We start from the raw sequence: 144,179 nt of genomic DNA, 5'->3' as shown, positions 1-144,179 counted from the left end.
GAGACAGTGAGCAGCAGTGAGTCTGGAATAATAAATATTGAATTCATGGCACGCCGAAAGCAGTAAGCTCGTGGTGTTTCTATGGGATGGATATAGTTGGAATGGGTTCCTGAAGAGATTAAAAGTAGGACTGGTACTGTTTAGCTGCTATCAATTATTTGAAAATAAACTTTGAAAACCCAAAGATTAGTGCTATGATACACAAAAGTAGGCAGCAACTATGGTGAGCATTTAGTGAACTGTAGCCATCAGGTCAGTTGCGTCCTTAATGAGCGAAATGTCAGGTTACAAATCTGGAACCAACTGTGAAAGACACTAATAACCTGGAAAGCACTGGCCCTGGAAAAGGGTTGGATGACAGTAGGAAAATAATGCAGCAGAACTATTTACACCCCTTTGAGGTTTACAGAGTTGACTTTGTGACTGGGAGATGATTTTAATCCATGTGTGCATTATTGGTGAATTTGATACTGTTTATGGTGCTGGTCCTTCTTCTTAAGAACTTCAGAGATGGGACCAAAAAAAATCAATGGAAATGCTGAATTAAATATCTTATCTTAAAAGAGCTCAAAACAGGTAGTTTATCAGGAAGCAAACACAGCTATGAGGTGATCTAAAGTGGGCAATTACTTCAAATAGGAGGAAAAAGTAGTATGGGACTGTTTGGTAGAGAAAAGCATAACAAGAATTAGAAGCTTGTACAAAGCTGGAAACTCAGTTCAGATATTTTCAAAGTGAAATCAAAACACATATTTCAATAGTTGGTTCATTTCAGTAGTTCAACCTTGAAAATCAACTTCTCTGTCTTCTGGGGTTTTTTATTTAATTCTCATTGTTATGCTGGCTTTCTGTACGATTTGTTTTAATTAAACCAAATTTATTTGGGTTTTGCTACTAAGACAACAGGGTAAAATAAGATGGCTTGGTTTTTGGAAAGCAATTTACTTTGCCTTTGTCCGGCGATACTTAGAATTAATAAATTCTGCTGTATGTTTCATATTTGAAGGCTGGAAATGTTATGTACCTCACTGTACATCTTCAATACTTTCATTACAGAGAGGTGATTAACAGAACTCAGATTACAGACTAGAAGTCACCTTACGCTTCTTACTTGTAACTCTCCTCCTTTAGTAATGGTCTTGTTCTGTCCATAACTGAAGAGCTTTGTGGCAGCACGTCTGAATGTTAAAGGAGAGAAACTAAGTTTAAAAAGTTTTTCATCCAAAACTGAGAATTGGGAAGGGTATCTAGTTCTTGTCTGTTTACTGGGAGCTGTCTGCTCTTGTGTTGAATACGTGATTTATAAGCTACGTATTTGTGCTGTTTTTCTGGGGTATGAGACGATAGATGTGTTATTCCAAACTACACTAAGGTAAACTGAGCAAGACATTCTTAACTGTGGAATTAAAAAAAAAAAAATCCTTTAGGGAATTATTCTGGAAGAGCTACTATTTTACATTTATAAATCTACCTCAGTCCAAATTAATTTGGTGAGATCTTAGACCATTTAAATACTAATGAGCAGGTACTCCCAAATGGGAATACCCAGAAGTCATTTTTCCTAGATGATGGTTTTAGCTGAAGTTTGAATAGAAGGAATTACTTACGCAGGGCTGTGAAGCTGGTATTTATTTCATGGCATTCTAGTGTCTTATTAGGTGCTGATACAAAAATTTTGATTCTCTATTCTAGCAAAAAAGAATAGAATCCATAGTGTTTACTAGCTCTGTCCTAAAAATTACCAAATAATTGCACTTTGAGGACAAAATGAATTTTCTGATTTCCAAATTAAATTTTAATTAACTTTTTCATGGTAATAGCTGTCTATAGTGTTTTGGACCAATGGAAGCCTCAGAACTTTAGTGCCTGCGTTGTGCAAATCCCACACAAATGTTCCATTTCAGTGAACAGAATTCATTTCTCTTTATCTTGCAACTGTTCCTAATCAAGTTAAATTAAATCATCATTAATCAGATGTTCACAATGTAAATGTCCTTATGGTCTTTTGTGCTGATTTAGTCAATGCATTTAAAATTAGATTTTAGAAATAAAAATCTCTGCCTGAATGTGAAAATCTAAGTGCTAGTTTTCTGGGAAAGTTTGCAGTTAATAGAGAAGAACTTAGATAAGATGTTTATATCTACTTGGATTTGAATTCTTCTTCTCTTAGCAAGCTAGTTCTTGTTAAAAGAAACTGAGACTTTTTCAGTGGAGAAGACTTTGGCTCTGAATGCAGAATAGTGCTACCGGTTTTTGTCCACAAATGAGTACCAGATACATGTCAATATTTGTTTCCACTTTTTTATTTATCACAGTTTTTTTTATATTGATTATCTTGTTGTGAATGTCATGTATATGCTTTCAGCTCTTCTTAACTATAAAATTATATTCCTGCATATTTTTATTAATGCAGTGCTACTTCCTATAGCAGTCCCCAAATCCTGTAGTCTAAAAGGAATCATTGAAAGCAGAAAAGGAAGTGTAAGTGGATACAGACAGATGGTTATGTTTAAGTGTTTTTCACTAAAGGATTTGCTCCTGCTCTTAATAGTCCAATAATTCTTTTGGTTTTCTGAGGAGTCTTCCTGAACACTACTTTTCCTGGAAACAGACACAGGTCTTGGACCTAGTTGGAACTGCTTGGTAACCTTGGTCACCATTCAAAATACTTTAGCCAGGATTTGATCTGTGTGAAAGGAGTGAATGCTTCATCTGGAGAGATCAGACAACTAGACCTTGGAAGGATCTGCTCAGAGGAAAAAAAGTGAAACCTGAATCCTTAAATCCCGACAATGGGAAAGTTTGAATGTACCACTGAATTGTATATGCATATTTAAGGTTATCTTTATATTTAAGGTTTATCTTTTCATCCACAAAAAGGGAAAGTGGCTGTTCTTCTAACTTGATTATGACTGGAGTGTTTGGGATGGAAGGGTATAGGCTCTTTAGGAAGGACAGACAGGGCAGGCAAGGAGGGGGCATCGCCCTCTACGTCAATGACCAGCTGGAGTGCGTGGTGCTCCACCTGGGGATGGATGAGGAGCCCACCTAGAGACTATGGGTCAGGATTAAAGGGAGGGCTGGGGCAGGGGACATCATAGCGGGAGTCTGCTACAGGCCACCTGACCAGGGAGACCGAGCAGATGAAGCCCTCTGTAGGCAGATAGGAGCAGCCTCATGCTCACAAGCCCTGGTCCTTATGGGGGACTTCGACCACCCTGACATCTGCTGGAGGGAAAACGCAGCTGAGCATAAGCAATCCAGGAAGTTCCTGGAATGTGTTGATGATAACTTTCTCCTCCAAGTGACAGAGGAGCCCACGAGGAGAGGTGCCATGCTGGACCTTATTCTCACCAGTAAGGAGGGCCTGGTAGGGTATGTCAAGCTCCAGGATAGCCTTGGCTGCAGTGACCACGAAATGGTGGAATTCAGGATCCTCAGGGCAGCGAGGAGAGCACTCAGCAAGCTCACTACCCTGGACTTCAGGAGAGCAGACTTTGGCCTCTTCAGGGATCTGCTTGGTAGAATACCATGGGACAAAGCCCTGGAAGGAAGAGGGGCCCAGGACAGCTGGCTAATGTTCAAGGATCACCTCCTCCAAGCTCAGGAGCGATGCATCCCAACAAAGAGGAAGTCAAGCAAATCCACCAAGAGGCCCCCATGGATGAACAAGGAGCTCCTTGGCAAAGTCAAACAAAAAAAGGAAGCCTACAGAGGGTGGAAGCAAGGGCAGGTAGCCTGGGAAGAATACAGAGAAACTGTCCGAGCAGCCAGGGATCAGGTTAGGAAAGCTAAAGCCCTGATAGAAATTAGTGTGGCCAGGGATGTCAAGGACAACAAGAAAAGCTTCTATAGGTATGTCAGTGATAAGAGGAGGATGAGGGAAGATGTGGGTCCCCTCCGGAATGAAACGGGTGACCTGGTTACCCAGGATATGGAGAAGGCTGAGGTACTCAATGACTTCTTTGCCTCAGTCTTCACTGGCAAATGCTTGAACCACACTGCCCAGGTCACAGAAGGCAGGGACTGGGAGAATGCAGAACCGCCCACTGTAGGAGAAGATCAGGTTCGGGAATATCTAAGGAACCTGAAGGTGCACAAGTCCATGGGACCTGATGAGTTGCATCCGCGGGTCTTGAGGGAAATGGTGGATGAAGTGGCCAGGCCACTCGCCGTCATATTTGAGAAGTCCTGGCAGTCTGGCGAAGTTCCCACTGACTGGAAGAGGGGGAACATAACCCCCATTTTTAAGAACGGTAAAAAGGAAGACCCAGGGAACTACAGGCTGGTCGGTCTCTCCTCTGTGCCTGGCAAGATTATGGAGCAGACCCTCCTGGAGACTGTGCTAATGCACATGGAAAATAAGGAGGCGATTGGTGACAGCCAACACAGCTTCACTAGGGGCAAATCGTGCCTGACAAGTTTGGTGGCCTTCTATGATGGGGTTACAGCGTCCGTGGATAAGGGAAGGGCAACTGACATCATCTGCCTGGACTTGTGCAAGGCATTTGACACTGTCCCGCACGACATCCTTGTCTCTAAATTGGAGAGACATGGATTCGATGGATGGACCGCGCGGTGGATAAGGAATTGGCTGGATGGTCGCACTCAAAGAGTTGTGGTCAACGGCTCAATGTCCAAGTGGAGAACGGTGACGAGTGGTGTTCCTCAGGGGTCAGTACTGGGACCGGCACTGTTCAACATCTTTGTCAGCAGCATAGACAGTGGGATTGAGTGCACCCTCAGCAAGTTTGCCGACGACACCAAGCTGTGTGGTGTGGTCGACACGCTGGAGGGAAGGGATGCCATCCAGAGGGACCTTGACAGGCTGGACAGGTGGGCCCGTGCGAACCTCATGAAGTTCAACAAGGCCAAGTGCAAGGTCCTGCACATGGGTCGGCGCAATCCCAAGCGCGACTATAGGCTGGGCGAGGAATGGATTGAAAGCAGCCCTGAGGAGAAGGACTCAGGGGTATTGATTGATGAGAAGTTCAACATGAGCCGGCAGTGTGCACTTGCAGCCCAGAAATCCAACTGTGTCCTGGGCTGCATCAAAAGAGGTGTGACCAGCAGGTCAAGGGAGGTGATCCTGCCCCTCTACTCCACTCTTGTGAGACCCCACCTGGAGTACTGCATCCAGCTCTGGGGGCCCCAGTACCGGAGAGACATGGAGCTGTTGGAGCGAGTCCAGAGGAGGGCCATGAAGCTGATTGGAGGGCTGGAGCACCTCTCCTATGAGGACAGGCTGAGAGAGTTGGGGTTGTTCAGCCTGGAGAACAGAAGGCTCCGGGGAGATCTAATGGTGGCTTACCAGTACCCGAAGGGGGCCTACAGGAAAGATGGAGAGGGACTGTTTATGAGGGAATGTAGTGACAGGATAAGGGGTAATGGGTTTAAGCTGAAGGAGGGTCGATTTAGATTAGATATTAGAAATAAATTCTTCACTGTGAGAGTGCTGAGGCACTGGAACAGGTTGCCCAGAGAGGTTGTGGAGGCCCCATCCCTGGAAGTGTTTAAGACCAGGTTGGATGAGGCTTTGGGCAACGTGGTCTAGTGGAGGGTGTCCCTGCCCACAGCAGGGGGGTTGGAACCAGGTGATCTTTGAGGTCCCTTCCAACCCAAACCATTCTATGATTCTCTTTGGTCGTTGTGAAAATGGTAAAAATAAACCTTGTGCAATTGACTTGCAAGGAGAGAGCTAACTCTTTCTGACCTTTCTGTACTGCAAGCTGGTTTTAAGATAGAGGCTCAGTCCACCTTAGTAGAGTCAAAAATAAAACTCAAAGGCCTGTAAACATTCTAGGTTTCAGCTAGACTTAACAGATAGGTCTGGCATCAGTCACAACCGTTAATGGAGGACTAAGCCCTATTATTAGGGATATGCCTAAGGGAGATTCCCTAAACATTTCCGTCTCGCCCATTGGACATTAATCATGCGTGTCACATGGACAAGGGAAAATCAGAAGTGAAAGAATCTTTGCAATGTTGATGATTTAAGGTGTTGATGTTAGCAGAGTCATTTTTACTTGCTGACAAAAAGGTTTAATTTCAAAGGTTTTTGGGGGGGTTTTTGGTTTTTTTTTTAAATGTAGTGCAATTCAGCTTCCAGGTTTCTGTCTGCATCTCCATGATCCATACTTCCCCCTCTCTAAAGCAATTACTTAAATGAATGGAGCTAAATAAACGGAGAAGAGGGGACAGATAGATGTGTCAGTCTGGCAAACCTGGAGGCAATTTGGGCCTAGGAGGCAGAACCACCACAACTCAGTGAAATGTAGGCAGGAGAGGATGCTTGTTTGGTGGGGGCCTGTAACACATCCCAGCTGAAATAGTGTTCTGTCAGAGGCTGTTAGCTGGATTAAAGCTGGTGTTGACACCTGCTTTCCTTCATTCCTGACTATCTGCTAGTTGTTGTGTCCACTGGTAGTTCCTGTTCCGTAGGACAGTGCCTGCAGTATGTCAGTTCTTACAGACAGTTGTAGTGGTTTGCAAAAGTCTGTTACAAAAGGCAGACTTGAAGTCTTCCCCTTTCCCTCAATACCTTTCTTTATCCAGTTTCTTCAGGGTAAGACTCCAAAATACACTAAATTAACACTTAACCTGAGTACATTAAGCAGGTTTGGATTGTGTTATCTTCTCACCATGTCACTTAGAAATATTGCACTTGCCCTACTTCTATTTAATTGGTTTTAATACATGTGCCCCAAACAAAACAAATGATACAATCAAAATTTTGGTGTCTTCCCTGTATTCCTTCTAGCAAGTTTATGGTGCTGGCAGATAAGTTCTGCCCAAGGACTCCAGCCCTGTGGAGTTCCCATGAGGGCAGCTCTCCTTCCTTAGGCCCACACTTCACTATGGCAAGAGGGGTTTTTTTAATTATTTTTTTTCTTGATTTATTAGCAAATAAAGTTTGGTCAGTCATTGTGTATTCCAGGCTGCACAGAGTTCTCCAGTGTTTTGATATTTCACATTTAAATCTGACAGTTTTTTGAGAACCTTCCCCTCCCCCCAAGGGACTGTTAATAATGTGTGAAGTTTACTTAGGTAGTGCTTTTTGTATTCCTGTTGCTGCAGAGCTTAGCCTTTGGAATACAGTTCTGTTTGGGTTTTGTGGGGATTTTGTAGTATCTCATGGCCCAAATTAAGAAATAAACCTTAGCTTGCACATACAGTAAAGATGTGGAGTAGGTCACAGTGTCAGTAAATAAATGTGAGAAAACTAGAACCTTGAAAGGATTTTGGAAGAACTTTGATTCCCCATGTTTCTCCCCTTACCTGCACTGACCTCTTCCACACGGCAGTTTTTACTTGTTTGCTCAGCTAACCATTATCTGATATGTGTACAGAAAGTCCCTCTAAGTTCTGTATCAGAGGCTTGAGCCTGCAATGCTTAATGCCTGTCCTCCTAAGCATCTCCCTGGAGACTCTTGGCCTGCCTGTAGGCACATGTGAGAATAATTAACCTTATGTTTAATGCTTGGATCTGAAACTTTTTGTGACTGGTGCTGTGCCTCTCAGTGAGTCTGCAGTTCCTAAAAATAGTGGCTGCCTAGTTCTAGTTGCAGTCTTCTGGCGTACTGCAATAAAACTTTGAAACAATAAAAAAATTGGTTTAATGACTATGTTATTGGTTTCTCCAATTCTAGCTCCTAGTACCTGAACAAATTCAGATTCCTGGTGCATTGGGTGATATTGCAGTATCAGTCCCATGGATCTCCAACGTGATGCATTGCTGGATATAATCTGTTGCTTTGGTGTAGAGAAAATGTATGGAAGAGAAAAATATTTGTTTTCTCTTTCTTTCTCTTTTGAAGTGGCAGTTTAGCTGAACCCATTAAAAAGTCAGAACATGCCAACCTGGCAAGGTCTGTTTGCCTTAGTTGTCTGTATAGGCTTTATTACCCAATCAACTGCGCAAGCAGAAAAGGTAGAGGTGACCTGGAGTTAGTGATTTCCAAATAGCCTTTACTCATGGCCAAGGCCACCAACAAACACGCACTTAATTTTATGAATTTTCTTAGAATAGTAGCATATGCAAGCTCAGATAGTGCTGCTGTCTTTGTACAAGCACAGTAACCAAGTATTTGTTAAATGCTGTTACAATAATGAGATATCTTAATTATGATGAAAACTACATTTTGCTAATTGACTTGTTTAAGTCTACTCTTAGATGAGCAAGTCAGTCTCTTTTCCATAGAGTAACAATGTGATAGTCAATAATATGGACTTTTGTAATATATTCAGAAGAACTTGAAATTTTGTGTAGTAGCATTATTATAGAGAGCTTGTCTACAGTTATAAGAATATTTTAACTCCTGCAAGACAGGATTAAAAAAACCCAACCTGTAACTATACTATCAGATACAAAAAAATTATTTGGATTAGGATTTTATAGATGAAAACAAGCAGGGGTTGCCAAAGCTGCTGGTCTCATGAAATCAGACTAATCTTCAAGAATGAACTATATTGTGGTTTGTTCAGAATGTGGTAAGTGTTTTGTCTAAATTCCCTCAGTGAAATATGGAGGTAAATTCTGCCAATAACTTGTATTTTATAATAAAAGGAAAATGTTAGGCTTTAAAAAAGGAAGCCTGAGTATATTGGAGATTTGAAGGCCAGACTTGAACATCAGTTAAGCAATTGAGAAGCAGCTGCTAATATCAGTAGAGCTCAGTTTTCCTTTCTGGTTTCCCCTGACATAGAGCAGTTGATTACAGACACAATGGAAGTTGGTCATAGCAAATGATTAGGGGGAGATTTTTTTCTGTTTTATTTATCTTGTCACTCTGAGGGAGGAACAGATTGTAATCTGTATCGGGTATTTCTGCTAGAAAACCTTCAACAGATGTGACAATAAAAGACACTGCCTTCTTAATCCAGCTATCACAGCACCCACAGAGCTTGCAGTCTACACTTCCCATGCAGGTGGCTGCCCATCTTTCATAAATGTCATGCTTTTTCTTGTATTCTTGCCTACTTGAGCATCTGTTACTGAAACTGAGGGAGTCTTCTGATAACATATTTTCATTCTGTACTCTCAGGGTCTCATCTATTGTGTTGCTCCTCATCCATTTTATTTGGTCTTCTGCAGCTAACGCTTCTGCTTGAGTAACGAGTTGCTTGGGTGGCTAATTAGGCTGATCACGTAGCAGTTTCTGCTGAAAAATTCCTTTCTTGAGGATAGATCATGATAGTTTGTATCCCAAGGATTCACCTTCTTTCTGAGAGCCAGATTTTTGTGTGTATTTAAGAAATCATTTACAAGACACATTTTAAAGTGGAAGAAAGGAAAATAACTCTTCCTCAACTCAGTAGTAGAAGATAGTCATGTTTGATGCAAATGTCATGAATTGTTTCTGCTTTCTACACAATTTGTGCTTCTGTTTTTTCGCCATAACTAAGCTAAATTTTTCATATTAAAGACCTTGAATCTCTTTGGTGTTGCTTCTCTGTTGCCACTACTCTAAAGATATTGGTGTCTGGATGTTTCTCAGCCCTACACTGGTCAGAATGAAGTCCTTTAATCTGTAGTTAGAGGTAAAAGGCAAGATTTGCACTGGAAGAATGAGCCTGTTCTCTTACTCAGTGAGCTAAAATACTATGAACACAGGGGATCTTTCTAGTGGAATGCCATAGTGGACATAAGAAGTAAATGGTAACAACAAAAGACCTTGGTTAGCTTGAGAGGAGGTGGTGGCTGGTTCTCACAGCAACAGATTATTATGGACTTCTTTTTCCCCCATTGCTTTTTTTGTCTTTTGCATGCTAGAACGTGCCTCTCTTTCCTCACCATTTTTGACTAAGTGGACAATTACTATCTTTAACCTAAGTTCAAAGCGCTTTGGCAGCTCTCATACTTTCGTCCCAGTAATGGGATTTTAGCTGTTGTTGCAGCTGATCTGTCAACCTGTGACATGCCAAAGACTGCAGATATCGCAACCTAGCTGTCGGAGAACTTCCCCCTTTTTTTCCTCTCTTTTATTTTTTTTCTTGTTTCTCTGTTTCCCAAAGCAGAACAGTCCGACTGGATTGCTGCAGAAGTCAGCAGGAGTTTTTTCTCATTCTATGAGCCAGCAAAAAAAAGCTCCACCAGAAAACAGTGACTCTGCTTATGAACCTCTTCCTATGAGCACTGCATCAGTACCCTGGAGCTCTCCCATGCTGCAGCACCAAGACTGGGATAAAAGAGGAGGGGTGAATCATGGAATAATTTAGCTCGAAAGCTACCTCTTGTTCATCTGTACCCTACAGTTCTTTCACCCTAATCTCCAGACTTAGTAAGAGACAAACAGATTGGGTTGCATTTAAACCCATGGTAGTGCAGGAAATCTGTGGAGTTGCAGGTGAGAAACATGAAGTGTGAGGGAATGAACTAGACTTCACCAAGGGCAAGTCTTGCCTGACCAACCTAGTGGCCTTCTATGATGGAGTGACTACGGCAGTGGACAAGAGAAGAGCTGCAAATGTCATCTCTCTGAACTTCTCTAAGGCCTTTGACATGGTGTCCTACACCATCCTTCTCTCTAAATTGGAGAGATAAGGATTTCATGGGTGGACTGTTCAGTGGATAAGAAATTGATTGGGTGGTTGCATCCAGAGAGTAGTAGTCAACTGCTCAATGTCCGGATGCAGATCAGTGACGAGTGGTGTCTCTCAGGGGTCCATATCGAGACCAATACTGTTTAATATTTTCATCAATGACAGTGGGATTGAGTGCACCCTCAGCAAATTTGCAGATGACACCAAGCTGTGTGGTGCGGTTGACGTGCCTGAGGGATGAGATGTCATCCAGAGGGACCTAGACAAGCTCAAGAAGTGGGCCCATGCAAACCTCCTGCGGTTCAACAAGGCCAAGTCCAAGGTCCTGCACATGGGTCAGGGCAACTCCCAGTATCAATACAAGCTGGGGAATGAAGGGATTGAGAGCAGCCCTGCAGAAAAGCACTTGGAAGTATTGGTGGGTGAAAAGCTGGACATGAGCCAGCAATATGCACTCACAGCCCAGAAAGCCAACCACATCCTGGCCTGCATCAAAAGAAATGTGACCAGAAGGTCGACGTGGGTGATTCCACCCCCCTACTCTGCTCTGGTGAGACCCCACCTGGAGTACTGCATCCAGCTCTGGGGTCCCCAGCACAAGACAGACATGGAGCTGTTGGAGCGAGTCCAGAGGAGGGCCATGAAGCTGATTGGAGGGCTGGAGCACCTCTCCTATGAGACAGGCTGAGAGACTTGGGGTTGTTTAGCCTGGAGAAGAGAAGGACAAGGGGTACTAGTTTTAAACTAAAGGAGAAAGACTGGAGCATTTCTCTTATGAGGAAAGGCTGAGAGAGCTGGGTCTGTTTAGCCTGGAGAAGACTGAGAGGGGATCTTATTAATGCCTTTAAATATCTAAAGGGTGGATATCTAGAGGAAGAGGCTAGACTCTGCTCAATGGTGCCCAGTGACAGGACAAGGGATAATGGGCACAAACTGGTACACAGGAAGTTCCATCTCAATATGAGGAAAAACTTCTTCACTTTGAGAGTGACCAAGCACTGACACAGGCTGCCCAGAGAGGTTGTGCAATCTCTTTCTCCAGAGATATTCAAAACCCACCTGGATGCCATCCTGTGCAATCTGCTTTAGGTGATCCCGCTTTAGCACAGGGGTTGGACTAGATATCTAGAGGTCCCTTCCAACACCTACCAATCTGTGGATTTGTGAGAGTATATTCAAACTAGATATAAGGCAGAAATTTTTTACAATGAGGGTCGTGAAACACTGGAACAGGTTGCTTGGAGAGGTGGTAGATGCCCATCCTTGGAAACATTCAAGGTCAAGTTGGATGGGGGTCTAAGGAACCCAATCTAGTTGAAGATGTTCCTGCTCATTGCAGGGGGTTGGACTAGATGACCTTTAAAGGTCCCTTCCAACCCAAACTATTCTATGATTCTATGAATTCCCTGGCTGAGGAAAAAAGACAGATGTGATGCACATGTCAAATGAAAAGATGGAGGTTTGTGGGCATGTTGAAACCTTTGCCACCAGTGACAACTCTCAGAACAAGGACTTGATACACTTTATTTCACAAATGATGGGAACAGGTGACGAGAAAGGGAAAGACCCTAAAGACTAAAACATAATCTTTGCACCCAGAATCATGACTTTATAAGTTTTTGGAATGCGACTTGGTTTTCAATTTTGTATTAGTGAGATTGTCATTTAGGGTAGAATGTAGTTCTTACCCAGAAGAGTTTTCGAGGTGTCTTCAGGTTTCTTTAAAATTCTTCCTTTGAATGATATGATTGATGTAATTTTTTTCTCAGGTTTAGGGGGGGAGAGGGGGAGTAATTATGGAGGTAGATTTGACTTGTATCAATAAGCCTAGCAAGACTGGCTCTTTTTTCCTTCTGTAAGTAGAAATTGTTTTCTGTTGCTCTATAGAAAACAAACAAATTAATAAAATTATTGTGTTTATAAGAAACATCTGCAGCATCAAACATAAATATGTAGAAGCTTATCAGAATAAACAGCAAACAAAACAAAAAAGTAGTATTATAAAATGACAGTCAGTGACTTTGATTTGTGATTAGGAATTTGGATAGGTTTTCTCTGTTATATTTGAAAGTGATAGTCATGAGACACTGCATACCAAAGTTTAATGTCAGCAGACAGGAACATCTCTATAGTTTGATGGATCCATATTTGTGCATACAGCAATAGATAGAAAATCATTCTTGGAATCCACCCTGATATATCTCTTCTGTGATTTCAAGTTAATAGAAATATACAAAGCCACTTTCTGCCCTTGTTGTAAAGGTCATAGAAGAGACTTTCAAGAGCAGTACACATTGGTTTCTCTTCCTATGGTGGAAGTTTTGGATTAAGTTCCTACTGATGTTGACAAGACTGGAAGAAAACCAGTGCCAAGTGTCTTGAAGGACTTCTACTGTGTAAAAGAACTCCAAAAAAAGTGGCTGGTAAATGTTGTCAAAAGAAAATGCTGTATGAATCTTCATAGATTTCAATATATGAATGCAGGGTAAGAGAAAGTTAACAGTTCTGTGGTTAAAATAATAATAAAAAAAAAAGCAGAAGTTTTAGTTACTGGGGAAGCTATGAAAATAATTCATTTCAGAAAGAGTTGGATGATAGCCATTTAGCAGGTCTGACCTAAGTAAAATATATCAGAATCTTCAGCAAACCAAAACATTGTGACAGCCAGCATAGATCAAATGAAACAAAGTGCTGTGCTTTTCATCTTTTAATCCTTTAACTTGAAGTAATTTTGAAATGGAAGAGCTTTTTAAATGGGAAGAAAGCCAGAAATGTGTCATTTTGAATACAGTAAAAGGAAAGAATTAATTTGCTTATTTCCAATCCAAGCAATTCAGGAAATACAAACCATGTATAACTGACTTGATTGACTACAATTTGCATTTTTTTTTCCACAAATGTTGTTGGCCAAACTATTTTGCCAGATCTGTGCAATCTTGACTCCCTTGGCTTATGCATAAATTACATGATATGACACCTAAACCCAGAACACTTTCTCCAGGATCTCCTTTCAGAGGGTAACTGAGAGCAAAAACCTTCAGGGCAGGTTTATTATTTTACAGGATTGATAACTATTGTTCCTGTGGAAATCAAAATTTGTTTTAAAAGCCAATGACCAAAAGTGAATTCAAAGCCTGCATTTCTTTGACATTCCTCGAAACTCTGAGAATGGAATTCAGGTGAAGGATTAGGACACTTAAATGTAGGTATCTACCTGTACGCATTTACGTGTGAGCAAGGTGCCCGGCTCCGATTCTAGTCTGTGGAGGTTTAGGGCTTGATCAGGCTGCCATCTCACAGTCAGAGCCCAGAAGCCTTTCGGTCACTGAAGACACCATGAAGTTGACAGATTTGCCACTTGACTTATGGGATCCACATGCCTGTATAAAGTGAGCCTAGAGATTACATGGGCATTTTAAATGGCTCTAGATACCTGTGTGTGGACAAGTGAGTCAAACCCCTTGTTAATGCCGTCATTTCAATTTAGAGATTTATTTGTTTATCCTAAAGTAGACACACATACTTTGGCAGCTGCTAGTGTTCAGCTGTTTGCTTGTGCTGACCAGATCTCCACTGGCTATATGAGGAGTTTTGAAACCTAGTTCACATATGGACACCTACAGACAGGTTTCTTAATCTGTGAGCTGACTCTCACTCTGGCTCTCTGTCACTCTCAAAATAGGACTTTAAGCTTTATTTTATTTTCCTATACTCTTTGGTGGCACAATTTAATATTTTATTTTTCAGATTATAACATAAATTATTTTCATTTATATATGTGGCATCCAATTTTTTTCCTTTCTTTCTTGTATGCGCACCATATATTCATTACAAAAAACTATATTACACGGAATCTAGGAACTTGAAGTAAAGACTGTTAACTTACAAAAACCACCTGCCTCAAAAATATTATATTTATCCCCCAGATAAGCATAACAAGCAGTGAAAATTCTGTATTTCCTTAGTTCTTGTTGCCCAGCATGTTTTTAACAATACATAAATGGTAATAATGGTTCCACAGTGCTGGTGATAGCTGCCTGTGTGTTTTATTTGGCAGGCTCCAGATACATTATTTTCTGTAAGTTTTTACTGGTAGTCCTCTGCACAAAGGTTCAAGGCTGGTTGATGGTGCAGTTTGTTGTACAGATCTTTAGCAATAGCTGTAGTAGTGGAACACCTTAATAAATGCTGTTCAAGGCCAGTTTCCAAGGCTGAACATTATCACCTAATTACTTTGATCAGAGTGGTAGCAAATATTTGCATAAGTACGTGCATGTGGATTCAGTCTGCTGTATTTTATTTACAGCAGTAACTGTTTGGAATAGGGTCTGTCTGAGGTCTACTCTGGAAACTGAGGTTCATGGTTTCCACTAAACTGGCACTCTTACTGGGCTCTCCTGCTTTTCTTCTGACTCCGTCCAATCGTATCTCCTGAGAGTCGCCCTGTCTGTCACTCCTTCCCTTAACCTGTTGTTCTCCCTTGCTCTTTTGTTACCTAATGCAAGCTTACTTCAGTCGTGATCGTGCCACGTTCCTTTCTTGCTTCATAGCTTGCTGAACGCACCATTTATAATCACAGTCTAGAATGCTGCTTAAGGGCTGTTCTGGCTTCCCATCCGTTGGATTTACACCTGCTTCACTCAAGTGACACTGCTTCTCAGTGTCTTTAGCCAGGTCAAATCTCAAAAACAGTATCTCATCCTCACCCTTGGTCATCCATCAGCAATCTCTGTCACAGTCAGTGGTACTCCTCCTCTTAAAATGTTATGTCTTGGCTTCTACATAACTGCTGTTAAAATAGAGTCTTTCCTAGCCGTTCTCCTAACAAAACACTCATCCAACTGCTCCCTTCTTGCACTGCAGCAATTTTCTAGTGCTCTCCTGTCCTACGACCTCCATTTGAATTTTTGATGCAAAGGTCATTTATCTCTACTGTGATCCCTCCTCCCTTGCTGCCTTCTGCATCCTTTACAGCACTGAAGACAACTGCTCTTTTTTCATTTTCAAGGAGTTTCATAGCTTAATCCTCACCTATCTGTCATCTGGTATTGACCGTCTAGTTCTCACGTTTTAGATCTGACCAGATCAAGATGCTTTAGTGTCAGTGATAAACTTGACATTAACTGACCTGTTGGTCTCCTCAGACCACTAGCTGGCATGCTGGCAACGCTGCCTCGTTGTTTCCTTGCCCTCCTCTGGATGGACGGTTTTCACATTGTCTTTTCCTTAGATTGTGACGTCCTTGGGAGAAGCATGGTGGTTTTGGTTTGTGTTTGTATAATTCTTACAACAAAGTCATGATCTGTGTGGAAATAATACCAATAATAAATAACAATAGTAAAAACATTCTTAGCAAGGAGGCCAAGGAATAAACATGTAACTTGTGCCATCATTTAGCTTTAGAAACCACTCATGGGGCGAGATGGGGCTGGCCTTTCAGCCCTCACCTCTGCCCTGCCTGCGCCAGGAGCCTCAGCAGTTATCTTGGGGCTTCTGAACTGCAACCAGGCATCTGTCTACCTTCTGGCAGTGCAGTGCCTCCACTAGGAACCTAATGTCAGCCATATGCAGATAGCTCTGCAGTGCAGCTTATCTCTTTAAATCTGTATCCAGCACCCGTAGCATCTGGTTATGTTATCTGCAGATTCTGCAGAATTCCTAATGCTTTATCATATCATCAGATTTCAGGAAAAGTCCTTTGACTGCAGTCTCTTTACAGACATATGAGAATCTCTTCTAACTCCAGACATGCAACTTCAATGGTGAACAGTTGTTTTTTAGTCTAAGACACAGATTTGCTGTGTGTAAATAATAGCTGTAAGAAGCTAATGTACCGAGAGTATGAGGCACAGCTAGCAGAACTCATATAATTGACCATTGCTTGTATCATTAATGGTTTCCCCTGTCATTTTTAACCTCAACTTTTAATCCTCATATGTGTCCAGTTCTGGGGTCCCAAGTACTAGAAAGACATGGAGCTGTTGGAGTGAGTCCAGAGGAGGGCCATGAAGATGATCAAAGGGCTGGAGCACCTCTCCTATGAGGACAGGCTGAGAGAGTTGGGGTTGTTCAGCCTGGAGAAAAGAAGGCTTCGGGGAGATCTAATTGTGGCTTCCAACACCTGAAGGGGCCTACAGGAAAGATGGTGAGGGACTGTTTATCAGGGAATGTAGCGACAGGACAAGGGGTAATGGGTTTAAACTAAAAGAGGGTAGATTTAGATTAGATGTTAGGAAGAAATTCTTTACTGTGAGCATGGTGAGACACTGGAACAGGTTGCCCAGAGAGGTTGTGGGAGCCCCATCCCTGGAAGTGTTCAAGGCCAGGTTGGATGAGGCTTTGGGCAACGTGGTCTAGTGGAGGGTGTCCCTGCCCACAGCAGGGGGGTTGGAACCAGGTGATCTTTGAGGTCCCTTCCAACCCAAACCATTCTGTGATTCTATGATTCTATGATTCTGTGACACTATTCCTTGTTCCAAGCTCTTACATCTGGGAAATAAAATAACCGTGAAATGAGTCAGTTCAATGTGGAGGATGTATTTTTAGACAGCCCCCCTTGACTCTTTACCTTTCCTGAGGCTTCGCTTACTTGGGCAGAGCAGTCGAGCTGAAATGTCGGGTAAAGCAGAGAGGAAGTCTTTCCCTCAGTGTAAGGAGCAATTATCATTAAAGAAGGGAGCAGAGCTGAGGTCACGGTAGGTCAGATCTCCTCTTGCCTGCTGATACAAGCCTTTGGGCAATGTTCCTCACCCTGTGCTTCAAACCAGTCATGCAAGGTGAGTGATACATCTCTTGCAGGCACCAAATGTTCATATCTGTCCACAATTCTCTTGCAGACTCTGATTTTCCTTTTGAGGCGCTCTGTGCAGGATAGGCCAGACATCCGTATGGAGCACGGGCTGAGAAGAGACAGGGGTTTATCTATATATCGAGCGAGACGGGCCACGGTGCAGCAGCACAGGCACATCAGAGGGGTGGCAAGGCCTGGGCCCTGCGCTCCCGACAGCCAGCACTTGGTGCAGGGTGTTCACCAGCAGCTAACGTGAGGACAGAGGCCTCCCAAAGCCCTCCAGAACCTCACAGAAAGCCAGTTGTTTTCCTGAAAAGTGCTGAGCACTTGTAGGTTGAGCACCTCTGAGAGCAAGTCCATTACCTAGGAGCCTTATACGGATCCTGAGGAAGCTCCGCTCATGCTTGTGCACTTCCATCGGGGCGTTATTGAGGAGAGAAACCTAGGATCAAGTGGACCAGAGCAGTTTTCCAGCTTATGGTCTTTAATGATGTTCTTGTGGATGTTTATATGTCTCAACTCTGCAGTTACTGGAGACTGAGACACATGTAATCCCCTCACAATCAACTATTACACAGATGCTATTGAGAAATAATTAAATGGCTCCTCTCACTGAAGAGTTCTCAAAACAAGTGTGATTCAGTCAGCCAAGGTGTTTTAATCTTTCAAAATCTCTATGGGATCCTGCTATCTGATGAGATGAATGTCAGAAATTACTGTTATCTTTAAAAAGATAAGTAGGGTCTGTAGGATCTTATTTATTCGGGACTTATGTAAAATGAACTTCTAATTTAAAAAATCTGTGTCTCTCTAGTGAATTGCTCTGAAGTGACCTCCCTCTCTTTTCATGACACGTGGACCACTGAAGATCATTTGATTTGAAGTGTGTCCCACAGAGTTGTCTATCTTGGCAGAAAACAAATTAAAGTCAACAACAGTTAGCAAGCTGTGTATTTACACTGACAGCAGTCCATTTAATAGTATGTAACTTTTTTATTGTTTAATTCTAAGGTTATTATGAGGCAATGACTGCTTTTACCACCAAACCTCCTGTATGTAGCTAACTAAAGAGGGACAGACTGCAGGCATAATTATGATCAAGCCCCCCTCTGTGTGATGTTTAATTGTGTTGATCTTATTGTGGTATAAATGAGAACAGATCTTGTCCCTATCTTCAGGCTGCTGCCATGCGACTGTAGCACTCTGTGCAGTTCATAAATGGTGAATACCTATTTATACTGCCACAGCTATCCATTTACACCAAGACCATGAAGACTATCTTTTGAAGCAGCCTATTGACAAGTAAGCTATAGTTATCACTAAAATTTATTTCAGGAAAAACTCTCTCATTACTTTTCCTCTTTGTCCTTCCTCTTTTTTTTTCCTTCAGAAACTTGCACAAAAGGTCTTGTTATAAACACTAGTTTATCCTGATATTTGTACAGTAAAATCCAAAAACAATTTAAGAACTTTAAGTAGGACTTCAAAATCATGTTCAAAACCACAGTCACCAAAACCACCATTGACAAGTTGAAGAGTGGCTCCCTGAACTCAGTGGCAGCTCTGTTACTAGGTGCCTACGCTTCTCCTTATGTTTCAGCCCAGAAGTCCTCTAGTTTTGACTGAGAAGAGCAACATTTTGCACACAGCTTTGACCCTCAGCCCATTGGGGACCACAGACCAGGAGGTCCTTTCCCTCTGCCATTGGGGAGCTCCTCAAAGCAAGCCTTGCAGATCAAGTCCCTACACAACACAGTGGCAGCTTCTTCCTTTTAAAATTTGGCTAGGATGGTTTTAGCTTTATCTTGTCAAGCAGTTCCAGGTTGAACCTTAACCTTGAGAAAATCACCAGTGTGCTGCAGATCACAAGGGCCAGGTCCCAACCACTGAGAACGCCCACAGACTGCATCCTCCTGCTCCCTAGCCTGCCACTGCTGCCTCCAAGTGTGGCGGCTGCTGCTTCATGCTCACGCTGCTGGAAAGGAGCTGGTTCAGCCTCTGGAGGCAGATGACTCTGACCAGGGTAGGTTTACATGACCCTTAACATCCAGCAAAAGCTTCTCTGGGGTACTTTCTCTGTGGATGAATCCCAGCTAGTGAACAGCTATGGCCAGCATGGTTTCAGACATGTGAAACTATCTTGTTTTCTGATAAGGTGGTTTGTTTCATTAGTAAGCTCATCATGTCACTTCCAAGAACTCCATGATGAGGTAAAGATTTCTTTTAGCCTGAAAAATGTAAAACATTTTCACTGCCTAGATTCCAGCTGCTCAGCCAAAATGCCTCCTTCTGCTGGGTTATGAGCCACCTGCTCCCACTCAGCTGCCTGCCTCTTGCTCCTAATCCCAAGATCACTGTGCAGAGGCACCTGGCTAGCCCCACGCAGGGCTCATCTGGGTCCAAAAAAGCTTGAGCACTTAAAATCCTTGGTGTGCCTAATCTTTAATGTGCTTGTGCCCCCCTCAGGAGGTACCCCTCGCCCTTACTCACCCTTTGCAGGACAACCACAAGGTAAGAGTCGTCCCCTGGGGTGGACTCAGTTCCCTCTTCTACCTCAGGGACTTCTATCCCATGTTGAAATTGAATCTTTTCTCAGCTATGAGAGCACTTTAGCTATAAAGGTACCAGCAGGGAGTCATGCAAATCATCGCGTTGAATCTGTTCCCTTTTTTTCAGAGAAAACAGGCTACAGATTCCCTGAGAAAAAGAGTGAGTGCCTGAGCTAACCTAATAGTTAGGGTTCTCACCTGGGAGGTGAGGTCTTTGCCCTGCTTCTGCCCATATCTCTTTATCCATTCTGCCTAGTAAAGATGTAATGTGAAATACTTACACAACCCATGGCAGAGACTGCCTCCTTTCCACCAGCCTGGATCTGCCCAACATTTTTCTAATTGATCTTATAGTCGTTAGTCTTACTTTTTTTGGTCTCCTGTCTTAAGAAAATACTACTATTAGGAGAGGCAGCAAAGAGAATTGCACTGTTATAACCTTGCGGTGTCCGTGACCCTGGCGAGGCAGATGACTATTGATTGCTAAGTATTTGATTACATTAGTTGAGGCATAGCAGCCACAGACTTTGTACTCTTTTCTCCCCTCACTTGCATCTGTGTGACTCTGGTAACAAGGGTTTAACTGAGGTTAGAAAATTAGCAGCCATGGCAGCAAACCAGAATACTTGTGTATAGTCCACCATTAAAAAAAAATTAAAAAATCCCTATCCAAAATGTTCATCTCTATGTCTTTTGTCACAAAGTGGAAGAGTGCTCAGGGGGTTATGCTGCATAACACTAGGTCAACATTAAAAAGAGGCATTGCTCCGCACAGTCCTCTGAAGATGTGCTGAACTCCTGCTCACGTTGCAGGAGTTCAGAACTGGGCAGCAGGAGCTGGTTACCTCTGTTGTTTTACACACTGAATATCAACGCATAAATGATGGGTCCAGCTGTCCATGGAGAATTGCTACCCCAGCACCAGAGGAAGGATGGGAGGCTGAGTGGCAAGGGCGGCACTCCCGCAGGAGGTTGGGCAGGAGCCCCTGAACCACCCCGGCGGGACCCTGTGTACGGTCTAGCAACAGCGCTGGCTTCTGCCAATTTACGATGACACTGCAGTTGAGGCATTGGGCTTGGGTGGGATGGATACAGACCCTCGTGCCTGCCCCTCTGCTGTGCTTTGTTACCTGGGAATGGTCTTGCTGCCTCTGTTAGGAAATCTTTGAATTAGCTCTCCAGGAGAGCAACGTGAGGTGTACAAAAGCTGGCTGTTTTAAAGAATGTAGATCTGTATTTGTTGTTATTGCAAGATAGTTGTGTTTCATGACATTTGGGAGCTCTGGCCGTTCCTTAGTCATATCTGCCCCTGCAGGAGTATATCTCTTTTCCATTGGCCTTGGTTTTCTTAAGATGTCTTTGGAAAAAAAAAAACCAAACAAACTTTGTATTTTGCATATTTGAGTAAATAATTTTTAAAGCAAAGTTGTTCATCATCTGCATGAATATGTATTACTTTTTTTTTTTTAAAAAAGGTTCTTTTAATTGCAAATAGGCTTTTAAGAGCATCAGTTTAGATTATTTCCATTAGACATTTTTAGGGGCTTATGCAAGTTGCAGTGAAGCACTCTTTGTTCTAGAATGTCAACAATTTTAACACTGACTTTAAAGCTAAAGATAAATTTGTAAATAGCAGTCCAGCCTGACAGAATTTCATAATTTTTATTTGCTTGCTCTTCATCTGCTTGGTGCAAAATTAGCCGAAGGCTACAGACAAAACCTAATGTATTTGTACCATTTATCTGGTGCATTCTGAACATTAAAGACTAAACTAATCCTCACTGAAAAAAAAAAAAAACCAATACAAAAAAGTAAACCTCAAACAGAAACTGAAGCTTTACCCTATATGCCTGCTGCAATGAAAAATGTGGCTGAACTTTTAGTTAAAATGCTGAAGGGATTGAAGGACCAGAGAGACCACACCTATACCTTTCCTAATACCCTCTGTGGATCTGCCCATGTAGCAAGTATCCAGAAGGAATGAAAAAGGAATATAACAAGGGGAAGAATTAGTAGTTGAGTAGTTTTTACCTTTCCTTCAGTTCTCTATGGTTGGAATTCTTTGGGTAGCTGGAAGTCAGATCAGCTCTAGAAGCTACCGAATGCTTCAATTTCTCATAGACCAAGGGAGCTGAAAGAAAACATTAAACCACAGTCAGGGCAGTCTGGAGCGGGCAGTCTGGAGCAGTCGTTCTGAAGGAGACAAGAGGATGTAAAAGAAGGCTTAATTTTCCAGGGAATCTAGAATTAGTTTAGCAGTCCTCCTCTTATCTTTCATTATCTGCTGTTGTAATTTTATGTTGAATTCCTTTTCATCAAGGAAGGGTATTTTGTTTAAAACATTGCATAGCCTTGCTACCCTTAAAAAGTTTTGTTTTAAGCAGAATTCGTTTAAGAAAGGGGGAATAGATATTCTAATGGTAATAATATGTGCCATAGTACATGTAATTACAATAATGTCAGGCTTTCATGTGTTCTCTGAGTCAGTTCTAACTTACATTGAATGTGCTGTAATTTATATAAATCATACAAAAATATAATTGACAGAAGTATGAAAACAAGCTGTACCTAAAGACTGGATACTTCTCTTACCAAGAGAACCAAAGTAATAATTCAAAATCACTTGCATTATACATAATAGTTTAATATTATACATATTGCAAATGGCAATGAATTGGTGCGTTCTGTTCTCCTTTGAAAACGAAAAAATATTAAATAAAATTGCAAATAGAACACACAGGTAATAAATAATCACACACTACAGAATCTTTTTATTTACCTTTCAATATTTAGCACAGTGGACAGTGAGAAGAGAAACAGGTACGTAATTTAAAGCAAAGCAAATCAATCCAAAATTCCATGTTTAGGAAGAGTGCTATCAGCTACCCTGGATGTCTTGCCAGAATGTGAAATTTGAAAACATCTAATAGTCCTGTATCTCATCTTCTGTGATGAGGCTTACTTTTGAGTCAAGGACGAAAGGTCAGACTATAAGTCCTTAGAAACACGCAAAACCAGGATAACAAAGATATTTTAAGTCCATTTGTTCTTTTCATTGGCAGGTGATAAGAAAGCTATCTCTTTCAGCCTGAAGATGTTTCATTAAAAAATGGACTTTTTCTGACATCTATCCATCCATCATTTGCAGCAGAAAAGGACAGGGATGTTACAGAGAACCAAATTATATTATCCCTGGAACAACTGTTCTTACGGACATGCCACCACTAAAAGTGAAATGTGTGGGCATACTACCCATGATAACTTTAATGGAATCAGACTATGAAGACTTAAGGAGTATGATTGACGGAAGCTTATGGAAAGATGGGAATTCAGAGAATGATGCAAAATACAACCAGAATCACTGGTGGATATACGGTGGCTATTTATTTATGCTGGCATTTGAGCTGGCTAGTTTAAAGCTGGCGTAGGTGGCTATGGATGAGTGCATAAATCTTTGATAATGTTAAGACATTAAAGTGACAAACAGTCTAGAGATTCATTTGGTTAAGCCAATATCATTTATTTTAATACAGTTACAGCTTTCTGAAAAGAAGTATATTACAATGAATATAATACAAGTTTTGCAGTTTCACTAGAACGTGAACATTTTTGTAGATTTTCTTCAAGTCTTTTTCTAGTTTTTCATAAAACCATAAAGGTACTTCCCTAGGAAACTCTCCCTTCCCCACCATGAATCTGCCTTTATGTAACAAAATTTTTATTTCACCTGTGAGGAGAACCACCATCCCCAACATTTCAATCATAAAAAAGAATAAGTTTTAACTGTAGTTCAATTTTGACAATTATTTTGACAGCTGATGAAATTTTAACTCTGGGAAAGCATTTGCTGACAGAGAAGAAAAAGAACTACTGTACATGCACAACTCAGAAGCTTAACTTGCATTTCAAAATGGTTGGTAAAAGGGGAAACATTTGTATCAACACAGTGTGTTAAACCCACTGCATGCTCGTACAGTAATGGCATACATTATGCATTTTCCATTAGACTGATGAATTAGCATCTTCATATAGATTTTCCCCCAAGACTTGCAACATTTCACTTGCATTTATACATAAAATACATATGAAGTATATGTTATATAGTGCATTTATATAGTACATATTTTATATGTATAATATAAAATATATATTCATAGACATTTAAGTCTATACCTGAAATCAATGTCATTGGCTGGTTGCAAAATACCCAGTCCTGCACGGGATTGATCTAAAGAAGGACATTGCACGTTATTGTCCACAAGCTCTATCTCAAAATATGAAAATATCAAAGCCAAAAATTGTTTAATTTCATGGACAGCAAACAACCTGCCAGGGCATTTTGCTATGCCTGTCCCAAATGGCATATAGTAATACTTTAACTTGCGACCGTTGCGGTAGAAGTCAGTCTTTTCTTCTCCATTCTCATTAAGAAAGCGATTGTATTTGAATGTCTGTAATAAAACCCACAAAAGAGTTACTTGACATTTGAATACCTCTGAAGACTAGATAATGCCATGAAGACACAAAATGCAGGCAGGGAAGGAAGAGCCTCTAGCAGTAAGCATTGTACGGGACAGTTTTCACCCTTCACAGTAGCACCAGGCTCCACGGTGCTGTTTTGGAAAGGGTACCCCCTGAGAAGTTCTGGCATGCAGGACAACATCATCTCAGGTTCTTTGCTGGTAAGTCTCCTTTTCTTTTCTGACCTCTTAAAATAAGGATTATAACCTGCATCCTTGTTCATGCAGCAAAACTGGAAGATTTCTCATTCCGTGCCTTTGGGAAAGTGTTATCCTTATCCTTGTCCTCCCTCGAACCCCCATAATGGTGACTTTTCCTCACTGAGGAAGGCAGTAGGTAGAAGGCTGTCTTGGGTTGGCAGCGCACTCTTTGGTTACACCAGAACGTGTTTTGCAGATAGCGCTTTCACCAACTTTGCTCTTTTTCTTGCCTATCATTGAGCTTCTAAGTGTAAGAACAGACTGGAGAACAACAGAAAGCCAGTCCAGGTGGGGGGCACCCCTGATACATTCTCTGTTAAAAGGCATTTTAGCTTCTGCTAGAGCTCAGAGTTTAATGTACTTTGATAAATACTTACCAAGGGATCAGCATAGATTTCTGGATCAAAATGCAACAGCTGAGGATAAAGAGCTACAATATCATCCCTGCGAATGTTGTAAAAATCGTTCTCTAAGTGCAAAGTGAAATCCTCCTTGGCAACTCGGAAAGTCATGGATGCACTCGATAGCCTCATTGCCTCCTTGATGATGCTGTCTATTGAGAGACAAGAAGGAACAATTACCATGGAAATAGTATGTGTATGTCCTTGGGGGAGGCCATGCATTTTGAACTATTTCAAACCCATTATCAAACTCTGCATTTATTAGAAGAAATATTTTAACAATACCTTTCTAAATGCCTAAGAAAGTGTCTTTCTCATTTCTTTTCAGCATTATTATCCCTTCTGCAGATAACACCGAGAACATAATCTGCTTTCCCCTAGAAAAATACTTATAGTTGGTGCAGCAGAATATTTGAAAGTGAGAGACACATTTTCACTCTGAGATAAAGAACAAACCAGTCAAAACTGGAAACATAAGAAAAAAACAGTGCAGTGATCAGGATTTTCTGAAACTTTAAGTGGTGGTGCATAGAAACCAGTACTCATAAAAAGTAATTTGGGGTTTTTTTTGTTTCAATATAAGCTGATTATTTTTTTTAAAAAAAGAACACTAGTTAAAAGGGGACATTTTCAAAATTCTCTGTAACTTGGACACTTTTGAAAAATGTGCCTATAATTTGAAAAATATTAAGAAGAAATAAAGTAATGGTATTAGAAGATATTGCTTCATATCATAAGAATTGGGATATAAAATTTGGCAACACCATTTTATTTGATCTAATGTCATTACTAAACAAAATTTTTTTCTGAATTATCCACTGGTCCCCAATACTATGTTATGTAGCTGTGCAGCAGTACTGAAACATGCCATTACCCACGAAAACATGCTATTTGTGTGAATTTTGATACTGTCAGTACCACCTGGGACATTGGGAACACTGATTGTGTTGGCTACTGCTATGGAACATACAGGTTTTTGTTCTAGTGTTTGTTGGCTAATTCCATAGGAGGCATTTATATGGGAACAAAGAGAAGACTGTGAAAATTGTGGGGTGATTTCTGGTACCTCTGCATAAAATAATCATACCTAGTACTGGCATATTATCCAGCTGTTTTCGGTTCAAGGAAATACGTTTGCCATCTAAGCTGATCTTCTCTCCAGCACTTTCCAAAATACTTTGCACTTCTTTGGTAGCAGCTCTCATTGCTTCTGGACTCCTAAGAAAAAAAGAGCAGAAGTGTAACATAATTTTACGCTCAAGAATGCTTTAAAAAGGGAGTTTGCCATGAACTTTCTTCCTGACTAATATTTAGTTTGTTAGCTGACAAGTGCAACCTTCTAAAATGAAAATCTTGCAGCAAAATGCTGCAATTACACTTTTTCATGTCTTGGCAAAGGTACGATAGCTTCAAAAAAAGGAATGGAACCTCATTTGATCCTGTCTCCAATGACAAGTGGGACAGAACTGATGTCCATAACCCAGGTAATAAACAGTAACATCACTAAAAAGCAATGCCAAGAATAGGAAATAAAACAATCGGTTGTAGATTAGGAAATAGCCCCACTGTGGGTAGAAAGTTTAGGAACAGGATCATAGATCAGTTTTATAACATCACTTATCCTGGATGAAGTCCTATTATGTGGCAATATTCTGTCTAGCTGAAAAGAATCTTCCTAATACTAAAAGTCCACATAGTATCCTTCACCATCTAGACACAGAATATATGAGCTATGGTGAAATACATATAGATAATAATACAAAATGCAATAGTGTCTTGATGAAGGCTCAATCAATCATGGTGTTAAAAACCTGCAAGGCCAGAAGACCTAAAGTCAATGCATTCTTGGAACGAAAAGTACTAAAGAACCTCAGATAGTAGCACTGGCAGGTAGATATAAGAGTGCAAGCCACCAGCTAAATAAAAATGTCAGCAATTTATATTCATACTTAAGAGTTAGCCATGCTGAGGTAGATTATAGTCCACAGAGGCCCACTCTAAAATGGACATTTAATAGTATTATTTGAACTGTGCACTCCTCTCATGAGTAACAAGCTCAGCAGCTGCAGTCTACACTGCAACCTCAGTAGGATCTATCAACTTATAAACTATTTTCTATTAAGTATCTATGAAAACAATAATGAAGTTAAAGGTCATTTTGCCTGCTCTAGTGAGATGGTCTAAAAATGTCCGATTATATTGGGAGCCTTCAATACAATTAATGTTCTGACTGCAACCAGCACTTTTAATGTCATATCACATAGATTTACTTCAAAGCTTTCTTGACAAAGTGTAGTATTGCCCTGGAGTGGGGTTGTTGTTTTTTTTTTTTTTTTTTCAAAAAAACTTCTACAGAATTGCTCTGTGGTACCAGTACTTGGTCTCAGACGAGTGAAGGGGCTTTCTGTGGAAGTCCAGAACAACATGCCACTTCTGTTGTAATCAGTAAGCTTTTTGACACTGATGAGGTATCAAGCAGTAGAATTTGCCTGTAGTAATGAACTGGTTTCTGAAAAGCAACAAACATTTTTCTTATTTGGAAGCAAGAAGCATTGGGACTTACTTAAGAAGATAGAACAAGCTCCAAAATGTGGCAGGAATGGTGTTGGCTTGCGAGGCCCAGAGCACCGCCACGTGGGTCTTCGCTTTTTCCATGTCATCGAAGGTTGACAGAGTGTCATTCAGGAACATGCGGAGAGTGACAAGCTCAGAGAGGTTGTCCCTCTTCAGGAGGTTCTTGTGGAGGAGCGCCTCTCCCAGCTTCTCACGTGCGCTGTGGGCACTCTTGAAGAGGTGGATAGGCAGCCCTGCCACGAGGGCTGGAAAGATCCTATCAAATTCCTTGAAGTTTTCGAGGGCATTTAGGATATGAGCTCTCTCAGTTTCCTGCTTTGATGATAAATTTTTGTCCTGATTTGAATTAAATTCTTTACCGAAAAGTGTTAAAAAGCCAGACTCAAACATCACCTGGCAACAGAATGTATAAAGTCCTTCTGTCACCCAGGCATTAGCCTGAAGTTTAGATGTTCTTGACTGCAGCATGACATATTGTAGGTTTTCCATCATTGCTTCAATGAGGGCATCTAGGGCATTACCTTGAAGGGTTCTAATGAAAGTCTGATGAAAATTTTCAGTGGTGTTTCCCTCTGCTGGGTCAATGCTACCATGCCCAAAAGCCTGTCACAAAATAAATTGTATGCATAATAAATAAGGCCTGCCGTAACCTTGATGATAAAGTCAAACAGAAATTAAAGCCAAAGTACAACTTCATAGCTTATTAGAGGGAAGCATAGTAAGTGCTATTAATACTGTAACAGATACTTTCTCAGTGAACCATAGCAGTTAAGTAGGCAAATGAAAGTAGATTTGAATAGATGCTTACAGATAAATGGGCGTGATTGCCTAGACCTTAGTTCAAGTCCCATTGACTTCAACAGGAGACTTTTTGCTTTACTTCAGTAAGAGTTTGACTGAGCTCCTACTGTGTTGTATAATTTTTTTTTTTTTAGGCATTAGGACCAAATCTCCTGAAGAAGGTTTCAGTTTCAGCAAGCTATATTATAATTTTGCAGATGGTGCTAATTGTATTTCTACTTTAGCAATTTGGGATACTACATGACTAAATATTGTCACTCTTGGACAATCCAAATCACTGCAAATTTCCTTTCCTTTCCTTTACTGTTAGTGAGGCACTGGAACAGGTTGCCCAGAGAAGGTGCGGATGCCCCATCCCTGGAAGTGTTCGAGGCCAGGTTGGATGAGGCTTTGGGCAACCTGGTCTAGTGGAGGGTGTCCCTGCCCATGGCAGGGGGGGTTGGAACTAGATGATCTTTAAAGTCCCTTCCAACCCAAACCAGTCTATGATTCTATGAAAAAGAGACCCCAATGTTTTAAACCAATGGAAGTGCAGAAATGTGAACCCAATTATATTTCAAAGGCATAGTTATGCTATAGGGACTCACTGGGTAGCCAGCAGATACTTTGCATGTTAGATATTAAAACCATTTTTAAAGTGGTACCTTGGCAGAAGTAGCAAAATGGAACTTTTTCCAGTCCAAGTGTTTTCCTTGGCGTATCAATGCATGATATGAAAAAGGGTCAGTGAGGAAATGAATGTATTTCCCCGCTACTCGGCAAGTGAAAATGTGGCCATGCTTCTTCTGCTTTTCTCTGAGGAACTCAAGGGGGTTGGCACCGAACTGCAAGGCACATCCCAGGTATGGAAGGAACCCATTTTCAAGTGGTGGCTCACCTTGTCGTCTACAAAACACAAACAAAAGCTGAATTTAGAAGCATGTATAAAGATCTCTCCTCCAGGACTACCAGGTAAGTAAAATGATGATGCTAGGCTTTTTGTAATGGGAACAAAATGTTAAAAAACCCAACAAACAAATAGTATATTGACAAATAATTTTCTCCCCTTTAAGGAGTAAACCTATTGTGAGGTTTATGGTATACAAGAAAAAATAACTTTAACAGCCTGTATTATAATAAACATAATAAACCACAGTTTGATTATGTCATTTTTCTTTTCCCTAGATCAGGAGTATATTTTTCAGTTGTTTAAATGCAACATTGTTGCCACCAGCTAACATGCACAGTTACATAATTGTCCCATAAATGAATAATCCATCCCACTAATATTGTCTGATATATTTTTGGGCAACAGCATTCACAATTCAATTTGAACACCAAGGGGAATAACCTTTTGAGCATAGAAAGTTTGTTATTATTGGCATACCCCATTTGGACCATATCCTGCTGAAAACTGTGGGAATTTTGCCATGATCTTCAGTAAGCATAAGAGTTAGCCTTTGAGGCAAAGTGTCGTTAAGCACATGCTTATGTTAAGCATATACTTAAAGTGAAGCATACACTTCAATGACATTTTTTTACGCTGAGTCAGAAAACTACTTTCCTGCATAAGGACACCATGGCTGCTAAAATAACTTTCAGATAACACTTTAGCTTTTCTAGTAAATTCCTGATGGTTATTATTTACAGTTAGTTATTTTCACCTTTTTTAATTAAACTTTTTAAAGTAAAACCAGAAAATGACAGCTGAAAAATACAAAATTACAATAGGTAAGAAAATTACTTGCTCCTTATGTAAATGTGCCAGTAGGACAAATGCTTTTAAGGAATATGTATTCAACATAGTAAGGTAGATAAATACCATCTGTATTAAACTGTGTAACTAGATATGATAGACTGATAATATGAAAATGTTTGTAAGTAGGTATTAAACTAGAATTAGATATAAGTAGGTATTAGCTGTGATTACAATGCAGGTAAAACTATATTCCAGTACTTCAGGAAATCAGAACATGCATATTCATATTTTAATTACCTCATTTATGCATAGATTTGTATCTACAGCTATGTCTGGGCATTACCTCACTATTATTAAAAAGCCTGTACACAAAAATTCTGTTGTAAAATAAATCTCCCAAAAGACCAAACTACAGTGGTGCCCATGCTATCCTGCATCTGTCCATCTGATAGTCTTAAGACTACACTTCTTTTAGTTATGTACGCAGTATATTTGACAGAAACAAAGGCTAGGTACACTGAGATGCGTTCACAAAGAGATTCCTTACCTCCTCCTCCTCCCTAGAAGAAACCAAAACACACAACAAAGTATTATTACTGTTCCCCAGATCCACGATGCTATGAACATTTCTGGTAATGCCCAAAAACTTCCAAGTGGAAAACTGGTAACTACTGGTATGGCAGGAGAGGTGACTGAGAATGATACAGAAAACAGGTCATGATTTATATACAGAAGGTGCACCACTGTATCTAATGGCCTTCAGTCAACCCAGCAAGCTATTGATTAACCATTTCTGGAGAGAGCCTGTTTTGGCTCTGTTCTAACATCTTTGCAGAGAGCTTCGCTGGATTGATGCAGACACTTGCAGACATGGCCTTGAGCTGATGTCATATATCAGTAGCGGTTCCAAAGTAATCATATAGCTGTAATAGTTGATAATTTGAAGGTCTGTCAGGTGTGTTTTGATCTATCCTGCAGATTTACCAATTGCAGTTTATAGTTCAAGTTTAGCAATATATGAAATGGCTACTGACAGGTGTCCAGAGGGTTCAGACTGGGCTACATGGTGGCTGCAGTTTGTGTGGTCCTTCAGCTGCCAGCCTGCTCATCCCCTCTCTTCCCCTTCTTGTGGGACTGCCCTCGCTCTGGTGTGCCATGGCGAGAGGGAATGGTGGGGGGCTCAGCTGCAGGTAAAGGGATGGTTGCAGTGATGGATTTACTCCTAACAATGTTTCTCTGATAGAAAGGGAAGAATGGGCTTTCTGTGATGCAGAGTGTGAGAGAAGCAAGCAGGATTAGGCAACCATACTGTTGTTTTCTTCAATGTCCTTGGATCACCTTTTACTCTCCCATTTAAATCCTCTGCTTTCTGTCTTTGCTCCAAGCTGTACAGCACCAACTCAGTCAACTTTGCAGCCTTGGAATATGGTCTCTGGTCCTGTTTCAGGAAAACTCTGTAAAATGTATTGAATTTTCAGAACATAGAGGACCAAGCCCCCCGCCCCCCCCCCCTTTTTTTTTTCTCTAATTCAGTCCTTTCTGCTTAAATATATCCCTATGTACCCATTTTCTCTTATCATCCACACTGAGTTCTGCCATACCCTGTCTATACATTGCTAAGTCCTTTCTGATGTGCTGTGTAGGCACATTCCTAGCCCCGAAGAGGTGCCACTTCAAGTATAAATGCTGCAGAGTGGCCAGGAGAACAACAGGAGCGATAAATATTGCTAATTCAGGGGCAAAATTATCTAGATGGGAGAAGGAAGGAAAGGAGTAAAGAACCTGTGTGGGAGAGAGGACTGGGTTAAGTGGGGGACCAACTGCAAAGGGCCAAATGAGAGATTGGAACAAAAAGTCTGCTAGCTGTGGGCTGGAGATAATCCAGGCATAAAGTATCTGCAGGAGGTATTGCAGCTGCCCAGAGGTCAGCACTGGGAGTGCTCCTGGACATGCTCCTGTTTGGTAGAAAGTATGCCGGGCTTCTCCTTGCTGTGTTCCCTCAAGGCTAAGCTGTGGGGAATAGGAAAGCACTTTTGGTGCTCAGAAGAGGGAAAAGGGTAAGCTGGGATGAATTTAGTGATCATTAAATAGAAATCCTCTCTGGTGTTTTGATTAATGACTTCAAGAAAAGTTAAAGAAAAAGTCATGAGGGCTATGCTGCTTTTTGTTTGAAATTATTAAGTACCATGACTAACTTGCATAGTGAGGGTTGTTGGATGGCCATTGGAACAAAGGGCATGGCTATGTTATTTCTCTTATATTAATTTAATCACTTAGGATTAAACCTTTTTCCTTTTCTATTGCTAAGTGGTGAGAGTTCAAACTTTGGCTTGCCCCTAGCATCTGCCATTAAGCCATCGAGGAGGCAGCTCAGGTAGCATATAGTGATGTCTCACTAGCCATGCAGGGCCTAATATGTTTCTAAGAGAAACTGATGGGGTTTAGTCACTTTTTCAGGCTCACTTTTGTACCAGTTTTTGTTGGTGGCCCTGCAGCTGTATGAGAAAACAGTAAAGATTTGGACTTTTCACCAAAGTCTGCCACTTTGAGTACTACACTGAAGGCATTGAGCTGCAAATCTGGTAGATGGGAGTATTGTCCTGGCCTCAAATCAAGGATGGCAGTGAGGCATGGGATAGCTCTGTGCAAATGCCATTACATTTGAGGGAATTTTTAAGTTTCTATACTGAAGAAAAAAGCTTTATACAGCATTGAGATATGCCCTCAATCTAATAGCCAACTCTGTTTGCATGTCAGCTCGTGATCCAGTCCCCCACCTTATTTCCATTTAAGCACAAGTGTTTCTTATATCTTCCTAGAAAAACTGCTTTTTCATCAGCTGAATTTAGCCTATTATAATGTAATTGCTTTATAAAATCCATGCTTTCCCAATTCCTGCTTGTTTCCGTTATGGCAAATTTCAGTTCTGGGTGTCATCTTTGACTACCTCCTATCTTCATCCTAAACAAGTGTGATCATTTGATTATGTTTGTGCCTAATTTGTATTGAATTTGTAGGTCTCAGCCTTTTTATGTCCAAACAACACTGAATAAGAAAGTTGGAAGCTTCTGTCAGTTTTGTATCTAATGAACAGGAATAACATTTAACCTGTGGCTCCTCGCGCTATCGTGTGTTGCACCAGGTAGGGCTGCCAGCCACACGTGCCTTTTCCTTACTTGCTTTGGGTAGTTGTGCTGCAGTGTGATGATAACATCGTTTATAAATGGCATCCTGCTGCCACAACAGGATTAACTTCTCTAAAGCTGCCCTCCTGCTTTCTCTTTTTGATTAGTACATATATAATAGTACTAAAAGTGTAACCAGATGTAGGAAGAGAACAGGAGCTGCTTGGCAGCCTACCTTAAATAATTGCTCTTTCTGTCAGGAGAATCAAATGTGCTCCCTCTTTTCCATTTAAGAGACCTTTATGTGGCAGCGCCCTTGACAAATAGCTATTATGACAGGACAGAGTCAGTCCCAAATAGTTTGAGGTGCTTCCCAGTGCTAGATCATCTCCCACCTAGTTTCTTAAATAGCCAATCTATAGCCTCAAAGCCAGCCAGTACTGTAGTAGGCTGCAGGCTGTGACGTATGTCCTTGTGACAAATGTAAGCAGAAGAGTTGTCTGCCACGGATACACCCCCAAATTCAGCAGATGAGAAGTATGATTTTCCTTTCATTTATATCAATGGGCATAAGGCTTCCCTGATTTTTCAGCAGCACCAGTTGGGTGCCCTGACTTTCTGGATGGTTTTTTGGCATTCTTCAGTTTCAGACAGACACATGACACCTGGCTGGGTCCCATTTCCCACTGCCAAAGCTCAGGCAGTTGCCACCAATCTGTACAGCAGGGCTTGAAGGCACCGTGTTGTCCCACTGATGGACTGATATTACATTTTCTGCAGCACACTGTGTGTTGTGCATGAGATTGGCTCTCTTGTCCCAGCCCAAAAGGGCAACCCATAGGACCTATGGATGCAGTCAGAAAAAACTTACTGATTCGTCTTGCCTTGGCTTTGTGAAGCAGACTCCTAGCACAAATGGTAAGAAGAATATTCATGCAAAGACCTGACATGACTTGGGCTCAAGACTCACCTCAGGCCAATGATACCAGCAGGAATAAAGCACTATGTATCTTTGAATGAGTAAGCCTTGGTCATTGCAGGTTTTAATATGGGGGTTCATTCCTTAAGAGCAGTGGAGAAACTTGGCAATGCATTGGATGGTAGTTAGAAAATGCAAAACCTTTTAACTACTGTCATTTGACCTTTTGGTTAATCCCTAGTGCATACTGAGTTCCAAAAAGAGCAACTCGAGAGAACACGGATGCAGACGAAGTAGCGTGCTGACATTTTACCCAGTACGATGTGTTTAGCACCCACTTCCACCTCAGCCCGGTTGCCCACACCGGCTGCAAGGTCAGCAGATATGGCTCTGCTTGTGTCTTCAGGGCCAGGACTTGTGTCGAGACTGATACAGGGTTACATTGCACCACTTTCCCCAAAAGGGCACCAAGCCATTTTTCACCTAGATATGCCCACTGGCTGTGCGCACAGTCTGCCAGGAGCTCTCTTATCTATCACCTCTGCTCCAGCCGGTGAAGTGTGTTTGGTCATGGTCTCCATGGAGCAAATACTGTTCCCATAAAGCAAACAGGCCCAGCTCACCTCTGGAGAGGACCTGTGGTGATTCCTGAAGCCTAAGACAAGCCTTCTGGCTTGCTTCATACAGCTGCTCGGGAACAACTCACTAACCATCCAAACCCCAGCTTCATCTCATTTGTTGTAGCTATACGGCTTTCATTAGTCATGACCCACACATGGTATTTAAATAAACATTAATAGATAGGCCAAGCTGAGGTGAATCATTTTTTCCAGGGTTACTGATGGCTTCTTAACTTGGGATCACTGGTGTGCAGACAGATGTGATGCAGTTACGAGAGGCTGCTGATTATGTTTGGCAATAGCAAATTTGCACAGCGCTAACTGTAAAACCTGTTTATTCACTGGAAGTAAATAAAAGGTACACTCTATAAAGAAATGATGGACATTCTTTCTATTGCATGTGACTTGAGAACTGGGTTAATACCTTTCTTCGACAGATGAAAACTGCTGAAACCGCACAAAAACCAGCCCAGCAGTGCGAAGGCAGCCCTGCAGTTCACAGAGCAGGAGCAGTCTGAGGTGCTACAGCCAGGAGAAGCAATTGCAGCTATGAAACATTTCTGCAGCTGTGAAACATGTAAAAGATATTTCAGAAAGGTGGAGCGATATTGTGTTGGGTTTGCGTGGCAAGGTTTTGGTAGCGGGGGGGGCTACAGGGGTGGCTTCTGTGAGAAGCTGCTAGAAGCTCCCCCTGTGTCTGATAGAGTCAATGCCAGCCGGCTCCAAGACGGACCCGCCGCTGGCCAAGGCCAAGCCAATCAGCGCCTCTGTGATAACATATTTAAGAAGGGGAAAAAAACAGTTAGAGAGAGAGCTTTTGCAGCTGGAGAGAGGTGTGAGAAGATGTAAGAAACTCTGCAGACACCAAGGTCAGTGCAGATGGAGGGGCAGGAGGAGCTCCAGGTGCCAGAGCAGAGATCCCCCTGCAGCCCGTGGTGAAGGCCATGGTGAAGCAGGCTGTCCCCCTGCAGCCCATGGAGGAAGGATGAGGGGGTGTAGAGATTCCACCTGCAGCCCGTGGAGGACCCCACGCCGGAGCAGGTGGAGGCACCTGAAGGAGGCTGTGGTCCGTGGGAAGCCCATGCTGGAGCAAGCTCCTGGCCGGACCGGTGGACCCATGGAGAGAGGAGCCCATGCCAGAGCAGGTTTGCTGGCAGGACTTGTGACCCTGTGGGGGACCGATGCTGGAGCAGTTTGCTCCTGAAGATCTGCACCCCGTGAGAGGGACTCCATGCTGGAGCAGGGGAACAATGAGAGGAGTCCTCCCCCTGAGGACGAAGAAGCGGCAGAAACACCGTGAGATGAACTGACCGTAACCCCCATTCCCCGTCCCCCTGTGCCGCTGAGGGGGGGAAGGTTGAAGCCAGGAGTGAAGTTGAGCCCGGGAAGATGGGAGGGGTGGGGGGAGGTGTTTTAAGAGTTGATTTTATTTCTCATTCCTCTACTCTGTTTTGCCTAGTAATAAATCAGATGAATTCCCTCTCTAAGTTTGGTCTGTTTTGCTCGTGACGATAATTAGTGAGTGATCTCTCCCTGTCCTTGTCTCGACCCACAAGCATTTCGTTATGCCTTTTCTCCCCTGTTTAGTGAATGAGGGGAGTGATAGAGCGGCTCTGGTGGGCACCTGGCCTCCAGCCAGAGTCAACCCACCACAGATATGAAAGGAAAGCCTAAACAAAAAGTGTAGAAGTCACACAGCGCAGCCGCTTGTAGTTCAGAACCTTTTACAGCCGGAAAATTGCTAATAAATAATTATATATCGCCACCTACTGGTAAACCTCTTTGAATGGCACTTGTGTGTTGTATTCTGCAGCAGTCATTGAACTCTGCTAGTCAGTATTGGTTTCTTGTTTCTATAAAACAAAAATGGTATTTATTCTACATGCCTATGTACTTTTCTTTGTATTTACATACAAGTATAGCTTTTATGAAAGCTATCGTACTACTAGTTTCTGGGGAAGAGTGACTTAGATTTGTTCAGAGTGTGGGTGTTCTGGAGGTCACGGATTGCTGCCTGTGCTGATACGCTGGGTAACGCCGCTGAGGTTCCTGAGGGCTGAGCTGAAAACCTGGCTTTTCTGGGTGTCGTGGTTTAACCCCAGCCAACAGCTGAGCACCACGCAGCTGCTCGCTCACTCCCCCATGGTGGGATGGCGGAGAGAATTGAAAGAGTAAAAGTGAGAAAACTCGTGGGTCGAGATAAAGACAATTTAATAGGTAAAGCAAAAGCTGTGCATGCAATCAAAGCAAAACAGGGAATTAATTCCCCACTTCCCATGGGCAGGCAGGTGTTCAGCCATCTCCAGGAAAGCAGGGTCCATCATGCCTAACGGTGACTTGGGAAGGCAAATGCCATCACTCTGAATGCTCCCCCACCCCCCCACCCCTTCCTTCTACCCGCAGCTTTATATGCTGAGCATGATGCCATAGGGTATGGAATATCCCTTTGGTCAGCTGGGATCAGCTGTCCCGGCTGTGTCCCCTCCCAACTCCTTGTGCACCCCCAGCCTGCTCGCTGGTGGGGTGGGGTGAGAAGCAGCAAAGGCCTTGGCTCTGTGTGAGCACTGCTCAGCAGTAACGAAAACATCCCTGCGTTAGCAACACTGTTTTCAGCACAAATCCATACTAGCTGCTGTGAAGAAAATTAACTCTATGCCAGTGAAAACCAGCACACTGGGGTCACTGCAAATGCTGCCATTGACTTCAACAGAACCAGGGTTTTCATCTTCACCAGCCATGAGAAGCAGCTATTTTTAAGACGAATGACAGCTGTACAGGATCCTGTACTGAGGGGACAGTCCAGAAATTGAAGGTCCTTGTCCAGCATCAGTGTTGACTTGACACAACCACCGTACATCTAGAAACTGGAAAGCATCAGCAATGCTCCAGGCACAGAGGAGACAACGCCGGCTGCCGTGTCCTCTAGCCACAACAGACCTGCCCTCCCACCACGGCACGCCATTGCCCAGCCTGCCTTCACTGCGGTTTCCAGACATCAGCACTGGTTCCCGGCTGTGCTTTGGCAAAGACCTGCCCTTGCAGGGAGCCGTTAACGGCAGACGAGCCATTAAGTCCTGTGCCTCATCTCCATTGCACGCCGGTTTTTCTGTGCTTCCCCTTGAGGAAAAATTACTACTAGGAAATGGAATTATGGTAGCTCTCGATTGCTGCCTCTTCTGATCCTGTCTTATTTTCTCCACCATTTTAGTGCTCCGTTGGAAGAGCATTAACTAGCTGCTGTTATCAAGTGGTCATGTCAGAAATATATTAGCTTCGCCAGAGAGACTGTCATCCCAGAAGTAAATCCAGCTGATCCCTGGCTGGATTCACCTATTCCCTGTTTTTTTTAGGTCAACGGAAATGGTGGAAGTCTTGTACACCTAAATAAGAATAGAATATTGAAAAAAAATGAGTAAAATGATATTAAAGATGCTGTAGAGAATAATGCTAATCAGTTTAATTATTTAATGATCTACACAATCTAGAATAAATTCATGCTACTATAGTATCACTCTACAGCTCTATTTTAGCAACTGTCGTGGTTGTTCAAAGGGCAGATTTTGTCTACATTGTACTTTGCCTTCCGCAAAACCCGTGAGTCATCTGGCTCCAGGAAAATAGTGTGCTCAGATTTCTTTTTTATTATTATTAATTTTTCTGTAGATTGGTTGAATGTTTGAATGTAATATGGTAGAGATACTACTCTTTTGTAATCTGATACCTTTCTGATATCTTTTACCCTGTTATTTTTTTTTTCATTATGAAGCACTCTGCACATAGAATGCATAGTATTTGCATCAGGATAATCAACATTGGTGGGTTATAATGTTGAACAGGCTTGGGAACTGGGCTTATTTGCATCCTGTTTCAGGACAGTTGCCCCTGAGCATTTAAATAATAGTATGGACAGATGTTTCCTTAAACGACCAAGTTAATATTCACATTGAATGTACTCATACACCAAATAATGAACTTTGCTTGCTTACATTATAACAGTTCATTTTCTCTCTGGGATTTTCTTTGCTCTTTTGGAATGTTAATTCAAAATTTAGTAACCTTTCCATCAAAACCTGGATCTTACAATGCCCCTATCTTCTCTTTAATAGCAAGCATTATAAACCAAATGTCATTAACAAATACCATCCTTTTGTTCACTTGAATGAGAGTATTTTAATAATATGTTGCATTCTGGCATGACAGGTTTCCTTAAAACTGTAGAAAAGGGAACTACTAAACCTATGGTTGCTGGTAACAATTAAGAATATTACGATTTAAGTAAGTTACATTTTTTATAGGTATCACAGAGAAGAAACTGTAAAGAAAAAGAGCAATTATGAAAGCATGGACAAAAGAGAACTGAGATGGGAACCCAAGCAGGGAAAGAAAATGGATACTGGATGCAAAATAAACCATAAGGAGTTACTACTGCTCAGCGCAGCAAACTGCATCTTCTTAAAGCAATATTTTTTTTATAACTCTTGAGTTGAATCATATCATTTGATAACAATACAGCAGTTCCTGTATTAGCCTATTACACCTAAAAGCCTAATTGCAGGTACTCAAAAAACTGAACAGGGAGAAATCAAAGCTCAGATGTGATTACAAAAAACATGCAGCTCACTGCTACCAAATAATTACTTGGACAAAGCTAGTTAGGTAACAAGCCAGTAGAAGATTATTACTACAGTACAATTGTCTGGATGAACAGGACAAGCTATTCTGGACTGCCCCAGCAGATGGAGCAGGGAATGTAACAGCACCTTCTACCTCACTTTGCTTTGCTTTCCTTTGCTTTTCTTATGCTGCTGCTTTTTCTTTTTCTTTTTCTTTTTTTCTTTTTCTTTTTCTTTTTCTTTTTCTTTTACTTTTTCTTTTTCTTTTTCTTTTTCTTTTACTTTTTCTTTTTTCTTTTTTTTTCTTTTTCCTTTTTTTAAAAAAAAAAAAGTAGTGCACTGTCCTATCTCCCACGTATCATTGTAGCTTACTAGTTGTCCTTTTGCAACTTGTTGCATGGATTCATCTGCCTGAGTTAGCCATCCATTAAGTTTAGCTCTTAATTTGTGTCCCCTACTCCATCACACTCACAACTCACTTTACATCTCAATTTAGAAGACATGGAGATTGAGATGGTGTAAGGTCCGTACACATCCAAGTTTATGTCAGCAGTAGCAAGTGGTATGAGACAATAGGAGTGGATATGTAGAGTGAAATGGTGCTGAAGACCTGATGTCCACTCCTTCCATATTTTGGGTTTTTTTCTTCTGTCTTCACACTAGCTCTCTGGCCCAATGGACTGATTACTCACCAGCAGAACAGACTGCATGTCCTCCTGTATTGCAAAGGTTTACATTCATCTAAAATAAAAAAAAAAAAAATGCACTTTGTGAAGTCCAGGCCTGCCGCGCCAAATGCAAACCAAAGCATTGTAAGAGGAAACATCTGGAAAGTTCGCTTTGCACTCCTGATCCAAACTAAAATGCTAAAATATGTATGGCCAGGTTTATTTCTACACACATATATAACCTCCCCCGTTTTTACTTACATATCTGTTGTGGTTTAACTCGGCTGGCAGCTAAGACAACCTCACAGCCATTCACTCGCTCCCCTGCCCCGCAGTGGAATGAGGGAGAAAATTGAAAATGGGAATGAAAAAAAATAAAACTTGTGGGTTGAGATAAAGACAATTTAATAGGACAAAAAAGGAAGATGATGATGGTGATAATAATAACAACATACAAAACAAGTCATGAACAGCACAGTTTCTCACCACCCAAAGTCAATGCTCCGCAAGACCCTGAGCTGCCCTGCCTCCTGTCCCCAGTTATATATGGAACATGACGTCATGTGGTATGGAATATCCCTTTGGCCAGTTTGGATCAGCTGCCCTGGCTGTGTCCCTTCCCAGCTTCTTGGGCACCCCCCACCTTCTCGTTAGCAGGGCAGTATGAGAAGCTGAGAAGTCCTTGACTGCTTGGCAACAACTAAAACACCAGGGTGTTATCAACATTATTCTCATCCTACATCCAAAACACAGCACTATACCCACTGCTAGGAAGAAAATTAACTCTATCCCTGCCGAAACCAGGACAATACCCAAGTAAGATACTATTGCATGTGTTTTGCTGGACATCTAAATCCCACGATTGTCAAGGAAAAGATAAAAAGCTTTTAATTCTGTTCAGTCTTAAGCCATGGTTAGCCTGGCCAAGGAAGTGAAAATGAAGGCTCCAAATCAGCAAAGAGGTTCAACCACCAACAAGAAAGCAGCAAATGTTCCAGTCGGTTAAAAGTAAAATCAAATTGATTTAATCTAGATGGCTGCCTTGGAGGGGAGAACAGCAAAACAACCCTTCTCTCTTACTGTCCTGTCTCCATTTAAGGTGTCTCCTAAACCAACAGCTGAGATATCTGTGAAAGGGTTTGGTTTGCAAAATCTGTAGTCAAAGTGGAGACTCTTCCTTCGGGCTGTTGCCACTGCAGATCTGAGGGGAGACAGAGATCAACAGGAAACCAGTAGTTGGAAACCATCAATGAGTTCAGTGGCTACTGTGGCCACTTTGGGATTGGAGAAGTCTTCCAGAAGTTTGAGGGAAATGGAGAAGCTGGATTAGCAAAGCCAGATGGAAAGGATCCTCAGCCTGGAAATGCTGGGAGCTGTCTGGTGGGCAGAGAGAAGTTATCATCACAGCTTCCTTGGACATTTGCTCTTCTGTTTCAGGGTCCTCTATCAGTTTTCCTTTGGATCTACATACGAACACAGGGATCATTCTCTCAGAGCACCTTTGGTGGATTGTTACCTAGCCTGTTACCTAGGTATGGGAAATTTTGCCTAGAACAGTCGTACATAAACAAGTCTTTTAATGTAGATCCAAACTTCATTGGACTGTGTAAAATGCAAAGAACTAGATGCAGCATGGGGCACAGAGTTACGTGACTGAGCCACATATCACTCTTCCAAGGGAACATACATGTGTGCTTCTAGTACTAGAATTACTTTAATATTATATTTTCCCCATCTCTATGTGCTACTTTTTATATTACAGTATTTATTGGAGGATACAGGTGAAGAACTGAAGAGCGAGTGCCTTTCTGTACTGCAGCAGACACCAGTAAGTCATTGCTTCAGTCCTTTTCTGCAATATATTCCTCTTCATGATCATATTTCTATGCAGCCAAAGCTTTTTTTTTTCCCTAAATGGCTGGCTAAATGAAACTGTGGCAGTGAACAATGTCTTCATTGTGCAGAAGAAAGGAAGAAAAAGCCATGGTGTTGTAACAGACATAATATGAAAGCAACTTGAAAGTGTGAAGCTACTCAACTGTCTAGATTAGATTAAAAGGAGATGAATATGGGACTACATAAGCAAGCTGTACAAAGCACAGCCCACTAGCTTTACATATGAATCAGCTTCTGGCCTGAGAAAATTGAATTGCAACTGAATGCAGATGGCTAATTTGAAAAACTATCTATCTGTGCTGATGTTGAACAAGTAATTCTGATTTTCCACTACCAGAATTGCTGTAATACTGCTTTTACCGATTTCTTTCTATATGTATTCACATTATTTTTAAACTTAAATAGGCAAAGACCAGAGATCTACCTCTTACAGCTTTGCTTTGCAGATGAAAAGACTTAAAACCACAAGTAGAAAGACAAAAGTGAAAAAAGAAATACACAAAAAGAACATGGTAATGTAGGAAGCAAAAACTGATGGATGAGGGATGACAGGTAGGTGTTGCAGAGAACAGGAGCTGTGGAAGATAAAGACAAAACACAAGGTAAAAGACAGAAGCATTGAAACAGCTGGCAAGTTTACAAATGGGAACAAATGATTGCTTGTCTTAACAAATTGACAAATATCGGTGCTCCTGTAGCCATTTGACTCAAGACTATGATCTCATAAGTTAAACAGGTTTGGTGTACTCAGAAATGCGGTGGCAGGCTTCCAAAAAAAACCACTCCTGAGCTACGGAAAGCACTTGACTTGCTGAGTCAGTGTGGAGGCAGCTCCCCAGAAAAGCGAGGGCGCCATGCCAACACCAATACATGCCTTTGGATGAGCCGCCTTCTGATCGCTCACGGCAATTCAAGTTCCCATGACAGTCTCCCCCAAAATTTTCAGGTTGGTCTCGAGACTTCAAGTGGTGACAGACGTGAAAGGGAAATTCTAATTATAACTGCTCAGCAGTGGTAACTTGTGACTGAGGAATGATCTGGTATGAAGGGCAAGGAGGCTTATCTACAAGAAGGGATGAAAGTCTCTGGAAGCAGGAATGCCGGAGACAGCACGGACTCCTTGCAAGGCAGTGAAGTTTCCCTTGGTGATGAGATAGGAAACAGCCTGAGAATTGTCTTGTAGCCATCCAGGAATGGGAGTGCTCAGAGCCCCAAGCTCAGGGGCCACCTTTGGGCAGCAAAGCTGAGCTGGGGGATGCACCCACGGCAGGACTGAGGTGCCCCAGGCAACCGCTCTCAGGATTGGTGCTGCTGCAAGCGTATATGAGGAATCTGCTTGTGATGCATCTTTGCAAATTCCATGTAGAACCATGTATTGCGGTGGGAGTCTGCCCAATGCAATGTTCATAAAATTTTTCTTTATATTTAAGTGCAAATGTGTGCTTAACTCGCCTCGAGGGGTACCATAAAAATTCTCCAACAGATGCTACTGGTGAGCCTTGCTGAAGCGGTTGAGGTGGCTGTTGGCCCCATCTGTCCTTCGCCTCCTCTGCCAGAGGTTACAGCCCAGTAGCCAGAGCAGCGCAAGAGGAGCACGCACCTCCATCCCACCATGCCAGCCCAGTGGCCGATGTCTGCTCAAATTTATCCTCGGCAGCGTTGCAAGACAAAGTGTGAGGTTCCCATCAAGGCATTTGTGCCCTGTGTTCGCAAAGTGCGAAGGAGAGGTGAGCAGGGTGTCCTCCCTGTGTGCACCAGCAGCCACCGCAACATTTGCCTAACGACCTCAGTGGAGCTTCTTGGGCAGGGGCACTCGAGCCCGTTTAAATTCCTGCCACATTTTCACATTCAGCTGACTCCAGCATATCACTGTGACCCAGTAAAGGCAGAACACAGACATGCTCCACCAGACTATTTTATTTACATATTTTGAGGGCAGAGGGATCTGTCTGTAGTCCTCTAGTCTGGCTTCATGCTTCGTCTAGACCACAAAATGTCACCTAAATCAGCGACCATAACCGTGGCCTGAACCATACCACATCTAATGTGAATGTATAAAATGTTGATTTAGAGACACTGGGAGAAAGGAAAAAACATTGTATCCCTGAGGAAGCAGTTAAACAGTAAAAATCACTGTTAATGTGAAATATACGCCTCATTTCTACTATGCCTAGCTTCTATTTCTAGTCTTTACACCATGAAAACAAAGAATACAGATTTTAAAACATTGAAACATGTACGTCAGAGATAGGAAAGAGCGGTTCAGGCTATTTAAGTCCTTTCCAGCAAAGTCCCACTTGTGGATTAGGCACAGGAAGAGCAGTCACCCCTCCCGCCTGCCCGTGCAGAGCTCAAATCCACCCCTTCCTCGGCTCTCTTTCCTGTCTCCTCTCTCCTAGGACTGACTCAGGGTCATGCATGAAGCAGCCTGTTGTCTGCAGGACCCGTCTGCTTCATCCGCTGTAAAGGTTGGAAAGGTGTCTAATGAATGAGGAGGAGAGAGGAACATCTCAGTGCTCATGCCCTGGACCGGCAGGCTGCAGTTGGATGCTGTTCCCACCTCTGCCGCAGAGCTCTCCGGCGGTGACAAACAAGTCCTCTCGCCAGGCTTTCCACAAGCGGTTCCTGTATTTTCCTTGTTTTCCAGTTGCCCCACAGAGGCCCTAGAGTCTAATTTGGAGAAGTGCTGGGCGCACGCAACCGTGAGTGAAGTCAGGAAGGTGGGGATTTAACAAAAAGTGTTCTGTATTCTCACAAACATGAGACACAGGTTTGTAGAACTGAGAGCTCAGAATAACGCATTATGAGCATATTCAACTTCCCCGTCCGTATCCTGGGAATTATGATAGAAAATTAGTAATTGTTTGCACAGCACTTGGACACTAGAGTGTTACTTAGAAAAGACGGTGACAGCATTACTATTTCCATCTTTAGAGCGGAGTTTGAATAGCAGACAGGAAATCAGGCATGAAACTGCCAAGTGAACAGTGGAAAATTATACATTCACTGAGCACCATCCACCCTGTGGGCTGAGGAGGGGACAATGAAAGGAACACCTTATATTGCCCTTAAAAGATGGGATCAAACATATGAAAAGGGAGTCAGAAGCAAAATGGCCCAGGCAATTAAACCAGCAGTTTCTAATGTTAAGTACCTTCCTGGAGCAAAGCTCCTGTAACGTAATTTCTTCTGTATAACAGGGTTTTATGCTGAAATCCTCATTTCTATATGCAAACTCCAAAAATTCCTGTTTACAACGTCTAGATGTGTATCGGCTCAGCGCACTGCAGCACAGTTACTTAAGCTGGTTTGGGGCAGGTTTGTTCTAGAAATACAAACAATACGTCAGGACGCTCCTTGCACCTGGCTTAGAGCAGGACCCGTTAAATCCCTCGTAACTACTCTGGGTACAGAACTGCTTTAATATAATTATTCTATTTCCAGTACTGACAGGGTGCTATCTTGCACAGTTTGTTCATGTTTTGAGTGACCATTGATAATGTCTCATTGTTAAATGGGTGGAGAGTTTCCTAACGAACAAAAGCACAACTTGTTTCCAGCTTCAAAAGAGAAATGTGAATTTTTGGGTAACAACCATGTGTTATTTTATTAAGATTTTTGCAACAGCTGAGACTGATAGTGATCAGTAGGTGGATTCTATTATTCTTTGAAAGTTGGCACAAGACTAGTAAAAACACCACAAGCAGTATATTGCCAATGGAAAATTACCACACTATTGCCCATGGGTGTACTAATTTCAACAAGCAAAATCTGATAACTTGGGCATTTTTGTTCCACCTCTCTCAAACAATAGGTAGTCTTTTTGCAAATACCTCAGGAACTAATCAAGAGCCATTTGCTTGGGTGATTCACCTTTGACTCCTTAGAGCTCCTCAGTCTCGGTGGAGTTCTTAGAAAGATATGGCCAGGTCCTTCTGCTGCCCCTCTCCAAACTCCGGGGCACAGAATTATCTCCCTTGTCCCAGGTCCTCAGTTCACATCACAGAGTGACTGAGGCGTGTGCTATCCCCTTCCAAGCTTTGGTTTCCCCGGGAAGGAAACAAGACTAGAACAGTAGCTGGAATTGCCTTTGGTCCGTGTGTTTGAAGGATGAGGACATGCCAAAGACATGCCAAACTGCTCTGGTTGCACAGATTAGACATAGCCATTTTCCAGCAATTATCTTTCTGTTTTACTATGTTTTGTTCCTATATTTAAATGAACAATAATTTTGAGAAAGCTTTTCAGTACAACAAGGTTAATCTTTATCTGTCCAAAAGCTGTTCTTAAGCAAGAAGCAGCAGCCTCATAGTCTTCTTCAAAATCTTTATGAAATTGTGTTTTATGATACCTTTGGAGATGAAGATGATGAGATTCACTTTTGTTACCAAGGTGGATGTCCTCCAGGTGGACGTGGTGCCAGAGCTACTGCCTGTAACCTGGGCTTTACTTGTTCTTAGATTACGTATTGGTAATAATGCATACAGAGTATGTCCAATAAGTAATACAGAGCCAAGTGTTTGGGCTAGGGCATCATCATAAAGAAAATTAATGTCCATGACAGTCTTGTGGTTAAAATCAGGAATCGTGCATTGATAGTGCAGGTCTGACATCCACTGACAGAAGCTGCTACTTTGATAGCAGGCTGTCTTGAAAGACCATGACGAGAGATAAAGTAATGCAGAAAATAGCAAATAACAACCTAGCTTTCTAGAGAAAAGAGCAGTGTCTTTGCAATGAGAGGGGTATTCAACGTCAAACCAAAAGAAAACATTGCCCTTCAGCTGTCAGCACCAGCGTCCAGCAGAACAGCACCACCTGGACAACTGTCAATCGCACGCCCGCAATTTCCATGCTCTATGGACACTATAGTGGTCTTGATTCTCTGGGGTGGGTACAGGGCTTCACCACACTGCGCTCCTTGCAGGATGAAGTTATGCTCTTGCTCTGAGTGTACAAAGTTTTACACCTTTCATTGCACTTATGTTAAAAATCACTTTTGGCTACGCAGAAAATTTAACGCTACAAAAGCAGTAATCATCTGCTGTTACTAAACCAGAGCTAGATTCCCTCCCTCCCTCCTGGCCCAGAAGGCACCTAACACAGGATTTTTTGTGAACTCATACCCTAAGCCCAAAATTTCACTTCATATATATTTCACGATCTGTAGCTGCATGACTCAGTAGCCGATGGTTCGGGTGCTGGCACACAGGAAGGTGCCAGGCCCAGCTGATCGTTGGCTGTAGAAAGAGGAGCCTTCTGGGCAGCCGGAGAAAGGCTGTACCTCTGTAGTCAGCACTGCTGCGGCTGCTGCCCCAATCCTACGCACCCCTGTGGTGCTCACCAAAGATGCTGACAACTGGAGAGGATCAAGAAACTTATGAGGATTGGAAAATATACATTGCAACAAAATCGCTGTTTAGCTTAACTAGGGTTATAATTGTGCAGGCAGCTCAAAGGATAAAACAGCCTGTTAGTGCCAGAAGGAAGGGAATCACCCTTCTCTCTCATTCCTCCTCCTCCTCCGTTCTCCTGTTTCCAGCCACACCCTCCCTTCCCTTGCTCTGGCTGGTGCTTACAAGATCCTTTCCTTACTGATTTGGCTCACTAACCCAGCAGAAAAACATTCACGTTTATGGTGGATTTTATTTCTGATGGAACACTGACTTAAGTTGTCCCACAGAAGAGCTTGTCAACTGCTGGGACTGGCTGAGGACAGGAGAAGGAGACTGGAGGTGGGAGCAGACCTTCTTCCTTGGTGCTGGCGAACGGATAAACTCCTTACTGAGCACTCCGGTTTCTTACCTGAAGAGAAGCATTAGGGCGCTCAGCACATTTAATTATCTATATCATGAACAAGATCTGACAACAGGCAAAGGCAGCGGCAAAGAATCCTAGCCAAGAAGGAGTTTAAAGACTGAAAAATGATGCTAGAGGAGTTCATGCTATAAGGCATAATAATTCTGGAGTAATTCTGGCAATTAAGTATGAAAGCCTCTTTCCGAGCTTGTTCTGGGATTTCCCCATCGCTGGTATGCTTTACGTCACGATCTCTCCAGGGGAGCTTTTCCAGGAGACTGTTCCGCCACAGTGGCACGCCGGTGGGAGAAGGCCCACGCAGGCGCGTGACTGCGGGCCAGGTGACGTGGTCACCTCCGCTCTGTCGTGTTGCAACTCACCCACGCCCGGCCGGGAGACGCGCAAAACAAAGCTGATACAAGGTAGTTAGCAGAGAGTGCTTTATTACACGGGAGAAAAAAAAAAGTTGGAAAATTAATAGGAAATGATACTTTTTCCTTCACGAACGACAGCTGTGAACCAATAAAGGCAAGGGAATGATGAAAAGGCAGTACAAAAATGAAGAATGCCAGTGGCGAGCCATTGCATGAGTAAAGCAAGCGACCAGGGCGGAGCGTTGCCAACCACGGTGGGGAGCGGGGGCCGTTTCGAAGGGAGCTGGGCCACCGCCACCCAGCTTCCCGCGCCTCCGCCCCACAGCCGCCGGGGGGGCGTCCCGGCCCCGGTGCCGCAGCACTCCCTTCCCCGCCCGCCGGGCCGGGCTCGGCCCACTCCCGCCGCCGCCGGAGCATGCGCGGGGCCGGGCCAGTTCCGCCGCCGCCTCCGCTCCCCTCATAGCGGCGCTGCCGGGACTTACGGGAACTGCAGCTGCCTCTCTCCGCGCTGAGGGCCCCGACGAACGGCAGCCGCCACCTGGGCCGGAGGTAAAGGAGGGGCCGGGGCCAGGGCCAGGGCCGGCTGGCGAGGCCCCCTCCCCTGCGCCCTTTGTGCCTGGGCCCGGGGCGGCGGCCTGTCCCCGGCGGGGAGAGGGGGGAGGGGGGGGGGGCTGCGAGCGCGGGCGGCCGGGCATGGCGGAGCGGAGAGGGGAGGGGGCGTGGCGGGGGAGGCCGGTGCCGAGCCGGCTGCGGCAAGAGCCTGGAGAAAGTGGCGGCTTCGCTGTGCCGCTTGCGAGGGCAGCGTTTGTCCCATCGCCGCCGGAGAGCCATATCGTGCTTCTGCGCGGCGACCGCTCCCCAGAGCCGGCCGCGGGGGGTGGGCGGCCGCTGGCGGGCGAGAGGGGCCCGCCTCCCCGAGGGGCCCATCCGTCCGCGGCCAGAGAAGACAGTGAGTAAATAAAGGCGTGCGTGTCTGTCTGCGTCAGCATCCTCCTGCGGTCTTGGGTTTCGGGGTGTCTTCTGACCTCTCGTTCGGGCTTCGGGGTCATTGCATAAGGACCGTGCTTCTCGGCCGGTTCCTGGAAGGACACTCGGGTATTTGTTGTAACTTCTTTTTAGACTGGCTAAATATTGCTTCGGAGGTGGAGTGGATGCGATGTGCCTTTTCGGGAAAGCAAGCCCTGCTTTAGGTCTGAAATGGAAGCAGCAGATTTTGGAGCTAAGTGTAGAATGAGAGCAATTGCTTGGAGGCTAATTGGATGTGTATCAGAAGGGAAGTACTGAGTTATTAGTGGGGAACGCGCCTTGCAAAACAGTTGGTCAATTCCTAATATCTTAGCCTGACCTCCAGGAGGTTTTGTCCTGGATCTGATTTAAAGATGAATTTTTGGCTTCCTAAGCTTCTAGCTTCTGGAAGTGAAAACCAGTGTTTCAGTGCAGGTGCTGGCTTTGTGGTCTGCTGTAATCTCTTCGCGGGCCACAGACAGAAAACACTTGTGGGTGGCGTTTTTTTGTTTTGGTTTGTGTTTTTCCCTCCCCCGATATTGGCTGCCGGTGCTCTCGGAGACAGCAATTGCTAAGGGCTGGCCAGAGCTGGGCTTCAGCTGGATCCCTCGCTGCCTTCAGCTCCACGCTTTCCGACCTGGAGAGTATGTCAGGCAACTTGTCTTCTCCCAGCCGTGGCACTGAGGGCAGTTGGGGATCACTGCCACCCATGAGACTTCCTGCTGGCAGCCCCAGGGTGTCACGAGTGCTGCCTTTCCATGGGTCTCGGGCCACTGGCCCTGCACTTCCCTTAAGCAAAACAGGATCTGCTTAGTGGGACATGCTGACGGGTGCTGGAGGCTGGACTTCCCAACAAAAGGTACTGAGAAATAGGGAGAGGTCTTCGCCACTCGGTTTTGCTAGCTGAGTTATGGCTATCCCTCCTGCCCTGTACTCTTCCTTCAGTTTTCACTTTTTCTTTCCTAAACACTTGTGTTCATCACAAGATGCAGGAATATGGAAATGATCAAGGAAATTTATTCTGGTGTTGGTGTAGATTTTTGAGAGAAAAGGAGGTTATAGTGACTCACGTTTTGTGGTACCCACTCCCCAGCTCCTAAAGCCGTTACAGTGCCTGCTGAAACTTTTGTTTGTACTGTGAATAACGTTGCACAAAGTCATGGACGAGTTCTTCCTGCGATTCCTGGTGGTCTCTGGCAGTGGCAATTGTTATTAAAAAGTCATATTTTTAAACTAAACACAGTATTTTTGTGGATCTTGCATTACCTAACAAAGGGTATTTGTGTTGCAACTGCCTGTGCAGAAATTGAAAATACCATATGCAAAGGTACGAGCTCACTGAATGCAATTACAGCGGTGACAGTTATTCTGGCTATTTAGTTGGAAAACCAAAAATAGCAACTGGTAAGGTTACAGGGGAGCTAGCCCGGCAGTTCCTTGGTAGCGGTGACAAACGCTCGGGTTTGTGAGCTTCCTGCTAAGGAGAGGAGGCGGTTGGAGGGGGATTGTAAAGTGGCAGGGTAAGCTGCTAGCGTGTTGTCTTATGTGATCTGAGAACTAATATGTGCGTAGCTTTGCTAATATCTTTCTACAGAAAGCTTCACGCTTCTCTTTGTAAACTAGAGGAAGGTCGTGGTTGCCCGTCTGACAGACGTCACCAGTAATCGCATACAGAGTGAGACTGGTCTGTGGAGCAGAACTAAAGCTGGCCGAGGTGTAAACATGCTGGGTTTTGCGGCATGGAAGTTGGTCACTGGGACCAGGGACCCAGCAGACCCTGTGCTGTGCTACTGTATGGGTGTCAGAGATCACCAGCTGCAAAATGCTGCTCCTCTGCCCCTCATCCCGCTGCAAGGGAGTGGGTGGCTCCTTTGGGAACACACAGTCCTCAGCCTGCCTTCTTTTCCTGCCTGTGCGCTGCTGGGGCTGTGCTGCTTTTGAACGTGTGCCAGTGCTTGGACCGGCACCTGAATGTACCAGGGCAGCTGTAGCCTAGAGGCAGATGGTGAGTCTGATACTGCCTGTCACTTGACTGGTGCTAGCAGCAGAATGCAGTGTCCCGGCACCGCTTACCTGAGCGAGGGGTTTGCCGGGCTTGGGCTTGCATTTGCCATTACCCATTTTGGATGAGCAAAAGCACTTGATTGTTTCAGGTCAACGCTGGATTAAAACAGAACTTTAAACTGGTTTTAAATGTGTATGTTTAATTTATAAAGCTTCTAGGCTTTAACTATGTTTGGTTTAGTTGCAACAATTAGTCAAAAATGTCAGTGGCAATTAATTATTACAGTATAACTGGCCATGTGTTTAGATCTCTGTCACATTTAAGGCATGCTTTTTTGAAGTGTCGATTGTAGTTTGACATGATACTGAAGCTGTTGGACACTCTGCTGAACAAGCAGAAAAGCTATTGATGAGCTTAGTGTAATATGAAGAGACAACTATTGTGTTACTGCAATATCACATTAGGCATCAGTGTGTGGTTTTTGGTTTTTTTTTTTTTTTTAATCAACTTAATATCTGCACATAGAGAAGCAGTAGCTCAAGGAGTAGTGTCGCTTTTAGTCTGGAATTTCTATTAAATTACGAATAAGGACCTCTGTTCTTTGGATGAGAAAATGAAACCCCAAACTGAAAGCTTTTAATAGAGCTGCCTTGTTAACTGTGTTCTTAGTGCCTTTTATAACTTGTGAAACTGTGTCACATTTTGTCTTCTGTCCCTCTCCCCTCCTCATTAAAAATTTCACACCAACATATGGGAACATTTTTGTTACAGTTTTGAAAAGTTCAGATGACCTCAGTAAGAATGTGAGTGAAGGAGCTGTGGAAAAATGGCATTTCCTCAAGCCTCAGGTGCCTGGCTGTAGCAGAGCTGGATGTTTGCGTGGTTCCTTAGAGGATCACGTGAAGTGGGGTTTTTGGTTTTGCTTGCTCCACGCTCCCCCCCCCGCTTTGCTTTTCTTTTGTTGTATAACTTCCTGATAAGCTGTCATAGGGCTCTCCCAACATCACATGAGCCAGCCTGAAGCCTCCCTGGATTTTGAAATTCAGCAGCTGACTGAATCTTGCTGATTTATGGTCTCTTGTTGCAATTAATGTGTTGCAAATGGATATGGGAAGCCAGTTCTTCTTAGTGGCTTCTTACTGGAACATCAGAACTGATGAAAATGTTTAGATACTTTGCATAACAAGAGTGAAAGCTTCCGCAGTTGTATATAAAATACTATCCCAGTTGGGAGGAGTTAAGGTTTTCCTCTTAACCCTCATCATTGTTGCATTCTGGCCTCCTAAAGTCTGTCTTTGCAATGCTTCATGTGAAACAGTTTTCTCTAGGTCTCAACAATGAGAAAGCCTATACAAACTTTGACAACGCTAAGCATATTAAATAAAGCCTATTACGCAAAGGCTATTATTGATAAATTCCATTAAGACTACCCATTTAATCTATTACCTGCAGTGCCAGGTATCTGTAGTCCTAAGACTTGTGTCACAGATCACTTACTTAACGCTTTGTCTGCTTTCTCTTTCATTTTTGCTTTTTGAAGTTGTAATGCTAAGCATCTGATGACTAACCCTGGTGTTTGTTTGCTTTTCCTTTTTGTTTTTTTCTCTTTCTTCCAGTCTTCCTTCTACCCAGTGAGACTGCATCAAAATGTCTCTATATCCTTCCCTGGAAGATCTGAAGGTGGACAAAGTTATTCAGGTATGGTGAGCTTTAATAAGATGAGTTTTGATGACAATAATAGATTTGATGATTTTTTTTTTTTTTTTAAATCTAGGGGAGGGATGACTTATTGCAGGGTGATTTTGTGTTTTACCATCATACTCTAAAAGGGGAGATACAAACTGCTTACTTTGTAGCTTGATATAATATGATTAATGCTTATTTTACCACTGTTGGGTATATTTATTTTGCTTTACATACTTAATGTGTTGATATGTTTGGTTTTTTCAAGTATAGATACTTGGTCTTAAGTAGACAAACATAGTCAGTCTGTTCTCATACTTCAGCTCTGACGTGATGAACTAATAAACCTGCTGTGTCTCATTTCTGGTGTCCAAACCCATGGCAGAAAACTGTCACGGTCAGTTGGGCACAAAAAAAGAGCACTGACTCTTTTAATGTTGTCTGGAATCTCAGACTTGTCCTCTGACTATTTCATGGCAGTGACCAGTTATGTCGATACTTCCAAGATTATCACATTTGTGTAAAATCCTTTATGTATAAGAATATTGGTAGCTTTATTATTAGGATGAGGATGGAAGAAATATCTGTGAAACAAAATAATGAAAAACACTTTAATGGATAAAACTCCATGAGAAATTTGACATGAATGTGTTTTAGAAGGAGTTTCCTTGCTTTCTTCAGCATTCTACCTAGCTTCCTTTTTTCTTTCCTAAACTTAAACTAGATTCCCTCCCAGGTTAAACAATAGCAATGAGTTATACTGCATTTTAAGGTGGCTGCTGTTTCTGTCCTTGTCTTTCTCATTGGGAAACAATCAGGCAAACTGCACAGAACAGGTTATTAATTCTGTGCTGTCCCAAAGCGGACTCTCACCTGTGTTTGTATGTGTGGGGTGGAGCTCTTGAAGTTGTGGGTGCTGTGTTGGGATTTCTCCTTGTCATGTCTGCCCACCCCATTCTTCTTCTCTTACCAAAGCCGTTTATCTACAATCAGGTAATGCTGAACTGAAAAAAAAACAAACCCTAGCCTAGGGCCAAGAATTTGCTCCCTTCAGCCTTTTAACAACCAACTGCTAGCTAGATTTTATATATTACAATTAAAAATATTAAATGTGGTCTTTCTACTACTTAACTTTTGTGACCACTTCATTCAAGTGGTGAGGAAATGGAATTAAGGTATCTCTGTACTGAGTCCTGTAAACTTTGAACCATAAATACGTGTTCTGTCATTTTATAGAGCAGGGACTCCTCTTGTACATTGTCTTGCCCATATGCTCAGCAGGGCTTATCAACTTGGGCAGAAGTGCTGCCTTTGTGTGGCTATGCCTGTAGTCTATTGTGGTGTTTCACAGACAAAGTTTCTATAGGGAGCATAGCAAATTGTTCCGTTAAGCTAGTTTAATCCTTGGTAATGCTGTAATCTCAAAGGTCAGTTTTTAGAAATCAGTTCATGTGGGACAGATGCTTGCTGTCATACTTAAAGATGACTGTCCACTCAAAGTTTAAATTAGGATTTCAGGAAGTGCTACTACTTCATGATGACTGGGATATCAAGCAAGACAGAAAATTCATGTGGGGGTGGGAGAGAAGGAAGGTAGGGCCGAGAGCATTCAGCTACAGGTCCCCAGCAGAGAGGCTTGGGTGTACTTGTTGCCATCGTCAATGGAGAAGATTGCCCGCCAGCAGTTACGTGATGGCATCTTGCTCCTACTGACTGTAGTAGGAACTAGGGGGGGGAACGGACTGCCTACTGAGTATACTTCTGAGAGAGGGGAAGTAAATAACTGTTATTGCGAAATACCATTTTTTTCAAGAGTAAGCAATTCCATTATCGTTGATCTTTTTGGTAGCAAAGGTTATTTGCCCCTCCCAAAAACTGCTTTATAAAAATGCTATCTTTTTAAATACATTTGAGAGCACTCTTAGGAGAAAGGGGGGCATAGTATGGAAAGACAAAGTCTGTATCCACAAGTGAGTGAGATTAAAATGACTGCTGGTTAAAACAGAGGGACTTGTTACATTAAATAATCTAAGCTATTCTTTTTGTCCAGCATTTGAGTTGGAGGCTATTCTTCTAAATACATCTGATACTGAAAAATAATGAATCATTCTTGCTCTGAAACTTTTTATTTCTAAAAACAACTTCCTGGAGAGTACAGGACTGCATGATTTCCATAAAAATATTAAGTATTTTGACTGTCATGTTGTGTTAGATGATTTATGTGTCCCGTTCAGCATAATGTTTCACTATGCATTTAGTAATTTCCCCCCACCTTTGATATTCAACCTCAGGAAAGCTATTGCGATAGCTATTTCCATCACACTTAATGGGCCTCTGTAAGGCAGTGTTTTTCACTGGTCATGCTACACAAGGCCAAAAAAGTAGTAGCTGAAGTATTGAGGAGGAAGGAAACTGTCTTACTTTAATACAGTCTTTTATATTTGTAAGTCAGTAAACAGCACAGAAGCCAAGCTTAGTGTGCTCACTGTAGTGGCAACTTCTGTCGAAAAACTATCTTAGGTCCATTTCTTTCAGAAGGTATCAAACTAGTAACATTGGATTTTGTGGAGCTTAATTTGCAACCTATAAGGAACTGTGGCAGAAATAATGAATAACGTCTGGAAATGGTGAAGAGATAAATGTCTGCTATCTTGCTGAAAAAAGTAATTGCAAAACACTCTGCCAAAGGTCATACCTTAAAACATAAAGTTATAAAGCTTTTTAAGGAGATCTTATGCTCTTTAACTTGCTTAATGACAAAACCAGAACAGATTGACAGTAAAGCCTTTCTGTATTATTACTGTAGCCTCGTCTCTGAGGAAGATACAAGTTGATCTAACGAAGTGGTTTGATACTACTACAGCATATTGTATTGAAGTTACTTATTTCAAAGAAAAAGATTGACTTCAGAGCTTCAAGATTAATAGTAACTAGCATGTACAAGAAAAAATAAAATACTTATTCTCCTGGCTGCATAATAAAGTTTTCATAGATTTTTTTTCTTCTACAAGATAACGTACGTGAGCTTCTTTGCTTTTAGGCTCAGACAGCATTTTCTTCAAATCCAGCTAATCCAGCAATCTTATCTGAAGCTTCTGCTCCCATTCTTCATGATGGAGGTAAGCTCGTGTACTCTATAGTATTCTAATGTTGTGGAAAGCAGTTATGAAAGCCTAAAGTTACAGTACAGTCAAAAATATCTATAAATATGTAATACTTTTACCTAAGGGTGAGACCATGCCTTTTTGGAGAAGCCAACACCTGCCCTGAGCCGCCTTGGTAGAGGCACTATAGGAGTCAAAAAACAGTGTTTGCTTATAAAAGGAAGTTGTGGCAAACACTAACCCTTCTCCTGACTTTTTGAAACCTTTTGCAAGTGAACCTAACATAACAAGATCTGCTGTTGGTACCGTTTGAGCTCTTTTTAACTCTTACCTCAAACTTTGTTGTCCTTATTTATTAGGTGTATTTTTGTAAGCTTTATAGGGTAGCATGAGTCAGAGTGCCTTTCCTCTCCACATGAGCTTTCTTGGGAACAAACAAACACAAATCGTTGTCAATAGAGAAGTACCCAGGAAGGTAGAACTTAATCTTGTCAGGCTATCAACATAAAGCTTCCAGCAGATTTTGGGATCAGATGTCTGGTGGGAAATCCATCAGACCTAAAGCTGAATGACTTGTAACCATTTCTCCTCCTTTTGTCCCATGCACTTGTACACACGTGAAAGTGCACAGGTATGTTTGAGTTCTGACCTCTGGGCTAGTAAGTTAAGCTTGATCTGAAAGGCCTAAAACCTCTAACCAGCGTGACCAGCAGCAGTGCTGGAACAGCTGTCAAGAATGCTGGCAGATCAGATATTGAATCGTGGTGGATGTAACTTTGTCTCCAGTTATGTGGTCTTGGCACTGGTGTGTCTAAGATGACTTTAAGGCAGGAGACTGTGTAGCTCACCAGAGCGCCACCTCTCGTAGATACTTTCTGGAATAGATACGTAACCTGGCCTAACCTCACAGACCAGATTTAAGCTTGCTTCGGCAGTCCCTTCCTGGCAGCATTCTTTCTGCTGTCCAGAGTTTGAATTCTCCTGCAATTCTTGTGCCTGCTGGCCAAATGACATAATTTCGACATCACCGTGGGTGTGAATTGGTCAGGAGCTGTGCGTGGCTGAAGAGTGATTAAGCATTCAGTATATTCTAAAGGAAGGGAGGCCTACACCATCTATAGGATGTGCCAAACCTGCTAGGAATACCTCTGTGTGGCAGAGGCAGAAGAATGTACAACATCAAGGACTTTTGGATGCTTTCTGCTATTGAGAGGTCTCTCTGTTTTGCGTGAAAGTGTAATACAGTCAGCAAAGATGCATCCTGTGTTGTGGTCTTTGAGGAAGAGCAAAAGAAAAATCAAGAAGCTGTAGAAGTCTTGTGCAACATTAATTGTGTATAAACTTAGGGACTGGAAAACACAAGAAAAAGACAATCATAGAAGAAATAGTCCTTAAAAGCTTATTAATCAATATTGATGAAGCTACAAGCTGATAGATAAATCTGGAAATAAAATCAGACAGGACAGCTCTCATGTGAAGCAGCATGCAAACACAGCTACTGAAAGTATTAAGGAGCAAAAAAGTCTCACAGTTATACTGGAATTCACTTTGCAATGACCTTTGTGTTCCTTCCCAGAAAAGTTACTTTCCATTTCTGGTCAAATGTGGATTCTTATAATAGCTGGTTTTATACATGTACCCATAAAGGAACGATAGAAATGGAAGCTTTGTGAACCAGGGAGCCTGCTTGCTTCCAAGGCTGTCCCTTGCACCACCTCACTTTCTGAGCAGCCTTTTTCTGTCCCCACTGATTTGGTGAGAACGGCAAGTGGACTCTTAAAAGAGTTCTCATAACTACCACTTGTTAAATCCTACCAGTTAATTATCTGTGGAATGTCAAGAGCGATATCAAGCTTATTTCCAGAGTGGTTTGACTTGAGGTCTGACAAGTCTGTTGGTTTAACTTCCTTTCTTTCCATTCCCTGCACCCCACTCCTCTCGGGCACAGAGCAATATTCCGATGCATATTTTAAGGACCATGTTTGTTTTGTCTTGTTGAGAAGCATGTCTAAAATGACTTTATTTGGAAGCTATGAGAAAATGACAGCTACTTTCTTTTGAAGACTACTAAAGCAGACCGCACTGCAGACCTTACAGCCAGGAGAGTTTCTGCAGAAACTTTACCATGCCTCAGATCTGAAATGTTCTTGGCATGGATGCCTTTTGGGAGTGCTGTCCTGCACTTGGTGGAAGGTCACTCTGTGCGTGTGTATTCTCCAGCATACCTGGTTTGAGGGGTGGGAGGGGGAGTAGTTCCCCACTAATTGCCCTAAAGCTTTGGAGCAAGGGCATGTCTTCATGGACTGCAGCACAATGTTGGGTTTGGAACTTACCACCATGTGTCTAATGTTGTTTGTGCCATAAAGGATGGATGGAGTAACTGAAACTAGAAGCTCTTTATCTCAGAAGTGCTGTTTGTCTGGTTACTTTTCTAAGCTGGGCTAGAATAACAGTCCTGATTCAAGTGGGGCTTCTGTCGTAATTTTCAAATTAAATACTTTACAGTATCACAAGATTTGTTGAAGTAATTGTACACATGAAACCAGTAACTGTTCATTCTGTTAAACCAACGATTGTACTGAAGGGTTTTTTGTTTGTTCTGTTTTTCTCCTATAGGCTTATACCCCCGACTGTATCCAGAACTTTCTCAGTACATGGGCCTGAGCCTCACCGAGGAAGAGGTGCAGAATAACCTACCAGTGGCAGCAGCTGCTCAGCCACAGGGTGTAGGTACCACTCAAACATGTTTTAGAAGGCAAAAGTATAAAGACTAAATGTATATCTAGTATTCTAGAGAGTAGACTACTATTTGTCATAAGTACTATACTTGACTGATTAATCAATTGCTTTAAGTAACAGTGCCTATTTTTCTCTGATCTTAACAGTGTATTTCCAATGTTGTGGGGGTTGGGAAGAGCTGGTGTTGTGTGGGGCTTTTTTTGTTCATTTTTTTTTGTTGTTTTTTAAATATCACTTAGTATAAACTGATGTATAGCTATTTTAAAAAGTTGAAACTAAGTTGTCTGGCTATTTTGTTTTAATCAGCAACTGGTAACACGACCTTCTACTAATTACATGGTAGCTCCAGTGACTGGAAATGATATTGGAATTCGCAGAGCAGAAATTAAGCAAGGCATCCGCGAAGCAATACTATGCAAAGATCAAGATGGCAAAATTGGACTTCGCCTTAAGTCTGTTGACAATGTAAGTACAGAAGCTTGCTTTTGCCAATAGAGATACTACTGCTGGATTAAATTAGTAGTGAAGTTGGTGTACAGTCACAAAATTGCCTTCTGTGTAATGCTTCTTTATCTATTATCTGAATTTTAAAATCCTTCATTAGATCGGTAACTAGATTTCCAGCTGTCTGGACTAGGGTCTAAATTTATAGCAGCAATTTACTTCCATATGTTTCATAACACCTGAAAAATAGTTGTATTTTTTTTTCTTCACTGTAGAGCATGAAATTGTCCTTGCATTGCTGCTGTGATACTTGTTAGCAGTTCAAGACTTCCTGTCTCTATCTTTGTGGAAACAGTGGTCAATGCTTAAAGTTCAGCAGTATGCAGAGAAGTGCCCATGGCTTAGAGGTAGCTTCTGGTTTATAGATTCTTGCAGTGTGGTGCTGGTGAGAAAAGTAAGGATAGTGAGGGTGTCATCTTACCTATATGTAAAGTGTAATTTCAGAGTAGGCTTTTTTCTTTTGAGTTTCCCTCAGCATGAACATAGCTGCAAGAAGATCCTTAAACCTGCTCTGAAGTTTCTCTGTTCCAGTATCTGTTGATTCTTGACATGGGAGATGCTCTTATGGTTTTTTTTGTTTTGGGTTTTTTGTTGTTGTTTTGGGATTTTTTTTGGCAACACCATTTAATCTGTATGTTTTTTTAAAAAAAAATTGTACTCAAGATTTCATGTAGTGTTAAAGTGCTTTTTATAGTTCTCCTAACACAGGAAATGCTGGGGTTTTCTTAGAGTAGCACTTTTTTTTTTTTTAAGTTTCCCCACCCCCAAAGATATTATCTACAGTATGCCTTGACATGCTTTACTTGTATTTTAGGGGTACTTTGACTAGAAATAGGTTTTTAACACCTTGGTTTTTTTATCTGAGGTGCTAGTAAGTCATAATTGATAAAAAGTTGAAAACTTAATGGGATTGCAAAAGAGGAAAAAATCTGCCATAGACTTCCTAGCATTGGTGATCTATTTGTCCAACTGCATATAGACTCTGATGTCTGGCAAAGGAATTATTAGTCAAATGCAGAAGGAGATATGAAAGCTTACTGCTAGTTTGTCTTGATCCAGTTGTTCAGATTTCTTGCGAAAACAGAATAGTATTTACCCCTTCAAGTAAGGCTTTTGTTATGCTTGTGCCTTTTTTTTTTTTTTTAAATTTCTAGAGGTCTAAACAGCACAGACTTGCCTACTTTCTAACTTTATTCTAGCATTAATTCTCTGTTAGCCTCTTAAAGACATCTAGAAACAGACCAACATTTCAAAAATACCTCTTAAGGAGAGATAATTAGCAAGTCCTTTTGTCCATTTGGTTACTACTACATAGAGAATGGGAAACTTTAAAGTGCTGTGTGTTCTGTCATTAGTCTTCATCTTTAAGGTAGAACTTCCTCCATGGTTTTTCTTCTTTCCCCTTCTCTTTTGTAGGGTATATTTGTCCAGTTAGTTCAGGCAAACTCTCCAGCATCCCTCGCTGGGCTGCGGTTTGGGGACCAAGTTCTGCAGATCAACGGTGAAAACTGTGCAGGATGGAGTTCCGATAAAGCACATAAAGTTCTGAAACAGGCTTCTGGAGAAAGGATTTCGATGATCATTCGGGACAGGTAAAGCCAGCTGCAGATACAGATTGTTGTTATCAGTCTCAGAGTAATTCTGTGGGGTTTGGGTCTCTCCTCATTTGAGCAGCACCGCAGGCATTAAAAAAAAAAAAAATCTTTGTCGATGTACTTTACTATTGAAGAACCTCAGAAATGTTCCTTTTCATGGGGAACAGTCAAAATAACAGTCAAAATAGATGTAAACTTCCAGTGCGCCTCTCTTGCCTGGGCATGATGAGGCATAACACTTTCAAGGTGAATGAGTGATACCGCAAGTCAGACTTAAGCTCTGAATTCAAGGGTTCTGTGCTCTCTTCTGATGCAACTTGACTTTTGCTTATACTAACTAAAAAAGCAATAGAAGACAGTACCAATCACTGTATTAATGAGTTTAAAATTTTCACTTGTGTTTTTTATTTAGCATGATAGTTTTCTTGTGAACTTTATTGCTTATGTATGAATTAATGCTAGTTTCACTAAAATTGTATTTGATGAACCGATATCGATTTCTAATCTGTGTTGGGTAATGAGCATATAGCTAGGTGTATGTAGTAGTAATAGGTTGGATTCAACACAAAGTCTGTAGGCTAAGAGAAGACAGATGATACAAGATAGGAGTAGGTGTATGTCTTGAGTGGAGGGCATGCTAGTTCTATCAGGGCAACTATTTCTATCATTTATTGAATCAAAATACTGTGGTAGTGGATTCCCTGCTCTGTATACCACTTCTGTGGCCAACTTCCTCACCTCTTCCTGGAATTAGTAGCTTTTTAAGACACAATTTAAGTGTTTATTGTCTGTAAAGCAGTAGAAATGTCATTAGGGAAGCCTTGGACTCCAGAATCCTGTGGTCTACATACAGTTGTTAAAACTGCCTGCACTATTCTATCTACCTTGTAACTTTTGTAGACAAAAATTAATTTTTAATGGTCACTTGTATATGGTTGGTTGTTGTGGTGGATGCTGTATGGGTTTTTTTGTATTAATAATCCAGATGGTGAAATATCTATAGAACAGGGAAAACACGTAAGGTTTATCTAAAGTTTACATATGCAATGTGACTTCAGCCTGGAAAGAAGAGATTAAAATATTTCTTTTAAAATATTTTATTATTAACAAAATGAAGTTAAACCCAACTACTTTCTGCTGTAGTTGATGTATGAGTCTTTAGGAGCACAAGTTGAAGATGCTGAAATAGTGTGTGGCTCTTTATGAGGTTTAGTAGACTGAAAACATGTTTTTGCATTTTAAATTTCTTTTACTACTTATAGGCCTTTTGAACGAATTATTACTATGCACAAGGACAGCACAGGGCACGTTGGTTTCATATTCAAGAATGGAAAAATAACCTCAATAGTGAAAGACAGTTCTGCTGCGAGAAACGGACTTCTTACAGAGCACAACATCTGTGAAATTAATGGCCAGAATGTAATTGGATTGAAGGTAAAACAAGTAGTGTGTGGTGGGTGTGGATAGCTGTGGGCTTTTTGTGGATGTGCAGTAATTGTGTTTTGGAGAGGGAAAAGGATTATAACACGTTGTTGAATATTCATGAAATAAGAAAGTCATGAGAGAGGTAACTTAACTTGATTGGAGAGACGTGTATACTTTGAGGCTTCTTTGCAGTTTTGTATCTGCAGGCAGGGCAACTCATTCTCTTCCTCTCTGCCTCTACCTGCCTAGGCTGACCCTGTTTTTATCTTTAGTTTAACTTTGTTGGCAAAACATAAAGAATAAGCTTCCCCCTGCCTGCCTGTGTCAAATTAGAGTAGGAGTTCTGTGTATAACATCTGAATTCCTGCTCTAGTCAGTTTGTGCAAAATACTGATAACCAAACATCTATGGAGTGGCATTGCAGGTTCAGTGATTTGCCCTGAAGGTTAAATACTCTAAGCAAGGAGTTGTGGGTCTCTTAGCTGCATGAATTGTGTCTAGAAAAAGCTCTTGAACTGCTGCTTTATTAGTCAGCCTGAGTAATGTTGCTCATATGACTTCTTGTTTAATAACAGGACCCTCAGATTGCAGACATCTTGGCAACAGCTGGAAATGTGGTGACCATTACCATCATGCCTTCCACTATTTACGAGTATATAATAAAGAGGTAGGTAAAAAACCAGAGCAGCCATGGTGTTAATTATAATCAAATTGACAGTGACTTTTTTTTTTTAAATACAATGTATTCATGCTAAGACCTAATTACAAACTTAATGTGAAGGCTGGAGAAGGGGTGGGGAAGTCTGAAAATCTGCTTAATCTGATCTTGTAGTCAGACCAGTGTGTTTTGGTTCTGGTTTTAAAACTGTTCACATGTTAGTGATGCTCCTTTGCCTTTTCTCTTGAAAAACCCTTTTCTAAACATAATTTGATTAAAATCAAGTCTCCAGGAACTAAATTTAAAGTACCTGGGTAACATAAGTATTTGTTACCTTGTAACTAAAATGCTGTTTCTAGTGCAACTAATTCTGGTGACATAAGCATGATTCTTGGCAGGATGCAGTTGTCTTTCCTAAGCCTTTGGCAGCACTGGCTTTCTACAGCTCAGTTGCTCCTGCAAAAATGTTTTTGAAGTTGCTAGAAATTAATAATGCTTCAGGTATGACTGAGTCTTTTTCCTCCACTTGCTATGGTCTTTCTACAAACCCATTTTCAGTCCAAGGGCCACCTTTCCCCCTGCCCTCCCTCCCTCATACTTGTGATACTACTCTGCTTGCACACATACCCACACCCTGAAAGATGTTGATAACACAGCTCAGTTACTAACAAAAACGTTGAGTATTGTGGGCTTCTCTTCTGCATGTGCAGTTTGGTGCAGCTTTTCTATAGCAACATATTTGTTACAAAAAATGGTGGAGTAAAAGGCTAACTTTTAAATTGCATCAAAGGGCTAGCAATGAGAAAGATGCCATGATGGGAAGCTTTAGCAGTCTTCTACAGTTGTCTTGCAAAACCAAATGCCTTTTCCTTTTCTTTAGGATGGCAACTAGCATTATGAAAAGCTTGATGGATCATTCCATTCCTGAAGTCTAAACTTGCATCATGTATGTGTGTGTAAATATATATAATGATGATTCCACTAAACTTGGGCTATTATACTCAGTGATTTCTTTCTTCTGCACATGAGCCTTTCTGGAGGCTAAGAGAAGATATGCTGCATCAAGCATCTGCATCTATAATGGCTGGGAATGTTACAGTTCAACATATCTTTTCTGTTCACAAACTGTAAAACTTGTAGCCTTATATGCTTGACAAATGTGAAATTCCAATTGTGTTACGACTTCTTTTTGTAGGTCTTTTTAGTTTACTACTACTATAAGCCATTGCAACTAAAGGAGCCAGATATCACTTGCAAAGTTACGTGTTGTTACCTAGGATGATGCTGTGCTTTTGTATGTTTAAGACATGAGTATTTTTACTGCTTTCTGTTTGCAAGAGTAGATTTGAAACAGCGTATTAGAAGTATGGCTAGTACTAGTTAATTCTTTGTTCTAGTAAATACTGTTTACACAAGAATGCCAGCTAAGCTCGATGTAGCTGAAGGCAGCATTCAGTAAGTAAGCATATTAAAGTAGTGTACAGATACTCAAATCTTTTTATTACTTGTTATACAAATTGTAACTAATATGCTTATCTCTCGCCTTAACCATGTTCTTAAGGATTCAGAAATAACCAAATAAATGAATGAAACTTCTGCTATTGTGTGCGTGCTTCCTCAGATGAGCTAAGCCAGGCTTGTTTAGCTGAGGTCAGTTTCAGTCAACAACAGGGACATGATAAGAAATACTGTTTAAAATAGCTTTCTCAACAGGCTCACTGCCTGCAGTGTTGAAATGTTTTAAAAGGGTGCAGCTAGGATACTCTAGACAAGATACATTTAACTTTTCATACTTTGTGTAATGTGGAACAGCAGCCTCACTGTTCTAAAAGACATACTAATTGTGTAATTGCAATTTCATTTTTAAACTGTTTGCAGCTTGCTGGGTGTGCTAGGCCTGGTTGGGATGGAGTTAACTTTCTTCACAGCAGCTAGTATAGTGCTGGGACTAAACCAGGCTGGGGGTCGTAAAGAGGGGACGCAGCTAGGACTGCTGACCCAGACTGACCAAAGAAAAATTCCACACCATTTGACATCATGCTCAGCAATAATCTTGGGGGAGTCTTTCCAAAATAGTTGTTTCTTGGAGACTGACTGGTGGGTTGTGGTGAGAAATGCAAAAAGCACTTTCTTTTTTCTCCTCTCCTGTCACTAGGTAAACTACCTTTATCAAAACCCATGGATTTTTCTAGCCTTTGCCCTTCTGATTCTTGTACTGCAGTAGGTCATAAGCATGTTCAGCTGAGACTTTGTAAGTAAAGTCATCTGAGGTTAAATACCAGTTTTGGTGAGTTATTTCCTTTTTCTTATTTTATGTTCTGTTCCAGGTTCTATGATTACTGAACTTCAGTGTTCCTCATAGTGGGCCCAAAGTCAAAGCAGTACCTTTAGTTTAGGGTAGGTCTTACTTCTTTTAAGATGGGTGTGTTCTTTCAGAACTGGTCTGGGGATGGTGATATGTTAATTATTTACTTGCCTGTGCATTTCAGTGAAATAATACTTCAAAAGATGACTCTAAGAGCGAGCTCACACCAAAAAGAAAAGCAAACAGGACATAGCTTGGCACTCTGCAATGAACAGTCCCATGTGCCAGTCCCTTATTAGTCCATGTGGCTAGCTGCAGCTTTTCCAGTTTGTAGGAAAAGTAGCAATGGGGGTAGGGTTGGGAGCTTTGGCTGAGGATTGGGGCTGCAGCCCTGCTCCGCTTCCTGGGCACACTGTTGAGGGTTAGCAGTGTAAGCTCAGCTGTGCCTGGCAAGGAGAGTCTGTCTTGTGGATTCCTGTTTCTCAAATCTCTCAGTTATGGTAACTGGGAGACAACCATTCCACTACTTCAGGCTGTAGTGGTGAACAAATTCATCCTAGGAGCCATTTTAATTGGATTGTTTGGTTACTAAATGATATGTCTCTGGAACCGCTGTGGCATGCGCTTACTTGCACTAATTGGTGACTTCATGTAGCACTGGTATGATTCAGCTTTATGGGCACTGACCTGTGGCCTGTAGCAGTCATCCCTCAGTTCCTTGGCAAGCTAGTTTGCTGAGCTGTGAAATCCCAGGAGCACAAAACAAGGTATTAGTGCAGAAATCAGCATTTTACCTCACCAGTTTTTACTTAGCAGATGATTCAGCAGGGGCCAGTTCTATATCTCTTCAAGCTTTAAAACTCTGGGTTTAAGTAAGCCTATTACTATCTTACAGCTTGACCAAGGGGGTTTAGTCACCTGAACCTTGTGATTCCCTACTACGTACAAGCCTGGCTAAAACTTACCTGGTTTTGTCTCTGTTTAAAAAAAAAAGTAATGAAGGAACATACAGAGGAAGAATAATACAACCATCTGATAACAAAAAAAGTAAGTTTGTAACTACAGGGGAGATCTATTGGAAATAATTGAGAGGTAGAACTTTAGTACAAGTACTTAAGTGTTTTCCTTCCAGCTGCAGCATGTAGCAATCAGAAGTGAAAGAACTAATAAAAACCCCTCCTGTTTTCATGCAGAAACCAGCTTGCATTTAAGAGTGAGCTATAGTTAAATGTATGTACACAGATAACTTTGAGTTAAGCTGCAAGAAAATATTAGTCTATATGTAATACCTTAACCCACAAATCAAAACCCAACATACTGGTGATACAGCCTAGTACCAGGGTTAACTTTTTTTCCCTCCTAAAAAAGCTAAGGCTGCTTTAGACAACGGCTGAGAGCTGTGTTTTGTGAGCATGCTTTACAGCAGAAAGCAAACCTCAGCTGCACTTAAGAGCTATGCATTGTATGCATGCATATTTAACCAAAAGAAAGTTAAGGGTATTTTCTCTCTGAGGTAGCTTAAGTCAAAATTCAAGAGTCACAACCTTCAGGGTAGTTTTCCTCTAGTTTAGATCAGTAGGGGCCCTCTAGTGATGCAGGAGCACAGCTGTGCCCAAAGGGGTGTAGTTTACTATTGCTCAGTTAGTTCCTGGGTGATTGTCAAGCACATTGGAGTGTAACTTGAGTTGCAAAATTGCCCATTAGTGGGAATGGAACACAAAAAGAGTATGTGCTAAAAGGTAAAACATGTTACAGTGCAAATCCTAAACAGGCTGGTACGGTAATGCAGAAAGCCTAAGCCTTGGGGGCTGGGAACAAAATATAACAGGGTGAAAGTAAACAAGCAATGATAGGCATGCATAGAACAACACATAAAAAGCTTTTAACACAATCCAGAAATCACCTAAGACATCTCCAAGCAAGTGTAGCATGTGGGTTTCTATGTGTTCTTTGCCTACACAAGATATATTTGGGAAATAAGTATAATGAAAGGTGAAGAAACACGGCAGACACCAGCCACACTGCTGCAACATTAAGACTGGTAACAGCAGGCATGCATGATTTAGCTTGAATTTTTTTTGCCACATGTGCCTTATGGATTACATAGAAATTCAGGGTTTTTTGGTAAGCCAAATGAGTAATGCAGCTGAAATGCCATTTTAATTTAACATCAGGCCATTACCATATTGAAAAATATGTTCAAAGTCCAGCATAATAAAAAATTGGGGGAATTAAAAAAAAAAAACCTCACCAGCCCCTAACCATAAAACAATTGTTTCATAATGCTAAAGAAATGGTTGTGCCCTGAAATAGGTGTTAGGTGTCAAACCCAAGGCAGGGTATCTACAAAGGACTGACTGAACATAATTTAGCAGCAACAGAGCATCTTAATACAAGCAGTAGAGAATACCATCAGAGAGGGGAAAAAAAAAAAGATCTTGAGTCACAATGGGCCAACATCACACATGCAGCAGCTTGTTACTGTAATAAGCCATTTAAAGACTATTTCAAGTCTTTAATTTCAGAACAGCTCCTTGCAGAAAATCATATCCTTAAGTCCTACAGAGGTTAGGCTTTGTCACTCAGTTAAGATAACGAGGGACTTGGATAAACCCAGGAGCTGTAGCTCTGTTTAAATGCTGTATTTAAATTCCATCCCAAGATTTGAGCTGAGGGAGGTTGAGAAGACCAAACCAAACATGAATATGCTGAAGATTATTAAGAGAAGGATAGTAACAGAATTGATGATAGGCAGTAGTAATGCAGCATAAGACACAACAGATTAACTTCAGGCATGTTATTAGGGGAAGATTTGTATCAACACATTACATGTATGTGTAGGCGATCAATTTTATGCTTGGCTTCCTTTCAGGCTAATACATTACTGCTGGTTTTCAACAGGAAAAAGCAATACAGAGTATGTTCTTATTCTTCTCTATGCCTTTGCAAATGGCCACATTGGGAGACTAGATAGACAACTGGGTTGACCACTGCTCAGACCAACAGCTGCCTCAGCAGTTAAGTGTTCAAAGTACTATTTACCATTGTATATGTCTTCACTAGGAAGAAGGGTTCACTACACAACAGGTACATACATTATGTCATGAGACATGGCACCAAGTTGCAAGCATCCTTAAAGACTTCTTAAGAATGCAAATGCTTCTTAGCATGCTGTTTCAACTGATTTCAATGATGCATTCTATATAAATAAATCAAACAATGACTGCAAGTTAAGAGCTCTTTAATTACAGAAAAATAGGTCTTTAATTTCATCTCAGATATCATTTTAGACAAGCATTTTTAGCATGATAGTCCATGAAAAAACAAATGCATACATTATGTAAGTTAAGAGCTCTCAGTGAAGTCACCATAACATAGAAAGTTGCAGCTGAACAAAGCTTCCTGTCTGGTTGAACTTCAGTAGACATCATTGCACACAGTTACATTCCTTTAAAAGGTTTGGTTTAAAATAAGAGTTCATTTAATTGTCCGGAGGGAAAGGCACTTAGTATTGCAGTTTCCAGAACATGATTTGTTTGTCTTCCCCTCCTGTAATAACTCTGTTGCACTGTTCATTCATCCACATGGACATTACAGCACCTGGGGGAAAAAAACCCAACCAAACAAGTAAATCCAAATGCAAATAAAAGTAGTAGTTGAGATAGATAATGGAACAGATTTGAAGAGAGTTTAGGATAATCTGATCATTAGTTTGGATTACACTGACACCAGATATGCTAAAAAGAATTTTAGCAGGTTTCTAGGTGGCTGCTCTTATAGTACTGATCTTGTGTACATTGCCTCAGCTGACTTTGGGTACTAGAGAGACAATGTCAGTCGGAGTGTAGGATGCAGATAGCTCACTGCCAAAAGAATTCATAGGGATAAGGGGAGGAAGTTTCTCTAGAAAGTGAGATTTTTCACTCTGCCGTTTGGACCTCTCATATTAAAAGTGTATTCATATCATCTAGCACATGCCTAGAAGCCCGCTTCTAAAGATTCCCCAAGCTTCAGAATGAGCTCTATACAGGTGAAGCTTCAGTAGGGAAGCTTGAAATAACTGTTCATGAAGGCGGCCTTAAAAAAACAAACTGAATAAAACTGAGAGAGTTTTTCTCCTTCACACATCCTCATTGCTGATGTACTGAAGACAATACAGATACATTTAAGATGCCTATAAATCACCATCCAAAACTATTTCTCTAGTGAACTTCACTTAATTTGTTGTTAGACTCACAGTCCAGACAGACTTTGACAAAGTATACAGTGCAGTCTATACTAAAATTTATTAGAGCTATGAGGTACAAAAATGTTGACTTTTGTGATGTTGGGTGAATTAGAAAAATCCCAAGTCATTTACCTTTGGTCAGTCTTGTAAACAGCAATATTCCTCCACTGTTATGAAATTTCCTAGGAGGCTCATGTGGACCTACTTCTAGTTCTGGTGTTCCACACAACACTAACATCAAGAACAATCCACTGGCTAAGCAGATGACTCAAACTTTTCAGTACTAACAGAGCTGGAAAACAGGAGGGGAATCTTCCATTCAATTTCAGAATAGGAACAGTTCAGGCATACCTGTATGTCCTTTGATTCTTTCAATAACTTTTCCTCCAAGAAGGTCCCAAATCAGTAATTCACCAGATTGACTTCCCGATAAGATGGTATTTCCATCCCATTTGAAGCACCTGCAAGCAAGTCTGAAATCAGTTCACTTCAAGTTTTTGTATAACGAGAGCCGAACATTTCCAAACTAAGCCAAAAAGAATTGAAAATGGAGGTACAAAAAACTGAAGGATACTCTACCCTTTAACACATCTTGAAAGGTCATTCCCAAATTATTTTAAAGGGTCATGACCCAAACTTGCTTCTCTGACTGCCCTAGACCCAGCCAGACCTTCCCCTGGCAGAAAGATGAAACACATTCCCATAACAGAAGAGAACCCAGTCAGCTGTACATGTCTACAGTACCCCAGCGTCTCTTGAACCATCACTTCTGTCACTTCATGTTCTGAAACAATCACTTGAACTGCAAAGAGGACTTTTGGGGAAATAACTGTACTCCATATGTGGCTGCTATATTTTTACTCCAGTAACCAAGTAAGCACTCCATCTGTTTACCTGACAAACCATATAGAACTGTATACATTTTGGTTTGTGAAAAAAAGTGATCACTTTAATTATACTAGCCAATCTTTTCTTAAATTATCAAAACACAAAGGAAGCATTGAAAAAAATAAATTAAAAAAATCAAGATTATTGACAGAGATGATTCAAGAGAACTGTCTACTTGTTAGAAATTTCTGTAGCTCAGCTGCTGGAAGAGCTGCTTAGCTACAGCTGTCATCTTCTATGGAAGTTAAAGTTGTGTTGAAAAAAATCAGAGTTATTTACTTAGGTACTTGTTTGGTTTTGTCCCAGTTTGGAAAGCATCGCCATAATGCACACAACATGCTAGAATGTCAGCCTTTGCACTTTAAAAAGTAATTCAATAAAACAAAGTTGCTGGTATTACTGTCCTTTCCATTCCGCTATCACCAACCATCAAGCATTTCCACAGTTAACTAAGTTGGCCACACAGCTTCATAATCTGTATGGTCTCAAAGTTACCTCTGTGGCTCATCAGTGGTTACAGAAGATATAAGCATTCCCGTTTGTACATCTATTACTTTAAAACAACAGTCCTCTCCTGCACTGAGTAGATGTCTGCTGTCTGCATAAGAGAAAAAAGCAAACAAAAAGAAACAACCACCAAAGAGCATGTTTAGACATGTTACCAAAGCAGTCTGCAATACAGCACGTTGTACGTGACATGCCTGACCCGCTTATTTATTTAAAATTAATTTACTGTAAATTAAGTCTCTAAGCAAGCAATGATAAACAAAATTAGTTTAGAGTCTAGACTACTGGTCTACAGTCTAGTATGGCCTTGTGCACAATTAATGAATTCTTTAGAATGGCAATGTGTGTCAATCCAAAACATCCCACCATCCCCCTTAAAGTAGTAATTCCAATAACAAGGGTATATTCCATGGTATCAGGAATAAGATTCTCTTTGAAACTCCCAACAGTGCATATTAAAAACCAAAATCCAACGTACCAGGACTAAAAGCAGCACCAAACACAGTCCCAGAATGACATGGCAACTGGTGCAAAGCTGTTGCTGTAGTAATGTCCCAAACGCTAATGGTACCCTCTTTCGTTCCAGATGCTAGTATCGTATTTGCAGAATTAAGGTCGATTGTATTTACCTAGGAAGTTAAACATCCCATGATTTTCTTATTCTTTCATGTGAGCTATCTTGAGACAGGTTTTAAACATTCAAAACACAAACCTATTATCTGCAAAATTATTTTTTTATTTACAAAAAGCTTTTACATTTAATTCTGCAACATCCTTAATTAAGTACAATTATTAAAAATCCTGCCTGTAAGACGTAAAAGATAGGTCCCTTTGATGATATTTTAAAATACTTTCTTTGCAGAATCAGAAATGCCAATTGACATTTCAGACTACTTTTAGTACCCATACTCTCCACCTAAATGCAAGACTTTACCCATAAAGGTTAAATTCTTCTTGACTTTTAAAGAGCTTCCTAGGCATCAGGTGTTTCAAATTCTCCTGGGTACAGTTCTTAAACATTACCAGAACTGTTTCAGTATTTGTCTATGTTGTGACCTGTTAAACCTCATAGTAGTTAGGTTTTTAGCACACCGTAATTCTAAATATCCTACTAGAGTGACATTAGATGCTACAAATAAAAGTGTGCAGTTACACATTCATTATTCACTGCACACATCGTGTTTACATATTTACAGTATGAAATGCAGTAATATATTTTATGGCATGGTAAACAACTCAGATGAATTTTTTCATTTGCTTGCCTTTGGCAAAGAAGTAGCTGTAACAATAAAAATACTTGAAAAATATTACTCTGTTTTCAAAAATAAAGAAGCTAACAAAAAAACTTCCAGTCTCCCTCAGAACTTTGTGCATACAAGCTCAGCAAGACAGATTAAGAAACCTCTGTTTCTATTGTTGCTTCAGTCCCCAGGAGGTGACTTTTCAACCAGGGAAGCAGGAGACACTGGCGCAGGACACGTGTTGGACAAAAAGACCAAAAATTAAATAAAACACCCCTACATACACACATAGCAAAACAACACACTGCCTCAGCCCCCTAACCCAATCCTTGTTACCACTAGATCTTGACTTGAATTTTAATAAGCATTAACCTTCATTTTCTGAGATACTATGTCTCTATCCACATACTTACGCTAACATCATGTTCCAACTCTGCAAGCAGTTCAAAGTGGTGTTTTTTGTTGCTCAAGGTCTCTCCCGGAACACAGTGCCACACCTGCGACACAGATACTTGTTTGCTCAAGGAAGCACTAGTATAACTCTGGATGAGTTTCTCCAGTACTGAATTCTCACATGACAAGGAAGGCTGCTTGTGTTAACTGTGGGCCTTGCCTACGTGGCAGAACACAGCAACAACAAATGGCACCTGAGCTCCTTCACCTTAAGCAGAGCCACATACTAAACATGACTATGCAGATTCCAGACAGATTGAAGAAGCCCACCTAAGTAAGGGTATATCACTGCACTCAATGTATGCTTACCAGAAAGCCATACACAGAAGGCTTGGGGAAATTCTTTCATGTCTCTAACTTCCAAATTATCTTTCCACCTAACTGTAGGCATGCTCTTTAGATTAGCAAGTTGCTGGTCCACTTAGTCGAGGAACATAAGCTACAAAACCATTAAACATTTTGGAAGCCTATTCTACTCAGCAAATAGAATCACCAGTCAAGGTCACAAAACACTCCAGTTCCTCCAATAAATACAGTTTGCCTCCAAAAAACTCACAATTAGAGTAAGTCAGAATGAATGAAATTTCTTTCAAGTTACACTCTAGCTTTGAGAGAGAGCTGAGATAAAGCTAAACGAAGAAGATATTCTAGAAATAAACTTGCTGTGATACTACCTAAGTTATTATTCTAGTACAACAGGTACCTCCACTCCAAGGCATTTGGCTGGCTGAATATTAAAAAGTGCTAGCTATAAATAGTTACTAAAGTATAACAAAGCCACATACAAACCTTCACAGTGGAATCCCAAGATGCAGAATATAAACGCCCATCATGCCAACAGATCTTACTGACTGCATCATCGTGTCCCATTAAGATGTCTTGCTGTCTTCCAAATGCAATTGAATAAAAATATCTAATAGGAAAAGGTTATAAAAGCATTACATCTTCAGAAAACATTTTTTCTAAATAGATGAAAGTAACTTTGCTTCTACAATTTCTAACAGAAATCTACTGGAAAACAGTAGAAATACAGACACTGTGCTTTAACAATTTTTGTATCATTATCTAAAACTATAAACATAATGAACAAGGCACTCAATGTAATTCAATAGTCAACGGGAAGTAAATACACACATATGATTGTCCCATGAAGAACTTATGACAGTGGTATCTCCTGGTAAGATTAGACAAGATGACAAAGCCTGTCAGAAAAAGAAAGAAGTGGTGTTCAATTTCTTACCCCAAATCAAATAGAAGTACATTAATATGCTTTTGGAGAACAAGAACCATTTTACTCTTCTATACAAATAACATACAGGTGTTATATAAACACTAATCAAAAAACCTTATAGGTTGCACACTGAACAGCAAGAATACTTAATTCCTGGTAAATAGAAAGGTAGCACTGAAGTTCAGAAACACATGCAGAACTGATGGATCTCCTTTTTCAAAATGCTGGTATTGCAAGGACAAGGTATGTAATTCCTCACTCAGGAGGGACTAGGTCGGCTCTTCATCGTGTAAGCTACTGTCAATTCTAAATGCCAACAGAAACTAAAAATGAAGGTGTCCTTTGATGTTTGTTCCTCATGACAGCTACTTATCAGCTCAGCTCTTTCAAACAACAAATGTAACCATCTAATTCCTACTATTCTCAACAAGAAAAATTCTTTACAAACTGCTGCTCAGTTATATTACCATCACTGGAAGTAGCAAGGAAAATAAAATAAAAAAAAAAAATCAGCTCAGTGCTTCTACTACTATCATTACTGGTCATGTTTTACATCTGTTCTACAAAATAGTAAGCTGCTTGACTACTGCTTCTAGCATTGCTGCAACAGATCAGTACTAACAGTGCAAAGAATAATAAAAAGAAAAACAAAAGAGTATAAAAGGCCTCTTCATGAAAAACTGACTTTTGGCCTAAAGTTCAGCAAAGAGCTCCCTTTTTACAGCGTCAAGAAGTGACATTCCTAAGTTTGCTTTGGCTAAAGCATTAGGAATTGCTGTATGTAGATTCACCTGCTCGTGTGTGCCATTGCAGGCCATAGGGTCTTGATCCTACAACTTACTAAGGGACCTGTTAGCGCATGCTATGGCTTCTGTTTGGGCAACCCATTTGCCTTTTTTGTTCCCCCTAGAGATGAGGGTACTGAGAAGGCTGATATATCATAGTGTCTTGCCTCAACAAAAGACTCTGAACATGACAATTAGGAATGAATCTCTATGGCCCGTGTCTGGCCACAGTGCTCAAGCACAGAAAATCAAATACAGAATCCCCTTCCAAGTTCTGGTTTAGAAGCAGGGAAAAAATGTTGTTCAGAGGTTGCTGACATCACTTCTTATGGAGGGAAGGTGGCTCAAATTCATCCAGCATCCCTGTGCTTGCTTCTCCTAACAGCTGACTCACGGCCTTCAAACACTTGGGAGTAGTAAGGCAATGCTGAACGTGAGCACGTGAGTGGAAGTTTTGTGATTCTGGTCCCAGTGGCAGTTCAAGACTGTTCAGGAAGACTCCTCTGCGCATGCCAGACTATTTTTGTCTAACACAAGTCCTTCCCTGGATAGCACGGCAACTCAGAACAATGCTAGCACATAAGTAGAGTGCAACCATCCAACACTCCCTCCCCACATTCGCAGAATGTGCTCTGTCTCCCTGAAGGCCTGACAGAGTCTCAATTCACTCTGATAAATTATTCACACACAATATAATTGAGTGGGCAGGGGAAAAAAAAGAGGCATTTCTCTGAGCAGCTTTCAGGAGGTTCTTAATGATCTCTGTTTTATTTTGAGAGCAGCTCACCATATTTGAAAAGGACACACTTCTCTGGATTGTTTTTGATTCTTTGGAAAACATCTTCAAAGTTGAATCTGGGGATAATGGACAAAATAGACAAAAGATAAAAAGGACTGTTTTATATTATAGAAGCTAGTAATTTTGCTCCTGTTGAATATTCAAATATCTTACTAAGAAGAGCTTGTATAGGTTTCTCAGTCTTTGAGAAACTCTTTTTAAAGCTTGTGACTTGAGCCTGGAACTAGCCTGTTTTGCACCAGTTAGATGGACTCTCCCAGGCCCATCAAACTCTAAGAGAACTTTGGTATCTAAAGGGAGATATGACCATCTTCCCAAGCCTAGATATAGATAACTATAGATAACTATAGATATTGAAATCCTGCAGTCAAAGTGATCTAAAACTTAACAAATTCATGTACTTAAGTTATTTAATTACAGGAAATATATATTTAACTCAATTTCTATAATAGGTGACTTGCAAAGGTGACAGTCCAAAAGCCAAACAGAAGAAGCCTTTACATATGAATACTGAAATTCTCTCAAACAGTAAGAAGGAACTGACCATCAAGTGAAAACAAGAATCTTGCATTTGGCAGAAGATTAGGGCCACTCCTCTCATGACTGTAAGGAAACCAGAACTCAGGAATTCCAGAAATATCCCATTTAATGTTGTCTTCATTTTGCTCTCCGTGAAGATATTCATGGGATTCAATCTTAACTACTTTTCAGAGTCTCATGCTATTTTGTCCACAAAACATTATCTGGTCTTACAACCTGCATTTACACTGCAGGTTATAGTAAATACCTCTGCAATAATACTTACCCTGGGATGTAGTGAAAACAGAAGACCCATTGCAAGTGACTGCTATTCCAGTAATTGCCCTGTTTAATACAAGTAAGCTTATAGGTGATTTCATAAGTTTTGAAACTTAACCACCATACTGTAAATTGACTACAGCTGAAATTTCTTACTTGATCTCTGTATGAGTTAAGACATACAAGGAGATTAAAATCACTACAGTGGTGTGTTATATGCCTATAGACAAAAATATACCTTGATATAATATATGAAACACCAGTACAGGTTCACCATATTGTTCTGCAAGAACTTTATCCTGATCAGAAAGGACATGCCCGTGTGAGAGGATAAATAGTTTTACATTCAGTTTTCCCAATTTGGGATTAGCTACAAAAAGAGTCAGGAACCTGCCTACAAGCAGATACTGAATACGTCTGGTGCCAGGAATCAGAACTTACTTGTCTTTTCTCCTCAAATTTGTCATTGGTAAAGTCACTATAGTCTAGAAGTTTAGAGATACAGCTTATGTCAAGGAGTTAGTTGTTAGGAAGCAGAGAGCATTCTGCACAGCCAAAATTCTGTTACACAGACCTCCTTCTATTTTTTTCTCAGCAGTCTTCAGGGAAGGGGAAAAAAAAAAAAATAAAGTAAGAAGTCAGAAGCTGAAATTCAGGTCTGTTTTCAGGGTCAGGATTTCCCTAACCCTAACAATCTGGTAACAGAGGGCCTTTCTCACTACAAATATTACCTTGTTTTCTGGACAAGAAAATTTTTTTTCTAGATTGGGTTACAGTCACCAAGAAGGTAGTGGCACTCAAGGTAGTAAGAAATCCTGCTACTAGTCCAGCCACTAGGACAAGAGATGGGGCCAAAGAAAAATCTGTTCTTTAAAATATAGCTGCTGTTGTTCATTGTTAGGTATTTTCAAAGTTCACCTGAAATGCCCCTGCTGACTCATGGCTTCGTAGGAATCCATCAGAACAGTAGTTTGGTACCTGAAAACTTAGAGCAGGAGACTTGGCAAACTGCTCATACAACAGCAGCTTGAGGTGTACAGTAGTTGAATTTAAGTGGTTTAACCTTTCAGATCAAATGGGATGAAAAAGTTAGGTCCTCCTGGGATTATAAATAAATAAATGGAAGTATTTATCTGGCTGCTGCTCTCACAGTTTTAGAGAAGGGTAATCAATATCTGCTTCAGGTACCAAAATGACAATGAACTTAACTCTAGACCTGTATAAGGAACAGCCAAAAAAAAAAAAAAAAAAATCAAGCTGACAAATACCTTTTCTGGATTGAGAAGCCATCCCATACTCAAACTCATCTTGTGTTATGAAATCAATGAGCTGTCTCACAAAGAAAAGTATTTACTTTAAACCCTAACCCATAATGTAGATTGACACGCAGATACCCCCACCCCCCAAATAAATGGAACAATTTTGACTGTGAAAAGAAAAGAATAGTACCTACTCTTTGTGAATTTTGTATTGCTCATCTAATTTTAGTTTGGCAATATTGTTCCAGGCAAGCGTTATACTTTCTTCTGTCAAATCTTCAAATGATTCTTCATTTGGAGAAACTGCAATAGAATGTCACAATAAAGCTTCACCACAAATAGAACATAAAAAGATTTCAAGTAACTAGGTAGCTAAAGTTGCAAACATAAATAAGAGTACAGAAATCATGCAGAGCTCCAGGAATAAGAATTTTTGGCTAATGCAGAGAGTGACAAGATCAGTAACTTTTTTCCAAACCTCTTCCTGAATGCATAGGCTTACAGTCAAGAAAATTATGTTAGTCCCAAACCCAGGGCTTTTAAACTGGAGACTTTACAGAATATGTTACCAAAATTGAAAAAACAAAACCCCAAAGCAAAAACTTTTCTGCAGAGATGTTTTGGTGTTCCATTGAGATGTCAAGAGCTTTCCAAATGGAAAAGTACCAGGAAAGCCATCTACTGCTACAATACATCATGTGCTTTTATTATTCTGTGCATTCTGTTAGGAATGTCACACTTCATTTCATTGCACTGCTGCAAAAGTTAAGAGATAAAAAAATGCAACAAAATTGAGACAATTAGATGTCAATTACTATAAAAAGGCCAAACCCAACAGGAACTGTTGATCTGTGAGTTACTGACTTAGGCAGCACACCACCATATCTATTTAACACATATGAACATTATTATCACCAGATACAACTTTCAAAGCCACTCTTGCCATTTGGATGCTACAGGTTGCCATGCTAAGTAGCACCCATCTTCACTTCTCTGCTTAAAATTGAAAGCCATCAAAAGGTAAGTGAATTGAAGAACACCAACTGAGAAAAACCTTTCCATGTGATACTTGGGCTGAAGATTTAGTAGACCACTATACATATGATGAGGACCATAGCATCTTAGTTTCAGAAAAATGGTCATTGAACAGAAGCCTGTGATGGCATTACATATCATGGAATCATAAAATACCAGGTTGGAAGGGACCTCAAGGATCATCTGGTCCAACCTTTCCTGGCAAAAGCACAGACTAGACAAGATGGCCCGACACTCCGTCCAGCCGAATCTTAAAAATGTGCAGTGTTGGGGAATCCATCACTTCGCTGGGGACATTATTCCACTGGCTGATTGTTCTCATTATGAAAAGTTTTCCTCTTGTGTCCAGTCAGAATCTCCCCAGAAGTACCTTGCACCCATTACCCCTTGTCTTTTCCACGTGACTCCTTCTAAAAGGGGAGTCTCCATCCTCTTTGCAGATCCCCTTTAAATACTGGAACATAGTGATGAGGTGTCCCCTAAGCCTTCTTTTGTCAAGGCTGAACAAACCCAATTCTCTCAGCCTTTCCTCATATGGCAGGCTTCCCAGTCTTTTGATCATCCTGGTGGCCCTCCTCTGGACCCCCTCCAGCCTGTCCACATCTTTTTTGTATGTGTGTGTGTATATATACATATATATTACACACACACACATGCGCACACACACATCTATATATCTATATATCTATATATCTATATCTCCTTCTCTTGAAGAAAGTTATTCAGTTAACATTGTCCCTACAGCATGTAGGAAAAACAAAAGTAATTTCTTTACAGATTTTCATTCAAGTCATGGAAAAGGAAAAAAAAAATTTGGATGCTTAATTTAAGTTCTTAGGGTTTATTTAGACCAAGCCAATTGATCACCCCAAAGACATCCCTGTTGAAAACCTGAACAAATCTTTACATCATTTAGAATGACTGCAGATATGGGCACTGAAGCTGCTGTCACATCAGCTTGATTTTGAAGTGTCATGAAAGGCCAGGGATGATAGCACTCCCACAGCTTCAAAAGCAGAGGTTAAGCAGTCCCAGAGGAGACCACTGGAACAGAAGGCAAACATGCAGTGTAACACCTGTATTTTCAAATTTGAAACTGATCTTGCCAGTTTTTCTTTAACAGTTAGTTCATGGATTTATTTTGAGTTGGCTTACAGGGAAAGTGGCCAAGAGAATTGTATAATGAGATCCTGTGGGAGAAAGATACAGAACTTCTCAAAATTACATACCCATTACATTGTCAGTTTATCTGTTATATATTTACCTGGAGACTCAGTTATGGAAACACTGTGACTAGAAGTTTGAGACAAGCTTTTCAACTTTGGTATTATCCTTCGGGGATGAGGAATTGTAAACAACTGTTTTGGCGTCTGTCCAAACTCCAAGATTTGTGTCAGCAGAGCTACTTTTTCATTGGGGTCCATAATACTTTACAAAAACAAGACATTTAATTAAGCCAAGTAAGCAAGTACTTTTTTTTCCTTCCCTCCCCTGAAAACATGGGCCTGCATGTGCAGCTACTACAGCACTATAGGCCATCACAAACTCCTACAGAACTGGTTTACCACAGAAGTGATGGACAGGCATATGATAGCTTCATAATTTTGTTTATGTACAATGACAGTATGCTCGTCAATTAAAAAAAAAAAAAAACAACAAACATAACAATTTCATGAAACCCAGACTGAAGAAATGTTCAAACAACAATCTTTCAATGCATGCTAAAAAAGACAAGCTGATGCTAGTTCTCTGCATATTTGAGAGTATAACATGGATATACACACACACACACACATATTCACGTACACAGCACTTTTACAGCCAGTGGAGAGCCTGGAGGGATACTGAGAAATTTAGCTAAATGTTAAATGCTTTAACAAAAACATTCTGATTCTTGTTAATTACCTGTTTAAATCCACTCCTCCTTCATAAGTTAATGGGTGAAACACTGGAAAAAAAAAGTTTATTTGTACAATGTAGATATACAAGGCTTATTTTCTTTGTCTTGTATACCTACTATAAAAAAGTTGTGTTTTTCACTCAACTTGCTTATATTTAAGCAACTAAGCTATTTCAGCAGGCTATAGAGTTTGAGATCTTGCGTTTTAATCCTGGGTTTCTTACTTGAAAAAAGTCTAAGATTTCTAAGAGACTCAGAGAAAGTTTCAGAACAAGTTAGTCCTTTCATAAAGGAAGGATGACTTATTTAAGCGTCATTAAATACACCACCCCACTCTTCCAATAAAGAAAGAATAAAAGAAAAAAGAAAGCATAGTTGCATAACTGAATCTCTGATTATCTTAGGTAACAAAATGCAGCAAAGAATGATTATAAAGGTCTACCTATTCACTTGTTCATTTGTTATGAGAATAGCAGTTACACAGTGAATTACTTTGGGGCCTCTGCATAGGAATACTTACTTTATATTTTGACATTAGTTCATTCATACACAGATCCCTTCTGACTCTCTTATCTAACTCAAGTGTCTGCAATTCATTACGCTAATAAAAATCCACGTTGCAGCAGAAACACAATGTTCATAAAAAGTGCTTTCATTTGAGAGATAAAAATATAGGTGCCATAATTTAAATGCCAATTTGCCATATTCAAAGCCTCTGGCACATTGTAACTGACACTTACAGTCACAGTGTGATTGGATGCCAAACCCTGCAAACCTAAAATATAGCCAATTGTGATTTAAGGAAGCATATTAAAAAACCGCAACAACAACAAAACCCAGAAAAAAAAATCCAACAAAAAACCACCACCAAGCAAATCACATTATCTTACCCTGGAAGTACAAAGCACTGACTACTTAAGTGAAGAGTTGCTTTTTCCTCCTCCCTTGTTGTAGGAAGGTTTTCTTTTTAAACTTACTCTGTCTTGTTAAGTGCAAACTATCATCTCAACATTGTCTGTTACTTGCAATCCTTCAAAAGGATCAGGGCTTCTGGAATAAATCCGATCTCTAATCTTCCTTTACCAAAAGGACATTTCCTTACTGTGTAGTAACATACATTTCTAAATATCAGACTGCTGAGAAAGTTAATCATTAATATTACTATTGGGTCTAGATAAATTAAACACGTCACCATAGCAATCACTTAACACCCCCTTTTGTAAGCATTTACAATGGCTACATACATGCTCAGAATAAGACTGCAAACAGTGAAACTTTCCACAGGTACAGTAAAAAGTATATATACTACTGCAGTAGTATATATATACACACAAGGACAAACCTAGTCATCTGCATACTTTTTCCCTCATTCTTGCTCCTAAAGAGCTATAGCCCATTAGACCCTTCTTCCCCTTGCCAATTCTCTTAGAAGGAGGGGGAAAAATTGCATTGAAATTCTCACACTACAATTACAGTGTAGGAAAGTTAAATACGTGCTTGTGCGGAGACCCTACAGACACTCATTTTTAATTGGGAAACACTAATTCCATACAACATTGCCACACTGTGCTGTGTGAGCAAATTAACAGCAATGCTGTACCATCTTCTTGCCTACCATCTTAAGTACATCTTCAAAGATGCAAATCACCATGAAGAGAATAGATTTTACTAGATAAGACACTATTTTCCAGTAATGAAGAACTGTATTTCCTTTAAGGATCAAGCATTCAAAGCATAGTTATGCATGCTCAAAACAAATCAGGCATTACAGATATGCTGTCATTTGCCATTCCGGCCTCATTAAAGTATCCCCCTTATTTTTGCTCTTTCTATAAAGTGCACATTTACCATTGTGAGCTGCAACTGCTTCACTTCCTTTCTGCTTGTAGCCAAATATTATGTCAATCCATTCATGAAGATGTTCTGATACATACTGACTTTCTAAAGCCTCTTGGCTCTTCTGAAGAAAGTCATCAGGATCTGGCAAGAGAAAGATTAATTAAAGGAGAAGATAATCCCTTCAGTATTGATATCCATCCCTGTTCCTCTTCCTTCTTGAAAAAGCAAACAAACAAAACACCCCAACACCCCACCTCTCAAATTTGCTATAAAAATTAAACATAACTATTAATTATGTTAATGTTTTGAACCACAAATTCCTTCAGAAGAAAACAAAATGGAGATTGTGGAAAGAAGAACCACCATCCCCAGAATCTAGGTAATCTTGAATTAATTCACAATACAAGAAGTTTGACTATTATTACCTGATGCCCAAGGGGGAAGCTCTACATCTTCAACCATCTTTCCACCCTGCCTTTTTCCCAAGTCCAACTTCAAACTGTTTATCAGAAAACTAGAATCACTTTCATAAAATTCTGGAATCAACTGGAAGGGAAAAAAAAAAAACCACAAAAAAGAAAAAGAAAAGTTTTGAGATTCGCTTAGCTTTGATTACTTAAGTAGAATTCAGTTTTTACAAACTTTGATGGCGTAGAGTTAGTATGTCAAGCCCTAAAGGTGGGTAGTAATTCTCCATGCTTTCTTCTCTGTCAGAAAAGAAGCACTGGCAACTTCCTCCCATTACCCTTTCACCTACATTTGGGCTTCTTGACAACCTACAAGGTAATTCTCTGAGCTAAATTCAGAGTGGCATAAATATTTTTAACATGTAATGTGTGACATACGAATCCATAATATCTAAGAATATCTTCAGGACTCTCATTGCATAGCTACCTTCTCATTTTTAAGACATCAAGTAAGAGTCAAGTCAAAAATCTAGAAAAAAACTACAATGATGACAAAAGTTTCACAGGTTAAGTCAATTATTGAAAGACCACCATAGCTAACCATTAACTACAGACTTTTTTTTTTTTTAAAAAAGTATCCCTATTAAACTCCTTTATCAAAGAAACATTATTTAACAGCACCCACTATCTCACAGTTAATCATTCTCAATATATTCTACAAGTTATGTTTTCTATAAGGCTCAAAAAACTAAGATAAAACTTCTAGAGTTTAACCTCTCCAGATGTACTGTTGTAATACAGCCAAATCCCTACAAGATTCCAGCAGACAATACATAACATTGCATCTTTTCAGCCTTAATCCACTCTGGTAATTCCCACTTATTCCAGTAACATTCACAATGATACTTCTGTTAAACTAAAAGTCAGAAAGCAGACACAGACAAGCAATCATGGAATTACAGAGAAAGAAGTTAATAATGTTAAAGGATTCATAAAATGCAATCAACAGCCTTAAAAAAAATATAATCCAAACAACTAAAAACCACAAACAGCAAAACAAAAAAATCCAGCCAAACACACCCCACTCCCCAAAACTTTCAAATGAACAACAGACATCTAAGAACAGAAAGCTTAGCACAGATACCAAGAAAGACTTGAATCATTTACCTCTTTGAAATCTGTTGCACCATCCAAACAGTTCTTCCAGGTTTCTGCAAGACTAGATAACACATATCAATCACACATTTGTTAAAAAAAGTATTTTTTAAAGCTTTGCACTCCCTTGATGCATATTTGAAAACAAACCTAACCTAGTTATAGACAAAATGTAAACAAACCTGTTGAACATTCTGTCAGCATGATCAAACTTTCCATTCTGCAGACAGAGCATGTATTCTGGAGCTAAGGAGAAAGAAAAAAAAAAAAAAAATCATCAGCTTGCTCCAAACCTTGTCCACTTTGGAGACAACTGTCTGCTCAGAGAGCATATAAAAGCTGTCTTACCAACTCTAACAAGATAAAACAAAACATAACCCGGAGATGAATAATGGCTCCCATACATGAACTTAGGCTCTGGCATTTCCTGATAACGTGTCTGCAACATATGAAAAAAGAAAGAGAGGTCTGTTTAAAATCAGCACTCCTGCTTTCCTTCAATATTGAACGCATACACACTATTATTTTTTTTTAAGACACAGATTAGGACTACCCTCTTTTTTTTCCTAATAATAAAACAAACTCTGAGTTCTAATAACCATGCAGCTTTAAATAGATCAGTAAATCAATAAGGCAAAAAAGTTGTCATAACTTATAATCCAGAATTATCAGGTTTTCAGATTTTTTGCTTCTCTCACTTTCACACTTAACTGCAATGACTCAACTTCAGAGGAGTGCAAACAAAGACTTCCTTTTTGTCTTTCACTTGAAGTGTAATGAGGGTATGGAAGAACATACTGACTTAATTCAGCCTGCAGGACTCCCTCCTGTCTTAAACTCCTATGAGTTATCCCTAAAACCTATCATAATCTAAATAAAATTACTTTTACTGCAGTAAGTATGAGGCAGCTAACAGTGTGAGGAAACTGTCAGATCTTAGAAAGAAAACTTTATTTACTGTTATTGAAAGCATACTATTGATAATTTTCTTATCCTCCACAACCTTAGGAAGCTTTATGATTTTGAAATATTCAATATTTTTTGTCAATATAATGTAATTAGTCTGGCAATTTTTTTTTCTAATGCTTCATTAAGAACTAATAAATGTTCCAAAACATTAAATATAGTTGTGTTCTGTAAATTATTTTGGAATAATTAACTCACTATAGCAGACGATTTTATACAAAGAATTGGAAGTCAAGAAACTGGGGACTTTTTAAGCCTATAACTATGTGTTTCATCGCTTATCAAAAGAAAGTCTGCCTACTTTGAGAAATGGAAAAAGTTTGTGCACTATTATCTGCATGCGGAAATTTCAAGTTGGGATTCTGATCTCCATGGATTCAGATTTCCACCCTTTGAAGTACTCAAATCCAGCATTTTTCTTAAATGGAAGTACTTAAGATTTCTACTGCTTTGTCTTGTTTAATTCATACATATATTTTACATTACACATTTAAATCCACTGGTCTTGAATTTTATATTTCCATATATGTTTATAGTATCTCAGCGCCTGCCATACAAATGCAGTTACAATGGTTAAATGGATTTGGGGATTTTATTTTAAAACTGACGTAAAACATCTAAAAGCATATACTTATGAAATGGTAGTAAGACAGAAAAAACAGATTCAAATAATTTTAAATTAGTACTGACAAAATCAGTACTGATGAAATCAAGCTGAAAATCAATGTGGCATGTTTATAGGTAAGTTTGCTTCTGATAAAGTTTATAGTTAGTTTTAGATATCTACATAATTCTCAAAGCTTGCTGGCAAAGCTCCTTTTATTGCCAATATGTACAAGGTCCAAAACGTGCAGTACATAAAAGTCAAGATATACATACCAATAATCTATCCAGCCTTTCCTTATTCAGAGCACCAATTGGTTTACTAAGGTCACGGAATGTTTCAGGCTTTGTCAGATCTAAAAAAACATAGTTAGACTCTATGCATCGATTCTACTAGACAGGAATGTACTCTAATCAATATTTAAAAAACAAAACAAAAAATGGCAACAGCACAAACAAAACCAACACAGAATCTCTCCAGTAATTTTCTCTGCTCCCTAACTGCAAAAGAATAAAGTCTTACTGTAAATGGCTACTCATCTTCTTCCTTTCAAGTAGACGTAATCTCCTACCTCTTGCTTAAGAGCTAGCAGCTACATATATGTGACAGCTATTTTAACTAACATCACCTAGTCAATACACGTCCTGCTACCTGAGGCACAAAAGCAGCTGGTATCTCTTCTTCCTACTCATTAACTATTCTGTCAAGCCCCAGTGAAGTTCCACCAAACCATCAGATTGGAGTGTGTGAGCAGTGCTGATGAATACCATGAGATTCCCTTACTCTAGTCCTTGTAGAGGGACACAATCCTCAAAACGACAAGCTTCAAAAGACAATTTCCACAAAGACCCTTAATCAAGGAGCCTTGTTAGCCTCTTCAACTTGCAATGCTAAGAACCGTAAAAGAACACCTGGATTTTATACACTTCAATGCATTCAACTTGTTCCATAAAAAGCCATTGTACTGGTTCTTTTGCATCTATTAGAATTACAGAAAGTGTTCAAAATGCTCAGTACTGCAAATTTTCAAAGTGACCAAGCAGATGCTTGGTACATACTCTGCACATGAAGAGTGAACTACTTGAGAAAAAGGTGACATATTTTTGTCCACTGAGTCCACAGTAAGGGCAAGTGCACAAGAACACATCTAAGAACACTAACACCAGTTTCATTTTGATGTACCATGAACTTCACGCAATATAAAACCCCTCAAGACATTTCAGGTTGGACATGATGCACTTTTTGTCTACACATACCTAATACTGAACTAGAGTAGTCTGCTATGATCCAGGGAAATACAGGATACTGGGAGAGATCATTGCAGCTTCTATCAGCCAGATTGTTGAGATGAAGAAGATACTGGTAATTTGATATATGTCCTCGCTGCCATTGCAGCATATAACTTTCAGCTGTATGCTCTGTAATATGATTTTCTAAAATGGAAGAAAACATTGAGAGTTTTGATGTTTGGAATTCCATCCCCAAATTGTGATTAACATTATACAAGGTACTATAACATAATTAAGGGCATAGCTGTTTAAAAGAACAAGTCAGAATTCAGTGGTAACTTCACATTTCAATAGCTACCATATTTTATACATTTTTAAGATCTGGTCAAACAGGCCTAAATTACATTGAAAAAAACCCCAAAAACCACACCACGCAGAAGGAGTGCTGAAACCAAACATAGAAACAATGGATGGGAAAGAACTTGAGCATTTATGGAGGTACAGAAAAATATTTGCAGACCATGAACAGTGCTCTCTGCAATCAGGCACCTTTAAGATTTCAAATTTCTAGAAATAATTCTGCTAGAGTCAAGAAAAAAATAAATATATTTTCCTGCTGGACAACTAAGAATACCTACTAACAATGATTTGTGGAAAGAAGGCATTTATGTATGTAAATAGGATTCAGTTTCAGAACCACTGAAGTAGAGAGACTAGAAGAAAATAAAACTTGACCGCCACTTGAGAAAGTAGGAATTATGCACCTGGAGCTTGCATTTGAAGCATTAGGCAGGGGCTCAAGAAATTCAAAACTGCACTACTCTCTGCTCAATAGCTATAATACAAAGGTATGCTGCTAGACAACAAAATGACCTGGGAATAATGATTTCATTCTGTTTCTCCACCTTAAAATGAAATTAAAGGGGTTTCTTTCTTATCTTAGTCTGTCCTGTGTGTGGCAGGTTTATCAAGAGAAATGGGGGGGCCAGGGGTAGTTTTGCACATTTTTTAAAATTTATTTTTCTATTTATTGTTCCTTCGATTGATTCAGTTTACAGCACCTTGGCAAGTGCCTGAAATAGCAGGTGAAGGACTGCAACCATGCCACGATGGCAAGAAACCATCTAATCAGCCTCCTCATCAAGTAATCACAGTGAAATCACATCCTTGCCATACAAAGCATTATACGGCACATTTCTGCATGCTTGTTTTACTGCATCTGTGTTACAGGCTGCTCTTCCTCCCACTTAAAAGTCTTTAAATACCTTTCACCACCATTGGCTGCTGAAGGCTACAACACAAAGCTAAATAATTACGATTTCTATGGAACATCAAATTATTCAAATATTATCACTATAGTTAATAACTAGAAGAAAAGGAATTCAGATTAAGATATGGAGGGCCTCTATTTTAGCTCAGCATAGGCTGTAAAAACATATTCCAACCCTCCCTTCACCTTAGTACCTTAAGTTCTACATGTAGAAAGTGTTAGCACCTTCAAAGAGAGGATCTTCTGTTAGAGACAGCAACTGAAACGCTACAAATACCTTTAGAGAAAGGGCTCACCCTTCATTTATTTCTAAGCTCCAACAACATCATCATCTTCATTTGAACCTTGAAATTTCATCTTTGAAAGTTATCCAGAAAACAAAGTCTGAAGCAGGGTAACAGCAGGAAGTTGTTTCAAGAACAAAGAAAATCATGTCAGAATCTATTTCTTTTTCAAAAGGAAAAGTCTAGAAGACTAAAATGATTCTCAGGGGAAGCAATCATTCCCTTGTGGCCTTTCCACTTTGCTTTGTAAAGTGGGGAAAATGTCAACTGATATTTAGGCAAATTCATTAAAACAGAACTAGAGTTCTGGTACAATAACAAGATAGTACAAAATTTACATAAACATTTTCAATACTGGCAGTAAACATAAGTTTCAATGTTTCAGTTGTAGTAGCATTACAAAAAAACTATTAGCTTTTCCCCTTTGTTTTTCCAGCACACACTCTAGCCTTTTAGAGAGTTTCTGTTCATGATCTGCAAAATATGTGTAAAATTTTCTAAGAATTAATGCATATGAGATTTAATAGAAATGATACTTTAACTGTTTCAGAACAGTCATTTTCATCAACCACTGCTAAGACTGAGAATAGTTCAGATATTTGTGTGCGAACTCAAAATCCATCCATTACAGGAACTTTCTCAACAGGATTTTCACTTGGACTTAACCAGGGGCCAGGGGGATCCACTCACAAGTCAGTTGATATTCTTTCAGCAAAACACACTTTAGCTGAGTGGATCTTATTTCCCTTACTTTGAAGATAAAGTATGGGGGGTTGGGGGGGAAGGTTGTGTGGTTTTTTTCTTCTGTGTTTGTTTTGTTGTGTTTTTTTTTAAGTGACAGTGCATATCAAGTTGCAAATCAAAAGAATTAGTTTCACCTTAATAATGCCATCTCAGCTTTCATATGCAGCTCTTCACACACAAACAGAATATACACAACTTTGCAACATTCATTCTGAACTTGCTTACTTCTATCAAAATTTTTTAGGGCTAGTATATCTATTTATTCTTCCCATAAATCAACAGAGCAAAACCCAGACAAGTTTCCCCTCACAAGGTACTGCTACTAGTAAGCAAATAATAAGTAAATACTGCAAACCTATATATGTTGCAATAAGGAAATAGAGCTCATCTCGGTCTTGATAGTTGTAGAATTTCAAATAGATGTCAGAGCATAGATCATTTTCTGTGCAAAATACTTCAAGTCCCTTAGAATTTAAAGGGGTGGAAAAAGTAAATGAGAGCAATTACTGACAAGCTGTAATATTCATGGGTTTTTTAACAGAAAAAAAAAAAAGACTCTAAACTAAGTAGTAATTTTGCCCAAAGTCTAACATTTTGATCTTTCCTATTTCCAATCATAAAAGCATTCAGTTTACACCCAACTGAGTAAATAGCTTTATAGCTGTCCATAGATTGACTCTGTCTGGATTGATTAAGCACAGGTAATATACTTTTTTGTCCTAAGTGAATGGAATGAGGCAAAGAGTTAAATGTCTATTTCATTCAAATGTGTTTTGAGACAAAAATTTTGTTTAAGACTAATTTCAGTGCAAACACTAAAAGCATACAACTGAGGTTCCACTGCAGCACTCTTATCATCCCTCAGTCACATATAGAAGGACTCATCACTCCACATTAGTCTCAATCTGAACCAGCGATCAAGCTCCCTCCATGAATCAATCCAGAGAGAAAATACGCCATGAGAAAGCAATTCATTCTATCCCAAGATAGGTGTTTGAGATAAATGGAATGAATTGCTCCCTGGAGGTACTCCCTTCTCCTACACTGACTGCTTATGAAAGAAATTTTTCATCCTTGACAGAGTTCACTCATTCCGTTTTCATCTTTTTGACAACACGGGGAAGTAAAACACTTAAAAACCAGAAAAGATCTTTGAGTGCTGTTCACTACTTAATCCAGAGTTTTTAAAAACCACGTAGCTTTTACTTAATGATGCACACAGTTTCACTTGGTCAGTTTAAGAAAAGATACATACAGCAAGACATTAAAAAAATAATAATATTTGAACTTACCAGTGGCATTAGGCCATGTCTTCTTTTATAGATGCGACGCACGTTTTGCAGTGTTATTTGTACTACTGGTTTCTATGGGGAGTGTGGGAGGGGAAAGAAATACGAAATACAATACGAAAACAATATCCATTCGTGTCATTTCAGCAGCATAACATTAGGGGTGCTAAGCAGTTACATTAAAAAGAGGAAGATTGTCTTTGCTGTTGGTTCTTGTCTGTGTAGTAAAGCAGTTTAAGAATAAAGAATAGTATTATCACCCGAGTCTGTCGCCAGTTATAATAATCATGCAAGAGAGGAGCAGAACATAAGAAACTACATTAAAAATAAGGAAGCCATTGGGCTGCTGGGCAAACTGTTTGCCAATCATGCCACCTGGTGGTCCAACATTGAATGGCATTTCGACAGCAGCTGTGAAACGCATTTTCACTGGACGTACTTTTAGCATATTAGTTGCCTGCAAAGACTATCGCTGCTATTTCTGTGACAAAGTTCCAAAGCAGTAATCTGTCTGTGACACGCACTCAGTTTTCTTCTAGAGAAAGAAATTATCAGTTTAATAGAAAACTTTGCTAAGATCTTCCAGTATAAACTAAATGTATATAAAGTTATCACTAGGTAGGAGGAACAGCATCATGGAGTAAAATTAAGACTTTATCTTAAATGAAGTGTTACCAAAAGTGATTTTGAAATATTAATAGAGAATGAGCAAAGGAAATTTTGTGCTTTGTCAGCAGGAGATCAACTTTAAGCAAGTTAGCACAGAATAAAGCCTCAGAAGTACACTGAATGCAACAGATCAGCACAGATCAAAGGAAAAACTAAGGAGCTTCTGCTTATAACTGAAAACAGATACTTCTTGGAGATGTGCTCCATGTGCATGTAAGAGGAATAATTCAGAAAATGAAAACTGTCCACTAGAGGGGCAGGGTGCTCACATCATATGCAAGACCATCTATGAGGCACTTACAGGATATCCATTAAGAGGCTGGAAGTACAAGTTAGCATCAGTAACACACACATGCCCTGGATTAGTCACCAGTGGTGTCACCATTTCTGCTTTACATTCCATATGCAGCGTTTCAGAAATGCTTTGAAATCTACAAGTGAAGAAAGGGAGTAAGTTTACCTCCAGTTCTTTCTTAGGTAGAGCTACCCTTAAATTCTTTAGAAAGGTTTTAGGTTAGCTTATAACCTTGGGACATCAGAAAGGGGACTTCACTAAGCCTATTTTAGAGATGAAGAGAGTCCTTTGTTGAGACCTCTACTTTAACAGGCACTCCAGAAAGGAAAGTTGCTATGTTCTGCACCAGTTTCAGAGCAGTAAGCCAGCTGACTTTTCAATACAAAGCTTTATTTGGCATATGCTGATGATCGATTTGCAACAAATTCACAGATAAAGGGAATAGTCTGGAGATGAAAAAGTAATTTTCATCTTCACAACACAGAATTTCCTGTTCTCCATTCCACATGGTTCAGAATACAAAGAAGATAACTCTCAGAATTAGAGAGCTTATGCTGCCCCAAACAAGCAACTATTAAGTACTGATGCAGTAGACTAACCAACTAACAAGTTGAAAATCATTTCCCAGTAGAAAGTGATTAGAGAGATACCTGTTTTTATCAAATGAAGTTCTAGCCAAGCGTGATTGCAATATAGCGGTTATCTAATGTGGAAGAGGAAAAAAAAAGGTTAATATGGTCAAGGATGCAAATGCAATTAGAATTTTACTACTAAACAGTGATATCAGAAATAATCACATACTTACCATGGCTGCTTGATCTCCCATCTTATCTAGACAAGAAGCCCTGTAAAGCTAAAGAACAATGAGCTTTAAGTGAAATAGCAGAGAGATCTCCCCAACAGCTCTGAAGTCAATAGAAACCTGGAGGGACTTTAGTACTCTGTCACCAAGAATGCTAAAAGCACTATGATTCCTTCTTTTTAAAGTAGGACATGTTACTCATTGCTACTGTCATATTACTACTTTGTCTGTATACTACCACCCTGGATAGTAAAAGCTAATACGGGTAGCTTATGACAACTGTCAGAACTAGATGCTGTATTCAACTGCTACATTTTAAAAATAGATTTGCCAAGAATTTTCCTTGAGAATAAATATTTAAAGCAAGCTGTCCATTAAATACCAAAAAAAAGATGCTGTGATGAAGTGTGTAGTGATATCAAATAACCACATACCTGATGCAGAGTTTGCACAACATCTCCCAGTTTCCCAGCCACATCCAGTTGGAATAAGTGTTCTGTTCTACCCTAAAACCAAAAGTACATTTACTACAAATGAGTCTAAAATAAAGCTCAGTGAAAAAAAAGTTAAAACTAAAATCAAAATACTCTAAAATCTGATCAAAGTATGCTCTCAAAGGTTGCAGTACACCTGAAACATTCCAAAGGCAGACGTTAAATCTGATTTTTTTTTTCTTTACAAATATATCTTCCCTGTGGTAAGTTCTTTGTGGCAGTATTCAGTCCATTTTTTAATACAACGCAACATAATAGCTTTGAAGTCAGCAAATTAATATAGTGTAAACATCAGTAAATTTAGAACTACTACCTACTCTGTCTATTTTAATATCAGGTAACCACATGTAAGTGTAGAACTAGTAAATGACATGTTACATTTAAACAGCTACTGTGTATCTTTTAGACAAAAGACACCAGCCCATCAAATCTTTAAAGACTAAGCTATAAAAGTTATCATTCTCTTCTACATAAATAGTTTCTAGAGGAAAAGATCCCAAACCCAATCACAGCCTGTTTTGACTAGTCATTTATAAAAGCCTCACTAACACATCACCCAGCATACGTAACATTTCTTCCTCTACAAAGGTTCCCCAGCTTTTTTAAATGTCATTTCATAACACATATTTCTGGTTTTGACTTAAACATGTTAAAAATATGTGCATGCATAAACTGATAGTAAGTCTTACACATAGCTCCTATTTAGCAAAGGTGGTGGGATCCCTTGATGACCCCTGAATGCCGTATTAAACTGTATCAACACATTCCTGTAGGGTTTTGTAATTTCTCAGGCTAGACTTTAAAAAACCAAACGTGATCAGTAAGACTACATGAAGACATTGATCAGTGGATTAATTTAAAACTGAAGGAAAGAGGACATGGAAATCTAGATAATCTTCAGTGTAATGCATGTGATCTGAGCTGAACTGACAGCAATCCAAGAGGAAAGCATGCTTCAGGAAGCAAATGGAGCTGGAGTAAAGGGAGACAAGAAATTCAGCAGCAATTCAGATAAAAGGCTTGTAACATTTCTCCCAGAGCACCATTTTCCCTCAACAGGGAAAGCACAGCTCTCAGAAATCCTAGTGGACGGTCTACAGGGATTGCTTACAGCCAACAATCCAGAAGTTTTTGTGAGCGGTTCTCTGTGGCTCTCCAGCCACGTGCAAAGACAATAGTTCAGTATTTTGTAATTGATCTGAAAAATCAAATCAGTGCAAGACACGAAAGATAAGATGTACTACCAAATTCCAGCACTCAGTGATGCGTCTTGAACTGACAACAATTCAAGTAGAAGATATTTAGCAGCAACGGAAAAAATTCTGAAATGATTGAAGGCAAACTAGATTTCTTGTTTTAATATACAGAAATATAGCTGCACTTTTGTGAAGTAAATTGTAATGGTTAACTGTCAGGAATGTTTTAGGTATGAATGAATCTTGACTTAGGAGAAAATAAAGTGAAAAGCCTTACAAATAGCCCTTTTGATTCTTTTCTTTTTCACTGTGTTGGCAAAGTGATATTTGTATGATACTTAATAAATCTTGCACAGGGAGGCAAAACAGAAAATAGAAGGACTAGAAAACTGATTCAACACATGAAGAATTAATGGCATAAAGCAGGCAAACAAAGAAAATTTAAAAAATCCTAGTTTAGAGATAGATCTCATCACAAAACCAACCCAAAAGAGTTGTTGAGAGAACGGAAAACATCTCTTGCCTCTTTGCTGTTCATTACAGTAATGCAAATTTGTGGACTCCATCATTCTTGATATTTATTACTTTGAACAAGTACGTTGAGAAATATAATTACGTCAGTTTCAATTCATGGGCAAAAATGGCATTTAATGACTCTGCATTTTCATTTTGTGTTTGTGTCTTAACCCATCTTGCATTCCAGGTGAAAAACCCTTACTTCTAGGCCTTGAAACCTTCAGGCTCAGAATCAGAGCAGACCCAGCCCATCAGCAGAAAGCAACCAGAAGCAAGCTCTGAGCTCTGACTGCTGCTGTGAGCAGCCTTATCTGCCATTTCTTTGATCTGTGAAGCACTCAGCTGGGAAATATCAATTAGCAATCTTTCATTTCAGGTGTGAGCAGAACTGGGGAGAAGTCATTTAGCCAGGATACGGTGTCCACTGAATACCAGCAGCCAGCTGACAGCTCTGACTGTTGAGCCCACAGAGCTCCACATCAAGGGAAATAGCAAGTGTCAAGTCTGCAGTATGTCCTCCAAGAAATGTCACAAATCCATTATGGAAGAACTCAGACACTTGTTTTAGCAATATACACAATTACTTTTTTTAAGCTTTATTGTCATATTCGTCAAATGATAATTATCTTACTCTTTCAGAAATGAGAACGTAAATCCTTGCAAAACATTAGCTTGCTAATAGTGGAAAAAATATATACTTACTCTTACTGTTTTATAGGGTGCAATAATGTTTCTTTCTTTAATGAGAAAAACCTGAAAGAGTAAGAGATGTTATAGTTTCAGTCCTTAAAAAATAATAAATCAGAATTACTGATAAAGACAAAGCTAAGCTGTTTAAGCAAGCAAAACACTGGATTGCAATATTCTGCTTTAGGCTACCCCAGATAAACTGCAGAAAAACAATGACCTTTTATAGCAGCTAACTACAAAAGGGGCAAGTGTCCAATTTAGTTCAGAGGCTTACTTATGTCGTTTATTAGTGGATTTTTAATCCAACCATATGACCTTCCAGGAGTTGCAAGACTAAAGCCAATAAGCACAGCCATCAGTCTAATCCCACTCATTGGAGGGATCCTCCCCCTCTTTTCTTCTTGCAGCTCATGCCCTTAGGATTCTGACCTGATGGGAATTACCCCACAGGGGAAACTCACAACATAAACTACTGTGTAAGCCTTTTCAAATGAACCCCTTCTTCCACCCCCAAACATTTTGCTTCCTGTTCCAACCACCATGAACACGAGACTTCCTCTCTCATCCAACAGCATGTTTTTGAACAGTTTTGTTTCTCTGATGCTACTCTCACATCTGAGAGGATCTGCCCTCCCCAAAACCCGCATGAAATCACTCGCCTTCAGAACATTCTCTCAACTCCTATGGAAAGACTTGACTGCTAGCACATTGGTTTGTGGATATCACCTTACTATCTGCTCTCTGAAAGAAGACAAGCCAAAAATAACTCGTGGTTTAGCTCTGTTTGTAGACAAGGCTCAAACTTGCTAAATCTCAGGCCTGAGTATAAGACTCAGGATTGGTTCTGAACTGCACAAAGCACACTGGATTGCACTACCAACTGTCTTCTACTCCATGGTCCAAAAGACTTGGCCAATCAAAGGGCCTTTTTTGGTGCCTCGGTTTGGTTCCTACAGCTAGCACCATGTCTGTGGTTCTACACTCCAAGGCATTGTGGCAGCAGCCTCAAACCAAGGGCAAATATTAAACTTTCAAAAGAACAGATGCTGTACCATTCTCTAGCCAGAAACCTTCTGGCTGGCATGTGCAGCCCACCCGCATCCACCAGCTGACAGAGCCAACCTTCACCACACAACCACTTGCAGCACCAACCAGCCAGAAGAAAGTGAGTGCTATGCTTAGAAGCTTACAAGCTCAGCATGCCTCTAAGTGCTACATTAAAAAATAAAGGCAATTAGTGCCTTTCATCTGACATCAGCTTGTACAGACCTGAATCAGGCCATAGGAGAGTAAGAATCAGAGACACCTGCTTTACACCCAGATCGCTCTTCTGCAGGATAATTAAACATTTTTCTACACTGACAGCCCCAAAATTACATGAAAAAGTAGACAATACAAACTAAAAAACTATGGAAGCAGAGCAAAATCTTTAGTATACTGTATTCATTTCCCATTTTGGAGGATTTTCCTCCAATTTTATTTTGAGAAAAAATACTGAAATAATCTCCAATTATTATTTCCATTTGCTGTATTTCATAGTCATTAGTTTCTAAGTTGCCTGTTACATAAAGCAAAGCTGCTTGTCCAGCTATGCATTAACAATATTTTTTGAGCCTGAAATGCAAACATGTTTAAGACGTCCCAATTATTTGCTACATGCAGTTTCCTACAAGGCAGAAATTCTACTTAGAAAAAATATTTATGATTAGATCGTTATTTGTCTTAAGTACAACTAGTGAGTACTTCACATTCAAAAGTCCCTATGCCTTTTATACAAAATACCGATATGTATCATGCCACCAAACTATTTTGGAACGTTTCCCCACAGACAGAAGGATGATGGGCAAGTTACACATGGGAGGGGGGCAGAATGGGGGACTAACCACGCTTGCCATTTTAAAAGTTATTTCTCCTTTCCTAGGAGATGTTTTTATAATCATTTGTTCTTCAGAACATATACTAGTGATGTATGGTGGAACAATTGCATGGAACAACTAGAAATACCTTTTTTAAAAACACTCAACACAAAAAATCTCCCCACAAAAGAAACCTTGACTACACAATACTCTTCACAGAAGCAGTTTCAAGATGAAATTAAATACACTGATCACTTTAACACAGTCTACAAACTTCTCCAGCACAGACAATATTAAATCCTTGACTTCATTTTTGACTGCAGCCATACTTAATTGAGCAAGGCTATCAATTTTAGGTATCGCTAAAGACAGATTTTACAAAGATGCTAGAATGTTTAAAAGGATATCTCCCACCTCATCTCTGTTCTTTCCTGAAATGAAAACATGAACTTCTTTTGGAAACTTTTACAGTTTTGGAACACCTATCAGCTGCAATTTATCAAAGCTTGAAGTATATTCCCTTGATTAACATTAAGTATGAACATATCCAAGTTAATCACAACTCATGATTGAAACCCAAACCTGTATTTCAGGACAGCCACTGAAAATTATTTAATGGACATTCAGCAGAGTCCAATGTTTTCATAAAGCTGAACTGCAAGGTCAAGATGGCTTTGCTGTTACCACTACACACTGCAGAAAGTAGGAGAAAGCAATATAGCAAGATCAAAACAAAGATTATTTAATAACCAGTTTAATTTCAGTCTATTCTCCTTTTTCATTCAATTCTAAAATTGCCCTAAGCTCCATTCTAAAATGCACAGTGCAAAAAGTTCACTGTATCAAACTAATGACTTCATGAAGTCATTAACAGTTTGAAATTTCCAGCATCAACAGCTTCACATTAATGCTAAGTTTTTTACACTAATTAGTTTTGTTTCCAGTTAACCCCCCCCACCCTAAGACTCCAGCTCTGAGAAAGACACCATTAAAGAATGTAATATCACTCATTTATACATCAAGAATCTGTTATATGCAGGTCTTACCTGATTACATACAACAGAAATCCCTCCAGATGTATCCCTAAAATGTAAATAAGATATTTGAAGTGATGGGTGTTTCAGCTTTAAAAAGAGTTAAATACATATATACAGTAACTCAAATTCACATACCGCGTGAAAGGGTTATTTGCTTCATTGTCTTCTGGGGCTTTTATACTAATGCAGTCTCTCAGTGGTATCTGCAGCAAGTTATAAAAATACATACTCCTTCTTTAAAGCCTTTTAAAGAGAATCTTAAATTACTAAGATTACTAAGGTTGCACTCCTTACCTTAATAATGGGTTGGATATTGTCATCAGGTTCGAAAATGATTGACTTTGAACAGATTTTTAGAGATCCTCTGAATTTTCTAAAAGGAACAATAAAAAAGGAAAGTAGCTGTAAATGCGTTAGAGATACATAAGATGAGAACAATTCCAGTAAATTAACGTATGTAAAAATTTTGTACCTTTCATCTCTGCAACCTTTATTTGTAATATGATTAGCTGTATGCTGTTCAAAGTAATATTCCTCCAGGTTAAGAAGCAGCAGTGAAAATCTACAAACGAATAAAAATTATTTATTAAAAAAAACCCCACCATAAAAGTTAGTATTCTTAATAAAACATAGCAAGTGTTTAGGAAGTCTTCACTGATTTCTATGCCATGCCCCACACACCAAGAATGAATTAATTTAAATTAACTTTTAAAAAGTACAAACCCATATGGAAAATGTGTGTACACGTGAAGAACAACTGATAATCTTCCAACATATATAAAGTTAGGTGTTTGATTCTGTTCCTATGTCTCAGGTGGGAACTATCCTAACATAGCCAGGCTTTCCCCTCAGTGACCATCAGTTTAGCCCTGATCAGTGTATGCCAGTTAAAATACACAATAACACAAGAGGAGGGGCAGGAACTAATCGCTTGGAATGGAAGGTCTTTCTGAAGTAAAGCCAAATTACATTGGTCTAAAGTGTTACGTGAAAACACAGCCACAGTTTTTACAACATGGCTGAGTCACTTGATGGATACCCTCTGAGGAAGCATTACCTTCCTCTCCAACCACAGTTCTGCACTTCCTCTGTACCAGTGCCAGTTCAACCCCACAGGAAGCCTGTTTATGGACCCATCCAATAGACGACAAACCCCAACAACAAAAAAATTGAAGTCTTCTAACGTATTTAATTACAGGATCATAGTAATGCCAGTGCTGGTATGAGGTAAATGCAAACAGGCTAGATTAGATAACATGAAACTTTGTTCTCTAACTTCAGAAAAACCTGCTGCAAGGGATTAAAACTAACCGACTTTACTAACAGGGTGAACATGCGGTCACCTGTGTTTCAGCTATGGGGAACAACAGTGGGTATTGGCACAGCGGGAGGAGCAGAAACATGTTCTATCACTTCAGTTGGAAGTACAACAGCTTGTTTGTGTGCAGCACTGGTCTGATCTGCAGAAGTAGTTAGTACTTATTTGCATCCATGCTTTGAGCTTTTTGTACTGTGTTCATGTTCATGAGAAATGCCTGTGACAATGCTAATAAATGTCAAGTGTCCCCAAAGCAGTATTCAAATAGCAATAAACATGTCGAGAGTTCACAAAATGAACTGAACGTACTGAATAGCCTGCTCGTTAAGAAAGCATATTTCACAACAGGAAAAACAGCATTACTGGAAAAGACATCTTGTTCATGTAAGATTTGTGTTGTGTCTGCTATATTAAACAGAACATAACAATAAAGGCTTACTGTAACTACAAGTAACAGTGGGTCCATGTACTCAAAACTGCTTGTGTGTCCAAGACAGTTCATCCAGACGCTTGACTGCTTTTTCAAAACGGCATTATCTTTACCTCTCCTCTCTTGAAAACAGATATTTTATGATGCCATTAAGAAACAAGTGATGTTAAAATGTTAGAAGACATACAAGATAGGGAGTTTTGTATGGCGTATACTGTTCTAAGAAAATTCAACACAAATCTCAAAAAGTCTCTTCAGCCTCTACCCCAGTTGCTGTTATTGTATGGTTCTTTAATATCTCTAGTTTCCAATGGGGCTTTAGGGGCTTTGCCTCCATGTATCCTCTCTCAGAAGACGTAACTTCAGTTGCCTTCTCTTTCTCATAGAAGTCTGTTCTTCAAGCCTACTGCCACCTATGAAAGCATGTCCTATCAACAGGTGTAAACTGAATTTCCAAGTTTCTGAGGTCTTGGTGCCTTTGAAGGAGACGAATCATTCTTTTCATATTTATTTTGATCACTTATCTTCAGGAAGCTAAAACAGAAGGTCTAGCTCTGCATTTAGATGAAAAAAAGCTTCACTAGGAACAGGCTACAAGCTAAAAAGGAAGAGGAATATGAAACCATAGCAGCTTCCACATAGTTACCATTAAATTCCATTTTTTAAACACATCATCCATTTCAAATCATCTGGGACAAACTCAAAATTTCTGGGATTTTGCAAACACAGATGTAGCAAGTGCTATCACATTTTGATTGAAAGCTTTTTAATAAAGCTATGTTAGGATATATAAAAAGCAATTCACCATCAAAATGTTTTTCTTTCTAGCCCATATAAGCATACACATTGAGCTTATTATCCACAAGCCAAAATATTTAAATAAAAAAAGTTAAGAACAAAGGTAATAACCAGAATTGTTTGAAAAAATTCGTCTTCTACTCTCCTTCATCAGGGAACAGATACTATTGACATAGGGAACAATGAGCTTCACAACAATGATGTTCATGATCCCACAATTTTTCTTCCAAGAAAATTGGTAATGCCTGTTTGCTAGAACTGATTTCTGAAATTCTTAATTCTTGGACTATTTCCTTTGTCTCCACCTATTCTTTTGACAAACTCCTCACGTTTTTATACTCTTTCCAAATTCACCTGTTGGCAGCACTGGTAATTACTAGACTTTCCTTTTAAGTTTTTGGTAAATGCAGGAATCCTTCATATATTCAAAATAAGCCATGTTTTTACGCCAAAACATTGGCTTTGTTATTCGCAGCAACTACAACATGCTTACATAAGCCAAACCACATAACCCAAGAGAGTTCTCTTTCAAATTTTTCAGGATTAGAAACTGTTGTATCTTTATACTCAACACCTTATGCATCAATTCACCTTCCCAAAATCAGAAGCTGTGGGCTACTGGGAAGGATTCGAGGTACACTTTCCCTGGCATCATCCTCACTCCTGTTGAATCAGATGATTTAATGAAAAAAAAAACCCAAACCAAAATGCACAAGATATGCATAAAAACTCAAGATAACTCATCCAGACTAACTACATACTGTGGGAAATTGGAGGTTTCTTCCTTTTAAAGACAGTATTTACTAGTAGCATCCAGTTTACCCTTTTGCTATTAGTCTTTCTGTGTCTCCTCCACATGACTACTCACTATCCAGTTTTACAGGGACCGCATTGCTGTAGAGCTGTTTGCTGGAGACCAGCGACCTCCTGTGCCGTAACCTCATACTCACTTTCTGATCTCAGCTTTGCTCTCCTGAAAAAGGGTTGTATTGCCAGCAGCTGTTAAAGCTTTTTTCTCCAAACATTGCACATCATATAGGCCAACTGTATTTTCCACATTTTACGTTTTCCCTCACTCTCCACAAAGTCTTCCAAGTGGTTCTATAGTTTCTTCCAAGTATTTCTGTGCTTGTTGCTACTCTGCTACTTGCAAGTTCATTTACTCTAACAGCTTTTTCCTGTATTTTCAAGGCTGCTATAAGTCACTTATGCAGGCAGAGCTAGACATCAAATCTCCACAAATACAATCACTGATCTCTACTCTTCTCAAGTACCCATTGCAACTGGGATGAACTTACAGCCTGTCCAAAGATTCTGTCACAAAAACTGCACCTTTCAAAATTCCAAGTTTCATAGTCATAGAGTATCCCTCAAACCACATGATTTCACTGTCTCCTTCTTCACTAGGACAAAAGAACATATGATTAAAGATATCATTAGCTAAGAAAAAATATTCCTATTCTTTTTTCTGGAGTCCAACTGCTCCAAGTCTATTTTTAAGTCTTTTTCATGATACTGCCAGTGTGTTCCAGCTCCCTGCAGCTTTTTCACATCTCCTTTTCTCTTGCTGTTCTCTTTCAATCGCTCATGATGATAGTCCCTCTTACTGTCATTTCTACAAATATGTTTTCAAGCTCTAGTTATGATACCATAAGGTGAACCAAAGTTTTCAGACTTGCATCTCAACTACTGGCAAATAAATCTAAACCAGTTCAAGTTACTGCTAATGACTAACTTTGGAGATTATGAAGCATGATCTCTGGAATAACCTTCTGGAATTTCTCAACTCATCTCTGTCCTTACAGCTTAAGTATTTAAATTTCATTTGTCTGTGTTAATGATCCATAGGGTTGTCAAAAAAGGAAAAGTCAAGTTTCATTAGATGTTAGTAGAGTACAGACTGAGCTTTTTATCTTCACAGAACGGACTTATTCCACGTAAATAAGTACAGCCACTGATAGTTACTGTATCAACAGGGTCCCTCTTGAGAGCCATCACTGCACAGGATGACACTTCAGGCTTGCCAGGAGGTTTAACAAGTATTTACAGACAGCAAAGGAACAGATTAGTCTCTGGTACGTTGTATGAGTAGGCAAACAGTGTTGTGAAGGCTTGAAAAAATAGGAAATCAATCACAACAGCTATACAATTAAAGCAATGGGGATCTTCAACATGCAACTAAGGTGCTGGACTTTAGGCTGACTGTTTTCCAAAGACACTTGTGATATCAAGATGACTAACATACAAAATTTATATGCTATCAACTGTTACGTAGTCGTATGACAGGAATTTGTATGCACACTTAGCATAGACCTAAAATAGTAATTTATCTCTTCTGCTCCTCACAGGAGGAAAAAACAACCCAAAACAAAACAAAAAAAACCAACCCAAATAACAGTAGGAAGAGAATGCATGATACCCTGTATAAGAAACTCCTCTGTAATAGTTGAAAACAGTATTTTGGTCTTCAGCCACTCAGCAGCTGCACTATTGCCTGTGCCGAGTAAGGGAATATGCTTAAGCCTATGACTTACCACACTGTCCTGGACAAACAGCCTGGATCACAAAGCCAGTGTCAAGTCAACTAAGACTAAGTAAGTCTGTTCCCAGCCTACCCTCCCTTGCCTTCAAGTCTGAACCCAAGACAAAAAAAACCCCTTCGACCTCAGCAATTAGTCAAGCAAAACAGTCTTCCAGTGAGAAGGACTGGACAATGTCAATAATGCAATAGGATCCCTCACAAAAAATAAAGAAACCTATAAAAAATAGTATTTTTCCCCCCAAAAAGCAAGCTGTAAGCATTAACTGAAAAAAGCACAAAAATACTATCTTGTCCAAAATGAAAAATATTTTTTTTGTCTTTTTAAATTATCAGCAAGAACTAGTATCTAAAAAAAACCAGTTGTTTCTATCACAAACAGTTGTGGGTTTTAATAAAAAAGCGAAGGGATCTTCTACATGTGCCTGCTGCTCTCAAATTCTGTATTCTTATAATAGAGTAATAATCAAATATTCAAATATCAAATAATCAAACTATTCTGTTTCAGGCAAACAGAAAAGGATCAAGCTTAAGATATTTTTTCTTAGCATAAGCAAGTGGTTCATCTTAATCCATTTTCAAAACATATAACCCACTTGTTACTTGAAACTTCCCAAGTATAAATAACTTAATCAGCGTTTATTAAAAATCTATTTAGAGAAGGGTAATGCTGTATCTTCCCTTGGAAAGGAATTCAAACATCTGTTGACACAAAATCCTTTGAAATCAAGCAATAAAACTCACACCTTAAAGTGTATTACAGGATACATTTATGCTGGTTTCCTAATAAAGACCCATTTCACAGGTTTACGTTCACACATTGTGTAGTCACTGTGCTATTTAATAGCTCGCAACAGACTTACGATGTTAGTAAGCCACAGTCATGTCTTCAAAGATCATTTACCATTTTCTCTTGTATATTGAACTTGATATATTAGACTATTTTTAAAAAGACATCTATAATTTTGAAAATTACAAAGAAAGACAAATTAGACAAGATTTTCAAAGAAAGCTCAAACCCCATGAAAGTCCCTCTACGGGGTGACAGTTCAAAAGATGTTCACTGCCTTATACTACAGCTTCTCAACAATCTGGTCTTTGTCCTCAAAGTCTCACCAACAGCAAACAAGCTTTCAGAAAACTTCTGAGATGATGATATTTTCTTAATACACGTGATCATTTGATAATTGGAACTTAAGGTGGGGGAAAAAAGCTTCAGTAGCTTTACTGGTCCAACCTAGCCTACCAACTTATAATGCCTCAAAAACTACTTACAGTTGGGAAGACAATCCACTTGCAACTGAAGAAGCTATCACATTGGCAGACAGATCAGACCACAAGCTTCCGTTCAATGCTGCGGAGTTTCCCCAGGACAGGTTTAGTAACCTGAATCAGTCCGTGGAAAGCAACATGAAGTACCAGAGACAATACAGTGTGAAGGAGTCAGGGGCAAGAACAAGGTGACCAAAACTAAGACCTTACCTCTTGGAGGGCAGAAAGCCTGTGCAGCAACTCTGCTGTCAGAGATGCTGAGAAATAGGCAGGTTCACTTTCCAGGATGAAATGAATTGGTAGCACCACCACCAAGGTAAAGCCTTGAGCTTTAGGCACTTACACGCTGTTAGAGCTCAGGTTTAATGCAAACTGAAATGTACCCAAAATCAACAGTAAAGTAGCTTGGGACAGGGGGAGGGGGAGAGAAGAACACGCTGGGTAAGGGAATTCTAACAACTCACAAAGCTGGAAAAAAGACAACTTTAAAGAACACAAGGACTTGTCTCAAGTCTGAAACAGAAGGAAGATTGTTCAGCCACAGTTGCGTTGTTTGTCTGAGGGTGTATGTTGGGGGGCAAGGGGGAGGCTGTGGATAATCAGTATAATGTAGTCACATCACCACCCTCCGATAAATTTAATGAAGGGTCTAAAAGCTTTTGTGTTGCAACATCTTCAATTCCCACACAGTGTTAGACATATACAGAACCTTGTAGAATAAAGAGTTAATCTTTTAATAGTGTATGATGGAGCTGTTTGAGCTTAAAAGGTAAGCACCTACACTTAAGGGGAGAGGTAAATTAAAGCATGCTAATATAATTTTGCTTGAAGACTTATTTCAAATTCTTGTCTTTGTATTGTCCCAGAAAAATTATATTAAGAAAATCTGACAAAGTCTTATGGAAGTGATGTGGAAGGTACTTTCTTGTGAAGGGAATCAGTATTAGTGAGAATCAGCTTCAGAAAAGAAAAAAGAAAAAAAAAGAGCAAGCACCTTGCCAAGAAAAACAGAACTTCATCTACAGCAGCAGAGAGGTAGGGGTGCCATAGGTAAGGCTGGTAAATGAACAAAGCAGTGAAGAACTCTGGTGTCTCTTTTCTAAATACAAAGTTGAAAGTGTCTTGTTTATTTTTGCCTTTTTAAAAAAGTTCCCCTATAATTGCCACTGAGAAAAGGGCTGAGGAATATGAGTCAAGAACACACCCAAAACACATAGGAAAACTAGGTAAGACACTAAGTAGCAAGAAAGCACTTAGAAAACTTCACCTCATATGATGTCATCCCCTATACACAAGGTTTGGGAACCCAAAAGTCACCCAAACATTCTTAGCATTGTTCATAGTATGCAACAAAGAAGCAAATCATGCTTTACAAACTACAACCTGGGGCTTGTAAGTCCTGCCAAGATGCTATAAGATATCCTCCAAATAAGGTGTGTTGTATTCAGACCTGTCTACTTGAGAATTTTACTGTTACTTTGCTTGATGTGCATGTCCCTCTATACTTCAGTTTGACACGATGTCATCTGAGATCCAACAACACAGGAAAAAAAAAACCAACAACCAACCAACAACAAAACAAAAAACTCAACAAACCCACAATTTATTTTATATACCAATGTCACCTACCAACTGATGCACTGGACTTGTTCAAATCAGGCACAGGAATGAATGTGCAGGGATTGGTGTCTTGGCAACATCCCATTTATACCATTTAGAGGAGAAGGTACCCTATTGATCCTGCTTTCAATTCTTAATCTGTGATTGAATTCCATCACTTCATCAGGAAAGCACATGCTGGAAATCTACTTAGATTCAAGGGTTTCAAGTGGCTGATACAACACACCTTGCACAATCGCTTGACCCAATACCAAAAGTACAATCCTGGTAACAGAAGGACATGGACAGAGATGAAGCAGCAAACCAGGCCAATCCAGCAACAGCCAAACCAATTCTAAAGTTCTACCTCCTCCCAACAACAGGAAAGTATCTACAGGACTCATTTGCTAATGTTTGAATAAAAGTCTTGATTACATATATTTTTATCCCAAGGAAGTAAGATAAAGCTACAGATTAAAGACAAAATGAAACAAACCCAACAAAAACACAAACATCCAAGCAACCATCACACAAAAGATCCATCTGCAGGACCTACATGCTGTCAGTAGGACACCTTGCATGGGTGATGTTCCCAGCAGAAGAGACAAACCCCTTGAACAGGAAGATGAGCAGGGTGCAAGACAAACCAGCAGAACTATTTTATAAAGAGCCTCTGTATCAAGTGTTAGACTTGCCCACATTTGCGCATACCACTAACAGAACAGAGAACTCAATTTATAAAGAGAGCAACAACCTGAGCCAAACACCACACCATTTAATTTGTAGTTTTGTAACTAAAGTTTTTTGTAAAAAATTATTATTAGTCATGAATGCTAAGTAATTTAGGGATTAAATAAATTGGGTAAGCATGCACACACCACTAATTAAAAAGGGATATAGTATCTCGGCTTTCTTTACTCTGAACATCTGGGCAAAGTAAAGATAAATGATGAACACAGATGAAAGAAATACAATAGAGATGAATTTGAAGGGAAAATTACTGCCAGAATGAACCCTGCTCAGTAAGGACACGGATTTATTTAACCAAATGTAAAGTATAACCCGCTCCTTGTTCTCAATGTCCTCACGCAGGACATTTCATTATTTTCTTGTTTTCTGCTAGAAAACTGCAGACAGTCAGAAAAGTAGGTTTATGTAACAAGATACTAAAGCGGTCCAAATAATTAAGAGGAAATAATTAAGAGGAAATAATTTTTTCAGATCTCTTAAAAGTGATCTGATCTTCCTTCTCACCAAAGCAACTGCATAAGAAGATTAACTTTTTGCCTACTTTCACAGGACTCTTAACCAGAACTTTTATAGCTTACATTTTTGTAAAAAGCAATGTACAAATAACAACAAACCCAAACAAACAAAAAACCAAACCACACATGAAATTCAGTTGCCACAAAGTTTCAAAAAGTCCTAGTCATGTCACTAGGAAATATCTACACCAAGATTATGTAAATCAAGACAAGCTTAGAAGCAGGAGTTGGCTCTCTCTAACAATTACTCAGCAAGAAGGCAAAAAGAAAAGCTCTGAGAGGCTTTCCCTTCAATTAAGTGATAAAGAGCTGGGTTTGGGGTTTTTTTTCCTGTTGTTTTAAGGCACAACTATAAGGAAAGGAGGAGAGAGAATTCCATATTTCTCATTTGATATTTCAGAGCTCAAAGTCTTTTAAATCACTTAAAGGTTTTTTAAATGACCTAATTTATAAAAGCACAGGAAGAGAGGGAGGGGGAAAGATATAGGGTACAAAATGTATACAAATTTACTTTTATTTTACACAAATATCGATTGTTAGGCAAGATGAAGAAACAGAGAAATGAGTTTGCAGATATTTAGATAGGAAAAGCTACCAGTGCAAATAAGAACAAGACTCATCTTTCATGATGTGCTCAAATTACAAACTCAAATAATAAGATGCCAAAATTCTTCCAAATATAAGCAAAGAAAAATATTTCTCATTAGAGACTTTCAATAACTGTAGATCAGTAATGCTGACAGACACTGATATGTTGGGTTTTCAGGGCTTTTTAGAAGAGATTTATATTCCACTTGGATTCTTTGGGACAAGTCTGATGAGTTTTGGCCTTTTTCTCAGCATCTCTGAAAAAAAGGAGACTATTTACATTAAATGCCTAACAGAGCTAATATAGTAATTCTTCTAGCTTTTCCTATACTTAAGATGTTTTACTTCAAAATTAAAAATCCTTCTTTTTTCCTTCTATACAGAAAGTTTGTCCATTATCCCTGCAGCCCCTCATACACAACTGAGGCCACAGCAGCCCCCAAAACCAACAAGGAGAAGATATACAATAAGACAAAAAGTGATCCAGAATACATCTGTACTTCAAAAACACTTCAAAAGCTGTAGTAGCTTTACAGGCTGAATAGCTCTGAATCATAATTTATATAAAGTGAGCTGAGCTGTTTGTCATGTGGTTTTCTCACCAACAATAAACAGTGCTGCGTAACCGGTAGCATCACGCACATCAGGAATTTGCAGAGGGCTCGCATGGGACCAGTCTGCTGCCTGCCGGCTCCCCGGTTCCGGCAATGGGGGGCAAACAGGGAGCCCTGCTTCCCCCCCAGAGAAGACACCCATGTCCCTCCACTGGGTGACCCTCACTGACCTATAGCTCTCACCTTACAGAGATTTCCTACATGGCAATATTAATATTGCAAAGGGTTTTGAAACTTTGTGACAAGCCAGATACAGATAAGCCACATAAGAGGAAGAGGTACGCTACCTAAAAATAAGACAGTAAATTCAGGATATATTCAAGCACGTGTGATAAGCCTTTCTTGCAGGTTCAGTTAGCCACAGGAACACAAAATAGAGATTACACTCAGAAAGCAGGAATGGGGAAATTGAATTTAACAATTTAAAGAGCTGTCACCGAGTCTGTAATTTAAGGGCTGACAATACGCCAACTACAATGTTCAGAAAAAAATAAACTCCATCTATAGTGAAGCAGAGCTCTAACTCTATGCCACTAACACAACTGAGAACAAACAAACAAAAATCTACACACGTTATTTTCATGCAGTTTACACAGGGCAAGCAGCATTCGTATTTCCCCAGATCTACTTTTCAGCCCTGACTTTCGGGAATCATTACTCATCCGAATGAAACAGTAACAAAGACGGCGAAGCCCAGCACAGCAGCTTGCCTACGATCCCGGTACAATGCCGGGGCCAGCTGCCTCTCTGGAGGCAGCCCTGCCTCCCGCGGCGCTCCGCCGGGCCCTCCGCCTCCCCGCCTCGGGGGGGCCCCGCCGCCCCCGCCCCAGCCGGAGGGGCAGACGGGGGAAGAAGGGGGAGTGTAGGCTAGGGCACCGTGACACTGGGCCCCTCTCGCCGGCGAGGGAGCGGGTAAGGCCGGCTCAGCCCCGCAGGAGGCGTCCCCCACCACCGCCGCGGAGGCCGAGCGGGGGCGGCCGGGGCCGGCGGGGCCAGGCCGCTTACCTCTCCTTGGAGTACAGGTCCCGTTCAAGCCTCCGCTTGCGGATGAAAGCCATGGAGCCGCCCGGCCTAGGTGCTTCTGCTGCCGCCGCCGCCGCCACAGCCACAGCAGGCCAGGCCAGGCCAGGCCGCGCCGCGCCTCAGGGAGGCGGGGAGAGCGGGCCGGCCCGCGGCCGCAGGCAGGCAGCCGGTCTGGCGGGCCCGGCCGGGGGCGCCCGCCCCGTTTATACCGCCGGAGAGGCGGCGGAAGGTGGCACAAGCAGCCGGGGAAAGGGAACCTGTCGGCATCGGGGGCTCTGCTTCCTCACCCGGGCTGCGACGTCTCTGCGGCCCTTCAGGGCCTCCGGGCTACGGGGCCTGGGCTGAGCGGGGGCTGCCGGATGAACTCGGAGGGGGGAGCCCTCACGACGGGAACGCATCCGCCCACCCACTCCCTCCATCCCGTTCTTTAAAGCTTCTGCTGTTTTATTTTTATTGTTGCTGGCACGGAGGTGTCACCCGTGTCCAACGGCTCACGGCAGCGGGAGCTGGGTGTGGAAACGCGGCCCCCGGGGGCCCGGGGCGACGGGGGCGGCGGCCGCGGAGCGTAATGCCACGGCTGAAAATCGTCTTCGTACGCACAAGGAGGGAAGCACATCCTTTATTACATAGCGAAAGAGTTTATTTACTTGCATTTAAACAAAAATTGTAGATACAATGCCATTTCAGTAAGATTCCTTCTGCCCGTAATGTGTGTGACAGATGCTGCCCAGGCAGGAGGTGAAGTTCTGCCAGGTGTTCAAAAGCTAAAAAAACCTCTATGGAAGGGGGAGGTAAATAAAATCCTTTAGTTCGTATAAAACACTTAAGTTCATATAACTGCCATTGTATCTGAACAATTTATAATGTGTTTACTGACACGATCTCGTGAGGTAGAAAAATACAGCTCTCTGCATTTTTATAAGTATAAAAATTGATTCACAGAAGGGATGTAATTTTTCACATAGGAATAAAAAGAATTATAGGCTTGTAGGCCTCAAGAGATTGTCTAATCTAATCTCTTTGCAGAGGCTGAATCAAGTATATGTTGATCAGTGTTACTCAAACATTCTCAATTTGTGGACCCATAAACACGAGTATGAGAAGTGGTGTATATATTGAGAAGAGGTTTGCTTTTGCTAATTGTCTTTAGGGACCTCTTAGGAGTAGTTCACAGAATCTGAGGAGGCAACAGATCACAGTTTGAAAACCAGTGATATCATCCACGGGAACTATTTGTCTAATTGATTTGTAAAAGCACATATTTGAAGGAAATCTGCAACACTTGCATGTAGCTTGTACAAGTGTCTAACAGCATTTATGAATATGTATTTGTCCAATATCCAACCTGAATTTTCTTCGCTGCATTCCTTGTTGTGATACTCCCAATGGAAATGGACAGAATTTGTTATGTTGTTATGTTTTGATAAATGTGTGTAAATATATATTTATACAAGTGTTTATATGTGCAGATATGTGTATCATCTTCTCTTAGACTAAACAATTTTGTTCACTTTCCTCATAGACTGCACTCATAAGTGATTTATTCTTAGAGCTTTACTCTGGCTTCTTTCCAGTATGACGTTTGTCTTTATCTTATGGTATAAGGCCCCTTACAGCAGTCCAGCTGAGGCATGAACGATAACTAGAGTGCAGTATTTATGTCCCATGTATTACAGAAGAGGAATGTCTATGAATACATCCCAGAAATAATTTGCTTTTCTTCTTGTGACAGAAGCTTACTTTTGCTCAGAACCTTTTCTAACATATTGCCACTGAGGTCTCCCCATTTTATTTTATACCTCTGAGTTGTTCTTAGGTGTAATATTTTGCCTTAGCCTCGATGATTTCATCCTGCCAAGTTTAGACATTTGTCCAAGTTATGAAACTAGTTTTGAAATCTGATTCTGTCTTCTAGGTCCCACACTGGTGAAAACCAAGATTTTTTTAAATCTGTCTATATTCTGTTGCATCTTACAGATCACTAATGGGAATATTGAATAGAACTGAAATGACAACAGATCCTTATGGGATCTCACTGCACATGCTCTCCAAGTTTGATTTTTGCAAGCAGCATGCCATTTGTTTGGTGGTTTCATGAAAACTATATTTTCTTTGCTTTTTGTTTTAAGAAAACTGTCATGGGAGAGTGTCTAAATCATACTTAACTCAAGATCTATGATACTTACCATTTCTCTTTTTCTACTGAATCGGTAAAATCGATTGTAAAAAAGGGCATTAGATTAGTGTGAGAGCATCTGTTCCTGACAAACTTATGTTAACATCTTCATCATGGAATTTCTTCTAGAATATTCCGCAGAATCAAAATTAGTCTGGATAGCTTTGGACCTGCTTTCCTTAGGTAGACACATTTTATGCTTTTCTATTTGCCTTGGACCTAAATAGTTTTTAACGATTCAGAGATTATTGTTCCTGTATTATTAAGTAAAATTCTTCTGGCCCTATTAACTTGAATACATATAATCAAAATAGTTTTTAACCCATTCCTTCTCTAAATTCTATAGTAAGATGAATTTAACTAAGTATCTGGACACTTCTAATGTATTTCCAGAACATTTTCCTGTTGCCCTTTATATCTTTTTTTACCTGTCACTCATTTTGTACTGTAGGCTTTGTGATTTTATTCTTTTATTCATATTCTTTTATATCACTCTTCAGTTATATCCTCTTATTGTGACTTTTTTTTCTTTTCCAAATCCTTGAAGAGCTCTTAATGTGATGTTAACACAGTCTACGTAAGGTGCCCCTGCTTCCTTTTGTTCACATCAAGATAGCTTGCTATTGTATGTTTAATTAAAAATGAGTCTGTTGTTCTCTGTAGAAAATCTAGGTTAGCTTTAAATGACTAAGCTCAGGCCTAGACCATACAGAAAGGAGGTTAATTAACTCATATAGACTGGCATGCTGTTATGATGAGCCTGCTTTTAGTACCCAGGCTAGCTTGATTAAAGCTAGCTTAACTATTTCTACATAACAATGCAATCCATAGTTGGCAGTGTAGGCGTGCTTTTTCTTCCTCTTTTTCTTAAGAGTAGGGAAGCCTATTTTGGTGTAATGTGTCATCATCACTTTCACCCAGTTTACTTTCTGCCTTTAAAATCAAAATGAGCTCCTCCCTCCTTGTCATGCAATTCAAGTTGGTAACGCCTCTTTTAACTTCCCCTGTCCCGTGAAGCAAAAGATCATCCCTAAAATATTGTAAGAACTCAATGGACCTTTTCTGTCCTGCCACATTGGTTTTCTAACTGGTATTCAAACAATTGAAATCCACCGTTATCGCATGGGCAGGCTTTTTGAATACCTTTATTAGTTGTTCAGAATAAGTCAGAAAAAACCCCATCAGCTTCCTCCTTTTGAATACACCTACAGTCTACTATGAAAAATAGACCCCAATCATGACATACTTTTACTTCCTTCTTTTCATTTTCAGCAAGAACAGTATCTTTTGTCTCTTCCTGGATTTGATACAAAATGAATAACCCTTAAATCCTGTGCTCATTTTCCTTCGCATACTTGTATACAACTATCACTGAAGTGTGCCATCATATCTCAGGGATGCTACTGAAACGATATTTTTTCCATAGGTTCACTAGATCCCTGGCATTTGACTTGAGACATCCCAAGATGATTTTCCATGATTTCCTTTTCTCTCTTAATGCCTACTTCTTTATTCTCTCTAGCTCTTTGTAACTGGCCTCTTTCCAAGACCCTTTCTAATGTTGTTAAAAGGTCACCTCCCCATGTCTGTGAGTCGCTGTCCTCAAATGCTCTTTCCTGTCCTTGTTGAATGGACATAATTTCTTCCCAATAATATTATGGAACGATACCCCATGGTCAAGTACCTCAGATCCTCTGCAAACCACCCACAAAACTGTGCCATTCACCCCAGAATTTGTCACGGAGTGGCCAAAACCCAATCCTCCCCATAGAGGTATTAATCTTTCTTCTATCAAAGTGCTGTTATAATCCTGCCAATCTCTCAGGTTTCCTCCATTCTAGATTTGTGCCAGCATCTTGCTAATGATGCCCTTGTCTTTGCTTGTATTTTCCAGGTAAGCACCCCTGCTCATTTTCCTTTTCCTGATGAAACTAGTGGAGAGCAAATAATTGAGATAGTCAGAATGACAAGACCTAGAACCATTATATTTTCACACCTCCAGTGCCTTCTTAAATAAATAAAGGGTTCAATTCAGGCAATGCCCACATATTGTCACAAGCTAAAGATCTCCCTCGATCAATTCTGGGGAGACCTTATAGCAGCCTTCCAGTACCTGAAGGGGCCTACAGGAAGGATGGTGAGGGACTGTTTACAAGGGCGTGGAGTGACAGGACAAGGGGGAACGGCCTTAAGCTGAAGGAGGGTAGATTTAGATTAAATATTAGGAAGAAATTCTTCACTGTGAGGGTGGTGAGGCACTGGAACAGGTTTCCCAGAGAAGCTGTGGATGCCCCCTCCCCGGAAGTGTTCAGGGCCAGGTTGGATGGGGCTTTGGGCAACGTGGTCTAGTGGAGGGTGTCCCTGCCCATGGCAGGGGGATTGGAACTAGATGATCTTTGAGGTCCCTTCCAACCCAAACCATTCTATGGTTCTATGATTCTATGTACATAGATTTTTCTTTCAAGAATGGGGGAGTACATATGAATGTATATTGCTCAATATATATGTTCATGTCATTGTGAATACAGGATTCATGTCTCAGGTGTAGTACTATGCTTGCTGTGCCAACAGTTTTATTAGGGAAGGTTTTTACAATAGGGGGTTTCTGGCAGATATTCTTCAGGTTGTTTATCCTCTAAAGCTTTTGTCTTTCAGGTATCTAAAAAGCTTCATGAAATGCAATGCTCCAGTGTTCCATGTCAATCCATTCTATTATATTGAGGTTTTTTAGACATGTTCAGAATAGGCTTAACCTCAACTGTTGAAGTCACTGGTGAAGTTCCCATTGAATTGTTGGGAGCATAAAAGACTCCTGAGTTTATTTCAAGGTGTCATTCAATAATACATTTATTTTGCAAGGTATGTCAATGGCCAACCCATGACACAGTAACCAAAAGCAAAGCTAGTAAAGAATACTTCATCTTATTGTTATTAGAGCTAGTCAGAAAACAGAAGCGCATTTTTTTCATCGAAAATCACAGTCACCTCTTACTGTTTTTCAATGACATTTAAACTATTTTTAAAAGTTTGCAGTTTTGTAAAGGGAGCTTTTATTTAAAGATACAAATGAATAGTTTTGCTTTCAGCAAAAGTTTAGGGCAGGCTGAATTCTGCAAAGCAGATGCTAGCTCTGAGTTCTTTGTGGCATACGCTATCTTTTCATTGCGTGTGTACTCACAGCCAAGAATAATAGATCCTTAAGTGGTACCTCTTGCTTCTACCACAGTAACAATAATAGAATCAACAACATCAGCAACAACAATAAGTAGATGTGCCATGGTTTACCTATTGCCTTGATCTGATTGATAACTTGAAGGTACCTGCAGAAATTCCGCTAATTTAAAAATAATCATATAAAGTTTACTCTGATCATACCATTGCAAGCTCTGTTGGCAACACATTTAAACTAGTTTGCAATCAGCTTATTCATACTAAATTCTAAGGTTTTTTTGAGCTAGCTGTAAATCAATTTATATGTGTACACAAAGAAGATTGTAAGTGTTTAACTGATTTGAAATCAATTTTAATTAAACCAAATTTTGTCAATAAACAAATGCATAATTTACCATTTTGCCTGAGGCAAAACAATCCTAGAGGCAGATTCAGTGTCAGCATTTAAAGCTGTTCTGAAAGTAAAACCATGAAGGCAAGGAAGAGAGAATTTTGTACAATTATTTTACACAGCAATTTAAATTGATGATTTTATGTAAAAATAATGTTTCTAGTGAAATCCCTCTGAACTACACCCATGATTAAATGGACTACTTGACTATAACTTTTTTTATATTTAATACTCATTGAAGGATTACGTAGTTAATACATCTCCTTTAGGTCTCTCTATTCCTTTGCTAACATTACTAACAGCTCTTTTTCATAGGTTAAGCCATGTAGAATTTGAGGGCAGGATTCTCAGCCTCTAGTTTGCTATACACTGCTCAGACAGATCCATGAACTTTGTTATGGAAATGTCCTGAAGAGGACTCATAAAGTAGTTCAGGGTGTATGGTCATCCAGAAATAATCCAGTACGCTTTTGTATATCCGCACTGCTGGGGAATACTAACTTTGTCTCCTTAAAGGCATGTAAGATTTAAAAATCAGAGACAAAATTTTAACATAAAAGAGTATATTTACTTTATTAAAACAGGTTTAGAACTCGTGCTAACTATACTGGAAAAAAATGGCTGATTGTGTTCATCGAGTAAGATCCCTCCTCACACTTTCGGTGTCCCAGCTAGTTCATGAAGCTGATGAGAGCTCCCCTCCAACACCCGTACGTACTTCATGCCATTAGATGCATAAGAGTCACTCTGCCCTGCTCTATAGCTGCTAAATATGGTACCAGAAATGTTCATTTGAAAAATGGATGAGCAGTTGAATCATTTCTCTGTACAGACAGTGTTTTAAGGAAGGACCTTTTACTAAACTTGTTGCCTATAGTCCACAGGGCAATGGAGCTGTATTTCATATAATAGTAATGAAAATAAATATGGATAGTGATGGTGAGAGAAAACCCAGAAAGTCGTGGGGAGGGAGGGAGCATCTGTTGAGGACAGATACATTATGCAAAATTAGTATAGAAACACAGCCTTACAGATTAAACTCTGATTTCCATTTTATCCACAACCATAATATATCACTTAAATGGAAATTTAAAAAGTAACTTGTAATGCTGTTGGGTTTTCCCTAATTTTGTGTGGGCAAAGTTGATTTGTTGGTAGAACATAAGTTTGCAGAGTCATACATTGCTTTCTTTCCTTGTGAGCAAGTGCACATGACTACATGTTTAAGAATATATATGTATAAAATTCTCTGGCAAAGGGAAGTTTAAATCCCACTCTGTAAATGCTAAAATCACAAGTCTCCCCTTTGGGGCAAAAGGTTCAGCGTTCTGCTAGGAAGTACCTTCCCTGGCAGGGGGTGGTTTGCTTTGATGTGGGGGAGGGAAAAGAAAGCAAAAGAAGAACTGAGATGCAGGGCTAAACTGTTTCGTTTGCTTAGGTAGGTTGCCTTTAAACCTTTTCAAAAGTTTCAGCTAAGAGTATTTTAAATGCCTATGTTTTTTCTATAGGTGGTAGTCCCAGGTATATTAGGGGATTTATTGACTAACTACTTCTACTCTGTATCCAGCAGCATTCTTGCTGCAGAGAAGAGCTGTGATAGAATAATATTCACGCTTCCATTTTAGCTCAGTAAAACAAATCCATAATTTAGATTAATTTTCAGACATACGTGCCAGCGTGGAATATTTCTTTGATATATATTTTAAATTATTGGTTGCCTGTATCCTGCCTTCCATAAATCAGAACCCAGTTCAACAAAGATAAAGAGCAAACCTACGATAACATAAGTTCTGTATAAAAGCTAATACTGTGTGATGAACTGGGGAGATACAAGATCAGCTCAGCCAAAGCCTGAATAAACAAATTAGACTGCTTTCCCTATATTGAAGAACACAAAACAAATGTATAAAGGCCTTTCCTTCTTCATTCCCATCTTGAAAACTTGACGCATTTTGTATGATGATGTGTAATACGGATGTTCCATGAATATATTTCTGAATGCAAGACCGGATTTTTTCTTAACTGGAAAATGTCTCCTCTGTCACCAGTCAACAGAGTTATATTTTATTTCAGAGCAGCTGCAGAAGTGACAAATGAATACAAACAACTCTTCTATTCAGAGCGATTGTTTATAACAGAATTTCTTCAGGAAATAATTGTACTTGAGGCACTAAGGATGGATTCTTCTCACCTAAATTTAGCTAAATATATAAGTTAAGCTTCTAGTCTGAGATAGTCTTCCATGTTTCTACTGTGCATCATGGAGAAAGGTGGGTGATTCACCATTCTTATCTCAGACGGCACACCTAAGGAGAATGAATTGCTTCCTATAGGATCTCCATTCACTATGAAGAGAGTCCAGATGACTGTCTTCAATTAGACTTTCAATTTTTGGGTTACTACAGCTGGGTAAAATGAGCCATGTGCCAGGAGGTGCTTTTCAAAGAAAAATCATGGATTATGTTACCTTACTTGTTAACAGCCACCCCAAAATTTCCCCAAAGATTAAACTCGCCTGTTGCCATATCACACATGTGCAGGAGTAACTTCCAGCACACTTTAAGCATGTCAAACTCTCTGTGGCCATGCTGATCTCATGAGTTACAATGATGAGGCATGCCTGGACAGGCTGTCCACCAGGCAGCATTGTAGAGGGAAAGTTCACCGAACACAAAGCACGCTGCTCTTATAGCTGCTTTGCAAGTTGTGCTTTTAATTCTGGTGGAAACGCAGCCACTATCAGCTGACTGGTTAGAAGGAGAGAGGAAAAGCAGGCTTTTGCATTTTAAGAGTACTGCTTTTAATTCAGGAGCAGGGGTGAAATTCTAGGCTCTTAAGTGCTCTGAAAAATTTCCAAAACCAAGCTAGTGTTTCTGCTCAGTACTCATAAGCATACGGTAATTTTTACAGTATCGCATATCGAGTTCCCACTTGGTATGATATGAAAGAGAAAAATTCAGTATTTGATATTGCTGCCTTATTATAATAGCCTGACTTCAATAGCCTTCTGTTCAAAGAACTGGAACAGAATAGGGTGTGAGAAGCTACTTAGGACTACATCACTCAGCGATATGCAGAAAATAAATTGAACAGCTCCTCATGCTGTATGCCTTCCAATATTTAAACATTTTTTAAAAATTCCTAAAGGGAAAGACCATCAATGGAAGAGGCTGTTCAACTTCAGGGTACCTGATCACTTCTTTCAAAAGGATATTGAAAAATGGTTTAGACACTGAAGCAGTATTTGGCTTGTCATTCTTGGGTGGTAAAGATTAAAGAGTTCATATGCTGCAGTGACATATTTTAAGTAACTAAGAATTTTTAAAAGTCTAAAGCAAAAGGCACCTACTCTTCTTCTGAGGTTTTGAACCTGAAATCTATTGCTTCAAAGGAGCCTGTGTGCTCAGCATCTCTAATGGCCAGGCATTAAAGGATGCAGCACTTTGGTTGACAACTTAAGCAATGAGCTGTGGTGGTTTGGAAAGAAGGGAACAGAAGGAGAAAAAGCCAAGAGTATGTTTTTTCATCACTGCATGGATCACCACATCTGTGTCCAACAAGTGGGATGCATTCTTCTAGCTAGCTGTACCTGGGAGTTGGATGTTTTTGACTCTGGTTATTTTCCTTCCTCTGACTGTGAGGATTTGTTACCTCTTTATGTAAGTAAACAGTAAATTCTTTGGGAAAGGGAGCATCTTTTTGTTGCATTTGTATAATATGTAGCAGGATTTTTTATATTGTGGTCCATGACACTAAATCAATTACAACAGTACAGCTACATTAGTTGTTGACGATAATGGTAACTGGACCATAAGAAAGTCAAGGAAACCAGCAAGACCCTGAAAGTCTAAATTAAGTTATGAGACCATAAGCAGATGCCATTAGCAAAAAGAAATGTTATGATGGACAGGGTAAAATTCTACCTGTAAATGACTGACAGCATTTGGTTGACATTCAAGTTTTCCTTTACTCTCACAACTGCTTCTCAGTCAATCCCTGGAGCAGTATCCAAACCCTTCCAGAATTTGAAACCGTGTAATTTAGGTGTGATGTTTAAGTGAATTTGTCTCTTCAAAAATATTTTTCAGTTTTTGCCAGCAAACGCATATCTCTGGAGCTGGTACAGAGGTTTCTCTGGCTGATCTCTGCTGCTACCTGTGCTCTTGTGACTGTCACATGTCTCAAAATATGTAACAACTCTTTTCTCCACAACCTTTTTACAGAGAGATTTAGAAACTTTATTGGAAGCAAATAGTTTTAAAATCATAATTTTTTCTAACTTCATGGGGAAGTGAGAAACAAAGCAAGAGGAAGTATAATGAAAAGACAGGAAGTTATCACACATTTAAATATGCATGTAAAATATAGATAGGGTCTAAATATATGAATAGTGCTTACACAGCTCCCAGTGCACTTAGGACACTCCCATCCAACACATGAAACCACTTTAAAAGCTAGGGGGTATGTGCAGAGCTTTCAATTCTCACAGACTTTTCGCAAAATAGATCGAACTGTAAACCACAGGATCTTGTGAAATAGCAACACCACAAAGGTTTGTTCTTCCGTATATTTTATCAGAAGCTGTAACCACAAGTGCTAACTGTCTACACATGACATAGGAATTAATCTGTAAAGGGAGAGATGCAGTGAACTGTCAAGAAAAGACTTTTACAAAATCATCTATGGTATTATTTCTGCTTTTGGGACTACCAGGTAACAAACATGATTTGTAGTGATACTCAACTTTACTCTTGACCACAGCAAGCCCTGGCAGATCAATATTCTTGAAGCTTACTTACTACTCACCAAGGCATGACCTGGGATTTTTAAAATGCTTGTATTTAATGTCCCGTCTGCAGATGTTCAGCTCTGCCAACTTCTCCCTTTGCTCTCGCGTGTGTTTTGTAGTGCTTGCATTGCTTTTCTGCCAGTTCATAGGGCTTATGCTTACCTGGCAGCTGATACACAGCTTCGTCTGCTGGTGGGAAATCAGTACGACAGACTCTGGAGAAAGCACGTTCACTTCACCTCAGAGAATGACACTTCTGAGACTGATTCCCCTCCTAAAAACTCAGAAAGTTAATTTATATTTGGCTACTACATTAATGAGTATTTTGAAATTAATTTACATATATTTTAGATTGATAAAATCTGGAAAAACAATTTGTAGAAATGTTTTCTTAGAAGTTTACATTACCTATGCTTGTTCGTGCAATGTTCGATCATATAATAAGTGGACATACTAAAACCTAAACATTTTCTTTGATGTATCCACTTCAATCCATTTAGGCTGCTTGTTTCTGACAGAGCTAGCTTCTGCATTTCAGAAACCAAAATAAGGATTTATACACCCAGTTTATGACATCCTTCATTAAAAGCCCCTCTATCAGAGCCTCACAACACCACCATGTGATAAAAATTGGTATGAGTTTTCACCTAGGTGAGACCTCCTATTGAATTCTACGCAGCAAAGATCTCAACCAGAGAGCTGGGTGAATTTCCTCAAACCTTATAAACTGAGAAAACAGAGGCGGCCTTGATTTGTCAGTGTATGCAAGCGATTTTAAAGCTAACTTTGGATGTCTTATTAGAAATGCCCTAGAAGTAGACCATCAAAAGCCTGTGAAGCTATTTTCCTGTACTTATATCAAAAGGATGACAGGTCAGCTTTCCTTAGATTAAAAAAAAAAATCTGAGAAAACCCCCTAGAAATGCTGTTTCACATTTTTGGTCACTTGGTGGCACTAAACTAACACTGTATACATATTAATCACCAATAGCATAAGAATGTTTCTGTGCCAGTGTATTTTTTTTTTTTTTTTAAGGCTTGGCCTGATGAAAGTGCTTTGCTTTGTTGAGGGCAGATTTCAGACATAAAAGAGATTAAAAAATAAACAAACATAAAACCAAGAAACAGTTGCGAAATCTGGCTGACTGTGTTCCGTCTGTCTTGTTAAAGTTCATGACATACTGCAAATACCACGACGTAATGGAATACATAGCATTTCTGAGCAAAACAAAAGTCAGTTTTCCAACATAACACACCAAAGACCAAACCAAGCCTTCCAAGGTAAAACCTGAGTGAAATATCTGCAAACTTTGGATAGTGGCACTTCACCAAAATGTGTGACCATCAGGTGGCCACCTACATGAGGCAGAGCGCGGGGACACCTCGGCCTTTCACGTCTCACTGTCTACAGGGAAACTGCCGATATTTCGGGGCTCAATGTTGGGTTCACTGTGTGAATGCAGAGGTGAAGCAGGGAGAGCTTTGCTTGGATGGTCTCAGTCATGTCATAGGAAGCTCCTGGTGTGATAGATGGCTGACGAAGGGATTGCAGCCCACCGTGTCTCCCGGTAAAGGCACCTCCTCACGGACCGTCCAGCAAAATGCCTGTAGTACCTTTATTTGTACTTAGAAATCTGAGAACTGGGAAATCCTCAGCTAAATGGAGTCTTTTTTGGGACTTACCTGGATGTGATTAGAGTAGCAAGGGAACATTTTTATTTGATTGTCAGAAGTTTTGAGCTTTCAGAACAGTTTCCCCTCCTACAAAGGGAGGAAAAACAAATTTTTTGAAATTTTTCACAGATCAGTAATCAAAAATGCTTTCATTGGATCAAAGAACAAATTTTATTCCAATAATGCCTTTTCTCTGGGTGTTTTTAACTTCTTTTTCAACAGGAAGTTACTTAGATTTCAAAACCTCCAAAAGTTTTGAAAGATCTTTTTCTAGAACCTCCAAAGGCAACCTTTTGTTTTGGAAACCTAAAGCAGGATATTTCAGCAAGTTAGAAAGATGGGCTGGGGATTTTTTTTTTTTTCTTTTTCAAAGGGGGATTACATTCAAGCTCTTCCAATAAATAGGTTTTAATGAATCAGTAAACACAACAAGTTGTGGCACAAAATTCCCAGGCAGCTCTCGAAATGATGCTGCAGATTGCAGCCGCTCTCCCCCTTTCTCACAGCACTCCTGAAACAACCGTTGTGACCAACTGAGCAGCGCTTGCACAGAGGGACTTTCATAGAGCTGAGTATGGGAAATCCCATGACGTCATATATGCCTGTCCTAGTTTAATGGGAAGGAAATGTGGGTCATTGTATCTTAAGGCAATGCTTTTTCTTCTGATAATTTTTACAGTTAGAGCTTTTTGAAAAAAAAATGTGTTTCCATTCTTCTTTTATTACCTATTAAATTTTCATCTACTTGCAGTATGAGACCCTTGGATGGTACTCATCCTGAGGGGAAAAATACCTCCATGACTTCACCATCACTTCTGGAGCACCAGAATTTATCTGCAGTTTTTTTCATGTTGTCATTGTCTAACTGCTGCAGAGAGAGAGAGAGGGTTGTGATGGACTTCACCTTCTCATATCCTCATACTTTCCAATCTTCATTGATTCTGCAACTATTAAGAAGTACCGTGCTTCCTAGGAGTTTTGTGGACTTCACAATGGCTTCAGTGAAGTGATAGATTTGCAACTTGCCAGCCAGTGAATCCATTGTCAAAATTCTGGTTGGATTTGTAATCTTGAAAGGGGTTAGCCAAAGCATTGCCGTGATTTCCACAGTATGCAAAGCCAATTTCTGCCCTCCCTTCCACTCATGAAAGTTAATGACTTTCCATAGGAGGTAAATGAGGACAAATCTGGCTTTAAAATACCTTGTTTTCATAGCTGTCTGATTATGTACTCACTAAATTTAATTCAACTACAACAAACTGAATCTGTTCATGAAGTTGGATAAATGTGAGCTAAGCTAATATAAACCATGTGAAAAATCACGCTGTTGTATGCAGTACCAGTCAAACGGTATTTGAAATCTACATAGAAATATAGAAATATGTATGGAAATCTTCTCAAAAATATTAGATGCAGGTCTAGTTTTTAGATACAGATCTAGTTTTTACATGATAAATAAAAGCATAGAATCTCAAGCCTAAATTCAAACTCGCAAACTCACTGCCAGAGAGACAAGGAAGAGAAAAGAGGAAAAGCTCCAGAAATCCTCCTTTCAATATCACACACTGTCATACAAGTTTTTCACTAGTGCATGTCTTAGTCTCTTATGCTTCCCATACATGTGCTGGAATCACATAACACAAAGCCTAATTTTTATAGGCCTGGTAAATTTTAATTACATGTGAAGGTTTGATTATGGTTGTATGTACGTAGCTCAGAAACTGCCTTCTCCTTATGTTGCTGAACTGTGATCATTTTCCAAATTGTCTTTTGGTCCATACAGCATAAATTGAATTATTTCTTCTTTTATAAATATCTAAAGGGTTTAAAAAACATTGTGAAAGCAATCAGTCTGTAAGGATTTGAATCAAAAATTTAGCATTTGCTGAAAGGGCTACTAGAGGGACTTTCAGGAAGATGGACACAGGGAGACTCAGTGGGTCTGCCTGGCTGAGGGGTGAGTTTGCTGCCCAAATGGCATGGGCACTACTGCCTTTCAGAGACCGAAGAGCCTCTGTCCATATGATTTTGCTCATTCTCTACTCTCAACATTTCCACCAACTTCAGTACAAGTCTAAATTGGGAAAGTCCCGCTGTAATACCTCTTTATGCCTACAACCTTCTCTTCACAGAGCCTAATCATTTTCACAAATTCACAGACTATATTTTTACTTATAATAAAAGAAAAAAAAAACATTTAGTTACAGACTTCAAACAAATTATTAGTGCATGACTACTGAAGGCTGAATTCAATACAAAGACAAAAAAGTTGCGAAGCCAGATACTAAGCTAACGCAGCTTGGCATAGTTCCCTTAACATCAGTGGGGCTCTGCTGATTTACCCAAACTGAGAACCTGGGCCATTAAAATTTAAAAATAAAACTACAGGTACCTACTAAATTTGAACTTTGTACTTTGAAATATAAGGCAGACACTTTATCCATGGGTCTGTGCAGGCTTTGGTTAAAATCCACTGGAATTTAGACATATTATTTTTGGCCACTGGCAAGTGCTCGTATTGTTCCCTGGAAGTAACAGAAACATATTGTGAATTCAAAAGAAAAATTAATAGAAAAGTTTTAAAAAAATAATTAAAGAAGGCTATGGAGTTCACACAAAGTGCATTTCTTCATCCCAAATTAACAGCTGTGTGCGTGAAGATCTGCTCAAGAAGTCAGACTTAATTTAGCTGTCTTCCCTCAGCAATTAAGTGTGGTAACAGTAGCAAAGACGTTCCCCTCTTTGCTAACTGTTCATTTTCCTCTTAATCTCTTCATTCCAGTCCTGCATAATGTGTGAAATTTTGGAAAGACTTAGTCTTTACCAAAGGAGTGCAATTACAGTTGTGTGTGTTGATGGCATGGTACCTCGATGATAACCATCCTCTCTGCCTTTGCAGGTTCTCTGCCTGCTGAGGGACCCCCCCTCCTCTGCAGCCCCATGTCCCAGCTGGGTGGGAAGCTGCGAGGTCCCGGCAGAGACCACGGTGGAGCACAGACAGGCGCAAAAGCTCTCAAAAGAATATATCCCTGGAAATGTTATACATGAACTGACCTCCCAGGCATGGATCACAGCTTGGGCATGTCTATGAGCCCTGTAACTCAGAGCTGAAAAAAGTGGTGGTTTTCTTATTATCATGGGTTAAGCATGACAAAACGAGAGTTTTGACTTTTCAGTCAGCAGTGGAAATCAGGAATACTTAAGTCGAAGTTAATGGTCTCAGGTGGAAAACTGAACAGGGGCTTTATGGACCCAGATAAACGTACACACCCGAATCCTGCACTCTTCAACCACTGGAAGTCATGGAAGTGTTTAACACGCATCTATGCAGCTACGTAACGGGAGTCATGGAGGAAAATCATACACTGATCATCCGTGCTGCTTGATTACTCAGTAGCCCGCTGGCATGATTTTGTCCTGTGCCAACTAGCATGCTCTGCCATAATGGTCAGGTTCAGATTTGGAGTTTGGAAGCATTAAGGACCATTCCCAAAAGAGCAGTATGAACAAGAAGACTTGGCTCCCTCCACCCTTCTCAGTTCTCCAAAACTACTAGGAGCTTTCATACCTTAAACATGTCAGCATATCGAACCCAAGGCATACAACTGTAATTTTATTTTCATGCTGCAAAAGCACTGCTTTGGTAAGCTGCAATGCACTTCTTGTATTACTGTGAACATTTTGAGCACACGCACATACAATGATAATTACATGTTAGAGCCTCAGGGATACTGCACTGGGCCTGAAGGAGACCTGAAGGACAGGTGGTACTTAGCGTCGACAGGATCAGGCCAGGCCACTTTGCTTCAGGGCCAGAGAATGGTCCCTGACCAGGTGTTATTTAGCAGTGCAGCCATAGTCACAGCGACTGCGGTATTGGGTTAAAAAAAAAAAAAGAGTAACTCATTTCTGTGAACTGAAATGCCACCTCACAGAATATAGCAGGCACAAGCGTAGGAAAGACATTTATCCTATACATGCTCTAGGTAAGCACACTAATGTAAGGATATAAAAATAAACTAAAATATCAAAGTATAAATCAGTCTGGCACGTGCTTTTCATTACAGTAATTCTTTTAAATAATGTCCCTTTAAAAAAATGGCCTCAATTTTTGGACAAGCGCAACTCATTGATATGGTGTATTACACCTAACAAACCAGAACACAGCAACAGTAAAGCCCCGTGTTTTATTGGACAGAATGCATAATGCAACCTTTTCCATCTAGAGACGTTCCACTTTTCTCACTGGGATGAAGTAAGAATATGAATAATAAACTAACTGGTGGCACTAAGAGACCGGTGCTCTTTCTCTCTTATGGAAGCTAGAAAGACAGAAAACAGGAGAAGCATCTTGCAAATGAGAGATGGCTATTTTTGAAAACGTTAGGTATGAGGACGTCTAAGTCCAGGTAGCCATTACTCAGCTACGCTCGCACAATTCCTATGGCCTTAAGCGTGTATTTAGTGCTGATCTGTGCGCTGCAACACTTACATATTCATGTTCAGTTATTGAGAGTAAATAATCTTGAGGCAGACTGCTCAAGACTCACTACAGAAAACCCACTTCAAGCATAGGTGAACAAACATTACAAATCCTGGGCCAGGAGAGATACAAAACATCCCAGCAATGAGAAATATGTATTCAGAATGGTCTTAAGATACAATGCAAACTTTAAATTAGTTTCTACTGTGATGGACATTCTAGGCTAAAAGGGTCAGATTTTCTTAGAAATTGGGAAACAACTTGAGACCGTGGGACTGCTCCCCATGGTGCAATTCTGATGAAATGGTGTTGACATTAATACAGAGCCAAAGTCACATTCTGCCAGTGTAAGGACAAAGGCAAAGGCTCACTAGCTGTGTTAGACAGCTGGTTTGGGCAATAATTTGGCTAATTGCTGCATGTGTATGTGGAAATGTGCTTAGAAAACAGCAAAATTCTGTTTGACATTTTATCGACAATCTTCTGCCACGTTGCAAGAAAACTGTTCTTAGGAGTGCTGTCTGCTCTCTCCATCTGCAACCCACAAACAGTGTGGGATGTTCGTGGGAAAGTGCACAGGGAAATTAAACTTGCTAGAACACTTTCTCCTCTTAGGGACAGACAAATAGGTCAATGTTTTCAAATATTGGCTCCTAAAGTTAGGCACCCGAGTCCCCAGTTCAGCATCTAATTTTAAGATTCTTAGTCCTGGTTCCCCCAGAATTTGAGAATAATCAGTGATACTGTCTAAGGATTAGGTGACTGGTCCTTTATTCACCCCATTTTTAAAAGCGCAGACATGCTTCTCTACTGGAAGACGGCTCACTGTTCTGCAGATTATGCATTTGTAGCAGGTTGCATTTGGCCTTCAGTTATTGATTACAAAAAGTTGAAAGCACATGAGTTTACATATATAGGTTTAGCTAAAGTAACAAAAAATCTTTCTTGGTACTGTACAAGGCAGTAAATATTAACTTAAAAAATTTCCATTTGCCATATGGTCTTCAGGTGATTTGATGTAATTCAAAACAGGCATTCAGTAGCCTAATAGTTTTACTGTACCACAGATGTGTGCATTCCCTTGAAATATATTTTTAGTTTGCGTCTCAGGCCTTAGTTCTTCTGCTGGCATGAGAAGCCCAATTACAGAAGCAAAACAAATTCCAAATTCAGTCCACAAGCCTACATTATCAAAACCCTCTCCACTGGAAAAATATTCATGTCAGGCTTGAAATACCTTTATCATCTTTCTCTTCTTCATCCCCCAACACTGTATATGAGGATATGATGTAGAAGAGCTAGAAGCTACTCAGGAAAAGCTCTTCCCTGCGTTGTCCGAGTCATTTCAGAGAACTGTGATTTGAGTCTGAGCTTAGGCTCATGGGCTCGCAGTTTTAACATGATTATGCACATGCATGACTAGCACCCATACTGCAGATTTTAAGTCAGTGGTTCCAAACACATCTTAGTTTGTTTTGTTGCTGTGTCTGAAGCAGCAATCATAGCTCATGAGAGGCTTTAGGGGAAAAGGGTTTTTTTTTCTTTGCTGCTTTTATTTCTTACAATAACAGAAGTATTAGCGTGAAACCTTTGAGCTCAGATGGGAAAAATTTCAAACTGAATGCCTATGTTTTCATAGACTGATGGAGTTTAGATACCAATGAAATGTGTGTCTGAAACCTTAGATGAGCAAATCCACTTCACTTTGCAAGGCCATTTGTTTGGGCTGCTGTCTAGCAGTTGATGCACGATCTTTTCCTTTCCAATCTACCTCATGTAGATCTGAAAGATTAAATAGGGAAGGTAGTAATTTTACAGCATGAACTTCTTCTCTAAGTGTGGCCAGTGCGAGCTAAGGAGTCTGTGGTTGACAGATACGAATGTTTTGTTCTGTTTTAACCATATGGATCACAGATTAGTGTAACGGGCGTCATAGATGGCAATCTCCTATTAAATCCGGTCTTTTCTATCAGTTACTCACTGCTTTTTCCAGCATTATATCCATTTACATCTAGTATATACTTCTGATGGTTTTGTTTTAAATGACTGGATTTTAAATGGAATTGTTTCAAATGACTGGAAAGATGATGGAGCCACCGGTTCTTTAAAAGATTTTCAGGCTTCCCCCCAAATGCTTCCAGAATCGCTGTTAGTGAAGTGAGACGTCACACACCCCAACTCACCTGGGCAGTAGTATATACTAAAACTGTTTATGTTGTTGTTAGCGTGGTGAAGGACTAAGTGTGCTTTATGAGAACTAGATATTGCCAGAAGGCTCAGCAGACAGGCCTGTAGTGTAGTGGCGCAGCAGCACAGGACGTGTTAGCAGAACAAGGGGGGCCACACGTTATGAGATATGACATGGACTCTTGTCTGAAATGAGCTCTTGCTTTGCTGAGTGTCATGGTTTAACCCCAGCCGACAGCTAAGCACCACGCAGCCGCTCGCTTGCTCCCCCCTGGTGGGATGGCGGAGAGAATTGAAAGAGTAAAAATGAGAAAACTCATGGGCTGAGATAAAGGCAGTTTAATAGGTAAAGCAAAAGCTGCGCACAAAGCAAAGCAAAACAAGGAATTCATTCCCCACTTCCCATGGGCAGGCAGGTGTTCAGCCATCTCCAGGAAAGCAGGGTCCATCACGCCTAACGGTGACTTGGGAAGACAAACGCCATCACTCCCAATGTCTCCCTGCTTCCTTCTTCTTCCCCCAGCTTTATATGCTGAGCATGATGCCATATGGTATGGAATATCCCTTTGGTCAGTTGGGGTCAGCTGTCCCAGCTGTGTCCCCTCCCAACTCCTTGTGCACCCCCAGCCTGCTCGCTGGTGGGGTGGGGTGAGAAGCAGAAGAGGCCTTGGCTCTGTGTGAGCACTGCTCAGCAGTAACGAAAACATCCCTGTGTGTGTTAGCAACACTGTTTTCAGCACAAATCCAAAACACTAGCTGCTGTGAAGAAAATTAACTCTATCCCAGTCCAAACCAGCACACTGAGTTACCCATATTGCCAACCCTTACAGCGTATTACTGCTCTTTTTACCTTAGCTTTTATTACATTAAAGCTGATGTGGGTCAGGTTAGACCTTCTGTAATGATGCTGTCATGTTGCCATGCTGTCACACCACAAAAGCCATTGCGCTTTAAACATGTTGGGTGGCCACAAGAATTTTTTTGGCATAGTGGCCATTCTCCTGGAGAGGCTGGCCAGGAAGAGGATGGTGCTACCACCTTCTGCGGCTCTCTTACTCTTTTTGCAGGTTAGCAAGTACAACCAGGAGCATCTGAACTACTCAAAGGTGCCACAATAGCAGTTGTGTCCCCTCTTAGGACCTGAGCACAGAAAAGAGAGAGCCCCTTCACTGTTTCTCACTCTTATGTGTATGGATAGCTATAAAGCTCTTGACAGGTGGGGGGCATGAGTTGTGAATCATCACAAATGCTGCTGCTGGGTATCACACGCTCCTTTTTCAGAGCTAACACAGGGATACTTACGGGAACTACAATGAAACTAAACACAATTTCTAACCTTTTATTAATGAGATCACAGTTCCTAGTTCAAAGCAAGTGAAACAATAAATACTTAGTTTGAACAAAGTTAAATGTTATATGGAACTTCATATTAAATAAAAAGTAAAAAATTATATTGCAGACATGTTGCTTCTTGCCAAGCTCTTGTTGGTGTTCCAAGAAAAATTAATAACTGACCTACTATAAAACCCTATTCTCTTATTACTTTCTTGAAGCTTTCATCAAAAATAGTTATCTTGAGTGTGTTGGATATTTCTGGTTCTTTTGATGATTTGCTGTAACGTTAATCTCCACAATGCAGTTGTGTTAACACCTTCCCGCTGCTAAACCAAATTTCACCTTCAGACACAGGGGGACTGAATTTTTAGACAGGGATAATCCAGGACTCAGCAGTAGTGGATTTTGGAAAAGTGAGTGAAATATAACCCAAGCTGGGCTGACTCGGTTGGCAGGCTGAAGCTGAGACAGCTTAACAAGAAATGTGTCTTTAAAGATCCCATGTGTTGATACTTCAGTAGTACATTACTTTTCTGAAACTTTCAAGGAACATTATGGGGACTGGAAAGCACAATTTCGTGCTGCAGAATAACAGATTTTTTTTTCCTTAGGAACAAGGGAAGTCCATCTCAATCAATTTTGGACCATCAGCTGCTCTGACACCACTGATCATTGAACATATTAAAATGGCTGCAGATTCCCTTTTCGTCAGAACTACATAGAAATTAGAGTTGAACGTTTGCTCATGTATTACAAGGTTACAGGTACTGCAGTCACATGAATTGTCTAAGTGTGATAGATGGATACGCAGGCAGATAAACGTAGCAAGACCCTCAAAAGTTGATGCCATCAGTATGCGTATGACACCAATTTAACGTAGGTGAACTTCTCCTCAGGCTGCAGTCTGGGTAAGGGATTGCTTGGATGAGACTCGACCAACAGAGCTGCAGGATGGTCACTGGATACGAGGAATTCCTGAAGGGCACAAGGGAGGTGAAATCTGAGCTATGGGTTTCTATAGCCATTGCAAGTGAAGCGGGCAATCTGTCCAGTTACCGGTACCTTAGCTCTAGTTACAGGAATAAACTACTCTGGTGGTCCATAGCAGGGATTCTTGTCATGGGAATGTAACTTTTCCTTTCAGCTTTTAGAACAGTTTGTTATGCCTGTACATATATATGCATATATGCATATATATGCAATATATAGCAATGTGTTCTGTGTCAACCTCTGCTTGGGAAAAAAAATCTAAGCAGAAGTTTCAACTAGAAAATGTTATAATGATGTGTTTGTTTTGTGTACCTTGTTTGTGCAAAAAGGTTCTTGCATTTACTTATTATTTGAAATAACTCAGGTTGTCCTTTGACCTGAAAAGCTCTTTGGCTATGCCTACATTAGCAAATGTGCAGATGAATAGGAGTGGATCTGCAGACATTCTTATTATATGCATTTCAGGAGGTGTTGCTTTGGGCTAATTCTAGTCTGGTCATGTGGGCTGAGTAACCGTCAGTGACTGGAGTGCACTAGGTGTGCTGCTGGAGTTGTGGGATTTTTTTAACCATTTATATGTGTCCATAGTTCTGAATGTCTAAGCATTATCCTTTATACACTTGACAGCTGGGTCTCAAGGAGCTTTATAAATCTTTGCAGTTCCAGAGTGGCTGAAATAAATGCTGCTGTCATTGTTTTGCAACCAGGGAAAGCAACATTCTGAAGTATTGCATAACTTGCCAACAAAGTCTTTGTTTGAACCAGGAATACATGCCATGTCTATTGACTTCCAGTTAATTTTTAAACTTCTCTTCAGTAGTTTAAATACAGTCTCTTTCAGAACAACAGATGGCTATAGATTTGTACCTCAACCTCTGCAAAATAGTATTGCTTATCACCTAATGGACAAAATGGGCAAAAAATACCAAGGCTACATGAGGATTGTTCCCTGTGACCACAGGATGTGAAAGCAAATGCCAAACACAGCCAAAATAGACTGATATTTCAATCAAACCTCATTCACTTTGTGGTACTCTAAATATCTATGGAACATGCAGGGTTATATAAATCAGGCATGCAACTTGTAAGCAAAGATAGTCACCAGCAAAATGTTGTAAATATCTTATTTAAAATGAATGAATAAATAAGAACCAAACTGTGCAATACATTAAGACAGAGTTTCAACTTTGTAAACAACACTGACATATCTCTGATTCACACTTATTTTTGGTAAAAAAAACCCCCCTTTGTAAATCTTGTCTAGCTTAAAAATATTCGTACAGGAACTTTTTGTTTTCTGCCAAAAGCCTGCCCTCTATTAGATCAATGACATTTCCTTTGAAAAATGCATCTGACTTCTGAGACTACAGTGTCCGTCAATGAAATTCCTGGTTGTGAAAGAGCAACAAGAAGGTGATATAGCAGATAAGGTTACTGACATATCTCCAAATAGAATTTCCTCCGTGGCAATTTTAAATAGTCAATTTTGAACACTTATAAAGAGTTTCACAAATAGACAGTGAAACTTTATTATCTTCAACTGGTAAGGAGATAGGGTATTCCAGAGTAAAATAGATGGCTACCCCATTCAATCTATCATTCTGCCTACAGATGTGTTCGTTGTCTGATTGGAAAAGTTAAAAAAAAAGAGTCTGCACAACAAAACCTAAATACACCTGGCCAGTTGTGAAGTGTTGATTTCCTAAAACATATTCCTTCCTGACTTCTGTAAGTAATTCATTTATACCAAGAAGCATGAGATTTCATTATACTTAATTATCTTAGCATAATTATAAATGCTAATGGTCACATAATTAGCTAGATCTTTTAAAAATCCAATCACTCAACTCACTATTTCACTCAAAAGGTCTCTTGGGGCTGTAAATCCCATATTTTGCATGAAATAATATTTCCTTGAATTTGTTCTTCATTTAACTGCCATTAATTACACCATATAACCTCTTCTCATATTTTGGACTAGAGAAAGACTGTGTGCTTGTCATAGTTTTATATTAATATCCCTACATTTCAGTGCTCATTTTATAAGTTAAAACCATAAAAGAATACATAAAAACCCAATGGATGAGTTGATGACAATCATAGAAGATAACAAGCTTTATAAGCACTATCACAACCACTACCTTAAATCATCATGCAAGCAGTCCTATTCAAAAATATGTCAGGTCTGCAATCAATCCAAAGTCAAAGTATGCAGGTGAATACCAAAAAGATGAATCCAGACTTTAGGACTGGATGGTGATCCCATTCTGCAAAAGGCACCATAGAGAAGTCCTGCACAGTCTGAAACTGTCAGACAGGTCTCACAGACCCCAAGACTCCAGACCACTTAAAAGGCTTCATAGTCACAGATGGATAATTAGCACTTTTTTATGTGCTCCTTCATTTTAATGTCTGAATTCTGGACAACCCTCCTCTTGCACCATTGCAGATACCAGGGTGTTGCTGGTAAGTGCTGGATTTAGAGCAGCCCTTCCTCCCCCAGCATGGCTCACCACTGCTGTCACCACTTAATTCCAGTCCATCCCTTCAGGTCATTAAAATCATTACATTTTTCATTTCAGAAGTCTGTCTCTTACCATAAAGCCCACTTTGGGGTCTCTTTTCTTTAGTTAGGCGATATGGACAGTAACACATCTGCATCAGGCAGAGCAGGGAATACTACTTGCTGTGCTGTGATCTTTGTTCTTCCAGCCTGCGAGTGCTGTCCCTGATCTCCACTCTTAATAACTACCTTAAGCTGTCATCTCCTCTTTCCTGCGACCGTATGCCTCAGCAAACGGGCTCCTTGTCTCCTCGTTCTTCAGCATGCTCCGTTCTTATCTCTTTCACAGTGTGAACCAGATCTCCCTGCCAAAATGTGACCTTCAGCATCTCTCAGAGTGTTTATACTCTTATTCTACCACTCGTTGAATGAAGACAGCGGCACTCACACATGTGCTGCAAGGCTTTGCTGGTTTAAAGTTTCACAGGCCCTCCAGTGCTCTTCATTTTCTTGTCTCACGCTGGCATTAACCCTGCACTACTGAAATTAATGACAGCAGCCATTAATATAAATTCAAGCTGTACACCGTAAGCCTGGGCTTAAATGTCAGTAAAAATTACATGTGACAATTAATAAAAGTGTAGCTTATAGGTCCTACAGCTGGATTAATGACAATACTGGCAAATGAAAGTTAATAACAGCAGCTTAGCTGTCCCATTTGAAAGCAAGGATGCACTGGTCCCGCACAGAATTGGGAGACAGGCTGCTCTAAGTGTGTGACTCAGACACATCAGCGATCTGCAGCGTGATGCAAACTATCGGCAGTACTTTGGGTATGAAGGAAAGTGTGGTTAATACTCTGCAGATTTTAGGCACTGAGAAAATGGGCTCTACTGCGTTGCGCATTTTGTTTTTAAGCTAACACAGCAGTGTCGTACAATTTTGCTGCTTGCTATATTGTCTGAACAAAGCAAATCCAAGCAATGATTTTATCATCATGAGTAGTTCTTGGCAAAAGAGGCCAAGGATCTGTAGCTGTTTAGAAAAGCATATCTCAGAGGATAAATCAAGATTTATAAGGCTCAATACTCCTGCAACCAGCTAGGAGTTTATGTTACATTTCAAGAGTATCCCAACTTTTTCATCCTGTATTTTCTCCCTTGTTGTCTGCCCTTCTCATGTTTAATAATTGGAGTCAGAGTTATATTTTTAAAATCACAGAATCACAAGATTAGCTAAGTTTGGAAGGCACTTCTGGAGATTGTCTAGTCCAAATACCCCTGCTCAGTCAGGGTCAGCTAGAACAGATTGTCCTAGACTGTGCCCAGCTGGGTTTTGAGTATCTTCTCTCTGCTCTGCTCTCCTATCTTGTAGAAAGAGAGATCGTATTTTTACAGATATAGCCCATGAGTCATCTGGATGCAAAAACCTTAACTTAAATCCAACAGACAAAATATTTTATCACAGATTTAATTTATGATTATCACTGCTTTTAATATGATACAGTGTTTGCACATGGTTGCGAAATCCATGGTACCAGCTATAGATCCTGAAGCACCTATTTGAAGAAGAATCTGCTTGTTATTTTGTTCGTTGTCATGTAAAGTTGTGAGGCATGAATAAGGATTATTGTGTGTGTGTATACATATACACATGCATATACATAAATATGTATGCATATATATGTGTATGCACATTTATGTGTATGCACAGACATATACATATACACACATATAAAAGGTGTTTCCTTTGTGTACATGTGAAAAATATTGGCAAAACCAATTTTACTGCTTTCTCCCTTTCATCACCAAAAAAAAGTTTTTCCCTTGTACACAAAAGCATAGGAAAACCCAGACATCTGCCCAGCTGCAAATGTTGAACCAAATAAACATTGAAAACAGTAACAAGCAACAGAAATAATTTCATTTCTGTGCTTTCAGTAACACAAATTAAAAAATAGCCTTTCTTCTGATGTCAAGCAGTTTGCAGAATGGTTATTTAAACTAAAAAGAAATTATTTGCTTATAGACATCATTCCGCTATGAAGACCACAAGTTAAATAATTAAAATTGGACCAAGCAAAGTCAAATAAACAGCACCAGAAGAGCTATAAAACATACCATGGATGAACAATGTCATTATTATCATGCTCATGAGTACTTCCATTTGCAGGGATGATGGGCCAGATCCCCAGGTAAGTGAAAGAGTATACATTCAATTGAAATCAACGGACCTACTTTGGTTACATATAAACTGCTGGCTGTTCATTCCCCTACTGCTTCTACCCTTCGTGATGTGGTTCTTCATAAAGCTTGGCAACTCTCATGGCTGATGAAGCTGATGATAGAGTGAAGCAGGGAACAATGTAAAGTGTAACTGAAAATGGTAGTATAACTGTAAATCTTAAACTTTGTGATCAAAAACTGTCATTTTGAGTACTCAGAAAAATACAGAATTTCTGAGAATTCTTTCAGAGTCTTTCCTTGGCCAGCATATGGCATCTAGGAATATCTAGTAGCAGGTGTCAGTGATGCAGCAAGGTTTACAGCACAAAGAAATTGTAATCCCTCTAAAAATTTGTGTATCCCATGGGCTGATCACCACAAATAGTGATGAGATAACCATAATGCGTTTTTACAGTGCGCAAATCTACACCAATGGTGTGATGTAATGACTAGACATCTAGTGTAATGACGAGATGACTTCTTCCCAGAGGCAGTCTCAGTACTGGGTTGGGAGTTATTTAGGAGAGTTTTTCCCGAAGAGCATTTTCAGTTCTGCAGGCATTCAGCTTCATTCACAAGTTCTGTTGCTGAGGCTACTTCTGATCGACTAATATCTAGTCAGAGCGCAAAAATTGCTTTCTTGACACACCATTTCAAATATACACTTCTCTTGCATAGCTGTACTGGGTCCACTTTTTTTTAATTATGTTAAACAGAAGATATTTGTATTTGCCTTCATGACTCCCTCCAAATTCTCTTCATTTTAAGGTCAGCAATAAACTGATCCCCATCCCAATAATTTGCACATTGCCTATTTGTTATATTTCATGACTGTGTAAATGTACAGTTTGAGGAAGCCCGAAATACAAAACTAAGTAATTTCCAAAAATTTGTAGAAAAGGTTGCAGTAAATAATTGATGTGAATTATTAATTGCAAATGTTTATGACCATTTTATGAAGTAGTCCAGAAACCACATTTCCCAAGTGAAAAAGAAAAGCCTAACTCAAACAAGCAAATTTGCTTAAAGAAAGAATTAAAATTGTCCCTCTATTTACTGGGAGAAATAGAAAGGAGAAATTGCTATTAATAAAATTAATCACAACTCAGAATTTTTGAAACAACCACAAATTAAAGAATAATACAATTCTTTCTGAGGTTTATTAATGCAAAAATGATGTTACGTCTGTCCAATAGTACTGTAAAAAAAGGAAACATTTCTATTTGTATGCATGTAATGCAGAATATGTCAGTGTCAAATATGTACTCTCCAGCTGTAACTGAAGAATATGTTAGAGAACAGCTGTGGAAGAAGATATTTTCAAATCAGCAATCTGGTCATCCCATACCTATGAGTTTTAAAAGAGCTGGCAAAGGAAGTCAATGAACATTAATGCCGAAATTTAGTCAGTCTCGGAGCACTAAAGAAATTCCATTAGACATTTTTAAAAGTTACCATTGTATTTTAATAGGTAAGAGGAATAGTCTAGGCAATTACGCGCCTATCAGCCTCTTCCTGTTCAAATAATAAACAGCTGACATAGAATAAGCAAACCTAAGTGCTAATATAGTTCTGTGCTACAGTTCCTTTTAAGTGCTAATATAGTACTGATCTAGTTAACAGCAATTCACATGCACAGATGGAAAACAGATCCTGTCTGACTAACCTGATAGGCTTTTTCAGGGAAGTTGGGTGATAAACATAATGATGCTTGACTTTTAAAAGTTTTTGACAGGGTTCTGCACAACCGTTGGGGTAAAGCTGGAATGATAAAAAGGAACATGGCTGTATTGGGTTTGCGTGGCAAGGTTTTGGTAGCGGGGGGGGCTACAGGGGTGGCTTCTGTGAGAAGCTGCCAGAAGCTTCCCCCATGTTCAACAGAGCCAATGCCAGCCGGCTCCAAGACGGACCCGCTGTTGGCCAAGGCCGAGCCCATCAGCCACGATGGTAGCACCTCTGGGATAACATAGTTAAGGAGCAAAAAAACCCCAAAAACCAAGAGCAATGGTAGCCAGAGAGAGGAGTGAGAAGATGTGAGAGGAACAACTTTGGAAACACCCAGGTCAGTGCAGAAGGAGGGGCAGGAGGTGCTCCAGGCAGCGGATCAGAGATTCCCCTGCAACTCGTGGAGAAGACCATGGTGAGGCAGGCTGTCCTCTGCAGCCCATGGAGATTCATGGTGGAGCAGATATCCACCTGCAGCCCATGCAGAACCCCACGCCGGAGCAGGTGGAGGTACCTGAAGGAGGCTGTGACCCCATGAGGGACCCACGCTGGAGCAGTCTGCTCCTGAAGGTCTGCACCCCATGGAAGGGACCCACACTGGAGCAGTTTGTGAAGAACTGCAGCCCATGGGAAGGACTCACGTCAGAGAAGTTCATGGAGGACTGTCTCCCGTGGGAGGGACCCCATGCTGGAGTAGGGGCAGGGTGTGAGGAGTCCTCCCCTTGAGGAGGAAGGAGCAGCAGAGACGTGTGATGAACTGAGCACAACCCCCATTCCCTGTCCCCCTGTGCTGCCGGGGAGGAGGGAAAGAAAATCGGGAGTGAAGTTAAGCCTGGGAAGAAGGGAGGGGTGGGGGGGAAGGTGTTTTAAGATTTGGTTTTATTACCCTACTTTGATTTGATTGGTAACAAATTAAATTAATTTTCCCCAAGTTGAGTCTGTTTTGCCCATGACAGTAACTGCTGAGTGATCTCCCTGTCCTTATCTCGACCCACAAGCCTTTCGTTATATTTTCTCTCCCCTGCCCAGCTGAGGAAGGGAGTGACAGGGCGGCTTTGGTGGGCACCTGACATCCAGCCAGGGTCAACTCACCACAGTGGCACGTGTAACTGATAGAAAACTTACTAACCACTCCTTGCAAATGTGGGGAACATGTTGGGCAGAGGTATTTCTTCCCACTGGAAGAGGATCTGGAACCATTTCATACTTCTATCACTGGTCATTGGGTTTGCAGATGAGATGGAGACTGTAGGAAAGGCAAGTGATGAAGAGGAAAGGGTGAGCTGCTCAATGTAAGCAAGTCTTCTTTTTCAGACAGTCACATATAATGCCACTCAAGTTAGCCCTCTTTGTGCAAAGGGAGACACCAAGTTGTGAAGAAATAGCTCTGCTCAGTACAAGTGGTTATTGTGTGGCAGTGGGCTGCAGTGTTGATGTGATCCTTGGACTGTAAACAGGGTGATCTTAGGAGCTGAAAAATTATATTCCCTCTTCATTTGGCATGAATCTGACTGTTACCGCAATCCTGTGTTACTGTTTTCTCTGCAGCCTGAGGAAAATGTTTACAATTTGGAGAGGATTCAGGGAACAGTCATGACATACAAAAGGATGTGTAAACATACCTTGGAGAGATGGAGGGAATGCAAGAGCTCTGTCTGTCTAGCTCAAGAAGGAGCAGATAGGAGGATGCCTTTGGTCACAGTCTACAGCTGACTGCAGGGGGAAAATAGGTCAGAATAGAGGGTCCTTCGGTCTGGATGTAAATGCGTAGCAAGATCCAACATTGAGAAGTTGAGGACACATACACTCTGTGGTAGTGAAACACTTCAATTGTTTACCAAAATCTGTGGTGAAGTCATCTGGAAATATCTCTGTTAAGATCACATGTTCTTTAAAGTGTTTTTCATTACAGGCAGGAATCAAGAGAGTGAAGTCCTATGGCCAATATCTGAACGCTGATCTCTGAGTCAAGTCCTACCCACAACATTCTTCCTTCTAGTCCAGTATATTCATTTTGCTGTCTGGCAGGAGATGAAAACCCACCATTTCAGTACCTTCTCCTGCATACAAAAAGCGTCTTAAAGCCAGGAGCTGTTATATTTGCGTGGGATAAGCAATTAGTACTGGAGTCATCTCTCCTATGCCATCTGCTCATGGCTCAGCACTTAGGACTGTGCCTGAACCTGCGTTGGAGCGTAAATCAGATAGGCTTGATGTCAGATAGGAAGGAAAACAGCAGGTTAAGTGATCGCAATGTTATCTTCTCTCTGCATAGTCTTTGCGTCTAGTTAAACAAAACTGCGTGACTTTATTTAGTATCCTTCTTTAGCAGGACTGCGGATGGCACGCTAAGGTCTATTTAGTTAGCAGCACCAGAGGCAGCCTTGTTTAGACAGCCTAAGAGCAGAACAACCTTACACACAACAAAACACTTCTTTTTTATCGGAGTGCACTCTGAGTACACCAATGGGTCTTAGATGCCCTTACTAGACTTAGTGCCCCGACAACATTTTTCCTGATAACTTTTCCTTAACCATAGCTTGGGACATGATTTAGATTCAGTGGACAGACTCTTTCTGGGAAAAAACCCCTACCTTTAAGTCTCCTTCACCTTTATCTTTATACTTCTGTTCTATTTTTCTTTATTTACTAGTTCTAGAAAGTATTTTATGAGAATTTATTTTCCTCTCTCAGTGTCTGTATCTGGTTATCACCACATATAATCTCTGTGTAGCACAAGCATAATAGTGTTTTGAGCAGTTACATTAAGGACTGCTGCTAGTTATCTAGTCCCGTCAAATATGAATTTCAGCTAAACACTTAGCAATTGGCATAAAAGGAGATTCTTTCGTACTTTCTGTTTTCTGAATACTGTGTTCATAGTATTACAAAAGCCTGTATTCTCCTCAGCTATTTGTCTCTAATGTTGTAAAGCCCAGCTGTTCAAAAGACAGCTGGACAATAACATAGTGTTACTTCTCTAAATCACTCAGATACAGGCACAAAGGATGGCAAACACATCACATTGCTTTAGAAAATGCTTTAATCTCAGAAGGCTGGGAAAGGATCTCTTGAAAAGTTCTGCTCTTTGGCCCAAACTGGAAAAAGTATTAAGACTGAAAATTGAAAAGGAAGATTACACTGAATTCTGCACAATTTGGGAAAGGAAGATTAGATGTAGGTAGAAAATTGGGTTAGATTCCCAGTCCAGCCTAATTTCCAAGCTAAACACTGCAGTCAAATGTTGTGATAGTGCTGTCTAATCCCAAGGGCACCTGCACATTTTACAAAAATGTTTCTTCAGAGCTAGAGCTTCACTTCCGGGGCATTGTCTCCACTACTTCTACTGAGGGAAATCTTTTAGTCCTGTGGTTGGGACATCATGCCAAGGGATGGGACAAAGGGTTGGTGTCCTCTTTGGAAATGGCAGAAGATGAATTCATGTTTTCCACTTTCTGTCCAGAAGACTGTTGCTGATGCTGTCACCTGAGAAGAGGGATTGGTGCCTCCTGAGTCATTTTAGAAAGTGGTTTGGAAGAAACCCATGGAAGTTGGGAAGTGTCTCATAGAATCATAGAATCACAGAATGGTTTGGGTTGGAAGGGACTTCAAAGATCACCTAGTTCCAACCCCCCCCGCCATGGACAGGGACACCCTCCACTAGACCATGTTGCCCAAAGCCTCATCCAACCTGGCCTTGAACACTTCCAGGGATGGGGCCTCCACAACATCTCTGGGCAACCTGTTCCAGTGCCTTGCCGCCCTCACAATAAAGAATTTCTTCCTAACATCTAATCTAAATCTACCCTCCTTTAGCTTAAACCCATTACCCCTTGTCCTGTCACTACACTCCCCCATAAACAGTCCCTCACCATCTTTCCTGTAGGCCCCCTTCAGGTACTAGAAGGCTGCTACAAGGTCTCCCCGGAGCCTTCTGTTCTCCAGGCTGAACAATCCCAACTCTCGCAGCCTGTCCTCACAGGAGAGGTGCTCCAGCCCTCTGATCAGCTTCGTGGCCCACCTCTGGACTCACTCCAACAGCTCGATGTCTCTCTTGTACTGGGGCCCCCAGAGCTGGACGCAGTACTCCAGGTGGGGTCTCACAAGAGCGGAGTAGAGGGGCAGGATCACCTCCCTTGACCTGCTGGTCACACCTCTTTTGATGCAGCCCAGGACACGGTTGGCTTTCTGGGCTGCGAGCGCACACTGCCGGCTCATGTTGAGCTTTTCATCAGTCAATACCCCCGAGTCCTTCTCCTCAGGGCTGCTCTCAATGCATTCTCCACCCAGCGGAGTCTCCTGGCAGCACAGAACCATGTGCCACAGGGCAGGAGATGGGCAGGACTTCAGACCTACCTCTGTCCTCAACTTCTTCTAGTAACTACCTGAACTCTTTCAGGTTACCAGCTGCTGTGAAAGCTATTCTGAGACACCTCACTTACCCTGCAATCGTACTGAGTGCTTACCTGCCTAACTCCACACGAAGGCTTTCATTTCAGGAGTCTAGACCCATTAAAAGCAGCAACCAGCTTCGGCAAGCTGCTGAGCTTTGTCACCTCAGTCTCCCTCTATACTTCATTAATAGCACTGTAGCAGAAATCGTGCTTGCTTGCTGTATCAGAATGTAGGTTTTGTACTGTTCAGGTGAATAAAGTAAAGCCTGGAAATTGACATTTGTTAATATTCTGTGAGGGAATGTCATGCTGGTTATGGCCCTGAAGTGAATGGCCATGTCATTTACTCGAATATACCAAAGGGCTCGAAATCCTTAGAGTTCTAATGGAACACAAATCAGAAAAGCTAATTCATTATATGGAAAAAAAAAAAAAATCAGGCCTGCCCTTTCCCCACTGTTGTTTTGCTGCGTAGATCCTTTGCTCCAATTTTGCTTTTTCTTCCAGCAGTTTTCAGAGGCTTCCTGAGTTCCCCGAGCTCCATACACTCTCTCTTTTTATGGACACAACATGAGTGTCCATATAATATCTCACCTACTAATCATGTCGCTTCTTTCTCACCACAGTACAAATATAGAACAAAATCTGTTTTGTGATTTTTTTCTACACTGTGGAATACTCAGTGTTAGCAACTTCCTCACCCTAACCTTTCTGAGGTATATGGACATCCTTCAAGAAGGCTAGGGATTAGAGAATGACCAGCTTCATCAACCCACCCTTTGTAGAATACTGTCTACATCCTGGAATGAGGTTTATGTCCTATGATGACTAATGCTTTGCAAATACACAAATTTCTACATTAATTCTTTGCCCTTGCTGCAACACCAAACCATGTGCTGTTTGACAGACCCTTGAGCACAGACACGGTGCAGTACTGTCTCTTGGTAACAATGCCATTAATGCATGCGGCGATGTCCCCCTGCACAGCCAGGGAGTTAATTTTTCATTGAAAACTACAAATCTCTTTATTTGGATCAGGCTTGGATTAATTTGTCAAACCAGACTCGCAGGGCTGGCTATTATGCTTTCTAAGGGATGGTGATTAGATCTGTACATAGGTTGGGGGTCTAATCACTGTCTTATAGAGTAATAATAAATATTATAACCTTCTTTGCTTTATGTTTTTCTAGCTGTGCAATCTGTCAACCAGTTTATCTTCTTCACTAATTAGGCTGGGGGCTTTGGGGGAATTATACTGTAACTCCTAAATCTCCTTCCTGATTAGCTCTGTGTTTACCTTCATCATTTGATTTGATAGTTTTTACTATTATTTTAATACAGAAGAATACAATTATTAATACCCTTGGTGGGGGCATTGGTACCTTGACTATATAATGATGGTGTCAACTGCTACCCTCCCTGCTATGCTTTCCCAATGCTGAAAGTGGCTTTAAATGTCATTCGGAGAACCGCTTCTCTGTGCTTCCAGTTAGTGCTTATAAGTAGCTGTTGGGCAGACTGCTTTCTCACTTGCATTATGTTTCCAAAAGAGCATAAAGAAACAGATTTGTGTGGTAGATGTGGGGATTTATCCCCTGTTGAAGCATTAGCAATGCGGACTGAAAGGCTTCTTTATTCTGCCAGGAGAGGAGTTTTCAGATGGAGTGGAGGTACTGCCCTCCAGACTGCATGATCCCTGAAGTAAGTAAAATCCATCATTTGGATGATCATCAGTTGGTGACCTTTGGATTTTTCGCTTTGATGGGAAGTAGAGGAGAAGTTTCCTGGGCAAAACTTTTGCCCTCTTTCTTTGGGAACTGAGAACTGTAAGTAAGGGACCGCAGAAATACTCACTCTTTGAGGAACTGTAGAAGGCAGAAAAAGGACTCTGAGAAATGTTTTCTAAGTTTAAATTCTGAAGTTATGAAAGGAAGTGACAGACTACACATAAAAATATTTGGAAGAAAATATTTTCTGTTTTGCTAATAATAGCTAACGACAGTGTTTAGATGAAGTAAGCAAAAGGTGCTCTGGAAAATGGGCTTCATAAAAATGCCCCATAACTTAGGAGTTCTTGTCCAAATAATCAATAATTTTCTCAAATTAATTATTTAAAAAAAACAAACCAAACAAACAAACAACCCAAACCAGGAAATTAAATGCAAAGTCACAAAAACTGCATAGGGGGAAAAAAAAAAGTCAAAGGACACAAAAATTAAATTTCCTACAGAAACAGTGCCTTGGCTGCAAGGGACATTTACAAACTCTTCTGTGTTCTCTTTTTCTGGTTACAAACTCTTCTGTGTTCTCTTTTTCTGGTTAAATGAGTATCTTAATATGCTGTATTCTTTTTGCATGGTCAACAGCTACGGGAAAACATACTGCAACTATATTGCAGCCAACTAAAAGCAACTCTTGAAAGCTTCATTTTTAAATTTCCTGATTATTTTATTATTTTTTTTAATTTGAACTGTGGAAACATAGCACAATATTACTACTTGGATTTAATAAAGACCTGAAATGACACAGAATGAAATGAATTGTGGCAAAGCCCTGAAAATGATGCTGGTCTAGTTTACAGACAAAGGAAATTTAAGAAGGGGGGGGGGGCTCAGGATCATAAAATCCTAGTTTGGGGAGCTTAGCTGAATTGTGAGCTTAGAAGTACCACTGGAGCCAGGGCCACCAGACCAATGAAGGATTTGCTCTACCCTAAAGGACGCTCATCTCTTGATACTTCCTGCAGCAAGAAATTATGGTTGGTGGGAGCGGGGTGTGGGAGATGAGGGGGCACAGCTGGGGTCATGGGGGTCTATGTTAGAGCCAGCGTTGGTATATGCAGGAGGCACTGTCCTATTGTACTCAGAGGACAGAGGAAAGAGGAAAATGAAGGTAATATCTCAATAAGAAGGTGTTGAGTACAGTGGATACTCCAGCAGATTTTAGAGAATTTCTTCCTTGGGTCCAAAATCTAATAGATTTGTAGTAGCTTCAGTCATGGCATCTTAAAAATCAATCAACAAGGTGAGCTTGGGGGTGGACTAATCCTGGAAAGGAAAGAGGAGAAAAACGTTCCCCAGACCAGCTTGTGTGTACTCTGCCCAGCTCACTGCCTGTGGCAGGGGCTGAAA

The 144,179-nt window shown here is 40.3% G+C and overlaps 3 protein-coding genes across 12 annotated transcripts; 1 reads left to right on the top strand and 2 right to left on the bottom strand.

Annotated features, from left to right (window-relative positions):
- Nucleotides 1-23,385: 23,385 nt before the first annotated feature.
- Nucleotides 23,386-30,764, bottom strand: LOC129203714 (cytochrome P450 7A1). The gene is made up of 6 exons (XM_054818579.1): nucleotides 30,604-30,764; nucleotides 29,023-29,263; nucleotides 27,567-28,180; nucleotides 26,091-26,221; nucleotides 24,980-25,155; nucleotides 23,386-24,332 (listed from the first exon to the last, which is right to left on the bottom strand). Exons 1-6 carry the CDS (start codon nucleotides 30,681-30,683, stop codon nucleotides 24,033-24,035), a joined length of 1,542 nt encoding a protein of 513 aa, XP_054674554.1. The 5' UTR covers nucleotides 30,684-30,764; the 3' UTR covers nucleotides 23,386-24,032.
- Nucleotides 30,765-48,067: 17,303 nt separating this feature from the next.
- Nucleotides 48,068-64,384, top strand: SDCBP (syndecan binding protein). Of its 5 annotated transcripts, none has more exons than XM_054816148.1 (9): nucleotides 48,068-48,118; nucleotides 52,697-52,778; nucleotides 55,804-55,882; nucleotides 58,484-58,593; nucleotides 58,913-59,071; nucleotides 60,527-60,702; nucleotides 61,968-62,139; nucleotides 62,706-62,797; nucleotides 63,669-64,384. In XM_054816148.1, the coding sequence occupies exons 2-9, from the start codon at nucleotides 52,728-52,730 to the stop codon at nucleotides 63,721-63,723; spliced, it is 894 nt and encodes a 297-aa protein (XP_054672123.1). In that variant the 5' UTR covers nucleotides 48,068-48,118; nucleotides 52,697-52,727; the 3' UTR covers nucleotides 63,724-64,384. The 5 variants fall into 5 exon arrangements, with proteins under 5 accessions (XP_054672123.1, XP_054672124.1, XP_054672120.1 ...); XM_054816149.1 differs by having other exon boundaries at nucleotides 48,089-48,619; XM_054816145.1 differs by lacking the exon at nucleotides 48,068-48,118 and adding an exon at nucleotides 48,810-49,019.
- A 3,933-nt stretch (nucleotides 64,385-68,317) lies between these two features.
- On the bottom strand, nucleotides 68,318-109,521 carry NSMAF (neutral sphingomyelinase activation associated factor). 6 transcript variants are annotated; one of them, XM_054815536.1, is made up of 31 exons: nucleotides 108,988-109,521; nucleotides 98,032-98,121; nucleotides 97,854-97,932; nucleotides 97,695-97,762; nucleotides 97,569-97,605; nucleotides 94,679-94,729; nucleotides 92,205-92,276; nucleotides 91,774-91,821; nucleotides 91,619-91,671; nucleotides 90,975-91,104; nucleotides 90,008-90,079; nucleotides 89,071-89,179; nucleotides 86,445-86,621; nucleotides 85,464-85,543; nucleotides 83,967-84,057; nucleotides 83,801-83,864; nucleotides 83,631-83,682; nucleotides 82,482-82,602; nucleotides 82,066-82,197; nucleotides 80,223-80,265; nucleotides 79,582-79,745; nucleotides 77,477-77,585; nucleotides 75,770-75,828; nucleotides 75,214-75,281; nucleotides 73,545-73,612; nucleotides 73,200-73,323; nucleotides 72,371-72,454; nucleotides 71,195-71,345; nucleotides 70,705-70,807; nucleotides 69,673-69,782; nucleotides 68,318-68,693 (listed from the first exon to the last, which is right to left on the bottom strand). In XM_054815536.1, exons 1-31 carry the CDS (start codon nucleotides 109,038-109,040, stop codon nucleotides 68,599-68,601), a joined length of 2,757 nt encoding a protein of 918 aa, XP_054671511.1. In that variant the 5' UTR covers nucleotides 109,041-109,521; the 3' UTR covers nucleotides 68,318-68,598. The 6 variants fall into 6 exon arrangements, with proteins under 6 accessions (XP_054671511.1, XP_054671510.1, XP_054671512.1 ...); XM_054815535.1 differs by lacking the exon at nucleotides 75,770-75,828 and adding an exon at nucleotides 76,031-76,089 and having other exon boundaries at nucleotides 108,988-109,519; XM_054815537.1 differs by lacking the exons at nucleotides 75,770-75,828; nucleotides 97,569-97,605; nucleotides 97,695-97,762; ... (1 more) ...; nucleotides 98,032-98,121; nucleotides 108,988-109,521 and adding exons at nucleotides 76,031-76,089; nucleotides 97,105-97,127.
- Nucleotides 109,522-144,179: the final 34,658 nt, after the last annotated feature.

Source organism: Grus americana, chromosome 2, assembly GCF_028858705.1.
Source record: "Grus americana isolate bGruAme1 chromosome 2, bGruAme1.mat, whole genome shotgun sequence".
NCBI classification, from domain to species: Eukaryota; Metazoa; Chordata; class Aves; order Gruiformes; family Gruidae; genus Grus; species Grus americana.
This window is presented reverse-complemented; position numbering and strand designations above follow the sequence as displayed.

What these genes read in the sequence shown, in the direction of transcription:
- LOC129203714 (XM_054818579.1), bottom strand. Translation starts at nt 30,683, where the DNA reads ATGTTCATAGCATCGTGGATCTGGGGAACAGTAATAATACTTTGTTGT. An exon ending in CTTCTAGGGAGGAGGAGGAG is followed by an intron (nt 29,264 to 30,603) that starts GTAAGGAATCTC and finishes TGTGTTTTGTAG; the next exon opens with ACGACAAGGTGAGCCACCAC. An exon ending in AAATCTATGCTGATCCCTTG is followed by an intron (nt 24,333 to 24,979) that starts GTAAGTATTTAT and finishes GTTTTATTACAG; the next exon opens with ACATTCAAATACAATCGCTT.
- SDCBP (XM_054816148.1), top strand. Translation starts at nt 52,728, where the DNA reads ATGTCTCTATATCCTTCCCTGGAAGATCTGAAGGTGGACAAAGTTATT. An exon ending in AGAATGTAATTGGATTGAAG is followed by an intron (nt 62,140 to 62,705) that starts GTAAAACAAGTA and finishes GTTTAATAACAG; the next exon opens with GACCCTCAGATTGCAGACAT. An exon ending in TACGAGTATATAATAAAGAG is followed by an intron (nt 62,798 to 63,668) that starts GTAGGTAAAAAA and finishes CCTTTTCTTTAG; the next exon opens with GATGGCAACTAGCATTATGA.
- NSMAF (XM_054815536.1), bottom strand. Translation starts at nt 109,040, where the DNA reads ATGGCTTTCATCCGCAAGCGGAGGCTTGAACGGGACCTGTACTCCAAG. An exon ending in GCAAATAACCCTTTCACGCG is followed by an intron (nt 97,606 to 97,694) that starts GTATGTGAATTT and finishes TTTACATTTTAG; the next exon opens with GGATACATCTGGAGGGATTT. An exon ending in ACTTCATTTGATAAAAACAG is followed by an intron (nt 91,105 to 91,618) that starts GTATCTCTCTAA and finishes CTTCACTTGTAG; the next exon opens with ATTTCAAAGCATTTCTGAAA.